The following is a 144,179-nucleotide window of genomic DNA, read 5'->3' on the forward strand; positions in this document are numbered from 1 at the left end:
TGTAGGATTAGCTGTTGGACCACAGCCTGTAAGCCACTCTAATAAATCTCTTTTTACACACACACACACACACACACACACACACACACACACACACACACTATCAGTTCTCTTCTTTGACTAATACACTGTTGTTCTTGGTTTCTCTCTAGAACTTGATAGTAAGACTATTGCTGAAGACACTACATATTTTGGCCATGGGACATGGAGAAATCCAACTGGTATTGATAGGAGAGCTTTCTCCCTGCTGGCTAGGTTTCATAGTACTGGAAAGTGCTTCTAGGGGAGAAAGTCATCAACAATATTACCCAGTTATGAACCCTACAAGTTGCAATAATGACAAGGCCTGGCAAGATATGTCCATAGGTGCACTGATGTTATAGGGGTAGCCAAGTGCCTTTTGATTGGATTTTAGGCTTGCTCCACAGGAGAAAACACATGCCTGGTATGTAAATCTGGCCAACAACACATGTCTTAGGGAGTTAATAAACCCTAGGGGTGAACCTACTACTATCATTTTGATAAATGGACATAGTATCAAAGTGCCCTATACATCATCTTTACCAGTGCGGTTCTCACTCCTTATCAGAGACGCTTCTTTGTGCAGTATTTGGTGGTTAACACAGACATTCACAGCTGCTTAAAGTGCAGAAAATGTGTCTGTGCTCAGCCATAAATGGGCCATCTATATAAGACCCTTTACGCATAAGGCTCAAGTAGCATCACAGAAGAGGAGGTGTAACGACCGGAAGAGCCAGAGGCTGGGGACAGCCGGGGAAAAGCAGCATCTTCTGAACATGACTAAACCACTTTACTCACAAACTCACCACAACTGTGGTTCCCTGCATAAGGCCTGTACAAAATCAAAATAATCAACATTCTAACATAGATAGGGCAGGAGGTCATGTGCCCCCACACCTGGTGAAGAAGATATTGATAGCTGATGTCTGCTAGGGGAGGAACTGTCAGTTTTCTTCAATGATGTAGCCCCTGGTAGACTGACCATGCTCTAGTGCCCACATTCATGTGTATAAAGCAACACAAATTAGACTCAAAGGGTTATTATTATATTTTAAGAGGATATGAAATTGGGAATGAGGGAAGTGATGGGATCAGATGGGATAGAACCAGTAGGAGTGTGTGTGTGTGTGTGTGTGTGTGTGTGTGTGTGTGTGTAGGATATGATCAGAATACATTGTATACATCTATAAATTTCTAAAAAGAATTAATAAAACTAGTATGTTAAAGTAGGGCCTGTGATCTCAGCCCTTGGGAGAATGGGGCAGGAGGATCAAATGTTAAAGGCCAACTTGCTCTTCAGAGTTCAAGACCAGCTTAGCTGAGGGAAGACTTACTTTGGTTCATAGTTTCAGCGACATCAGTACGTGTTCACTTGACTCCATTGCTTCTGGGCTGTGGTAAGGCAACTCATCATGTAAGGGCTTATAGTAGAGCAGAGCTGATCACCTCTTGATGGCCATGAAGGGGAGAGAGACAGAAAGAGCGAGGAAGAAGCTGATGGCAATACACAGCCCCTAAGGGCATGTCCCCTAAAAAGTCACTGCCTTCAACTGGGTCCTAGCTTCTTATTTTCACCCCTTCCCCATCAGGCCATTTAATTCAGTCCATCAGCATAATCCATCAACAGGGTTTGGTAACTTCCTCAGAGCCCCACTTCTGACTGTTGCTGTGTTAGAGAGAACATCGTCAACATCTGAGCTTAAGGAAGGACATTCAGACTCAACCACAAGAGAATCACAGTTCTACCATTTTACCATGTTTGTGCCCATGGCAATAGTTTAACCTCCTGTTGTTTAGGCTCCATCTTCTTGAGAGTTTTACTCTCTCTTGTTAGGGACCAAGATTTCAGGAACCAAACATGAACCATGGAAAGTACTAGCTAAGCCAGAGAATAAGTCATAAACCCACCGCCTTCCCCCCCCTCCCCCAGGGCAGTAACACCTGTTTGCTAACCGGAGGCTCCCAAAGATAAGAACATTTCACAGTCAGGTGCCATGGCAGCCGAATATAAAGAGCATTCCATGGTCAGGTAGCCTAGCAACAGAATAAATGGCCCCTGACCAGTCACCTTAGCAGACTTCTTGCAGTTGCACGACCTGCACGTCTCCCACATACTGCATGCCTTCCACATCCCTTCCCCTTCCTGCCTTCCTGCCCCTTCCCCTCTTATGCTATATAAGCCATGTTGAGGAAAATAAAGTTTGGCGGCTTGATGAGAATACTGTCTTGCTGTCTGTCTTTTCATGTCGCCCTGTCCTTTCAATTGCTCCCACAGGTGGGTCACCCTGTTGAAACCCCGTTGGCCAGGGCACTCTCTCTTTTCAGCTGACTCCTCTATGTCCTGAACACAGACTTCCTATTTCTTGGTTACCTTCCCTCTTTGGAATAGTCACTCGACAGGAGCTCTCTAGGAAACGCAGAGGAGGTAATTCTGTGAACTTCATGTCTGACTACATCTGTTTTTCCTCTTGCATTCATTATTTTCCCTATATGATGAGAGCTTTGATTAGATATGGAATTCTAGGTTGCAAATTAGTTTCTCTAGAGCCTGTGAATGTTTTAGTTAATCATGCTCAGGTTCCCAGTGTTGCTGTGGAAACATCTGATGCCATTTTAAGCCTTGCCCAGTGTACATGATCAGTTCTTCCTCTTGTTGAAAAACTTGCTGTCCCTGATGCTCTCAATTTCATGCCTTACCATGTCTTCCGTGATTTGTTCCATAATTCATGGGTGCTTTCAAAGTAGAGACTCACATCCTTGGATTCCAGAAAACCTTCTATCTTCTCTTTGAAGACACTGCTCCCTCTGCATTCTCAGTGCTCTCACGTTTGAAACCCCACGTTAATGAGATGTCTGACTTTATGCTTTGAAACCTCCATCTCATGTCTTTTCTTACTCATCAGATTGTATGATTTTCCAGAAAAAAAATATATTTCCTAATCTTTCTGCTTTTCAACTGAAAGCTTACTTTAAGATGTAATATTTTTCTCTTTATTTTCCAAGAATTTTGCTTATTCTCTGGGTATTCAGTTAAAAATAGCATCCTGTTTTTAAATAATGTTTCTCCGGTACACTTTATTCATTTTTTTTCAGGACAGCAGCTTCATCGTCAGTTTCCTCTACTCTCTGTCTCTGTGTCCTCGGACTTGAGTCTTATCTCTAGAGCTTTCTTTGCTTCTCTCCTAGTCACAGACACTTCATATTGGAGTCACCTCTAAGGTGTGCAGGACTCTATAAAAGTCTGTATCCCAGACAGAGGGTCTGTGCATAGACACAGTGTGCCATTTTCCAGCTTCTCTGGAGGGGTTCCGGCAGCACGGTGGTTTGAATAAGAAGGATCCTCATAGGCTTATATATTTGAACTCTTGGTCCTCAGTGGATGAAACTGTTTGGGAAGGATTAGGGCACATGGCCTTGTTGGAGGAGGTTTGTCACCAGGGGTTTGAGGTTTCAAAAGTCCATGCCATTCCCGGTTAGCACTCTGTCTGTCTGTCTGTCTCTCTGCCTCTGCTTTTGGATCAGATGTAAGCTCTTTGCTACTGCTCCAGTGCCATGCATGCCTGCTATCATGTTCCTCACCACGATGGTCATGAACTCCAGTTCTCTGGAACTTTGACAGACCACCCCCGCAACTAAATGCCTTCTTTCATGAGTTGCTTTGGTCATCATGTTTCATCTGGCACTAGAAAAGTAACTAAGACAGGTGGCAAGCCTGTGTGTCACCTTCTTGAGGTCTTTCCTTTTGAACTGGTAAATCTTTCCTGAGGGGACTTCTCTCATCCCTCATGAGCGTGTTGGGTAGAAGCTGGAGGCTTAAATCCTACCTTCTGTTTGCAATCTACTCTCTTCTTGGGTGCCTTGTCCCCAATGCCTCCTTATCATCCCAGAGACATCATCTCTGGACTAAGCTATCCTGAGAGTCACCCATCCAGCTCACTTGGGTGGAAAAGAGATCTAGAGAGTGGTGTGGGGCAGATCTCATGCCTTTTTTAAAGAATGTGTGCACCACTCCCTTTATGTTCAGCTCCGTTTCTGCTTCTGGAAGCTGTGTGCCTTATGCCTTTGAGACATCTAAGCAGAATCTGGCTTACTGTGTGTTGTGCTTCATCCTCTCAGCCCAGGCACTTGTTTACTTTCTGTGGTCTCTTTTCTAGCTGTCTTTGACCTTTTCTGGTCTCTTAGTGGAGGTTTTGCAGGGCTGCGGAAAGGAATATATAATCAAATGTGGTTACTCCATCCAAGTCATCTTGATAGGACCATAGAGACCTCCTGGCACCTCCCCATGCTGACACCACAGACCTCTGAACTAATTCTTTCTCTACTTCTATTCTGACCTTGGAGCTTGGTTTATCTCATCTCCAGCTCCTTCCCCATCTTGTTTCCCCGCCTTCTCCCCTTCCTCTCTTCCTCCCTTTCTGATCCCTCTTTAACACTCGCCAGCCGTGTTCTGCCTTCTAGGAAGTCTTCCTTAACTCTACCCCAACCCTGAAGCCTTCCTTAATGCTATCCTGACCCTGACTTGCTAAGAGTGGGGAAGTGATCTTGCTCTGCTGTCTTCAACTTGCTGTCAAGTCCTCACTGATCATCTGTCTTACTTCCCATGGGACTTTAAGCTCTATAAAGGATGTATGTGCACAAGGTATGTGTTCCCATTTACCCTGTTTCCCCTGCTGGGCCCCGTGCTAGGGTGAGGTAGGCTCTGATTTGTTGAATTCATAAATGAATGCTATAATTAAAGGATGATTACATATAAATTATATCCTTCATATATAATTATATAAGTCATAGATTGATGTTATAATTCATTTCAGAGAGCATTAAATTCTTGCTAACTTAATGAGTCTGTAGTCATGAGTGAGTAAAGTCCATATTGGTCTAGGCAGAGGACAGAAAAGGGGGAACCACCCAGGAGTTCTCAAAGTCACCCTGACCTGGCCTGCTTGAGACCCTAAAGAGAAAGGAGGGTGTGGAGTGAGCCCCAGCAGTTCATCTTCTGTGGCTGACTTGCTGCTAGGTATCCTCCTTTGTTGAGTTGGAGCAGCAGATCCAGGGTTGGGGCAGAAGAACCATTACTGTGTGTGCGCCTCCTGCATCAGCACCATCTGGTCTTCTGAGTGAAGCCAGAGAGATAGAGCCTCTCCATGGGGAACCAGAGAGTCTGGAAAGTGCTTCCAGCTCTTTTCAACGACATCCTGCTTTTACCCCCTCTGCTCCTCCATAGCATTGCTAAACTCTGACTGCCTCACAGACACCCCCAACTCACTGCCCCACTGCAGGGCTAGATGTCAGCCTGGCTGGCTAGGTCTGTAGTGACCGTGCTTTTACCCCTACCTGACACATTGCCCACTGGGTGGACATTGGCAGGAGCACAGAAGGGCACAGGGCCAAGACTCTGGAGTGGAAGACTGGGTGTGGTGCAAGAACCCCTTGTGACCCCTGCTCTGGTTTTCTTGTCTACAAAGTATGTGTGAAACGACACTAATTCATTGGATTATTGTGCAGGTTAAGCAAAGATTGCTGAGAACTTTGCCTGGCCCCCCCACACTTTACAACAAGTGTTGCCCACGATCTCTGAGTAACTGCTTAGGAAAGATCTGCTGAGTTGACTGAATCGGGTGCTAACAGTGGGATCATCTCTCTGCTCTTGCAGCCATGGCCTCCCTGTTGGGCTTTCTGCCTCTCACTGACCTCTTGCAGTATGCCCTCTGTGCTGGCTGCTCACAGCGTTGAGGAGGTCAAACCGATTATGCTCGACCCTGCTCTATTTCTCTGCCTCCTCCAACCACACATGCACACAGACTACTGTATGCCTATGAATACATGGAGGCAGGCATCTTTTCCCTAGTTTCTTATGCTCCAGTCTGTTCCCACTCTCCGGGCTCTCTCTCCTCTGGCTCTTGCTGTCTGCAAGCGGCTGCCCAGTTTTGGTCCTAGGAAGCCCTCATGTTGCTTTTGGCTCTGTTATCTACTTCGCTGGAAGCCGATTATGTTCGGCCACCTCCAGTGCTCCGAGAGGTTCCTATCACACTTTCTGACTCTGTGACTCTCCAGAGCTTCTTGAAGAGGCCCGCATCCCAACTCTTAGTGCATAGAAGCTTCCCCATTGGTCAATGAGCAACTAGAGTGTTTACCACCCAGGGCACAATGACTTGCTTCTACTTGGCTGGCTTCCTGCTCACTTGGGGTGCAGGATTCTGGGATCTTTGGGCAAAGGCAGTCCTTCTGTTTGGTTGGCTCTCAGACTTCCACTGGGCTCAGGAACGGGTCTGTCTTTTCTGCTCACCACTTATGCACTCTCCCATTCACCTCTCTTTCCTGTCTCTAGGTTTTCTTCATTGCTGTTCTTAGACTCAAAGGCCTAGGGGCAGAGTTGAAGGTGAGCTGTCATGGCCCATCAGCTCAGTCTTGGGAACAGCACACATACCATGCCTTTCATCTGCTTTCCCCAAGTCCTAGGTTGTTGAGAAGGAGAAGACAGAGGCTACCGGAGGGAGAGAACCTGCTGTTTCAGTTGTGGGTAAGAAGAGGCTTAATTGGCCTCCTGTCCCCCATGCCAGTCCCCACCCCCCTTAGCATCTCTTGTCTCCCATTTTTCATTGACACTCAACCCTTCAGTATCCCATATGCTACTGGACCAACCATGCCATGGGCCAAAAGCAAGATGTGGTGAGGAGCTGTCCTGAGGCTGAAGTGCTGAGGAAGCCGGTACCAGCCCATACGGGGGGCACTGTCCAGGGTGGGTCAGGGAGTGAACTTCTGCTCCATCCGGTCTTCCTTTCAGAGGGGTGCAAGAGGATCACCACTACACTGCCTGGCTCTGTGGGACTTGACGTCTCATCTCAAAGGCCTTTTCCTCAGGCCACTTGACACTTATCAGTCACTTTTACCTTAGTGTGGATGAGATCATGCCTTTTCTATGGGTGCAGCCTTTATTGAGGGCTCTAGAGATGGAGCTGGAAATGCCTTTTCTGCATCCACACAGCATAGGTCTGGTGGACTTGGAAGACTCTTTCTGAGCCTACATTTCAGAGCTAAGGCTCCTCCTCTGGGTCCCCAGCTTCCCTTCTCACCATGCTCTGTCCGTTGTCCCTGAAAGGAGACCCTGGGTGGACACACAGGAAGCTGCAGGGTGCTGTGGATATGAGGGAAAAGAGAGCAGTCCCAGGGAGGAAAGTGAAGTCCCTTGAACATCAGCAAACCTCCACTCTCTGCCTTGGCCTAGCATGGATGCCCACATCCCCAGCGTTGTCTTTTTCTGCGGAGGACTGTGGGAGGTAGGGGTAGTCTTTGTTTTGGGCCCTAGCCTGGTCTTCTGCCCTTTCCCTCTGAACCAAGGGTGATGTCTTTATTGTTGTTTTTGTAGTGTTTTTTGGCATCTAGGGTGAACTCCGGTTGCCATGGCAACTCCAGCAAAGGGAAGAAGGGAGAGGGCTGAGGGGATAGAATTTGTTCCACTCCTGGCTTCTTTTCTATGTGGGGGTCTCCAGAGGGCCAAGACTAAGATTTTCCCCATGAAGGCCCCTCAGCACCCCACATCTCCCCTGCCTGGCCTGACTCCATGCTGGCTGCAGCACCTTACAAGTAAGATTCCTTTAAAGGTGAAGCGCAGGCTTCTTGCAGTTAGACTAGGAAAGGGAGAGAGCTCAAAGAAACATCCCCAGCTGGAAAACTATGCAGACCCATCTGTCCTCCTGGGTCATGAGGGAGCATCAGGCAGGGCAGGAAGCCTTCTAGGTGCCTGGACTGTAGGAATTTAAGCCCTAGAAACCCAAGGCTAGGAGATCAAAAAGGAATGCAGGAACAGGTGTTTCAGGCCAGACATGCCAGTGCCCTTTGTTTTGCAAGGACAGAGTCTGCATTACACACACACACACACACACACACACACACACACACACACACACACATGTATGTATGTATGTATGTATGTATGTATGTATGTATGTATATAATTTTATCTTCCAGTTCAATTTTCAACTTTTGCTTAATAATGCTACTTTGGCAGAGAAGCACATTTGTGCTCTGGTGACAGCAAACCCACTGATAAATGGCAGCTGGCATGAGGGCTAAGGGGTGCCAGGGGATAGTGAGGCTGTCTGTGGAGAGCTGTCATTCTGGGGAAAGGACTGTGGTCATGGGGCCATGGGGCCTAGTACTGTCCCAGTGTCTGGCTGCCAAGAAGTAGACAGCAAGCTGGATGCTGTGAACTTCCTGATTTCTGCTGTTTTCTTCATCATTGCCCTGGTTTCTGTCCCCTGGTTTGATCCACTTAGAGCTTGTAAGATTGCAAATGAGGGGGCCTGGTTGTATCTCTGCACGGGTCCTATGGGACAGCCTTTTGGAAAGACCTCACTCCTCCTATCCCTTCCTGTTATACATGGGTAAAGTGGGCCTGGATGGGCTCATGGCTTCTTGACAGGACTGCAACTGGACTTCCCATACAGAGAAACAAAAGGGTGACCTGAGAGCACACATGCTGCTGAGGGCACATGTGGAGCATCTTGTCTTGTCAGGGGCGGGTAGGACCCAGAGGACCTAGGAATGACAATCATTTTAGTTTACATTTACTGGGGCAGGTACCACAGCTAGCAGGCTAGGGTCTACTGACCACACTTTATTTTGGGTTTCAAAGCCCTTTGCCCTATTCTTTTGGAGGAGCACTTGCCTATTGCACTAGATGAAAACCCACTCTGGCTTATGTCTTTTCTGCTTACCTCCAGGCCACAGGAAGATGTTACTGAGATCCTAACACCCATTCCCCTTGCCTGACTTAAATCTAGATGTTGCAGCAGAAAGAAGGCCCTGGGCTTTTCTGTCCTCCTTGGTACACCCTGACCCTTCATCACCTTCCATCCTCATGACCAGCTCCTGATCCCTCCTCTGCAGGTGGGATAGAATGGAGCAGGCAGTGTGGGGGAGATGAGGAAGGGGAGAGAGTCTTGCTGGACCTGCTTGGCACCATGGGTTGGCTTCTCTAGTGGAACCATCTCTGTTTTGGCTTCTTGAGAAAGGAGACAGCATCCATCAAGGACAGTAATGCCCATCCCGGGACCACCACCAGTCTCAAACATCCATATTACCGGGTCCATCCTGTGGAACTTGGTCAGCATTAGATGCTTTTGGATTTGGCCACTTATGGGCTGTGTGACCTTATATAAGCAAAGTGGAACCTCTCCATGTCCCAGTTTCTACATCCATAGAATAAAAAGTGCAGAGCTCACTGCTTTGCATGAGCGGCCTTCCTGATGCTGAGGAGCAGGGGTGTTCTCTGAGTGTCAGATGACAAATGAGAGGACCTCTTTCTAGGTCCTGAAGTGGACCCCAAACATCAGAGCAATGCCACTTCTGAGCTGCTGGAAGACTCTAATAGGCACATGACCTCATTAGGGTCTTTATAGCTCTTTGGTCTGCCCAGAGGCCTTCCCAACTCCTTTCTTTTACCATTTCCTGCCCTTCCACCTACCAGGTAGAGGTCCTGGCTCCTGCCCTCACCTACAAGTCCATCCCAGAACTTTGTAAGAGGAGCAGCCATGGGCCAGGTGGGGACAGTAGAGGACAGACATTCTTGTCTCTGATCCTCTAAGGCTGTTGCTTTGCCTCTCAGTGTAAGGCCACTTACTCTAGAGCTAAGTGAGTGTCTAGACATTGAATCTAGGGGTGTAAGAAGATGGTCCTATCTAGGTCCTGTTGGTGTAGAGTAGAATTTTCTGTGGGAGAGAAAAGACTGGATAGGGCCTCCTGGTTGGGGAGGGAAGGCCTTGAATTTTCTCTCTGTTCAGTCAGAGATCTGGGGAGGCTGTCTCTGTACCTCTTCACTGGAGATCCAGTGTACCTATGATCACCATGCTGCCTGAGGCAGGATAGATATTTCATGTCAAGAAGCCTTGCTCTCTCTTCAGGCCTCAGCAACAGACGTGGAAGTCACTCTAGGTGAGAGACAGGTCAGGTCAGGTTTCCCAGGATATCAAGGGAACCTCCTCTGACACCTCAGGCCTCACAGGCCTCAACCAAAGCCCTTGCCTACCTACCTTTTCTACACTGAAAGGAAAGAGCCACTGTGATAGGCTCCTCCTTTGTTGACTAACGTTTAGCCATGTCCTTTCATCTCTGGACCTCGAGCACAAGACTGAATCATATCTGGCCCCAAACAGGTCTTGTAGGGATGTCTGCAAGGAATGCTTGCAGGATGTCTGAAATGGTGCTTCCAGGAGGAAGGGAGAAAGTCATGAGGAGACTTGGGAGAGGAAGGGATTGGGGGAGCATATGCCTTTGTGGAAAATAGGGGCACTTTTGAGGATGCTCAGGATAGAGACTGGCCTGCCACCTTGGAGTATACCTCTGCAGGTAGCTGATAGTGAGTGGCCTGTCCACCTTTCACCTGCTGCAAAGATGATCCAGTAGAGGAAGGGCAGAGACTTGGGGAAAGCAAATAAAGAAGGAAGAAGAGAAAGCCCAAAGCTGGGCTGGTGAGAGGTGGGTGGAGGGGAGGAAAAGGAGTGGGGAGGGAAAAGAAAGGACACAAAGAAGAGGGAAGCCAAGAGAGAGCACCCAGGACCGTGACGAAGAGGCTCCTCTTCTCAGTCTGTGTTCCCTTCAGCCTGACAAGGCAGAGTCTGTGTGTGTGTTGTGAACAGTTCCTTGAAACTTCTTCACTTAATAACTGTGAGGCTAGATCTTTCTGTCGTGGGTCATCCTGGGCTCTAACCTAGAATCCGGGGCAAACTGACCAGAAGCTGGCTCCTTCCCTGGTCCCCAAATGTCTCATGCTTGGAATCAGGAGGCTTGTGGTCTCTGAGAGAGCATGGCACAGGGAGTATGTGGGATCAAGCTATCCAGGCTCAGATGCCTGCCTGTGACTCTCTTATGAGGTGCAATGACCAATTGTTTAAATGCTCATGGCTCTGCTTGCAGGGGGGGGGAGGGGGCAGCGGGGATGGGGAGTGGGGGGTGCCTCAGTGATCCTGGCTCAGAAGGTAGCCAAGGATGGTGAAGAGCCCATGCAGAGCAGGGGCAAGCAGCAAGTTCCCAATGACTGCTTCTCCTTGGCTTGTCCTCCTCTATCTTTGAGGAAGTATTAATGTCCACAGTACAGACGAGGAAGCCCAGGCTAGGGGCACACTGGGGTTTGCCCAGGCAAAGTGGAAGATCCAAACAACTAGAGAAGTAGAGACTGCCTAGAAGATTCCTTTCAATGTGGGCCCTGACAAGGAGCTTGGGGACTGTGGGAGGACAGGGGACAGGCTCAGTTCCTGCCAATAGTGCCCATTGCCTCCCGCTTACGGTTCTTTGTTGACTCTGAAGAGCAGGTACCAGGTCTTAATGTCACCGTGGCCGCCCCACACCAGGAGGGGAAAATTGGACTGAAATGTCTTTGGAGCTTTTACCGCACCGTTTGGAAGAGAGTGAAGCAACAGCATAAGGGCAAGAGGGAAAGATAAGAATGGTTCCCAGCCTGAATCCAGACATGCCAGCCTGCAAGGGGCTCAAAAGCAGGTGCCTGGGAAGAGGGAAGAGCTTAGCAGGACCCAGGCCCCTCCCCTGTCAGATCTGGGTGTCTGAACCTCCTCCAGTGAGTGAGTGGTCTTTTAACTCGGGCACGTCCAAGTGGGGCCCAGCAGAAGGACAAGGCTCTCCTATAAATACAAAAAGTTTAAAACCATGGAAGAGAAGACAAAGGTTGGTACTCAGCTGGGTGAGGGCAGAAGAAGGGGATGCACCAGAAAAGTGAAAAGATGTCCCCTTTTCCCCAGGGCTGGGATATGGGGACCTCACTTGACTAGCACGACAGCATGCAAAGAACACTGTAAATTTAGGACACTTGCTTCCCTTATTCATGGATCATCCCAAGACCCGCAGCCTATGTGGCTCAGGACTAACTATAGAGTACATTTCCTACAGAGTTGGGTTTTGTCCCCAGTACAGGTACAGCCTAAGTGCTCCTTGGAGGGTTAGCATGGCCTGTGGACCACTGTCACTGAGATGGACTGAGGAGAGTACTCAGGCAGAGGAGGAGTGGCTGAGGTGTCTAAAAGCTCTCGAAATGTATTCCTTACTTCTCTCATTACTGTGAACAAATTCCTGAGCAAAAACAACCTCAGAGGGTGTCTTAGTTAGGGATTCTATTGCTGTTGTGAAATACCATGACTGTAAGCAAGTTGGAGAAGAAAGGAGGGTTTATTTGGCTTATACTTCTATATTGATGTTCATCGCTGAAGGAAGTCAGGACAGGGACTTCAACAGAGCAGGAACCTGGAGCCAGGAGCTGATGCAGAGGCCACGGAGGGGTGCAGCTTACCGGCTTGCTTCTCATGAATTGCTCAACCTGCCCTCTTATAGAACCCAGGGCCAGCCCATTGATTACTAGTTGAGAAAATGCCTCACAGATGGATCTCAGGGAGGCATTTCTTCAGCTGAGGCTCCTTCCTCTCTGATGACTATAGCTTGTGTCAAGTTGACACACAAAACCAGCCAGTACAAAGGGAAAAGACTTATTTTGCTCATGGTTCAGATAAATACAGTCATGTCAAGGAAGAGAAGAAGATGGAGTGCTTGTATGGTGCCACCAGAAAGCAGAGAAAAGATATGATAGTGTTTAATTTATTCTTCCCTCCTTTTCTGTGTGGGTCTAGTGTATGCATGTATGTGTAAATGTATGCAGGAATGTACATGTGTGTGTGGTGGCCAGAGGTTGATGTCTGTGTCTTCCTCTATTGCTCTCCTCCTTATTTTTTGAAACACGGGTCTCTTATGTAACTGGACATCTCTGATTTGGCTAGACTGGATGGCTAGCAAGCTGCCAGGATCCCCCTATCTGCTCTTCAGTAGTGGGGTGACAGGTGCACAACATCATGCTCAGCTTCTCATGGATGCTGGACGTCCAGATGCAGGTATTAGGGCTTATGTGGCAAGCGCTTTACAAGGCCATCCTCCCGGCCCCCTTCGCTCTGTGTATTCAGTCCAGAATTCCAGCACACCGGGTGGCATAATACTTACTTTTCTGTTGCTGTGGTCTAACACCGCAACCAAGGCAACTTATAGAGTTGGTTTGGGCTTACAGTTTCAGAGGGAGAGCCTATAATGATGGGGGAGGCATGGAGCAGGAGCCTGGAGCAGGAAGCTGATAAGTCACATCTTCAATCACAAGCATGAAATAGAGAGATAACTGGAAGTGCAATGAAGCTATGAACTCTCAAGGTCCATTCCCAGTGACATATTCCTTCAGCAAGGCTGCACTTCCTGAAGGTTCTATAGCCTCCCCCACATAGTGCCATCAAGTAGGCACCAAGTATTCAAATACCTGAGCCTACTGGGAACATTTCTGATTCAAATCACTACAGATGGTACCAATCCACGTTCAGGTGAGCTTTCCTTCATCAATTAAGCCATGTCGGAAACACTTCACAGATATGCCAAAGGGTGGGCATTATTAATGTCCAGGTGTTTATTAATCCTTTCAAGTCCACAACTGAAATTCATGAGTCAATTCCTTTTCAACTTGACACTCAAACATCACAAACCATAATGTTCTACCCATCATCCTTCTTAGGCTCATGGAGATCTCATACATAATGCAAAATGCACTCATTAGGACATCAAAAGTTCTCACAGTCTTAAATTTTAACACTTGTTCAAAGCCCAAAGTCTCTTTTGAGACTCAAGACAATCTCTTCACTGTAAGCCTCTACTCAAAAAACAAGTTCCAACTTCTGAACTACTATGGCACACAGTGTATATCTTCTTACTCAAATGGAGGAATAGATCACACAAGGGAAGATTTGGCTAAAGCAAGACCAAAACACAGCAGGGCAAACACTAAAATTTTCAGTTCCGTGTTCAGCCTCTGGGGTTCTTAACAACATCAACTGAGCTTCCATACCCATTCCTCTGTTGGTGCTACATGCAGCACAGATAGACATTCTCTCTTGGTCCAGATCCGCTTTATACCTGTAGTCTTCATCTACAGATTTCTCAAGGTCTTTGCATCTCCAACATCCACAGATCTCTACTAAAAGCTTAGACTTCACTTTTACATTTTCACAAAACTTTTCAGAGCCACATATCGACTGGCCTTGGTTGCTTTCCAAAAACTTGGTATAGTCTCCATGACCCTCAACTTGTATTTTGCAAACCCACAAAGCAGCACCATGTGAATGGTTCTGCCAAGTTCTGCTACCAGTTTGAGCTCCAGCATGGCACCCTTCTGCCACGGGTGTACTTATCTTCATACCTTGGAGAGAGAACCTATAAAGACACCTTCCTTGGTTTTTGTTTTGTGAAGGGACTACCTTTAGTGAGTGGGGAACCCCTTCAGAAGAATTTTCCAGCTCATCCTCTCTTCTTTCAAATGAATTTGCATACGTTTTGTTATTTTTAATTGTGTGTGTGTGTGTGTGTGTGTGTGTGTGTGTGTGTGTGTGTGTGTGTGTGATTGTAGGTGCCCACGGAATCTAGAGACATCAGATCCCTTAAAGCTGAAGTTGCAGTCAGTTGTGAACCACTTGACTTTGTGCTGAGAACTGAGCTAGAGTTCTCAACAAAAGCAGTATGCATTCTTAACCTTTGAGCCACCTCTCCAGGCTTGAATATGCATTTTTATAAGGAGGAGCCTCCCATGGGTGGGGTCTTGCCATTAAGGAGAGCAAATGTGTGGTTTCTCTGTAACTTTTCTGATTTCCTTAACAGTTACAGTAGCTACATCTCTATCTCCCTTGTTTACAACTTTAAATTAGCTCATGCTCTTCTTTCCTTGTCAGACTGCAGCGTTGTCTGCCTTTCTGCTCCCTGAAACTGATCAGATGCACTAGGTTCCTCCATCCTGATCTTTATAAGCAGCAAGGAGGACTGCTGAGAAAAAGCAATCAATCAATGGGGCAAGCAAGCAAGCCCTATAGAGCAGCAGAGCAAGGGGAAGAGACCAGCTAAACTCATTAAGCTTCAGGTTTTCAGATTTTGTGAGCTATCACCCATGATGGGTTGGGACTGGGGTGATACAACTCTCTTTGAGTCACTTATGCCCCTGTAAGTAACCATCCCCTACACTCCGTCAGTAACCAAATAAAGCTCATTGGTTCATCAATTTGGACTTTAGCAGCATCCTTTGGTCTGTCATGAATTTCCTGTCTCAGGACTTTTGTTCACATTTCTCCGGGAATATAACAAGTTGACAATCAAAATTAGCCCTTACATGGAAGTGTTATGGAGGCCAAGGCCGTAGGGAATCTATTCTGCATGTGTTTAAACTCCATTTATTGAATTTTATATGTTTTTATTTAACATGTTTTCATGTAATATCTTTTGATCATATTCCTTCCCCTACTCCATCTCTTTCCAGATACATCCCACCTCCCTACCCATCCAACTTCCATGTTTCTTTTTCTGTCACTCTTTCCAAACCCAAAACCCAAAAACAAAACAAAACTGAGAAAACAACAACAAAATGAGAAATGAAAACCAAAACAGACAAACCTAAAAAAGGGAAAATCAATAAAACAAAAACACCCAAACACAACAAAACAAAAAGTATACGGAAAACAGCAACAACAACAAACACATGGGGAACATGGAGTTTGTTAATGGTGACCAACTATCCTAGGCATGGGGCAGCCCAGGAGTGTGGTTAATACACATAGTGACACTCTGTTTGAGAAAACTGGCATTTACTTTTCTAGCAGGTACCAATTACAAATAGCTTCTCGGTTAGGAGTGGTACTTTATGTCCACTTCCCCTTCTCAGGGCTGGGATTTTGTCTGGTTTGAACCTGGGCTGGTCTGTGTGTGCTGTCACAGTTCCTGTGATTTCATATGTCTTCCAGTCCTGTTGTTTCCTTGGAGTTGTCCACCACCCCTGGCTCTTATAATCTTCCTGCCCCCTCTACTGTATAGATTCTGGAGCTTTGTTGGGATAGGTTTGATAAAAAAGAATCCCATTTAGGGCTGAGTGCTCCAAAGTCTCTCACCCTTGGCGTATTGTACAGTTGTGGATCTTTTTGCTAACTACTATCTACTACAAGAAGATGCTTCTCTGGTGAGGGTTGAGTAGTGCTCTGATCTACCAGTATAGCAATTAGGGGTCATTTTATCTCAATGTTAAATGAGATAAATGATAAAAAATACCATGTTTTAGAAGAACAACAGTAAGTTTCCCCATAGGTCCATGACCTATCAGCTCTCAGATTCTTTCCCACGTCATCAGTGTTGTGTATGGATTCTATTTCATGGAGTAGGCCTCAAATCCAAATTTTTCAAAACGGTCATTACTCCCATAACATTTGCACCATTACTATATCAATACTGGCAGGTCTCTTGTTGTAGGTTTTAGGATTTGTAGCTTGGTGAAATTGGTGAATATTTTTCTCCTTCTGTAGTGTGCAAAGTACCTAGTTAATAGATATGAAGTTTCTAGTTGGGCACTAGCTTGATTTCTTCATGTTCAGTGACATGAGTAAGTTGCATCTTCAAAGGCCTTATCATGAGGCTTGGAGAGTAATCAATAGCCTTGGTAAAAGCCTGTGATTTGGGGGGGGGGAACTCTATAGTTAATAACTTAGCAATATATAACTCATTTCTGGCACTGGAGGTTTTACTTGGTGGAATAAGATGTTCAGTTTGGGCACTATCTACCTCATTACATGTTGACTCTATTTAAATTCCTTTCATATATATATATATATATATATTTCAGGATGCTTTTGCGGTAGTAGGTTTCCATATGGCCTTTCAAAAGACCCTTAGTGGTAGGTGTCCTTTCCCATAGTTCCTCATTTACCCTGCTCTTCCATCTCCTTCCCCATTTAATACTCCTATTCTGTTTTCCCCTTTATCTCTTTATAACACTTGAATCTATTTCCCTCTCCTTAGAAGATCTCCTCCTCCCCTCTGGTCCCTTACCCAACCTCTGGGGTTATTTGAATAAAAACACACACACACACACACACACACACACACACACACACACACACACACACACACACAAAGCTTAAGAGCTACCATCCACATATTAAAGAATATTTATGCATATGTTTTGGGTAAGGGAGCTTCTTCTTGTACTTGTGAGGTAAGACACTGACTTGCAGCTGTTCTAGCCTCTCCCAGATCATCTACATTGCCTCCTGCCTCTCCCCTTTTCCTCCTCTTTTCTTCCCCTTACACTTTTATAATAGGAAGAATAGACCACACATGTCTCAGTATGTCATCATCAGGGGCCCAGGACTTTCTGCTCTCAGGGCTAGAGGTGTATATAGAGATGGAGTCTGCATTTCATACTTGTACGTTAACAGCCTACAAACTTGGCTTACCTGGCAGGCATGTAAAAGAACATTTAGGCTGGGACCAGATTTTGAAATGGTAAAGCCCACCTGTAAGTTGGTCCTCAGGGGTACTGGCCAGAAGAATACAAATGGTCCTGTGCTGCCTGTTCCAGGACAGTAATCAAAGCTCTTCACCTAACGTCCATGCCCACAAATGACAGAGACTGTTAGCATCCTGCAGTGGGGTTCTGATAGCATAGGCTCTTGGGTCTGTACTTGGGGCTCCTGGTGGTGTTTGTAGCAGCTCTGTTGTTCCCCTAGCTGATATTCCTGAACAGTCAGTTCCCTTTAGTGAGCAGGTGTTTGTCTGGACCATCCATTGACTGCAGACCTGAAGAGGACCAAGGGAGGGCCCCTCCCTCCCTGTACTGTAGCCCTCTCTCTGGGGAATCCTTAGATACTACTCTAGAACTCAAGCATTCCAACTACAATTCTGGAGAATGCCAGGATATGTCCAAACTGTGCCTTGCTTGAAAGTGGCTAACTAGCGATTAAAAAAAAAAAAAAAGTCCCAGAGGACTTTAAAAGCATGGAAGGGCTTTGGTTAAGGTTGTCCAGTGTGCTTTCTAAGCATGTTTAACATCAGGGCTAAGAATCTAACCAGGAAGCTTCAGTGACTAAAGACAACAGAGTGAATCTGACTTCAGTAGGCGCGGGGCCAGGGCCTCCTGACTGATCTCATCCTCCCTGCCCAGCCAGGTCAACCCTTGCAACAACCTCAGTTACTCCCTTGGGCCCTGGGGAATCCTAAACTGGTTGCATTTAGTTCTGTTTGGGATGCTGTCTTAGATAAGAGGGTAGTCATTGCTATTTTGATCAACACCGTGACCAAAAGCAAGGTGGAGAGGAAAATGTTTATTTGGCTTATACTTCCTCACTAGTTCTTCACTGAAGGAAGTCAGGGCAGGAACTCAAACAGGGCGGAAATGGATGCAGAGGCGAGCTGTTGCAGAGGCCACGGAGGAGTGCTGCTTACTGGTTTGCCCCTCCTGGCTCACTCAGGCTGCTTCCTCATAGAACCCAGAGGTGATCCCACGCACAGTGGACTGGGATCACTAATGGAGAAGATGCCCTACAGACTCGCCTACAGCCTGATCTTATGGAGTTTTCCTAATTGAGGTTCCCTCCTCTGAGTTTAGCTTGTGTCAAATTGACATAAAGCTAGCCAGCACAGACGCTGTCAACAGATTCCTATTTCTCATGTTATGTATTTGCCTAAATGTTTTCAGATAGGTGCACTGAGGTTAAGACATAGGAGTAACTTGTTCAAGATTACTTTGGTACACCGGCTAGAAACCCCAGTGTAGGTTTCTACATCATAGCCTGGCGTCTCCCAGCTGCCCCAGAGAACTCCATCTTCCTGCCTGATGATTCGATTCCAACAGCTCTGTTTTACAGAATAATTTTATTGTCCTCATTATGCATTTCAATATTCTAAACCACCTCCCATCTGCTTTGGAGGCAGGCAGAGGAAACATTATAAACACATATATACCATCATTATGTTCCCCTTGGTCATTCAACTCTGGCATCTGCTCCCTTGTGCAAGGGAGTAAAGAAAGATGAATCTGAGCATAGGTTTCTCAAGGTCATAATCAGTGTGAGGATGGAGGCAGAGGCGATAGGCCCTGGGCTCAACCTCAGGGGAAGATAGGTAGTCATGCCCTCCTGTGCCCTGTAGGTAGTGTGGTTGACTGCAGGCCAGTGGTGTTCTGTATCATCCCTGCCTTTCATCAGAGTGCTATAGATTCACTGACATTTAGCAGCTGTGATCTTTGGCAAGTTTGCTAATTGTCTGTGCCTCAGTGTCCTCCTTGACAGTGTGATAATAAAAGCAGCCCTCTTTGCCTGAGGCTTGGACCTTGGAGCCCTGGCTGGGTCTGTTGCAGGCAGAGGTCTGTCACAGAAAAGAAGAGCCTAGGTAGGAACTCAACTCTTCACTCTATCCTAGGACCTTGGGCAGGCCTGTGCATTGTCTGAGACATTGCTTTGTTGCATCTGTAGGAGTGCTAGTTTGGGTAAATGTGTAACAGGCATAGCCCTCTGCCTGCCACGTTAGAGAATTCAGAGAGTGTCAGTTTCCCTCCACAGTAAGACAGGCAGGCTAAGGTGGATCTCTGTGAGTTCGAGGCCAGCCTGGTCTACAAAGCAAGATCCAGGACAGGAACCAAAATTACACAGAGAAATCCTGTCTCGAAAAACAAAAAAACAAACAAACAAACAAACAAACAAACAAAAGGCTACCCTGAGCATCATGATAAGATCATCTTTTCAGTTATGAGAGAATATTAGAAGTGATGGGAGCAGCTGAGGAGGCCAGTCTGGCACAGAGGAAAATTTTACTTTTATCCACTCACCCATTTTCTGGATATGATCTATGTCTGTTCCCTGGTTGGTACCCTGGGGTAGGCAGGTATGTCCTTAATGTTCCTGCCCACAAGAGTTTCTACGCTGAGGGAAACAGGGTACAGACATACAAAGGCTTGTCTATTGTGTGGAGGCACCAGAGGTTGAGGCCTGAAGTACAGATCCAGTGATGTTAGAATGTCACATTGATTGAAAGGCATCTTGAGTGGAAGGAATACCTGGGAACCCAGGGCCAGAAGACCACGAGAGTATGGAGGGTAACGTTGTGGCAAGTTGTGTATTGACTGCATCCGTTGGACACACCATTCAATGAGCTCAACACTCTTCCTGGGGAGTCTCCTTTCCTGGAACAAAAATCCAGAGCTCCATTAAAGTAGCAACCAACTACTCTAGTTCTGAAATGGAGACCAAACCTTACTGGTTTCTACCACACAGGTGAATAGTAGGTGCAAACTCAAACTCTCTGCAGGACCCTGGAGGTTTAGAGAGGCCAGCAGGAAGCCTGAACAAGGCTAGCAGAGGCCAAAAGGCTTCTAGGAGCAGGGGATGCTAGAAGAGGAGAAAGCCTCCCCCAAGAATGCTGAGGTTGCTCATCCACATCTCATGGCAGATGCAAGCAGGGAGCTTCTTCATATTATGTCTCACTAAAGAGACAGGCCTCTTCTCAGGCACAAGGCTGACATGTTTTGTTTTCCCCAGATGGGGATAATCAGCCTGTTTGGGAGCAGGGCTGACAGCTCCAGCAGGCTCGGTCTGGGGGCGGGAGGCCCCGGGCTGCAGGCAGCTCCCAGCTCTCTAGGGAGCAGAGGCTGCTTCTGTGACAACCTCCAGAGGGTGGGGATCTCTGTTGGCACCACAGAGAGGGCTGTGGAGTAATTTAGCTCCGCTATGTGAACCCTGAGAATCAGCCCAGATCCTCTTCCCATTTAATTTATGCCTGAGTGTCAGAGCAGAAGAACATCAAGCCAGCCTTCCCCAGTTCCACTGGAAGAGAGCTGAGCATTTTCAGATCTTGTGCAGGAAGGTTGAGTCTGGCTGTCCTCTCCACTTCTTTGCGAAGATTAGTATACTGTCCTGTCCCTTACTGAGGTCCCCACTCATACCAGCTCCCCAGCCCTCAGCCTCCAGTCTCACATCCCAACTTTTCACTAGGGTCTGTGGAAGGTTCTTTCTTGGTTCAGGTTCTTGGGGGTGAGGGGAGCAAAAGTTCCTACCACTCAAGGGGACTCCTAGACAAGCCTGCTGGGCTAGGGCCCTGGTTTGATGATCAGCATTTCTGAGCACTGGCCTAGGAAGAGATTTGTATCTTGTCCCAAGACAGAACTCAGCCACTGTGACACTAGCCTTTCAGTGATATTCACCCTGAGGATAATGGGTCCTTTCCACGTGGGTCCCTAGAGGCCTCAGGAGACCCAACATCTGCAGATGGCAATGGGCTCTTTTTCTATTTTCTTCTCATGCTGTCCCCCACCTTCAATTACAGGAGACTGTAACAGCAAGGTCAGCCTTTTTGAGGGGCTTCCTCTCTTGTCCCATCAATAAGCCCTCCCGGTTCTAAGACCCAGCCAGCTCAGGTTTGACTTTCCTCCCCACCTTGTCCCAGCACCCCCTTTTCTGGGTCCCCAGCCAGATTGTACCTTACATATCTGTGTTTGCTCATTGGTTCCCTGTACACTATAGGTTGGAGTCTCCCTCAGTCTCCAGCTGTTCCATTTTATCTGTTCCTGGGAGCAAGTTTAATAAGGACCTTTAATAGAGTCGGGGCTCATATCAGGGGAAAACCTGCACGTATATGCCTAGGCCCATGAGTTTCTCTATCTGTGTACCTGGCCATTAGGGGCCAGGATGAGGCAGAGCTCTGACTTTGTCCTCAGCTCCTCAACACCCACCCTCAGTGGGTTGGTGATCTGGGCTCTGCATCTCAGTTCCCCCATCTATCTTGTGGTTGCATGCCTGTGGGGCCCCAGCCGTATGTACACAAGGTTGTGGTCCCCAAGAAATGCACCTCTGGGACCCTGGGCCATCTGTCTTCTGCAGCCTTGTGGAACAGCTTTCTTCCTCTGTGGTCTCCCTGGCAACGCAGAGCCACCTGCCAAGCCTGCTGCCGGGGCCTGGTGCCCGAGCCGATCTTTAGTGCCACACAGAGATGGCTGATGGCAGGAGCCAGGGTGAGGCTCAGCCTTCCCAGCTGTCGCAGTGAGCAAATCAGACAAAGGCTGAGTTGCTGGGGGTGGGGCACTAGGGCCAGGGGTCCTGGGAAAGTAGCTTTGAGGCCCTGGCTGTACCTCTCCCACTTCATTCTGCTGATACTGCCCTGACAGTGACCCTTGCTTTCCAAAACAGTCTCTGTGAGGTTTCACTACCCGGACTCCACATTTCGCTATCTACCAAAAAAGGGAGCAAATCCTCTATCCCTCTAGTTTATTGACTGAAGACAAGAATGGAGCTTAGATATCACAGCCCTACAGAATGGACGCCTTCAGGTAGCTAGTGGCCTTTGGACAGCTGCCCAAACTGGCCTACAGGTCTTTGGAGGGTGCTGATCTCATGTACATTTATTAGCAAATATCTCCAAGACCCTTAGGTCTAAGGTCCAGAAGTCACTGTGACCCTTACTCCATGATTCTGGAAGGCATTCCTTCCCAGAGCTAGGTTTGCCCTTGAAGTCTCTCCACAAGACCACCAGGTTCTGGTGGCTAGCATCTATCTTGGCTTCAGGTCATAGGCACTCCATTAAGGACACCATTGTTTCCCTGTCTTGAGAGAACAGGATATTAGAGCTGCCCCTGGGAAAGGAGTCCAAAAGAAGCATTTGTGTCCGAGAGAGCCCTGGGGATGCTGTTTCTGTCTGTGGACAGCTGGGCAGATCAAGGCCAGGGAAGGAGAGACCATTATACTACAGCAGACTCCCAGGTTCAGAGCAAAGATCCAGGTACTTCTATCTAGGCAGGCCTGGGTAGCAGTAGAAATGGCTAATTGCAGAGGGGGTTCTCTTGGGACTAGGCAACTATCACCAAACAGCAAGATCCACAAGGGCAGGTTGCCCTCAGCCCCTCATCGCCCCTTTATGTGAAAGAAAGATGCCCTTTTTCCCTAGGCTTGACTTTATGGTAAGTGGACTCCATTCACTTACACCTCCACAGGCTATAATTGAACCTGAATTGCTAGCGTTGCAGCCTGCCAAGCAGGAACTGAAGAGCAGCAACTCCTTGACCAAATACTAGAAAATCCAGGGGCAATTCCAGGCTGGTCTCATGGGGAGCTTTTGTTGACATTGAGCCTGAGACCCAGAGGCCAGAGCAAGGACTTCAGTTCCTTCAACAAACACTAATTGAGATCCCCTGCCTTTGCAAAGGCTTGAATCAAGACAGAGAAGGTCCCTGTGGTCTTGGTGCTTGTGCTACATAGAGAAGAGACTAGAATAATACCATGGGAGATGGGCAGGGAGATGGACAGTGAGCACATGGCTACAATAGATGTGGCATGAGGAGACTCATCTGGCAAGACACTCAGAGCTTTAAGCGGTAACCCTCCTAAGAAAATGTTTCTACTTCGGCATGGACAGCTTGGCCATGTTTCCCTGCCCCCCCATGAGGTCTTGGAACTTACACAGCTCATCCCCTTGCTGGGCAGAGACTTCCAATGCACTAATTGCAAGCTGCCATCTGAGCCTGATTTCCAAGTAGCATTTGGGCCTGGGAAGTGAGATGGGAGCAGTTTCTGGAACTCTGGGCACTATTCACAGAGGCTCCTGTAAGTCTTAGCATACAGATGGAAGGCCAAGGCTGTTGAGTGAGTGGTATATGAAGGAACCTTAAACCAAACCCATCAAACACCCTCATTTTGCAGACAGAACCAGAGTCCCGGAGAGCAACTGTAATAATGTGATGAACCAAAATGTAGGGTGGTTGATTCCATCTTGTCCTTGAGGAAAATTGTCCCCTTAGCACATCACACTTAGAGTTGCACATCTTGGTTGCATGTGCACATGTCTTCTCTGACTCAATACCTTCTTCTCCACAGGCCATCAGCAAATCCACCCTGGGTGTTAGCTAATGACCTGAAGGCCCTCTTTACCGAAGATATCTTGGTAGACCATTGGTCTTTGAGCCCCAGAAGCACAGACAAAGCATGGCAGAATCTCAGCAGAAGCCTTCCTATTGGCAGCCCCCACCCCGGCCAGCCAGCCTCCATAGGTATAAGTAATGGGTGGTAGATCCCTAACCCCCAGCAGAAGTCATAGGAATCAGATTTCAGAAACCCGTGCAAAAGAATGGATTTTCTTACTGTGCACACTCTTTCATTTCCTGTGTTTGCCCCCAAAGGGCTTTTCCATCGACAAAGCACTTGCTTCTGTAGGCAGTGCAGTTGATGAGAAGCTGCTGATGGTGAGATTAGCGATGGGGACAGGGAGAACCTGAAGAGCTGGGGTGGCAGTACTAATGAAGGGGTGGGAAAGCCCAATCCAGCCCCAGGCAGACAGGAATGGGCCAGCTAGAAGAGGAAACCAGGTGGGACTGCACCAGGAACCGAGGAGCCCCGAGTACTTTGTCAAACCAGAATCCAGTCTCTATGTATAAGTAGTGCTCCAAGGAAATGGTGTGTGTTCAGCTAAACTACAAGTAATAACTTTGAATAAATATAGTCAGACAAAAGGAAGGACTTTCTGGCTACCAAATGAATGAGTTTTTTAGGTCACTTGTCTATACTGAAGAGGCCTCCTCTTACTTATCTGGGGTCACTCGGCATAGCCCTTCTTAGGAACAAGGGCTACCTAGCTCTTGGGAATCAAGGATGAGCTTCATGCCTGTAGGATTTAACTGGAGGAAGCCCTACATCACAGATGCCCTGCCTTGGGCATCCCTCAGGCTGTCTCACTCCCAAAGGCTTCCAATGAGCCTGAACTATGCCCACCACCATCACCACTCCCCATGCATTCCTACCTCACTTCTCTGTCCTTGCCTCTGAGCTCCTCTCTTAGCTGCTTACCTTTCCTTCGTGCCATGCTCCGAGCTCCACTCTGAAGCCCTTCACTCAACATCTGTACTCTCTAGGTGGTCCCGTTGCCCTCTGAGGCTCTCTGCCAACAATGCTTAGCTACACTCCATGTCTCACTGTGAATCCATCCACCTTCTCCACAGGACCCACACAGATCTCCTAAGCCTCTTTTCCCAGCCTGCAGGCTCCATTTCTGTGAATGGCAGTGCCCTTTCTTGCTATTCACACCTAGATGCTCCTGAACCTTTTGGATCCCTCAACTTTCCTTAGGCTTCCCAGGGCCTGCTGATCCCTCACTGATGCCTGCTGAGCCCCTGCAGGTTCTGACTCACCCTTCCCCCTCCCCACCACTGCCACCATGGCCAGGCCTCCATTCCCAGAGGAAGTGATTCAGCACTCAGACTCTGCAACCAGCTATGTGCCTACTGCCTGTGCAGCTTTGGGTGAGTTAATTAGCCTCTCCGGGACACAGCTTCCTCATTGTATAAATCAAAGATAAGAATGATATATCCCTTCTGTACTTGTGAAAAATCAAGTGGTCCATGTAAAACAGGCTTGTGCGTAGAGGTAGGAACCTGTTAATCAGGGTTATCTCTGGCCATTCACTGCTGCCCCGTAGAAACATGGGGGCTACAATGAAGCCATATATATATAAATCAAAACATCTAGCAGCTGTATTAAGAGGAAATTCACGGAATTAGTTTAATGGTATATTTTATTTAGCCTACTAAATTCAAAATATTATTTCAAAATTCTATCAGCAAAAATATGACTGACCTATTTTGCCTTCTTTCTCATGTGCCAAGTCTGAAATCCAGCATTTATTTATTTTACATTCCCGTCACATCTCCATTTGAACAAGCCATGTGTAGAATGTTCACATATCATATGTGCCTAGTGGTAAAGGCACTGGCCAGCAGGAGTGTGAACAATCACCTTGTATCATGGTTCCTCCACAGCAGACTTGCTCAACCACTGGAAATGGCCAATATGACTTCCCACCACATTGAAGACAACGTCCCAGCCCTTCACTGGGGCTGACAGTGTCACCACATTTGGCCTGGCTTGCAGAGGGCATCACCCCCATTCTCCTCCACCACTCGCTGCAGGCCTTGCAGCCTCCTCATTCATTATGGGACAGGCCAAGTTCATTCTCTCCATCTGTGCACAGAGAACTTGGTGTGCTTCTTCCTCTGACCTTGCACCCTGGCAGGTGACCCAGCGAGGGAGATGACAGAGTACAGGAGGACACAGGAGCCTTAGTTCGAGACCTTCCTTAAAGGAGGAAAGCCAGAGTTGGGTGACTCCTTCAAGTTCCTTGAGTTGTGTCAATATATCCCAGTATGGGCTAATTGACAGCCAGCCTTTGAAGGACCTCTCAACTCAAGGATCTTGGTAGTGACCACAGTTCAGGCACTTGGAGAATATTCTTCAGTGGGGTGAGGTTGACCAGTCTCTACCCTGGGGAACAATAACAGTAGAAGAAGGGGGAGGGGCAGAAGAACTAGTATGCATCAGGATGGGGTTATGTGAAGCTAGTTTCACTAGCAACCTCTTGCCTTGGTAGGGCAAGAGAACCATAGTTCTCTTGATGTATAGATGGGATCAACAAAACCACATGGCTAGTTGTCAGGGTAAAAGGTGATAGAATAGGCTGAATGCCTATGAGCGTGCAGCATAGGTTGGTGCTTGCGACAGGCCAGCAGCTGCAGCGACGGGACTCACAGACTGGCCCTGGGCAAAGGGATCCTTCCCAAAGAGACATGTGGAGTCCACTTCCTGGTAGCCTATGCCCAGGTCAGCTGTAGTGCCTAGAAAAGTTCCTGAGAGTCTAGATGGCCGTGGGGGTGTAGGCCAAAGAAAAAAGGCTATTGTCTGTCACTCTAGAGCCCATTCCTGCTGAGAGGACAATGTATGTCCTATCTGGCGTCCCTGCCATGTTCCCTGTGGCCATTGCCATGGGCTGACTGGGCAGTGGCTAGGTGTCATCACTTTTTCTCATCAGTAGGCAGTAGCAGGAGGTGTGGGAGGCACTGTGGGGGACAGGCTCTGACTTCAAGCCTCTTCTCTCTGTTCTTCCACCCTGAGCCATCTCTCCACTCCAGTGTTTCAGTCATCCACCCAAGTAGCCCCACTCTTAGCTGCCTGTGAGAATCTATTGGGGAATTTTAAGAAAACCCCAATGCCTCAAGTCCCTTCTGTCAGAACCTGTATTGTGCCGGTTACCAGAATTCTGAAATAGTCTTGTGCTGCCAGGGTGGAGAACCCCTGACTTGTTTCTAACCCCAGGCTTGCTCTTCCAACTTGAATCTCTTTTCTGAGTTTCTCACTTCCTCCTGTGATATCTCTTCCTGGGCTTCCCTTAGGGTGTCTCAAACCCATCTGCCTCAAGTCCTGTTCCTAATCCACGTGAAGCTGTTTCTCCCTTCAGGCTCCCTTCAATGAATGTGTCCACCAGGTACACAATAATGCAGCTTGGTGTCAGCCATAGACTGCCATGTTCAACCTCTCTATGCTTCATGGCTTATCCATCCTTTGAAGGTTTGCTTCCTCAGTAGTAACAGTGAACAGCGGTGTCAGAATGCAAGAGAAGCGGACTGCTTCCTTGCATGCTAATCCAAGGTGACTCACGTGTAAGCCAGACCCTTCTCAAGAAGTAGCTTTCTCTTCCTCACAGGGTTACGCTGGTTTGTACTATCACACTTCTCTTCCAGTCGGTAGGGAGGAGAGAGCAAATGGCATATCCATGATTCTCCCTTCAAAAGAATAGACTGGATGTTGTTTACATCCCAGTGCCCCAAATTCAATCACACGCTCACGCAGCCAGGCTGTTCTCCTTAGACAGCCTCCCGTTTCTCCATCTCTCTCTCCTTCTTCAGTCTTTGTCCGATGCAGCCAGTCTTCTGGCTCTGTTCTCTGCACCCTCCGGCCTCCTTTCTTCCTTGCATCGTGGGTAATACCATCAAAATGCAAGTGAGATCTGGCCTTCTTCTTGACCACTTCCCACTGCTCTGAGGATAAGCCCTGACCATGCATTCGAGCCCTAGGGCTCAAACTCAGTCCAACCCCATTGGCTGGCTCTCTCATGGTCTGGGTGCACTGGGTCTCATGCATGCTGTTGCTTTTCTCTGTGGCCTGTGCTTTTGTTTTCTCTATTATAGTCCCCCTGCCCCACATTATTCCTTAACTTGTCCTTTAAATCTAAGATCTGCCAACTCCTGGGGACACGTCCCTGACATCTGGCTGAGATCAGAGTGCTCTGCTTCCCAGTGTCAGCATTCTAGTTGTGTTCCACTAAGAGGTTAATAATTGCTTAAATTCTGTGCATCCCATTTGAGCAAACGGCCCAGGAGGAATGGATCACTGCGATTTCAGTGTGCCTCCGTGACTAGCCCTTGGAAATCCTCACTAACACTACTTGCTGCATGAATTATGAGGAGCAACTGTAAGGAGTGACACCCGGGCTCCCAACTCCCCAAGAATGCAAATGAGGTACATTTGTAGAGGAGGAGCATTGGGAAGCAAGGAGACAGCAGGCTCTTGTATTCAACATGGTAATGTGGCCGGGAAGTATCCCAGAATTTGCTGTGCTCATATGGGCTGCTATAAACATGGGAGTCCGGACCTCTGGAGGGATATCCTGCCTGGATCAATGGACTATCTGGATTAAGGAACTAGAAAAAATAGAAGCTGCCAAAAATGTTGTATAATCATCATTAACTTGATTAGACTGATAGACACCTAGGAAATTAGTTGGACACACCTCCGGGTGTGAGAGTGAGGATGTTTCCAGAGGTACTTGATATGTGGGATACAAAGCGATGTAGGAGAGAATCACCTTGACCATGAGTGGTACCATCTACTAGTGTGGGGACCTGGATAGAACCAAAGAGGAAGAAGGAGGCATCCAGCTAATGCACAGAGTGCACAGTGCAGCCACTCCCTGCCTTTCCCCTCCCTCCTCCCTCCTCCCTCTCTCCCCTTCTTGGTCACCAGGAGGTAAGTGACTTTGCTCCTCCTCATACCATGGTGTTCAGCCTCACCACAGCCTAGAGGAAAACAAAGATAGCAGACATGGATGGATAGCGCTGGAACCACAAACCTGGGGAAATTGTTTCTCCCTTAGGTACCTTTCCAAGTTTTGTTCCCCCCCAGAACAACGCCTATGACTAATATAGGTTCCTGTGCTATGTCAACTTTGAAGGGGAAAAGTCCTACCTACCCACCTTCCTCTGGTGACCTCAATGCTGTTCTGAAATTCCAACTTTGAGTCCTTACTTTTCCCAAGTTGCTTGGAGGCAGGTGGTAGGATCATGTTGCCTAAACAGGGCTGAGGACTCTCTCTTTGCACATCCTTCAGGATGACCTCTGTGTAGTTCTCAATGAGTAGAGGCAGGCTGTGTTAGAAATGTTTGAGGGTGTTTTAAATTTCACGGTGACTAGCTATGGCAACTGGGATTTAGAGCCAGAGACACACTGAACATTGGCTAGGACAGCCTGACAATAGAAGGACTCAACTCACATGCCTTCCTTGCTGTCCTTGCTGACCAGTGAATGTGAGATGATACAGCTGAAGCAATGTGGTTGGCAGCACGAACTCAGCTTAGACAGAAAGTCTCTTTGCCACCATTCATGAGGCCACATCTGCATACATCTCACTTGTCATGCAGAGAAAGTGGTTCTCACTGGAGAGATGTTTAGGAAGGCTGCTGAGGTGATAAAGGTGTTCCTGATGATCCGCATGCTCTATGGCCACATGTACCATGTGAGGCTGGCCATGCTATTCCTTTGTTGTAAAACTAGGGCAGTCATTTCTCATTTCTCCTCCTGAACAGTTGGAGAGCCAAGAGTCTTTGGGTCCTCTTCTCCTTTCTAGACAGGACCCCTTGAGCTTGTGGGCATGAGAATGTTAGTTAGTCAAGGTCCCAAGGAGGAGGTCTTGAAGTTTCCACTGCAGCCATATTGAAGAGAAGAGGACAGCTTCTCCCTACCTTGGTGATGGCAGAAGATTCAGAATCCCTCCTAGAAATTCTCTGGGCTCAATAAGGAAGAGAAAGAAAGCTGAGGAACCTGCATGAGATGTGTGAATTGCATGGTCCATTCAGTACATTCGTCCCTATCTGACTCTATTTACCAAAATTATCAAGGTCAGTGTTCCATTCCCAACACTAGGTGAGTCACTGATTGGCTTCTAGAAATGGACTTGACTGAGGTGCTGAGGGAGTGAAGAAAACATGAACACATAAATATATAGGGAAGCTGGAATTGGGTGGTCTGGGCTCTCAAATGGAGAAACCCCAGTACCCCAGAATCTTGCATGTTTAGTATACAGAACTGACATAGAGAGGCAGAGTCATTGCATTCAGCTGAACAGGAGATGAGGTTATTACAAGGAGGCAGGGTTTATGGCAAATATAGTTTATATTTATCCAACAGCTGGATCAAGGAGGCAGGTGTAGCTAATCTCAGTAGGAGCAGTCTCTGTAGAAGAGCAGTGTTCAGGGTGTAAACATCTGTGGGGAGAAAACTATGGTGGACATTTTCTGCACACACTATCACCATCTACTTGTGGACCAGAAAGGAAGGCTTTACCATTTTTCTTCTTGCCCTGAGTCGTGCCCATGGCAGGGGAAGGAGAATTTGCCATTTCCCAAAGGGTCTGAGAGTAGGGTCTTGTCATGGCTGTGCTCACGCCAACAGCACCCATTCACTCAGGACTTTGATCCCTACAGAGTGGTTACCTCCTGGTCACTCACCAATTCTATCATCATCTGCATCTTCACGTCTAACAAGGATGACTCTGTCCCCATCATCTATATCTTGACTCTGGGTGGGACTAGCATCTGCCTACCGTCCTCCTTTAGACTCTTTCTGGACAGATTCTGGAAGGACCTTTGGCATAGAGCTACTTCTGGAATCACACACACACACACCAGGGCAGGATGAGTCCCTCTGAGGAGCAGGGAGAGGGAGTAAGGGCAAGGGCTTTGCAGCTGCAAGTTTCTAGAAGCCAGTAGGTCTCAGGGAACAAACAGTTCTTTAAGAAGAGTCCTGTCTTCAGAGAGAGCTCTATGGAGGTGGGTGAGATACAGAGATGCCTACTGAAGAATGCTGGGAGACTCTGAGTAGGGTCAGAGCTCTGTCCTGGATGAAGATTTTATGACCTGAGCCAAGGCTCTCTCTAAAGCAGGGATTAGAGGCCAATCTGAGAAAGGGTAAGGGGACAGGCTGGGCTGGACCACAGTATTGGCTGGCTTGAGAAGGTTCTGGGGTCTTATACTCAATGCTTTTTGTGCACTCCCACCATCTTTTCCTGGCTCAGGGTTTCTACCCTCCAGGCTCCTTGGTGTCACTGGCCTTGGCTTTACTTCTCTCGTACTCAAGGCACAGCTACATTCTCCTTAGTGTTTGGGATTTGAGTGAAACAGAAAACCTTCAGAACCTGAGGCTCTCTGCAGACTGAATCTGCAGACTATCCCGATCAGGGAAGGAGAGGGCAGCGCTGGGGTCTGGGGTTCTGCCAGCACTGGCAGCTGGATGAGCAGCTGTAATGGGATTAGGACCAGCCATGCCCACCTCCCTCCCCCAGTAGCCTGATTAGGATGCTGTGTCAGCTCTGCTGACTGGACCAGGCAGCTCTTTGTCCCTCTGCCAGTGCCTAGCAACCCTCACAGGGGAGCCCTTTCCCACCGTTGTTCTGTCCACTAGCCCGGCCCTAGGCTCAGAGCACACACAAGTGCCACTTGCCTTTTTTTTTTTTTTTTTTTTTGACACGGAAAGGGAGCCAGCTGGTCAGATGGTCTCTCCAGATCCTCCCATGATTCAGTTCCGAGTTTCTTCTGAAAGTCTAGGCTTCCTTTCCAAGAGTCCTGCATCCTATCAGCGATGTTCAGGTAGAGAGTTTCATTATGGAATCCCTGAGTCGAGTGGGTCTATTCTCTAGAAAGCCCCAAACTCCAGGATTGTAGTGCAGGGGTCTCAGATTGGTGGGCTGGACTCTAGGACTTGGTGAGTGTGTTGGAGAGGAATGATCTGGAAATGGAGTCTGTGGCTGTGGGTCAGGGGACACAGCTAAGAGATGCTGGAAACAGAAACTTCCTGTCATTCTCTTGGAACTGTACTTTCTGAATGTGCAGAGGGAAAGTAGGAGTCAGTCTCTGGCTTAACAGTGCCCAGCTGCCCAAGCTGGGGCTGGAGAAATGAGTAAAGAAAGACTTGGTCCTCAGGCAGCTTGTGATGGCTTAGGGGAGACATGTCTTATAGGAAGGGACAGATGGTGTGTCGTGTGTTTACTGAGAGGGCTGTGGAGGAAAAGGGCGGGCCTGGTGTGGCTGTGCATTAACTCTAGTATTGCTGAGAAGGAGGGGGATCCCAGGTCTAGCCTGGGCTAAGTAGGGAGAGCCTGTCAAAAGCAAGCAAGCAAGCAACAACAACAACAAAAACAAAAGCAAACAAATTGATGAAAACAGTATGAAAAATGAAAATGAGCAAGCAAGCGAAACATTTACCCTATGCTAAGCATCACTCCAAGACTATATATATATATTTTGCACACACACTTATAGATTTTCACAACAGCCTTAAAGACTCAATACTTTTATTTAGCTCTGCTTTCTGGGTAAGGGAATAGAGGCACAGAAAGTTAAACAACCTTGTAGGAATGGCAGTTTGAACCCTGAAGACTGAAGCTGAAGTCTCTGCCTTGCCAGTACTGCTAACCTCAGTGAGTCAAGAAGAGATGACAGGGTTCATGATGGCAGGGCCATGGGGACTGAGGAAGAGGAGGGGGATGCATGAGGAGATCTGGGGAAAGGGTGATGGGTAGATGTGTCCCTCAGAGAGTGGGCTGGTGGCTCCTTCCAACAACAAGGATGGTAGAGGTAGCCTGAGGGCAGGAGGAGAGCTTCCCACTGGGGACCTGGTGGAAGTAGCAGTCTCCAAGAGCTACTGTGACTAGGGTGTGTCTCTGCTCACCTTCAGACAACATTCTTCTGTGACCTTTCCTTCCAGACAACTGCAGATGAGGTCCCCCATTCTGTAGAAGTATCCTCAAGACACAAAGAAGCAGCCAAAGAGATAGCCTAATTAGGAATAACTAAAAACACCCCTCTCTGTGGCAGTCATCCCAGGGAGAAACAGACCTAGGACTGATTTCCCCGAGGAACCTGAACAGAAGTGCAAGAGTGAGGAAGTAGTTGGATGTTTTTGAGTCCCCTTGCACATCTGTCCCCTGCTAGACAGAATCAGTGTCGGTGACATTAGGGTTGAACTGAGTGGGCAGGCAGCATCTTTGCTCAAAGGACTTGGTTTCTCTGAGACTTGGTTTCTTCACCTGCATATATGATCACCATGTCCCTAACCAATAAAGCTTGACCAGCTCATGATGACAGCACAGAACCTGTCATTTAAGCTCCTTGTCAACAATGTTGCATATGTTGTTTTAGCCTTATCATTTGTGGCTCTGGACAGGTTGATGTAGTTTTTTTCCTGTCTTGAGCTTTGGACTCCCCACCAAGGTACAATGGAGATGGTGGTTGGCGACTCACTTAGAATCAGCACAGAGTGGATGCCAAACACTGGAGGCACAGCCAGATAGGCACAGGCTCTAACTTCAGGAAGCTGCTATAGAGAGCTGCTGAGCCCCAGTCCAGCCCTCACACTCCAGGCTGCAGACAATGGGGACTGCAATAGGTTGAATTTTAAGTACCCACAGTTCCTGCCCCTGGTATGAAATATCATATAATTCCACCCTCCTGAGTGTGGACAGGACTCGTAAGTACGGTGCATTTTTGCTTTCCTGATTGGAGCTCTTAGGAGGCACAGGGGAAGGAATCTTGCTGATGTTACTAAATCTGTTCCCCCAATGAGTTGCCTTTAAGTTTAGGAACAGAGAATTTCCTCCAAAAGAGCCTGAGCCAATTAGATGAATCCTTTAAAAGAGAGATGGAGGACAGAGAGGCAGAAAAACTCTGAGGGTTACAGTATCATGACGGGTCTCAACAGCACATGGTGACTAATCTCTAAAAGCTAAGGCCCAAGTTCTACAACCAAAAGCAATTGAATTCTGCCAACAGATCGGGATGAGATCCCAGGTCTCCACTGAGCTGCTGGGCCTGGTCTCTTTTTGATTGCTGCCTTATAGCATCTTGAATAGAACTCCCTGTCCAGTCTCTGAATGCATGGAACTTGTGACACATGCCAGCTAGCCAGGTATATTATCTCAAGTCACTAAGTTTACAGTAACATTTTGCACAGCTCTAGAAAATCAAAACTATATAGACTCTATCTTGAATATTTCCAAGGCTTGGTCTAGGTCATACCCTTCCTGTCAGCTCAGGTCTAGGGCCCAGGCACCTTATGAATTTCTTGCAGACAGTTCTTCTATATGCTACAGCAAAGAATTATTTTTATCAGCTGCCAAACTGTTCCCAAAGTTGGTCATCAAATAACCTTTTATTTGCTCTACTTTTAATATAATTATCAGCATCATTTGCATGATACCAAGTCAGGTCTCAGCCTGTCATAGGCCCTACATTATCTGAACTACTTTTTCTGGGAACGGCTTTATTCATGCCTCATGCAGACTGCCTCCTCCCACATGCATTATCTGCAATTCCCACACCTCTGTGCCTGCCTGTGGAGGCCCTTTATTAGAGCCAGGGCTGGTGTGGGGTTGGGGCATACTGTATTTATAGAGTAGTCAAGACAGACTCTAGGAAGCTTCGGGAGCAGCAAATGGAAGCTGGTTTTAATGTGGTATCTGCAAGGAGGGAGTAGACAGAGGTGATGCATGAATCTATTGTGACAGAACCTAGAGCAGGCCAGGGGTAGCAGACCTGCGCCTAGCTGAGAGTAGGGTATGTGCAAATGGTCTTTAAATACGTGTGTGGCCATTTTATAGCATAGGTTGGAAGGGTCCCTTTTGCAAGCAAAGAGGCTGTGCACAAACTCCAGATGTGAAGAAAACAGGAGGGGATGGAGGGATGAGAAAAGAATCCTATGGAGAGAGAAGAGATAGTGTGAAAATAGAAATATTTCATTCTCCATCAACTATGGGCTCTCAGAACATTTGACTCCCATGAGTAACCAGCTGAATCCCTGGGGAAGGCACTACAGAAGGTGAATGGGAAATGTCACTCACTTTCTGACAAGAATTGCCTAAGAGTGATGAAGCTATCCCTCTTCAGACAGGCTCTGCTGTCTGCCTGAGATCCCTCAGGAGGGAATATCTCTATCCCAGAGGAGAAGATGTATATTCAGAGCACGAATCTGTGTGTGGTACCACTCACTGGATCATCTGTAACCACACCTCTGGGGATGTATACTGTGCCAGAAAGTGCAATGAGTATGTATAGTTATCTGTGCACTCATCTGGGCAGGACAGAGGATTTGCATATCTATGCACACAGATCAGAGAGCTGTAGATCAGCACACAGGTCTCTTGCTTTTCCTGTCCATTTCAAAGAATTATTTCTCTCATCCAGTCCACCCCAACATCCATACTTTCCAACTTCCTAGATGCATATGTTCTTATCTAAGAGTTGGGGAGGCACAGGGCTGGTAGCTCTGAGGCCTGCTCTGCCAGCAGCTGTGATGACTTGTAAATGAAGTATCATTTCTGATCCCAAATCTTATGAAAGGGGGTTCCAAATTTTTTTTGCCCCTGGTTCCCACCTGCCCCTAGTTCCAAATAGTCTTTGCCTCACTCATCTGTATCCACTGCTGGGCCCTGGAATGGGTGGGGGACAGAGAGAACTTAAGCCTAGCCTCTGAGGGGTGCCTAGGACCTCTGAAGATGGCCTTCCATCCTCCTTGACTCCCTGTAGCTGCTGAGATATGTCAAGGGATTTCAAGTACATCAAGGCCACAGTCTGCACAGCATGGCTCTAGGCAGAGAACTAACATACATTTCCTTGTTTTTTTTTTTCAGGGCATCTCAAGGTCTAGGGACCAGGTCCACCAGGTCCCTGCTCTGGTTGTATGAGCAGGCCGCTTTGGGAGGTTTCCGCACAAGGCATGGGGAGGGCTTCTCACAATGCTCTAGAATACTCGGGCAGTAGTATGTTAAAACACCCTAGGGAGCTTTCAAAAAACACTCCTACCCAAGCCTCTCCACAGACCAATTATCTAATTATCTGCGGTGGTGAGGCCTGGGCAGGGGTGTTTCTTTCAAAGGTTGCAGAGAGATTCTGTGGAGAAGAGCTAAAAAGGGTCCTTTCTCTAGCAGAAAGTGCCAGGAATCTGGAACAGCCTTGGGTCTACAGAAGGAGGGCACACCAGAAATGTCAGCTCTCCACCACGAGACACCTGTGTTCTGGAAGGTGCAGCTCATGTCTGAGTGGCGCCAGGCCTGGGCTAGAGTCACGGAAGGAACGGCTGCCCAGGAGAGATGAATGCTGGGTAGGGTGGCCTGGCATCCATCTCCCTCAACCCCTCATCTCAGGAAATCAAATTAAAACCCATATTTTTCAGTTGCTGCCTGCCCAGCTGGCTGGCTGGCTTGTGGAGAGGGATGAGGCAATGAGCTTCTCAGGGTAGGGAACAATGGGTGTGGAGGCCCCTCATTCTCCTACTCTGGGAGGGAAGGTACCTCAAGAAGGCTCTGGGAGACCATTGCCATAGTGGATCTTTAGCATAGAGATAATGAGAAATCCTGGCTCTGTTCTTGAGGATGCTTAGTTTGGGTGTAGTTATTATGCATCGGACCATGTTAGGAGTACCAGAGACAAATGCCTGTGTCAGGCACAGAGTAACATAGGGCACAGAAGCTCATCCTGTCCTTATGATGGAGGGGGTAGCTCAGAAGACCCTCCTCTGCTGGGGCATGGTGTTTGGTCTGGTGAGAAAGTCATCTTCATGTCCCTGGGAAGTGAATCAACTAAGAAAAAGCACCACTTTGGGATGACTTCAGACATACCTGGCTGGGTGTGTCATGTTTTCCATCCACACTCTGCCCTTATGAGATCTATTTAGGCTGGGTATAAGTAGAACCAGAGGCCTGACTGCCCAATCAGTCTGTGGGGCACTCACCTTCAGACCATTAGGCTGTGAGGCAAAGGGAGAACAGGTGTGTGTGTGTGTGTGTGTGTGTGTGTGTGTGTGTGTGTGTGTGTGTGTATGAGCACCTCACTTCCTTCTACACAGCTGGCTGCTTGGACAGAGGGAGATGCACACCATAACTCCCTTGTCCAACACTGTGATGTACACCTGGTAACAAAGAACAGAGAGCAGGGTTCTGGGTCCCAGATACAGATGTGAAGAACCAAGAATGTAATAACCGAGGAACTGGATGCACAACTTCAGAGTGGCAGGACTCCCACAGGGGACTCTGACTATCACCATTTCCAGAGTGAACTGCTCTACTGTAGGTGATCCCATCTCTGTTCCATGTATCCCCTAGTGCCAATGTCCTGCATTTCATGCTTCACTTCCTGTCTGGAGGCTCCCAACAGCCATGTCTTCCCCTGTATGTCTCACTGTTTACAGAGTACTTCCACAGGTGACATATCATTTGATTGTTCCTGCAGCAGGACTGGAGGCTGGGTAGAGAAGCTGACTCCCGGCTTGAGAAAAAAGACTAGAAAGAGATGCAGTGCATTCCAGAGGGTGCTTTTGCTGACACCTGCTTAGCACCTGGCTGTGCTCTTTCTAGAGGGGACCCAACCACTCTTGGTAGAGAAGACTGGTAATCTTCACTTCCCTTCCTCTGGAACATGGCCTGAAAGGAACACAAGCTAGTGCCAGCCAACAGTGAGGTGAGGGGCCAGTGCTTACTGGGCAACCAGGGGGCTATCATGGATGTGCTGTTTGTATTGAGGGCACTTCACATATCTTTCTGGGACATTAGGTTGCTCCTTATTCTGAGCCTTATTGTTTTCATTTACAAAATGGGGTCTTATGTGTTAGCATTCTGTATGGCTCTCATCCATGGTTCTTCTCTGTGTCCCAGACCTTTTATCTTCAGCTAGACTGACCTTTCCAAAGAAAGGCTCGAGTCTTTTCTCCTTTCTTCCTCCTTGGGGATTCCTCAGAAGGCACTCTGTACCCCGGTGAATGGACTCACAGGGAGGGTGGCCTAGAACTTACCCGAATGGGCAACAGCAGACATGGTTGTAGGCTGAGTGATGGGGATTCAGAGAACTCACAGGATGCTCTGACTAGGGACAGTTACAACTGACTGGGTGTGGCAGGACAGTTGGCTCTGTGCCTTAGCCTGCCCAGTTCTGCTCATTAAACTTCCAAACCGTACCAGGATAAGGTCGAGCAGACCACGCTACAATAGTAATTTGTTCAGCATCATAGATTGAAGCTAGTGCAAGCCTACTACTGGCACACAGACTGTCCTTACTCAGTGTTGTTCTCAAGACACCAGAAATAGGAACTGTGATTCCATAGTGCAGGTGAAGAAGTCGAAGCTCAGAAATGTCGGGCCACATGCCCAAACTCACAGAGCTGGCAGGGTAGTCTCATTTAAGAGACCTCCTATAAGCACCATCACTTCTATAGTGGCTATAGGGTGTTCTCATTTGAGGATATCCAGACAGGCACTTGCAATCCAACCCTTGCAGACCCGGACTGTGGGAGGAGAAAGGCCCAAGGTTGGCAGAGGAGGCTTGGGACAGGGTGAGGAGAGGGAGAGGGCTTTCCCTCCAGGATGTTTTGCGGTTGGACAGAAAGGTGGAGAGTCCTGAGGAAGGATCAACTCAGCCCGGAAGCTCTGCGACAGAACTGGGAAAGGGGGGCTGTTACCTCCGCCTCCGCGCCCCGAGTCTCTGCCGCAGCTCCGGCTTGTGTCAGTGCGGTGGTCCTCATCCAGCTCCCCATCTCTGCCCCGGGCCTGACCCCGCCCCCAGGCGCTCATTGGCCTGCACCCCACCCCCCAGCCCGCGAGGTCCGCTGGGGAGGCGGTGGTCTGTCGCCTCCCTCAACCCCGGGCCTGGCTGCGCAGCAGAGGCGGCGCCTCTCCCGCAGGACAGAGCGGGCCGCGCGGTGCAGAGCGGACGAAAGCAGACGTGGGGCTCCTGGCTCCCATCCCCGGAGGTGACTGGCAGGCCACTCTAGACTAGCGTGGTCCCCGTGTGCACATACGCGCACACGCCGCGGCGCAGGGACACACAGACCCAGCTGCCCGCGGCCACACGCACTCGGAGACCAGGCTCGGCGCGCGCTCCGCGGCTCACACGCTCCAGCCAGTGCAGCGCCGGGCACGGACTCGCGGGCTACGCGCCCTCCTGCATCTTCCGTCCCGGCGTCCTGCAGCCGGCTCTGCTCTGCGGCCAGCAGGTAAGGGTCATCTCCGACCTGTCCCTCCGCTCCGCAGCACACGCCCAGCTCCAGACGCTTCTCTTCTCCGGCGGGGCCCTTGGACCCCTCCTCCAGTCCAGAGGTCTCCTGGAGCCGCCTGATCTGCCGATCCAGAGCAGGCGAGGGCCAGCGCCGGGCACAGCGCCGGAGCCCAACCTCTCTCGCGGCTGTGGGCTGCCTACGCTTCTCTCTGCCCCATCTAAGTGTCTGGGACCGTGGCTTGGGGCTATCATCCCTGTAAACCACTCAGTGGGGGATCGGCCTAGCTTTCTTAGCCTTTTCTGGTGCCAGAAAAGGACATTCAGGGGTAGGAATGACTCTGCGGTCAGAGGGACCCCAAGAGATCTATCTCCTTGTCTCCAGGGCGGACCAATGCGCCTACGCGGATTTGGAAGAGGGATGTTGGAGGGTCCTTTGGGAGACTCGGTTCCACAGTCTGCGGGGTATTTGAGGGGTAGGCAAGCTATGTGCTGGGGATGAAGGTAGGGTAGGAACCAGTTTAGTTTGTCTCCCAGTGGAGATAGATAACCTTTGGAATGTTTAAGAAAAGGATAGTCCAACGATTTTTCCCGCGGCGCAGAAAGGTTGAATGAGAGATGCTTGGGCTTTGGTGGTCTAACAAGGAAACGCCCTACAGGGCCTGTGGGAGAAAATTGTTGCTGGAAGTGGGGTTGCTGAAGTGGGTCCACCCCAGACCCCTGCTGACTGTTTTAAAGGCCCGCAGTAGGTAGTTACTGGGAGCCAGACCATATCACCAGCAAGAGCATGGCAGGTTTAGGGGTCTGAGGGACCAGGCACTAGTGCATGGAACTAGATCTTCAGAAGCAAGCACACAGGAAGGGGACAGTGATGGCATTTCACTTGCTGCTAGGGAGTGGAGCATCAATTCTACATGGAGCTCAGAGCCTCTGGACCATCTTGGCCTGAGAGTAAGTAGGTCTTGGTAATTCTTCAGTCCATCTCAGGGCTGGTGTATGTGGCTACTTTTCTTTACTTCAGGCTATGTGTCCCGTAACCCTTCACTCTCCACACAAAAAGAGAAACGGGCCTCTCTTGGGATTTTTCTATGGCAGCTCAGGTGCATTTCCTTGGGGGTATGTGGGAGTTAAGAGCCCATACAGAGCATGTGGAGGGCAGTTTGCCCTGGGGCTGCAGTTGAACTGAGGCAGGCCATTCTGAAGGTCAAGCTGGTGGCTGGAAGGTGGCTGTGGGCATAGGAAGAGGATGGGGTACCATGATTGGGCCTTTTGGGGGCCTAGGGATATCAAGTAGCTCTAGGTTTGTTCAGGAGGCCCTGGGATGCAATTGGTGTGGTGAGCAGGTGAGGGTGGAGGAGCCCCCATTCCCAAGTGCAGGCCTAGGACTCCTGCTCTTCACTGACCTTGGAGAGAACAGGCAAAGGCCCCAGTCTGGACATAAGCCAAAATCTGAACACACAAATTCAAGACAGGACATGCTGGAGCTGGCCTTGAGCCCGATCTCCTGACCAATCCATCAACAAGTGTGTGTGGTGTGACTAGGAATCAGATGCAGGATACGGTTCCTTCTGCTTTCTGCCATCAGTGGTGGCTCATGGGTGGTGGGGCATCTGTCCTGAGGTCTCTGAGGGCCTGTCTGTCTCTGTGTAGTGAGGAACATATCTGTTGGAGGACCTTTTCCTGCCCTCCCGAGCCTGGGCCAGGCTAAAGCCTGCATTCCCATTTTGTGCATGTCTCAGGCTAGCAGGGGGCTGATTGGGGAAGCACTTGGGAGCCCTTGCTTTTTGTTTTGTTTTGTTTTGTTTTCACACGGTCACCTCTCTGTCATGCTTCTACTTTCGGATACTCATTCCTTCCGTTTGTACTGAATGGTAGAATGTACTCAGTGCATGTTTATAGATCAGAACACAGGTGAAGTTCCAGAAAGGACAGGAGATAGGGCCACAAGGTGGCTTTCTCACTGAGAAGGTGGCCTGGCAGGGATGCATTTCATTGCCCAGGAATGGCACTGAGTAAGTAGAGGACCCTGTGCTGCCTGCCAAATGGCAGGGGTGCTCGATGCAGTGTGAGAACTTCACTCAGGACCAGGAACACAGTGCTCATCTGTGAGCCACCCATTGTGGAGCTGACCCTGAGGGGACTGAAAAGGAGCAGAGGATGTGTGTGAGCAGAGCTGTGATGCTCCAGATAGGGGATATGAGGGCCTTTTACCCTGGAAGGCCTAGAGGCCTCAGAAACTGCCTGCCACTTCTGTATAGCAGGAACTGGGCTTCTACGCCTGAACAGATTGGACCTCATGGTCCAGCTGCCTGGCAACATGGAGGCAGGAAAACCCTTAGCTGTGATGTGTTTGTTCTGAGCTCTGGATGCCGTCAGAAGCACACAATGATAACCACCCCCACACTGACACACAGAGGAGTGACACACAGCTGGGAAGGCATGTAGGCTTCCCATGACACTTGCCTGGGATCTGAGATGCAATAGAAATAAGCAGCAACAGAAAGACATCCTCACACAAGATCTGGGAACACTTGGTCACAAAAGCCAACCTTAATGACGGCCCAGGTGCGTGTGTGTGTGCATGCGTGCGTGTCTGCGTGCGTGTCTGCGTGTGTGTGTGTGTGTGTGTGTGTGTGAGAGAGAGAGAGAGAGAGAGAGAGAGAGAGAGAGAGAGAGAGAGAGAGATGTTTGTACACTGTGCTGCAGGTGCCTAGAACATGGGATGTAGCTTTTTTTTTTTTTCTGTAAATCTAGCAGATATTTTAGACTCTGTGGCCATCATACTTGGTCTCAGTGACTTTGTCCTACTGTGTTAGCTTGGAAGCAGCCACAGGGGGCAAATGAACAGAAACTAAACCTGACTGTGTTTTGGTAAACTTTTGGGACACCTAATATTCTAATTTCATGCAATTTGTATTTTGTGAAATTCAATTCTTTTAATTTCCTGCACCATGTAGAAATCATACTTGACTCACCGACTGTCCAAAACTAGGGAACTAATGTATCTAACTGGTGGAAGGGTCCCTAGCTCCTGGGCTGGATGGTTAGAGGCAAGAGAGGGTCCAAGAGGTTGAAGAAAGAGGATGTCTGATCTTGGAGCTCAAGACGCCTGAGCACTAGGTGCTCCTCTTGGTCTCTCAGAGGCATCTGTCAGTCCCAGGGGAGGCCTCCACTGTGCTCAGGGGACACCCATACTCCATACTACCTGGAGATGGTACCCATTAAACGCTTCTGATGTCTGAGCAAGCCAAGTAGTTCCTAAGCCCCTTCTCCTGTTCCTCTCATGAGGGAGACGCCAACTCAAAACCTCACCTTGGATCTCCCAGTAAACTTGGCAAGACCTCAACAGCCTAAGCAGGAGGGAGGGTCTCTTTGTTCAAGGCTGGGGAGTGAGTGCACTGAGGGGCTTTCAGGAGGTGGTGTTCCAAGGTTGGAATGGCCTCTCTCCTGCCAGCTCTCCCCAGATTCTGAGTAGTACGTGGCTCTTTATTCTCCCTGGCAGATGGGCAAGTGGCATGCTGGCTGAGATCACTGGCAGCCGCTGTGCACCTTGGAATCTCTTCACTGGGAACCTATGGCTGGGCTAGCAAGCTCACCCTCCCTTCTGCTTCTCTCTTGCCCTGCTGTCCTCCAAGGACCTTTCTTTCCTGCCACATCTTCCAGGGATACTTTGCTGTCATATTGCCCCATACCTCAGAATTCGGCCCACTTTCCATCAATTTGGTCCTGATCCTGAAGGGCCATCCCTATGGTTGCTCTGCTCAGTGGCCAGAAAAAATCTCTTCCCTTGTGGGAGTGTAGCAATCTCTTCCCACTCAGTGATACCCCATTTCCTGATACTGTCCTCCAGTGTCCTTAGCTGCTAGACTGGCTCCCCTACCTCCTCCCCATCACCTGATGTCTTGCCCTGGAAGTGTCTCTGGTGCAGTGCATATATGGAGCCCAGGCCTGTATGAGGGAACAGGGATGGGACAGTGCTATCCTCATGTCCATCCCTGTAGGGGCTTCACAGGCCAAAGGGATTCAGAGTAGGCAAAGATGCAGAGAGATTCCAGACTCCGCTGAGGACCTAGACCAGGTATGAGAGGAGTTGTAAGTGGCCTGCAGCAGAAACCACGCCCCCTCTGAGCGTGGCAGATGGCCTCTGCTGGATGTGGTGCAGTGAGGGCGGCTGAAGGGTCTGCAAATCCCCCCTTCCTCTGACGAGGAAAGTCTCGAGGTCTGTGAGTCACCAATTCTCCAATGTGCTGACTGGTGATGCAGCTGCTGCTGCTGTCAGTTCCTGTTCAAGTCACTTCAGAACTGCTGTGGCCTAGGGAGGGCAGGCCTTCTCTGGCTAGAGGGCTGGGCCTGTTCTGGGGTCTCCTGGAACCCCTGAAGTTGAGTTCACATCTCACTCCTGTCAGGCATCTCTCTAGGCTCCACACCATGCAACCTTGGGAAACACCTTCCCACTCTGGCCTCAGCTTCCCCATGATGAGGTGGCTTTTCAAGTGGATCTCAGGCAGAACTGAAATGCGCTGTCCACAGCTGTTCTTCCTGACGATGGGGACAGGTACAGGTAGGCCTGCATCTGCACGAGCAAATGGCGGCCAGTCGTAGAGGATCTGCACACCTCTGAGCCTGTGAGAACTCATCAGTGGGTGCCACAGGCTCCTTTACAAGTGATAGAGCAGTCAAGGGACACATACGTTTTGGTGCCACTTTCTAGCTCTATGGGGTACATCCTGTGTGACCTTGGGGAAGTTGTATAGTCTCTCTGAGCCCCTGTCATCTCCCTTATAGAACGAGGATGGTGCCAGGAGCTACTTCGTAAGTGCCAGTCAGGTTACAGAAGTTGATGGGTATTCAGTTTGAAAGAGCGCCCAGCACACACTGAGTGCTTAGTAAGTACCGGCTATTAGGAGATGAAGTGCAGCCATCCTGCTGTTCTGAGTGTATGTGGTAGAGCGTGGAGGGGACAGACAGCACCGTGGTACAAGAATCATGAACACAGAGAGTGAGACACCTCACAGATGCCAGGCTGTGGCACATCCTTGAAGCACTGCCATTGGGACAGGCACAGCTGTCATGCCCACTTTGCAGACAATGTGTAGAGGCTAAGCAGGAAGCTTAAGTACTTTGCCTGAGGTCAAGACGAAAACCTCCAGGGAAAACTTCCCACTTCTCTTCCACTAAGAGCTCAGAGGCAGAGCTTGCCTGTTCTCAGAGCCACCTGCCCAGCACAGTTTGAACCCCAGAGAGCACCGGGTGGGATGAGTGGGCATGCAGGGTGCCCAAGCCAAACGGCCTGATGCCCCTCCTCAGGGTGGGGTGTCTGACAGATCTGTGGTGGCCTGTCTCACTCCATGACAGGGACACTTGCTTCTCCAAGGAGTTTAGAGGCAGAGGCAGCCTGGGTAGAGAGGAGCAGTAGGCTGGTGTGGCAGATCCAGGGGACGCATCTTGGGAGGCTGCGTGTGGAGGACTGTGTCTGGGCCCCACAGAGCACTGTGGAAAGCATGAGCTAGGTGCTACCAGAAAAGAGTGGGGACAGGACAGAAACACCCGGGAGAGCAGAGGTTACATGAGATCTCCAGAGTCAGGAGAAGCCAGGGCTGCCTACCTGAGATACTCACCTGTGTGCACTCCATGGCTCCTGTGTCCACACTATGTATATCTCCCTGGATTGTGATTTGTCTGGGAGACTGTACACAGAACCAGGGATCCCTGTACATATCTGCAGGAGGATGATGTGTCTGTGAGCTACTAGCATCCTCACAGTAGCGTCTTCTGTACGTGGTTCTGGGTCTCCATAAAGGGACACATGGGGGGGGGGGGGTGTTCCAGATGATCATGTTGATGCTTGCAAGTGAAAGCTCTATGGATATTGATGGTTTAGTGTCTGTGGACATGACATGTTTCTATGCTCATTTGTTTCAGAGACGGGAGGGGAGAGAGCAGGAGAGGGAGAGGATAGACTACCAGCACCCCCACCCCACCCCAGCTCTCTGCCATCATGATCCCTCCACCAGAGAGAACCTTAGAGCTGTAGCCCTCTTTGTTCCTGTGTGCATCCCAAGGTTCTCACAGGGGTTAATGCAGAACCATGATAAGCCCAACAACACAACTGGCTCATCCTGACTGAGAGGGTCTGAGACAGAGAGGAGGCAGGTGTGTCTGGGGACAGTCTGGTCCTAAAGGGTTTCCCTGCGGACCACAGCTCTGTTTTGGAATCTTTGTCTGGAGATTACTCAAGGTGAAAGAGAGTCAGCCCCGACTTCAGAGGACATCCTGCTCTTACTGGTTTCTCTGTCCTGAACTAGCTGGGAAAGATGGCTTCTCACTCCTGCCGAGGCCCCCAGAAACTAGATATTCCTCTCTCCCAACCAAGCCTGAAGTCATTCTGCAGGCAGAGTCTGGGATCTCAGACTGGTAGAGGTGATTGCCCCCTTTTGGGGAACCACCAGTGCTACAACCAAGGCTGCCTGTAGCCTCGAGGAGGTGTAGGAACTCAAGCCTGTGTGCCTACCTCTGTCTGTTCCCAGCCTTCTCCCAGCCCAACCAGCCCTACTTGCTCCCTCCCCCAGCTATCTGAGGCCTCCTTGGCATCTCTGACTGAGCTGTAGACTGGGGAGGGGCATTCTTTTCTCTTCATCTTCCTGTCGCTGGTCTTTATTCCTCATTTTGGGTCTCTGTCTATGGCCTGGTTGAGCCAAAAGGGTTGAAAGAGGGTGTTAAGACCTCTGTGCACCAGGGGCACAGAGGCATGGGTCACAAAAGCTGGGTGCATAGGACATGTGGGTAGAGGGGGCAGGCTTGTTTCAGCTCCTCGCGGCCTCCAGAGTGAAGCACTTTTGTGTTAGCTGTGTTCTGATAGGGCTACTTAATAATCCTTCCCACAGCAATGTAGTAATAACCACCATCACTCTGGAGGGCTGACAGCACTCTGCTTAGCAGGGCCGGTGTGATGCTGCTGCAGTGAGTAGACTCACATATGTAGCTCTCTGTCCAAGGGCAAACCTTCCCCAGTGCAGAGCTCCCGAACGGCAAGGCATTTGTATCCCTAGTCAATGGCTGTGACTGTGACTATGAGCTCAGTTCCCCCAGTTTCCTCAGTTATCTGTAGCTTTTCTGATCCCTTCTGGGGTCCTGGTCCCTCACACACCTGTCCTTGAGGTCCAGCAGCACTAAGATGTAAGCATACCCTTTAGTAGTCACTGAGGACAAAGTGGGGTGGGACAGAGTGAAAGGGGAATGTATCTGTCCCAACTGTGCAGTGGGAGCAAAGAGACCCTTTAGAATGAGCAGATGGCATAGACGTTCACTTCTCCATACCAGAGCAGCTTGGGGTTAGCTAGGCCATCCAGGCTGGAGAGGTGTCTTGCTGCCACAGACCGCACAGTGATCCTGGCTTCTGTTCCACTGTTATTCTCCAACTGCTGGGAATTGTTCTGTCCCCCTGCCCCCCTTGAAAAGGCGGTACCTGCATTTAGAAGGGAAAGTGAAAGAGGTAGGAACGTATGTGCCCTGCACCAGAGACTCACTCTTGTGCCTGAGAACAAGGGAGCCTGGTAAATGTCGCTGCTAGGTGGGCTTGCATATGCCAGCCAAAACGCTGTTCCTGTGTGGAAGCAGAGACTGTTGAGACATGGAGACAGTTGGTCTACTACAGAGGAATAAGCTGCCCTAGAGTGTTCCAGTAGCCTGGTAGCTGAGCTGGCATGTACCTACCACATGCGGTGGGTGCCCTACTGTGGGCCCAGTGCAGATGATGCTCAACCCATGTTGGTAGGACAGAAGGGTAAAAAAGCTGTAGTCCAGGCCCCAAGGGTTAACCAGGGCTGGAAGCCTGGACTGGGAACCCACTGCAGTTGACCTGGTGTGCTCTCTCCTTCCCTTCAGCCTGTGGACAGCGCGCAGATTCTCCACTGCTGGGAGCCGCAGCCAGAGACAGAGGCTGGGAAGCACCATGGCCAGAGTCGTGGTGCGCGGCTCCTCCCTGACTGCTCTCCTCCTGCTGCCTCTGGTAAGGGCCCAGAGTCTCCCTCCACAAGTGTACGGAGTCTCCACCCGGAGAACCAGCTATGTCTGTGTACTCTCAGCCAAGCTGTCCCCTAGGCTGGCATTTTTGTCGATTTCTGCCAACACTCACCCCCCCCCCCCCCCCCACACACACACTGCACCACTCATGTTTCTGTGGTGTGAATTAGATGAATGATTTTTCTCAAGACTGGTGCTGATTGGACTGAAAGTTGTTACAGAGTTTCCAAGTCTATTAAGATGGTGACGTGTGCTGTGGCATTTAGAGTTGCATAGTATCTAGATAGCTCTACAGTGTGCAGGGGCCCTGGTTAGGGCCACAGAATGGTCTTCTGGTCCCCATCCCATGAGGCCCTCTGACATCTAAACTCAGAGACCTGTCTTCTGCTCAGACCTCCCTTGAGCAAGGGTGAAGATCAGGAGCGGAGGAGGGTTCCATTTGGGCCAGGATGAGGCTGTCCTTAGAGCCCCAGGTATCCAGCCTCCTGATCTCTGTCTCCCTGTGTGATGGGATAGGCACATACCTCTCTCTGTGAGAAGCTGGGGCTGGATCTGTCTTGGGACATGGCCCTTGGCAGCTCTGATCTTTGCCAAGGGAATCATTCCTGACCTGGGATGTGGTGGAAATGAACTTGGCCATCTATCATGATCATCTACACTTGGCTGTAAAGTCCCTGGATCCTGCTGTGGGACACGAGACAGACTTTGTACCATACCATCTCTGAGCCTGTCTTTCCTCCCCTGAAAGACTGTGGTGTATAGCTGGAGACCTTCTCTCCAACCCCCACCAAGCCCTGTCAGTCCGACAGCCCACTTATAAAATACAGGCACTTATATTATTTAAACTGCTGGGCCATTAGCTCAGGCCTACCATTGTCTAGCTCTTACTCTTATATTCAGCCCATTTCTATTAATCTATACTTTGCCTCATGGCTCATGGCTTACTGGTACCTTACATCTTCCTTGTCCTGGCGGCCGCTGGCAGTGTCCCCTTCTGCCTTCCTGTTCTCTCAATTCTCTCTGTTAGTCCTGCCTATACTTTTTGCCTGGCTACTGGCCAATCAGTGTTTTATTTAGCAATCAATCATCCACAGCAGTGGTGAGGCCCCTGAATCCCACCATTACCCTTTGTCTGTTGTGGCAGGATGCTTGCTCCTGTAGCTTCCCGTTTCCCAGGCCTCACCCGCCCCTAAAGCACAACAAGAACCAGAAGATCAGCTTCAGATCCTGTGACATGGCCATGGGTCTTGGAACAGGTTAAGTAACATCTCTGCTTGGTTACACATCTGCAGCAGAGAATTATGAAAACAAAAAATAGTCCCTCCTTTGTAGTGTTTATGAGCTTCTAGCATGCATGCACACACAGATGCTCAGCTGCTCGAGGACTCTTAATGTCACCATACTGTGGAGACTGAGGCTCAGGAACCCATAGGACCCACACACTGAGTTGGGGCCTGTGGGGAGCTCTCATGGCATCTGTAACAAAGAAGATGTTGGTACCCCTGTTAGTCTGAGGTCTGTCACCCTTCTCAACACTTTGCTTCTAAGTCAAAGCAGAAGGGCTGTCAGTGGAGCCCCTTGCTCTCTCACGGTCTGTTCCTCATGTCCTACAGGCTATTGCTATGCACTCTGATTGTATCTTCAAGAAGGAGCAAGCCATGTGCCTGGAGAAGATCCAGAGGGCCAATGACCTGATAGGCCTAAATGAGTCTTCCCCAGGTGAGTGAGGCGGCGCACAGTCCTGGTGTCCTCAGCACATGCAGGCTAGCTTTGCAGACGTGGTGGGAGGGTGTGAAACTCTGGAGCCTTCAGAGCGCCCTCTGAGGCCATGGCGTTTGACATCTGCCCTGCTCAGTGTCACTGGGTGGCTCCCTTGTGCCAGTCTGGGCTGGGCTATTCTGGGTAGCTTAAAGTGACTTCTTTTCTCTTGGGTCTGGTCTGGATAGCAGCTGTCAACAAGCTTGTTCATAGGCCATCTGGGACCAGTGGCAGCAGGAATGTAGATGTTATGGTGGTCGGGTTATAGAATATTTGGCCAGATAGAGGCAAGGGTGTGGTGTCATTTCCTATCTGCCGGGTCAAGCAGAAACCAGCGTTGAAAGCAGAAGCCAACCCCAGGGCTTTGGTTAATGTGGAGCTCCTATATCATATGCTGGATGTGGCCGCATACATTTTTAGCTTGTTTCCTCAAAGGATCCCAAGGATTACAAAAAGTGCCTCCTCACAACTTCATGTGCTGAGGGAGAGGCACAGCTGGTAATACCCAGGGGTCTTCTTCCCACTCCCCTGCAGGGGTAGGGGGGGTCGGGTGGGCATCTTGGAGATGTCATGCTTTTCCCCTGCTCTTGTCCCGAGGCAGAGCAGGCTGAATCTGCCTAGGGGTGGGGATCCACTACATCCGAGGACTCACTCAGCTCTTCGGAGAACAGTCTGCTCGAAGACTTTATTCATCTTCAGCCCAGTTAAACAGAATTTCCACTGGGCCAGCTTTGCACCAGCAGCTTCTTCACAAAGACTGACCTGTGGGAGGTGCTCCCAGCATGGCATGGGTGCTTCACTGCCAGACCAGAAGTGGACTCTAGCCCAACTAAGGACACTGAGGAAAGGGGACAGATGAGTGTACAGTGAGAGGAAACCCAAACTCTGATCTAAGTGGCTACTTCGCGTGGGTGAGAAAGTGGGTCCTGAAGGGAATAGCTACCCAGTGCCTGTGTACCATGTGGGTAGACCCCATGCAGCCTGCGTCTTGACCTGGAGTCATTGGTTCCAAATGGCTGCTCTTGCCCATAGGGTGTTCTTGTCTGCAGGCTGAAGCAAAAGAGCACTGATAGAAGGAGGGGCCAGTGGTGGTGGGAGTGGCTTCCCTGGTGGCTTTAGAGAAGAGGAGGTGAAGGCCAGGAGGGGCAGGGAAGAGTGAGTAGCTTGGAATACCCACCCACCAGGGGACCTTTTAGGAGGACATCCACAAGCCACAGTACAGATTAAACCAGAATCTTGGCTTGACATAGTTACAAGACATTCAATAGCTCCCAGGAGGTTCTGATGAGAAGCTAGAGCTATGAAAACTGGTCCAAGGGAGGGGTGGGCATCGGACTGTGGGTGAAACGGGACCAATGGGAGAAACAGGCTGAGGCTGTTTGCAGTCACTCCTGCTTCACAGATGAAGAAACAGATGCCAGGGAACTCCGCACCTTGCTTAAGGACACAGTTCACTGCAAGTGGGGCCTGAATGTGGGCGGTCTATATCCTCAGTCACTGGAACAGACTGCCTCAGGACAGCATACTCTGAGGCCCGGCATGACTTCCATATCACCTTTGAAGACATGTAACACCTTAATTTTCTTGGGTCTAATGGAGGGGGGAGTTAATATGTAGCAACTGTCATCTGTAGGAAGCAAGATGGCTTGAGGACTTCAGAGTCACTGCATCTGAGTCTCCCTCATGGCATATCTCCTTCATGGCATAGAAAGCTACAGGCGTTGCCTTTGGCTAGGTCAGAGTTCTTATGGCAAGGTAGACACCATTTGGAACTGTCTGGAAAGCCTTTCTGAAAGAGAGAGGAGTGTGGTCAGACTTTCTTGGACTGCCAGCCCCTAAATAATAACATGGAGACTTATTATTAATTATAAACACTTGGCCTTTAGCTTAGACTTGTTCCCAAGTAGCTCTTATAGCTTAAACTATAACTTATAACTGTTTCTTTAATCTATGTTCTACCACGTGGTTCTTTACCTCTCCTCCATTCGGTATGTCCGGCTCCCTCAGTGTCTCACTGGCATCGCTCAAGCACGTAGATTCATCCTCAGTTCTTCTCTACCCCTGGAAGTCCTGCCTAGTCTCTCCTGCCTAGCTCTTGACCATTCAGCTCTATTGGCCATTCAGCTCTTTATTGAATCAATCAGAAGGCACCTTTCACATAGTGTGATCAACTATCCCTCAACAGGGGAGGGTTGAGAACTAGCCCTGGCTTCAGAGAGCTGAGGAGAGGAGGGAGGGCAGGAGAGCAAGCCTAGGTAGGGGTGGTTTAAGACAGGTGAGAACTATGAGCTAGCTGTTAGGGACTAGGTGCTACCAGGGCAGGCTTGGGTCCTTAGCGTTCATGCCCACACACAGCTTGTCAACCTAAGTCAGCAGTGGTGCTTCCTTCCACCTGAAGATGAGCTTGCCCCCTTGGAGAATCCCATTCTTACTTCCTTGCCCATCATCTAAAATCCCATACCAGGGTGGTAGATAGAGTCTGTGTGTGTTTTTGGATAGGTCCAGAGATCCCAGCTCCCCCAATCCTCTACACTGCAATCGAAGAGGGAAAGGTCTCCCTGATTCCAGGTTTTGGTGGACACATGAGGAGTTGTGGAGAAGAAGGCCTTGGATCTATGTTCAAGAGGGCCAGCATTGCTCAGAGCAGAGCCTTGCAAAGGCAAAGGGTGTTCACATAAGTGCCGGAAGGTCCACTAAGGAAGGGCAAGGGCAGAGGAAGGGAGGCCCCCTTGGGAAGGCTGTGTTGAGCGAAGCATCCATCAAACCTGTGGTCGAAAGGTCTTATGGTATGATCTGCTGCAAACAAGCATTTGCATAGGCAGCTTCTGGCACCATGCCAAGATTCAGGGTCTAGGACAGCTAACCCCTGCTGTCAGTTCCCAAGGGAAGGCCTCCATGTCTTCTGAGCCTCATGCCTGCTTCTGGGGCTATCTTCACCTGGGTCTTCAGATTAAGCAACCAGGTGACCCTAGAGCAGGGGCCATCTCACTGTACTTTGCAGGGCCATTGAAGTCCCTACAAACACTTTAAGGTACCCATGAACAGTACCTTTCTCACCCGCAGCCGAGGTCAGCAGCATCTGGCTCCAAGGAGGTGTGTTCTCATAGCCAGCTCCCAGCTGACTGTAAAGTGTGTCCAAGCTTGATAACTCTAGAGAACCGCCTCTGCCACTGTGTCCATGTGATGTCAGGCATGAGAGAAAAGGCCACGGAGCAGGTGAATCAAGCTAAGATATCGGTATCTCTGGGAGCGGAACGGGATTAAGAGCTGTGTTGTGTTGTCAGCCTCAGTTGGGAGGATTGGTGAGCTGCAGTCTCCTTCTGCCTCTCCCACTATGTTGTCCCTGAGCACCCGTCTGCACAGACACTGCCAGGAAGCGGTGCTAACCCTGAGACATGCTTGAAAATGAAGAAGAAAGCCTGCCTGTTCGCTTCAACACCTGGGAGTGTGAACTCAGGGCAGCTTTTATACATGTGCACATGCATGCATTCGCTAGCTTCTCCATGTTGGGGCCACCTGAGCATGGTATGGCTGGGCAGCCTCTCAAAGCACCACACAGTGCAGGAATGCAGACCTTGGTGGTCTGGTCAGCCACTGCACATGGCCCCTTTGTGCAGTCAAGAGACGGTAAACAGGGGATGTATGAGAATATGTAACATGGCACAATGCTTTACAGTAAAATCAAAAAGTTAAGTACACTATGAAATAATGACAAAAGTATAGTTTAATAGATTCATGGGGCTAAGAATTTAGTCAGTTATTCTGCACCATACATAATTGTGTGTGCTGTGCTATTTCACATGACTGGCAATGAGGCGAATGTTCCCACCAGCATCACCACACACGAGTGACTTTAACATGGGGACAGCATCACTAGTGGCAGGGACTTCTCAGCTCTAGTATAATGTTAAAAGATAGCCATGGCATATCTAGTAAGTTAGGTCTGTTGGAATGAAAGCCTGGTTTGTTGGAGGCAAGGTCCATGTGTGGCACTATGGTTGGGGATTACTGTCTTGGGGAGGCACCTACATTCCCTCCTCGTCCTGATCTTCAGGGCCGGAAATACCACCCCACTGTTTTGAGCATGTGATGAAGGGGTTTCTTGGGAAGAGGACCAGGGATGGAGGTGTATTTCACTGTTTTATTTCCAAATGCCTGGATCCTGCATGGGACTTGAGCCAACTGAGTCTGGCTCTGCCATGTGACATATGAAGCGGCTAGGGCCAGAGGTACTGTCACTGGCAAGTCACATGGAGAGTCTCAGCCAGCTCTGGGTTGGTGCCCAGAACTCCTGACTGGGGACTTCCTTTTCTGCTGCACTGTAGCAGTGCCTTTGGAGGAGGACTGGACGAGGAGGGGCGCTGCTGTGCACGGGAATCCGGGCTTGTCTGTGCATGACAGGCTCTGTAGCTCCATCCTATGATCCCTCTACCTGGATCAGGGTTTGTTGGCCTAGGTTGTGGCCAGCAGCACCTCCTCTTTTGTGAGGCTTTGAGCTGTAAGCACGGGAACCTGCCTGTGTCCATGAAGAGCTGCCCTAACTAGCCTTCAGTGAATGCCACATGCTGAAAGAGATGGGCAAGGTCTGCAGCGCCGTGGCAAGTCAGGGGAGAGACCTCCATGCTGCCTTTCTGGACTTGTCCTAGGTAGATGAGTTCAGGTGCCTAGACCACCCCCATCCCCAACCCACTTGGCCTTCCAGCTGCTCTAACACTGACTAGGCCCAAGCATGAGGAAGTGGGTGTCTATAGAAACCCTTATTCCAAGGAACTTACCTGATGTAGGGTTCATAGCAACCTGATTGAGAGCTTTCTCAGACTCATCTTCTCCAGGAGTTCCTCCTTTTGGAATTCAAGCATGTATCAGACTCTCTTGAGGGTTTGTTAAGCACAGGTTGTTGGGTGGTCTCAGGATATCTCCTGCCTAGATCTGAGTGGGGCCCAAGCGTCTGCATTCTGGGAGGCTGCCAGGTGTGTTGCTGGCTTGGGGTCACATTTGGAGATTTGCTGCCTTCAGCTCTGCCCCTTTCCTTTAGCATTCACATCACAGGAAGGGGAGGGGTCATCATCTGATAAAACAAGAAACCTTGGCTGTCAGGAAATTGAACTGGTTTTCACTCTCAAACTGTGTGCTCAAATGGAGGACCTTCTTTAAGAATACCTGAATATCCCTGGGTGGATCTTGAAAGGAAGGGAGGACTGTGGCCTTGTCTGTCACTCTGGTGTCTCTGGGCTCACGAGTTTTGAACTCTATGTGGAACTGGACAGAATCATCATCATGACAACCCCTGATTAGCTCCTCATTCTGTTCCCTTCAAAGACTAATGGCTCACGCACTCTCTCTCTCAGCTCCACGCCTAAGTAGGTTCTGTGCCCCCTTCACCCCCCAGCTGTCACAGGAGTCACCGCTGCTTGCTTGGTATGGAGTGTCATGTCATGTCGGAGGGAAGGTGGGCAGACCCCTCGAAGTGCGCAGCACGTCCTGGCTCTTGGTGCCCTCAGTCCTCAGTAGGGCTTGTGTGGGTTGAGCTGGGAGGGCTAAAGGTGGGCCTGGTGCAGAGCTAGGGAGTAGAGGAGAGGTCATGGGGGGCGGGATTTGGTGGGGGCAGCCATCAAGGGAAGCAAGCTCTAAAGGGATCGAGGCCTGCTCCAAAGGTGGGAACTTGAGCATCCTCTCTCTAAAACCCACTGTCTCACTGAGGACTGCTGTCTCACTGTCCTGTCCTGCTTTTTCTCTGCAGCTGTCTTTGCCATTTGTCTGAACCTTGGCATTCTTGAGTGTTCTGTGAACTCACTTTCTCACTGGATATTCATCTAGCTGCCTCGGCCATCTTACCTCTTCTCATCTGGTTTAATTTTGGCTCTTACAATGATCTCAACTCCAGCATATAGGAGACCAAACATGCTTTTCAACTTGTCTAATTCTCTCACCATTTGGCCCCTAACTAGTCCTTATATTGTGACAGTCTATCTATCCATCTGCCCTTCTACCTACCGCCTACCCACCCATTTCCCACCTCCCCATCTACCTATCTGTACATTCAAACATCCACTCATCCATCCATCTATCCACCTTCCCACTCATTTATATCTTCATTCATCCGTAGAGATGCTCAAGTCAGAACCAGGATGACATCAGTGATACTTCCTTACTTCTCTTGTATGTGAGTCATATCACATAGACTATGCGGTAGTTGCAAGCCAGCCTTAAAGTCCAGAGATTAGAACAATGACTTTTTTTTTTAACTTAATACAAGTCATCAGTCAGTATAGTTAGCTATAGTGGGAAGACAGAATTTAGCTTTGCCTAGTCATTAAGAGACTCAGGCTCCTTCCTTGTTGGAACACTGACACCCTTTGTATGTTATAATAGGCTTTCATTTGGGCCACCGACCAGCTCCCAAATCATGATACAGAGACTTATTATTAGTGATAAATGCTCAGCCTTATCTTATGCTTGTCTCACTAACTCTTGTAACTTAAATTAACCTGTTTCTCTTCATCTATCTTTTGTCTCAGGGCTTTTTACCTTTTTTTTTTTTTTCAGTCTTTTTCTCCTAATCTGTGTCTGTCTGTCTAGCACTGGGTGTCTCCCTCTCTTTCTCTCTTGTTCTCTTCTATTCTCTCTCTCCCTCTCAGCCTAGATTCATCCTTCTCTTTATTCCCTGTGCCTGCCAGCCCTGCCTATCCCTCTACTGCCTGGCTATTGGCCATTCAAGCTTTTTATTAGACCAATCAGGTGCCTTAGGCAGGCAAAGCAATACATCTTTGCATCATTAAACAAATGCAGCATAAACAAATGTAACACATCTTTGACTAGTTAAACAAACATTCCACAACAGTATGTGGTCTCAAGGGTATGGCTGAGAAGGAAGAGAGAGAAAAGTAGTAAAGGCGCCAGGGTCGCTTTGGAGACAAGTTCACCTGTTCTACCTCCTTCCTAAAGACTTAGAGTTCAGGGTAGTAGTCACATGACATGGGTGAGCACTAGCCATCTATGCCACATTGCAGCCCTGTTCTTCACCATGCCCTGTTGTTCCTGTCTCTAAAGTGTCCTACACAGTTCTATCCATCTTTGCCGCCATTGCTCTGAATCAATCCCTTTCATGATCCCTGGGCTACCTCCATATCCTGGCGTGACTTCCTGTCTCATTTTTGCCGTTGTGTTCTCTCTGATCCACTAAATTGGATCACCTGGACACTATCTTAAAAGTCTTCCATGGCAGGCAGAGAAAGATGCCCTGCTACTATCTAGAGAGAGATCCTTACCTCTCAGCCCCCTAAACCTGCAAATCTGTGACCCTCCCTGACGGGGGACTTTGCAGACGATCTGGTGACAGTGAGAGTCCTTAGAAGTGAGAGAACATGGGAGAGTTGAGGAGCCTGGGAGGCCAAGCTCCTAGTTTTGAAGCTGGGGGGGAAGGGCTGTATGTCAAAGAGCACTGGTGACCACCTGAATTCGGGGGCATTGGAAGGCTCATTTCCCTGAGCCTCTAGCAGTCTTACTGATGTCCGAGTCTAGCCAGATGAGACTCCTTTCAGGCCTCTTTCCTCCAGGATGGTATGATAGTAACTTATGCTGCCCAGTGATGCTGAATTTCCTTATAAACCTTCAGCCCCAATAGGAAACTAGCCTATCACTCACTCAGTATATCACTTTCCAAACCACTGTAAGCTCCATGGGCCCAGACTGGCTGCTTTTGTTTCATCTGCACTGCTGAACTCTTTGTGTCTTCACTGAATCTTTTTTGAATTAATGAGCAAATGAGAAGGAAAAGTGTAAAGGGGAGAGAAGAAAGGATGAAAGGAGAGGAGGGGGCAGGAGCAAAGGCTTCAGTTACCATGAACATGAACTGCTGAGCTGTAGAAACTGCACATGTTCTGTGTGGTGAGGACATAAGTTTCTGTCCTCGACCAGAAAACCTAGGGACCTCTTGTGAGCCCGCCTCCTGATCTGTCTAAAGGTGGTCAGTCTTCATAGGTGAGGGGTGGTCTTTATAGGTCCTGGGGTCCTGGAAATCTTGTTCTGGGCTTTTCTTGATGTCCTAGCCTCATAAGAGGACAAAATTGGTGCAGAATGAAGGACTGGGAGAGAGTTTCCAGGCTTGTGACAGGGAGATCCTTGGGAATCCTGGGCAAGTAGCCCCAGTGGCTTTTGCCATCCCTGAGGCAGCAGACAGTCCTGTGAACTCTCTGTTCCAGATTCCAGCTTGGCCACTCATAGCTGGGGGTACTGAGAGACACCAGGCCCTTGCTCTGACTAGTCTATGAATCACAGCAGAGGAGACCACAATGTAAGTCTGGGTTCTTCTAGGCAGATTTGGAAGAGAGGCCCTGTCCTTCCTACAGCTTTGTCCTCTTGTGAGGATATCTGGCACGGGGATGTCACTGAGAAAACTCTCACCAAGACCACATATTACTTATCTGGCCTCCACCTCTGATCCCCGGCTTTAGATCCTGGCTGCTGCCACTCCTTGTCCCTCAGCCCTCACATCTGTGCCCTCTGTGTGGCTCCCTGACCTCAGCATTGTTAGCTGGAACAGCAGCTGGTTGGGCCAGGGCCTAATGTTCCAATTATGGGAACATCTGCTGGCCAGGGCGTCTGGGGTATGGGCCAGACATGGTCATGCTCCATGGGCATTTCACAGTCAGCACGGGCCATGGCAGCCAAAGATGTACTGTTGGGTCTCTTTCAAGGACATGATGTCACAGCCAACAGTGTACTGGCGAGACACCCTGGGTGGACGGGAATCCTTGATAGCAGCATACATAGGTGGTTCTTCTCATTTGATCCTCTGAGTCTCTGTACACTTGAACTCCGCATAGAGAACTTTAACAGTTTTTCTGTTATTCCATGAGGGTGTCATTCCATGAGCAGGACACCACAGGCCAAAAAGTCACTCGCGTGAATGCCAAAGCAGCAAGGTCTGAATTCTGAGAGACCTAGAAGCTGAGAATGTCTTGGGTCGCCAGAAGTCATGACTGCGACAGAGGAACCATGCTGTCATGAAGCCTGCCCAGGCCACCCCTCTGCCTGCTCAGGTTTCCTCTGAGCCTGTCAGCAGCTGGCCATCGAGCTTCTATCTCCCCAGAAGGGCTGCCCTTCTAAGGAGTGATTTTCAGGAACATCTAGTTGAAATAATGAAACTAAGCCCAGTGACAACCAACAAGCATGGGGTCATCGAGGCACTGATCATAGAACTTTCTGTGTAGGGGCTTGTTAGTCCCTCCAGCAGTCCTGGGAGGCAGGATGTGAGCAGCCACGCACTTCCTTATGGGACCCCGAAGTTCTCCCATCTGTAGACCCTCGGTAGGTCAGGCTCCTTTCCTGGAGCTGTCTGATGCTGCCTGACCTGCTTCGGCACCTCCCCCACCCCTCTGCCCCTTTGTTGTACACTCTCCACTACGTCACTACACATGCTTCCTTTGTGAACCCCTAAGTGTGGTATCCTGGGGCTCCCTCCTCCTTGCTCTTCTTCACATCCTTGGAAGACATGACTCATGGGCTGGAGAGATGGCTCAGCCATTAGAGGCTAGGCTCACAACCAAAAAGACATATCTCACCACTCATATGCTCAAGAGGAAGTACGCCTGGCAGGCCAGATAGGGACAGGTAGGCAGGGCAGGGACAACATCTGTCACGCTTATGAATCGGGGTGTGAAGAACACGGGTTTTAATTGTTGATGTGAGGAGTTACCAAGCCATACAATTCGAAAAGATTTTGGTCCTAACTGAGAGAGATCTAGGAGGAGGCTGTGATCCCTGTGAAGACGGACAGGTTTCATTGATGTCTGGAGGGAACCAAGCAGGACCTGATGATGCCCATGACGCAGATGGAGTAAATGGTGCTCAGGTATCTAGCTGGGCTGAAATAGATGCAGGGTTAGTAGGAGGATCTTGGTGGAGTCCAGAACTCCTGCATTTGACTTGTCTTTGGCCCCTCAAAGTGGGAACATACAGCAGGTAAGGAACAAACCTTGGGGGCAGCCCAGAGAGCGGCTACATGTAATTCTGTTAAGTCCCTGAGTAGAGTGAGCTCATCCAAGGTGAGTGGGCAGGTGGCTGAAGACAGGATGCCTTCCAGAATCTGCAGCCAGTCAGGTGGACAGAGTCCAGCCTGGCTGGAGTTGAAATTGTTCCTTGGATTTGGCAGCAGCGAAGAGGTTGTTGCTGACCTTGATGAGCGCTGCTGTAGTGCAGAGGAGGGGTGGAGAGAGATAGTGGCCATAAGGGGAGAGAATGCACAGAAAAACACGGGGATCCCATGAGCCACCAAGTCTCCCAAATCAGAGCTAGTTGAGCTGGACATACTTTCCTTCCTCGCTGCTCACCCCCAGGAAGACCTGGTGATTCCCAAGTCTCTCTGTGTACTGATCCCTTCCCCTCTGCCAGCCAATCCCCACAGCAAGGCTCTGACCTTGGCCCCCTCAAGGACTCTGCCTCCATTACCTCTTTCTGTTCCAAGTCTTTCCATAGTTCTGTCTGGATACCTTCCATACTCTCAGCTGGGGAAGTGATGACCTCACTTCAGGTGTCAGCTTTGATCCAGGCCTATGCTGGGAAGGAACTGGGCTCTGGAGTCTAGTCTCAGGCCAGCTGATCTAGCCTCAACCCCACTCCCATGGAGAAGTGAGCCTCACTGGGGAGATGACTATGAGGCTAGATCCCTCAAGAGTGGTGAGGCTAGGGGAATGCAGGTGTCTGGCAGGCTGCAGGTGTACTGTGGCATGGAGGAGAGGGCCTTCCATGGAGCCTCCTGCTCTGGAGTTCCTACAATGGTTTTCTGAACCACTCCCGGAGTGCTTTTCCAGGTACAGGAGCAAGCCAACCCCACATAGGAAGACTTACCTTCTCTCTTCATAAACTGCCTCCTGCAAGGGCCAACTTCTGAGCGGTTCATGCAAAGTGTGTGTGTGTGTGTGTGTGTGTGTGTGTGTGTGTGTGTGTACTTGTATGTGGCATGTGGTTGCTATTTGCCATTATTATCATCTGATTGCAATACCTAATAAAAATAATTTAAGAAAGATTTATTTTAGCTCACAGTTTCAGGAGTTCTGTTTGTGGTTGGGAAGGCACACTAGAGTAGCTCAGCTCATGTTATGGCGCCCAACAAGCAAAGAAATGGGGAATGCTAGCACCCCACTAACTTTCTCCTTCCTCACTTTATTTTGCCCAGGATACCAGCCCACCCACAGGTAATACCACCCACATTCAGGGTGGATCTTTTCTCCTTAGTCAATCCTCCCTGGAGATGCCCTCACCATCACCAGAAGAATGCCTCACCATCTCTTAGGTGATTCTAAGTCAAGTCAAATTGATATTGAAAACTAGCTGTTTCAGAGGGGTGTATGTGTGTACACATCTATAGTATGTGTTGTGCCTAAGTGTACCTGCATATGTGGGATGTGTATGGTGTGTTTGTGTCTGGTTGTGGTATGTGAACACTTTGTGTGCATGTTGTATGAATACGGCTAGGCACACTCTTATGGTGCCTCTCTCCTCCAGGTTGCCCTGGCATGTGGGACAATATCACATGTTGGAAGCCTGCTCAAGTAGGTGAGCTGGTCCTTGTAAGCTGCCCCGAGGTCTTCCGGATCTTCAACCCAGACCAAGGTAAGTAGAGCCCAGAATCTCTCCAGCTGTGTTGATGTAGCCTGCAATCCACACAGCCATACCCCTGCCTGGAGCTCAGCTTCAAGAACTCAGCTGCCTGGTGGGCACATGGCAGATGGCAGACAGGATGGGATGGCATCCTCCACGCTGGTATAGGGCATGGAGACACTTCTCCAACATAGCACTAGGGCCAGGTATGCATTGTCAGGTGAGTGTCCTGGTAGGTGAGAGCAATCTGGGCTATGGCAGCTCTACTGCTTACCCCATTAGGGACCTTCCGTAAGGCAGACCATCCCTCAGGTTTCTGGTCTAGCAGATGGTAATGTGACACAGTGGCTGTTTCCCAAGTGGTCTGTAGGGATAAAGTGAGGTCACTTACAGAGATGCAATGTAGCACAGCACCCAGTGCATTTTGCATATTCAGTAGTAAAGTTAGCTGACATCCTCCCAGTCACCACGATGATGCCGTAACCATGGAGACGTCTCAAGAGGCCTGGAGGAATATATGCGTGGAGTGGTAGGACCAAATACCCACAGGCAGAATGGGAGTATAAAGATGGCTGACAGACACCTGTGCCCACATTCTTCAACATCTTGATGTGGGCAGGTACCCAATCCTCCAGCCTGCCAGTCAGTCTGCCAGCCCACCCACCAGCATACACATTTGCTAAGCAAAACATGTCCCAGGGCCTTACTGCCCTCAGATGACTGTGAGGATTCGGGGAAGAGGAGCTGGAGTCCTGCTCCTCTAACCCCAGCTGACCAGGACACAAAGGAAAGTAGTCTATGACGTGTGGACACTGGCTTCAGAGATATGTGTGTGATGGCCTGTCATAGTTAGGGTTTCTATTGCTGCAGTGAAACACCATGACCAATAAGTAAGTTGGGGAGGAAAGAGTTTATTTGGCTTATACTTCCACATTGCTGTTTCATCGCCAAAGGAAGTCAGAACTGTTACTACTCAAGCAGGCCAGGAATCTGGAGCAGGAGCTGATGCAGAGGCCACAGAGGAGGTGCTGCTTACTGGCTTGCTTCCTATGACTTGTTCAGCCTGCTTTCTCACAGAACCCAGGACCATCAGCCCAAGGATGGCACCACCCACAATGAGCTGGTCCTCCTCCATCAATCACTCATTAAGAAAATGCCTTACAGCTGGATCTTATGGAGGCATCTTCTTAATCGAGGCCTCCTCCTATCAGAAACTTCTGGTTTGCATATCCAGTTGACAGAGGACAAGCCAGCACATAGCCCGTGCCTGGAAACCAAAGCTGGGTGGAGGGGTCTGTGGAGCTCACATACCATGTCTGCTTATGGTCTCTGGTGCCCCCAAAATGATGGGTAGAGTTCCTGGGGCCAAACTGGGATCCCATGGAATGGTCACTATGATATTGGATACAGAAATGTGAACCAGGGAGCAAGGAAATACTCTGCCCAAAGACAGAACCTCAGTGTGCCTGACTTTGTGGAGGGGATGTCAGGCCTTGTCAGCGGGAGGGGGGGCACAGCCAATAAATTGTCTCTACCCTGGCTTGCAGGAGGAGGGGAGAAAGAGTGGTATTCATTGGGGTCCTGAACCTCCATCTTGGGCTTCCCATCTAGAGCACAGAGAAGGTGGGGTTTATCTATATATCCCTCCTCTCTTTATCCCACATCTTTCCACCTCCTGCTAGCCAAGAAGCTGGTTTCTGAATGTTCCCATTCTGAGGGTTTGGAGACTGGCTGTGCCCCAGAGCAGGCCAGAGGGTAAATTTTGGAGGAGGCTCTAGGCAGAGAGGCAGAGTGAATGGAGAGAAGATGGAGGCTGTCAGGGACAGGGCCTGACTCCTAAGATTTATTCCCATGGAAGCCAGCTTAATCACTTCCTCCATGTGCCCATTGCTTTATTTCAGTTAGTTATTTGAAGCTTTTGGAACATCCTCCCTAGGCAAAATTCCAGCCACAAAACCTTTTTTTTTCCCCTACAGTAGCAACCACAAGAGGTGACAGGAACAAGGGTAAAATGATTTCCCTCAGCTGCACCCGCCGGGAGCAGGGAATGTTATTTACACCTGGCTCTTAATGGTTCATTAAAGCAGGGCCTTTAGCACCTCTGTTCACAAGCCTGGTAGTGAGACCTGCCCTCCCCACCGAAGGGAAGGGAGTGATTTGCAGTCTCTCTCTGCCTTCTCATTCCTAGGAAGCTCAGTGACAATGGTGTTGGATAGGCCTTCAAGAAGTGCTGGCTTTGTGGGAGGAGCCCTGGCCAATGCCTCCCCTTCCTCCTCCTGTACTGACCTGGAGGTGGAGTTAGAGGCTTCCCTGAGTTTGCTAGGTCCTAGCATGGGATCCTCAGGCCTTCAGGTCCCTAGCAGGGCTCTCTCAGAGTTGGGGGCGGGGTGGGGAGAGAGTGGCCTGTGGGAATAGACCTTATTTCAGCCCCTATACACCTCTGCATTTGTATTCATATTCATGTTCTCTCTCTCTCTCTCTCTCTCTCTCTCTCTCTCTCTCTCTCTCTCTCCCTCCCTCCCTCCCTCTCGCTCTCCAGTCTGGATGACAGAAACCATAGGTAAGACAACCCTTGGGAAGACAAACAGAGCAAACAGAGTTCCATCTGCCTAGAGGGAGCCCAACCTTAGGAGATTCAATGGCCCTGAGTGCTGGAATGATGGTCAGGTTGGGTAGCATGCAGGACAGGCCCATCAGGGACCAGTTTCTTTCCTCCTCCCCATAATCTGGCCATCCTGGAGGCTAGGAGAGATGGAAGACACAGTGGCTGGCTTCAAGGCCTTTCCAAGCTGGGTCAGGAGTTTGAGTCACCAATGGCGGGGTTGGACACCAAGTCCATCTGTGTGCATGGTGCATGCATCTTCCTACATGTGGCCTGGTCCTGTTTGTGAGTTCATGTAGATACTGTCATCCCAGCAGTGGGGAGGTGGGGACGTACCTACTAAGCAGGAGAACAGAAGATAATTCGAGGCAGATTATGTAGAAGGACAGGGGAGAGGTCAGGGCAGGCTTCCTGAGGGAGGTGGCACTTCGGCTTAGAGATGGATTTTGAAAAGTTGAGAGGAAATGGGGTTAACTTCTAGGTCATCCTTAGACAAATATGAGAATAAAAGTTATGCAGTTGGGAGAAAATTACAGATAAACATTTTGGGTTTCCGGAGGTCCTTTTGGTGAGAAACAGACTTGGAACAGCAGTGGGAGATGAACTTCAAAAGAGAAACCCCAAGCCCCAGCCTTATCCACTCCCCTCCCTCACCCTAGAGGCTCTCTGGTGTGGACCAAGCCGTGGACCACTCTGAGCTTCCTAGCCACGCAGCTGCCACCCTTGTGAGATCAGTGTTGCAAGAGGCTGTGTGCCACAGGGGTGTGCATCTGCTAAGTGAGAGTGAGCCTCTAGATCCCAACGTCACTTGCTGCAGACTGGCCACCCTCAGACTTGGGTAGTGGGGCCAGTTGATAAATGCAGTATTCTGACCCGTGTTTGTGTTTTGGCAAGGGATTCTGGTTTTGCCGATAGTAATTCCTTGGAAATCACAGGTGAGGGAGGAGCTTTGGGCTGGTGAGGGTAGAGGGCAGCTGCTGTGGGATCCCTGACCTGCTTTATAGCTAGACTTTATCCTCTGTGTGGTCTTGAGCGTGTGGCTTCTCCGAGAAAGCTGTGTGTTGTCTCCTTGGAAGATACCACTTAGGTCCCCAGAGAGAAGATGGTACATTCATCATGCATATAATCCTGTGCTGTCGGGGAGCTATGGGTGTCTTGAAGCCCCTTTGTGTATTGTGAATGTGGAGCCTCTGGATTATAAAGTCTTTGGTGGCTTTGAATCTCCCACAGAGGTTCTCAGACTTCAGCTTTGCACTCCAGTCACCTGGGTGGGGTCAAGCCATGTGCCACTGTGAGCATCACCGGCATACAGCCGCAACCCTTGTGAGACTGGAGCTGCAAGAGGCTGTGTGCCAGAGGGATGAATGATGGCCGAGTGAGATGCAGCCTACCTGTCCCCTTCCTGCTCTCTGCAGACTTGATAAGGTGCAGATTCTGGGGTTTCACCCCAGTCTCTTATGTAACCAGGTGAAGCAGGGCCAGATGCATAGCCAACCAGTCTCCAGGTGATAAAGTGGGGCCCTATCGGGGAGCGTGCTATGCTCCTACAGCATTGCCAGAGCAAAACAGCCTGGGGAAAGAGATGCTGTCACTGAGATTTTGACAATCTGGAGAGCACTCCGTCTTCCAGAGATTTCTATCAGAACAATATTCACAGAACAATTTTGAGAAGAAAAAGGTTTATGTTTTTCTGAGCCTACATCATGTTATTAAAATAAAGAGGGAAAATAAAAGACAGGAAATGGCTTTTCCCTCTAGGAAGCTGTTTTTAAAAATTGATTTTCACATCCCCATGCACCCTTTGTCCCTTTCCTCTTCCTACCTCTGTGAGACAGGCAAGGCAGAGTTAACCAACGCCCAGAGAGGGCAGTGGCGTGGCCATCTGGCTCCCAAGGGAGACGCGGGGAGGCAGTCAGATTTTCTCAGCAGTTCAGGAGCCTTTGCAAGGAGGTTGCCAGCAGCAGCCTGAGACACATTTTTCTGAAGAGGAGACAGTCTGGTGACATCACTAAGAGTGAAGTCCCTGGCCTGGTGGACTCCCTTGGCTTGTGTCACAGGCGTCAGAGAAGCTGTGGAGACACTCCCATTCTGGGCAGATTGTTCTGAGCAGAGTCCCTGCTCCACCACGCCTCCCGGCCCCCATTCCTCCAAGTCCTAGAGAGGGGTATGTCTAACCCTCTTGGCTGAAGGCAACTGGCCTTACACCTTCCAAGTCTACCAGCAAGAACAGGATGCTGGATAGAAAAGTGGGGGGGGGGTCTTTCCCACTCCCCTCTGCATTGACTCTGTACTGACCCACCACCTCCTCATGGAGCTCCCTAGAGGCCACCTTGATCACAGCGGACAGGATCCTTTCCAGCAGTGTACACTCCAGACTCCTTCTCCACTGTGCTCTCTTACCATCCCCAAGTCACTCACTGGTCTCTGAAACCCATAGACAGACTGTATCAGCGACTGCAGGATGAGGCCCCAGGATGTATGCTCTACCAAGCCCACTAAGTGAGCAGGGGTATACAACTAAAGTGTGAAAATCTCCCTTCTGTCTCTGGGGATTAAAAACCACCCCAGATTCTGGTTCTGTCAATGTTTCCTAAGAGATGGGTAACTCTTCGGCTGCCAGCTAGGGACAAGTGTCGTCTGGTGATAGCTAGAGGGAAAGGCCTACTTACCTTTGCTTCCCTGGACTTTAGAGTCTCTCACAGGCTCAAAACGACATGACGTCATTCAAGGCTGAAGCCACCCACTCACATGAGAAATAGCCTACACGCTGCTTGCTGCTTCGCAGGTAGCAAACGCCTCTTTCAGCAGCCGTGACTGCTCTGTCCCTCCAGAATCCCACACAATGGCCTTAGGGTCGATCCAAAGAGAATGAATGCACACTGATGACAGGAGACAGACTACAAGACTCTGAAAGGCAAAAACAAAGCAGCAAAACAGCAATGGCAAAGGCCCACCGAGCCCTGTACGGGTGGAAGCAAGAAAGAGTATGCCTGGGCTTGCTAAGTAACGGTAAAGCCAGGTGCCCATTGGTGGGAGATGTTCCAGCTTCTGGGAGGCCCAGAGCTCTGAGTTCAGCTGTGCCCAATCCCCACGCCACAGTCACCCAAGGAGGTCTTGGACACACTGGATGCCTTGTTAGGGTCCCTGGGGTTGGGGATGATATTGAGGGTGGGTTTGGAAGCAGCATTTGTGACCAGTCTCTAGGTGGTTCTGCACATTGACCTTTTGAGAAGTGCTGATCCGGGGCCCCAGGGGCAGGCTCCAGATCCTCTTCTGGTGAGTGTTTGGGAATATTTCAGGAGAGATACAGGCATGCTGGATTCTTGGTTCAGGGATCAGGTTGCTCATTCATGCATCCCTCCCCTCACCCCGGCCTCTGTTGTAAGTGAAGGATGAGTGTCAGTCTTCAGCAAGCACTCGACCTTGTACCTTCTAGCTCGAGCCTCCAGTTGAATATGTGGGTTTTCAGGAATTCCCAGTATGAAATCGTTCCCAGGGTCATTTAAAGCCATTCGCCTACCTTGCTTAGTTTTCTGTTCTCTGCAGACATGGGGGTCGTGGGCCGGAACTGCACTGAGGATGGCTGGTCAGAGCCCTTCCCCCATTACTTTGATGCTTGTGGGTTTGATGACTATGAGCCCGAGTCTGGGGATCAGGTAAGTCAGATGGTGGGTTAGTTCTGAGGAGCTCGGGGCTCTGGGTAGCACTCATGAGCACCTGCTGTATACTGAGCCTGAAGCATGGAGGGTAGGATGTTCATTCACCCTGCTGGGGCTCGGTCCCACCAGAAGTCCCCTCAACCCTGGCTACTTTTTCCAGGACACTGCTTTCCGTGTAGCCCAGCAATTGAGGGGTTAATGCTGGGCCTAGCGAGGAGTCTCTTCCGCCCTTCAGGCAGCTGAGGCTGCTTTCTGTTCTTACCAACCAGGGCCCTTGTCTTCAGTACATTCTGAACAGGTTTAGAGTACAGACCATTTTCAGAGGGGAGCAGGTGTCCAGCCAGGAGTGGAGAGATGGCAGAGAGGCGGGGGAGATGTTGGGCCCACAGGTGGGCAGGCCCTGGTCCGGGACACTGGGTGTGGGTCCGAGGGGGGCAGGCTGGTTCCAAGTGGAGCATGTCCTGTGCCCTGCTCCAGGATTATTACTACCTGTCGGTGAAGGCCCTCTACACAGTCGGCTACAGCACTTCCCTCGTCACCCTCACCACTGCCATGGTCATCCTGTGCCGCTTCCGGTGAGAGCCCAGTTGTGTTTCAACCACCACTGTCCATCCTGCTCTAAGGGCTCACCTCTCATCGTTCCCGGAATGCCCCTTGGACGGCAGGCCTTGTCCCTAGCACAGCAGATGGGAAGGTGGACTGAGAGAGCATTTCCAGAACCTCGCAGTTGGGCAGGGTCCCTTCTGGGAACCCCCTTTGCTTGCTTTAATCTCCCTGGTCTAGGTGGAGAGGCTGTATGTAGGAGGGAGATGTCTGGCCAGCAGATGACCAGATGACCAGGGTGGGGAAGGCAGAGGATTATCGAGGTGGGAGAAGAGGGTGGTCTAGGAGAGGGACCCCATTAAGAAAAGCAGCCCCCCTTCCCCTCCGCCCTGGTCCCCCAGGAAGTGAAATGCAGTTTATGGCCTCTGCATCCTGGTTCACGCAGGAAACTGCACTGCACTCGCAACTTCATCCACATGAACCTGTTCGTGTCCTTCATGCTGAGGGCCATCTCCGTCTTCATCAAAGACTGGATTCTGTATGCCGAGCAGGACAGCAGTCACTGCTTCATCTCCACTGTAAGCGAGCCGAGCAGCCCAGCCACCCCGGGACTCCGCCCTGCTAACACCCTACAGGAGAAGGAAGGCCTTGTCTCAGGTCATGTGGAAGCTCAGGAGCTATGGAGTGGTTACTGTAGCCAGTGCATGACTTTACTCCCCGCCAAAACATAGTCAGGCCTGTGGTGGGATGTTTGTACACTGTGGGCAGGTGTATTACTGTGACTGGTATAATAAAAAGCTGAATGGCCAATAGCTATTCAGGAGGTATTGGCAGGATTTCTGGGGAGAGAAAGGAAGAGGAGGAGGAATCAAGGCACAGAGGAGATACCAAGGAAACATGGAGAAGGCCATACAAAATAAAGAAAGATTAAAAAGCCATGTGGTAAAACACAGATGAACAAAACCAGGTTAATTTAAATTTTAAGAGCTAGTGGGACAGCCTAAGCTAAGGCCGAGCTTTCGTAATTAAAATAAGTCTCTGAGTTGTTATTTGTGAAAAATCCAGCTACACAGGCCCTGAGCCTGGACCTTGGGCCAGGAAGGCCACATGAGAATGAGGCTTAGGCAGGGCTTGTCCAGTCCTTTGCTATGTAACCAGTCAGGTGGAAATCTGTGTGCCAGCCGTCCAGGGTCTTTGCAGATGCCTTCCCAAGCACAGATGTGTGAAGGAGGTGTATGCAGAGAACTGGGCTAAGAACAGACTAGGCTTGGGGGCTTCACTGGGAGGGCATGTTTTGAGGATCTGTTTGAGAAGAGATTTCCCAGGGCCAGGATGTGTGTCCCTACCTGTGATGTGTCCAGATCCTCATTTTGTAAGCAGTCTCTTGTGGGGGCTGCTGGTTGCTTCTCTTCCTACTTGCCTGACCTGCAGTGCTGGGTAAGGGATGAGAGGGTGGGAAAGGGGAGCTTGGTACTTTAGCCTATTATCACTTGTCCTTGTACACAGCATTTTCCTGGCTGGACAGGTTATCCTGAGTTCTAGGATGCTGTGTATTTTGCTTTCTCCATCCAGGAATGCCCATAATCTTAGGTCCTTGGGATACCTGAGGCTTAGTGTGCCAGTGCCGACAGGCCTCAGGATTTCCCCTTGTTCTGCGGAGCTGGGTTTCAGGATTTACCTGGGGGCGGCAGGGCAGAGAGATCAGCTTTCCTCTGGCTGTCTCTGTAGGTGGAATGCAAAGCTGTCATGGTTTTCTTCCACTACTGTGTGGTGTCCAACTACTTCTGGCTGTTCATTGAAGGCCTGTACCTCTTTACACTGCTGGTGGAGACCTTCTTCCCTGAGAGGAGATACTTCTACTGGTACACCATCATTGGCTGGGGTAGGTCACTGGCTGGGTCTGGATGGCTCAGCCTCCTACTCAGTTGTCTTTGGTCCCAAGCTTTAGGAAACATCAGGTAACAGAGCCCTCACTAGGCTGTGGGCTACTTGTTAATTCTTAGAACCATTTTATTTTTTACTTCCTTCCGGTGGGACCCCATTTGCTATGGGAGAGCTATACCCAGGAATCATCTTGGGAGACCAGATGGCCTGAAATTAAGAAAAATGGGAAGTATGAGAAGAAGCTAGAGATGAGGGACAATGGGACCCCCAGGAATTGCCCTCACCCCCCAGGCTAAGAGTATCCTGGGCAAATTGGATTTCCTTTTCTTGATCTCCAGGGACCCCTACTGTGTGTGTGACCGTGTGGGCTGTGCTGAGGCTCTACTTCGATGATGCAGGGTGAGTACAGCTGAGAGTATGGAGTACATTTTCAGGCACCTGGCTTCCCACAAACTCCCCAATGTATTGTTCTGAACAAAACCCAGCCCTGGGCAGCACCTGAGTCCTCACCCCATGTGATCAGTCCCATCTCAGTCCCTGACCAAAGTCTGGTCTCAAGTTCCTCCTCAGCCTTCACCCCTGTGATTAGCCTTGTCTTAAGTGACAGTCCAGCAAGAGAATGGGTACATTTCTGATCCCATCTGGTTTGGGGAGACTCTGAGCATCTGGTGGGATCCTTTGGAGAGAGGGAGGAAGAATGTCAGAGGTGAGGTTACTCTGCACTCCAAGGTTACCCTAAGGATCCCGGAACTGAATGGGAGACATGTCCTTTTCAAGGATCCCACTGTGACCCTGATTCTTGGGCTCCAGTCTCTTCCATGACAGAGGAGCAGAGGGGGGAAAAACAAACCTTGGGTGAGGGGTATTCTTCTAGCTAGCCCACCTCTACTTTCAGATTGCCCTGGTCAAGGGATACCGGGGGAGAAAAGTACAGGCCCCCAGCTAGTCATGTGATGTTCTGCAGGGTCTGTTATGATTTCTCCTCTTTGCCCGTCTTTTAGCTGCTGGGATATGAATGACAGCACAGCTCTGTGGTGGGTGATCAAAGGCCCTGTGGTTGGCTCTATAATGGTGAGTATCCTTGGAACAAAGAGGGAAGGGAGAGACAGACAAAGAGAATACAGGGAAGGGAAAGATAAGCTCTGTCACAGCTGTATTATATGCTGTAACACTGGCACACACATTATTAAGTTATTCTAGTGTTATTCCATTTTTAATTATTGTGAAAGGTGCTACTAGGAATAATTTTATGCATGATTTTGAGCATTTGTAAGTTTTTCTTTAAAATGAATCTCTAGAGGTGGAATAGTTGGTCAAAAAGGTATACATTTCACATTTCAGATCCTTCACCATTTTGCAAAAATGCTTTAACAAATCACATCCCCTCTGGTGCCTTTGTTCCCCAGATACTCCCTATACCTGCAGGACCAGTCATTTGATGGTGCAGAGTCCTGTGGAGGGTGACACTGGCTTCGGGATGGAGCGTCTGTTTCTCTATGTTGTTAGTGGGCACGCACTTCTGAACAGTTTTTTGGTGGCTTGTACTTATTTTGGACATTCCTGTGAACTTCTCTTGTTCAGTTCTCTGGCAGCTTGTCCTTCAGATCACTTGAGGAGCAATGCCATCTCCTTGCTACTTTGTCATGTTTCCAGGCCGGAGTGACTTCCGTGCATTGGGATCCTCAGGCTTCATCTTTATGATCCCAGCCTTATTTCTTGTTTATGGAGGATTTCCATCAGCTTAAGCTATACAACCAATCTCCTCTTAATCGCTTCACGACACAGTTGTGGTTTAGATTTTCAATGTATCTTTAAGAAATGTATTTTTTTTTGTCTTTTTGAAAATGCTATTTATTTTTCTATGTTTATATTTTTGAAAGCTGCACATTTCCAATTTCCATCTCCTTACAGAATCTTACATGTTGGAAAGTTATTTATCACAAACACCTATGCACTGTGAATTGGAGAGCCTCACATTTGTGCTACTCATATGCCAGCCTAGATGGCTGTGCCCGATGCTGTGACCCTGGATGTTTTACCGCCTTACATGTTAACTTCTTATTTGTTCTGTTGAACATTTCTCACACATTCAGTTAGTCAGGTAGACTTTTGAATATCCTCGTTAAGTTGTAAGAAAAGATCTGGTGGAGGTCTGCATTGAATTATGTACCGATTTGAAGGAAAGTTGATTTTCTCCAAGAACACAGCAAAATTCCCTGTCTGCCCAGTCTTTCTTGCTGTCATTTGCTTACTTTGAGGCATCCACAGCCTGGGCCTTGGTTGAGTCTAGAGATCTTTCCTTCATTGTAGTGTCTGGTGGTGGAGATCTGGTAGATCTTTCCGTCCCTGTAGTATTGGGGCCATATAGGGAAGTGATCAGTTTTTGTGATTTCTTGGCTTTGTTACATTTTTGAATTCTCTTATGAGTTTAATCCCTTTTATTTGCTTCACATGGGGTTTCTACATGGAAAATTATGCAACCTGTAAATGAAAACAGCTTTTTCTCATCTTTTCCAATATCTGTTCCTTTTATTCCTTGTTTTTATGGAGGACAATGTTTGCTCTAGTCTTTGGCAGCTGTCTTGCATGCAATTGGGCAAGGGTTTCTTCCTGGCTGGCTTCTGTGTGTGTTGTTATGAAGCTGAGCATGGGTATTGCATTTGATCACATGTGCTGAAGAGATCATGCCCTATGACAGAATAATAGTATAATACACTAGTCCAATTTTTCTCTAGTTCTAGGGATGTATTTGGCTTTAAGCACGTGTGCTTATTTATGGCTTTGGGATAAATTGCCAGGAATAAGATTCTGGGACAAAGAGTGTGTGCATTTACTATTCACATGGCCATGGACAAGGAGCAAGAGTGCTCACTTCCTGTGCTCCCCATGTCTATGCTGATTATTTGTCTATTACTAATTATTTGCCTGTCTCACAGGGATGATGGAGCTTGTTATCATAAAGAATAGTAGCACATTTCTTTGTGTTCCTAGGATGAAATCTTTGTGATCATGATCTGCTTGCTCTTCTCATGTACCATCAAATTCTGCTTGTTAATGTTGTCCTTAAAGATTTAGGCTTATTCTCCATGTATCTTACATGTCAGTGTGAGTTTGTTTTCTGTTCCTGTTTTGTTCTGTTCTGTTTTGTTTTGTCTTTTGAAACAGGGTCTCACTATATAATCATGCTCAGCTTTTTTTGGGGGGTCTGTTCCCTTCCCTCCTGTGGGGGAGGTCAGAAGAGATCAATCTTTAGTGTCATTCTTCAAATTTCCCATTTGGATTGTTTTTGAAGGTTTCTCACTGGCTTGGAGTACAGACCAGGATCTGCCTGTGTCTGTCTCTTCAGCCCTCGGATTACAAGCACATACTGCCACACCTTTCTCTCTCTCTTTCTTTCTTTCTTTCTTTCTTTCTTTCTTTCTTTCTTTCTTTCTTTCTTTCTTTCTTTCTTTCTTTCTTTCTTTTCTTCACCTGAGTTCTAGAGATCACACTTTATCCTCTTGCTTGTAAGAGTTTATTGGCTGGGCTACCCCCCGCCCCCCCCCCTATTTTTTTTTAAGTAGGATCTTTGAGATTTCCTCTGAAACAATTACATATCAGGGAAACTGCATTTTCTTTACAAGTTCATGAAATTATCTGGGCCTAATGCTTTGTAACGCATATACTTTCGACTCCTTTCACATTATTGCTCTCCTCAGACCCTCCAACCTCCTAGGGAGTTGTTCTTGCCCATTCTAGTTTCCTGGTTTAGGTCAACTGTCTCTCACGATTTGAAATCGTCTGTTTATCTCTGGTGTTGTCCTTGTTCTCACCCCTAGAGATTTAATGGTACTTTCTCCTCAGCGGTATTTGCTGAGTTAATTCGGGCATTAATTAGACGGCAGCAGAGGCAGAGACAACAAGCACGGCAGAGCAGGAGTGTGCTTTCTTGTGCTAATTGATCTGTGAAACAAAGAGAAGAACAAGCAGGATCCTTCCTGATCTAGGCTCCTATGGCTTCCAGTCTCTTTCTTGCGAGCGACTCTTGACCTGCGGAGCCTTCCCTCCGTGTACGGCAGCTTTGAGACGATCACCCTCCTGCTTTCGGATGCTTAGTTGTTCTCAGGAGCTGTTGTTGTTTTGAAATAGAATCGTGTTGTTCTTTTCTGAAGGGCGACTTTGGCTCTGGCTCAGAGATGTCGCCGTGCGTGCGGGCTTCTTGTTGTGCCTCCTTTGCATTTATTTGCAGCTCTTCCTCCTCCTGTCTCAGCACGCACGCAGCTTCCCACTGTGTTTGGGAAGCAGCTGTCCCTGATGGCGCACGCTGCTGCTATTGCTATTCTCAGGCAGTCTTCCAATTAGGAATGCCTGGCTGCTTCCCTGTATTCCACGACCCTGGACTTGAACTTTCTCTCCCCATCCCAACCCCACCTCTATCTCTCTATCTGTGAGACAGGGTCTTGCTATCTCTCCCAGGCTGCCCTGGAATGCACGATCTTCCTGCTTTGGCCTTGCAAATGCTGGGATTACAGGCCTGCATCCCCACCATCTGCTGAGCTTGGGGGTCACCTGTGCAGTCACCTCCTCAATTGTGCTTTTCCAACACCCTGGCCTTCTTTCCTCTTTCTCTTGCAGACAGTGATCGCCTCCTGGCTTACCCCCTGTGCTCTCTATTTCCAGGTTTTTGCATGGAATTCTTTTTTTTTTTTTTTTTTTATCTTTTCCTTCATTCGAATGACTCCATGGGAGGCTTTTCAAGAAGTCTGCAAGGGATCTTGCCCTTCTGGGAGAGGGTTCTGTTGGGGACTACCAGGCTGGGCAGAGATTGGAGTGTGCCTTTCCTTTCCTCCTCAGGTTAACTTTGTGCTTTTCATTGGCATCATCATCATCCTTGTGCAGAAGCTGCAGTCTCCAGACATGGGAGGCAATGAGTCCAGCATCTACTTGTAAGTATGTTATGTGGATATGTGGAGGCCACAGCCGTTTCCGACCACATGGCCTGCACTCGGGGTCACAGGCAGGACAAAGGTTGAACTTTTCTGCCAGGTTGACCTAGCATGGGCGTTTGCAAGATTCCTTCCTCATTAAAGTGCCTGTGAACTACAACTGCCCTCCCAGGCTTCAGCCAACCCAGACTTCCTCAGTGACATGGGCACTGCATGGAAAAGGGAAAGAGAGAGAGAGAGAGAGAGAGAGAGAGAGAGAGAGAGAGAGAGAGACTGACAGATTCTCTGTGGTGGCAGGAAAATCAGTGGAGAACTCCAGAGTCCCTGGGGGAGCTAGGGTCTTGGTTGTTTAGAAGTTGGCTTTCCTTTGGGGATGCTGGTTCTGTGGGAAGAGGAGCCCTTTGGAGGCATGGCTGTGACAGGCCACACCCCCTCATCCACTATGCAGAGCTGTGAAGTGCCTGGCAGTCAGCAGGGGGACAGTCTCCTGGGTCATGCCCTGCATGGGGATTCTCCTTCCCACTCCTTCCCTCAGAATAGCTCTGTCCACCTCTGTGTCTGTCTGACCTTCTGCCTCGGCCCTCTTTGTCCTCAGCAGAGGAACATCAGATCTGTGATTGCCACTGAGTACAAGGCTTTGCTATGCTTACAGACATTCGAGTTCCAAGAAGTAGTTTTGCAGTCACTGATGACCCTAAAAACACGTGACCACCTCAATCCCAGCCCCTTCCCATTCTGAAATCGGACAGAGCTCCTGTTGATTCCCGCTTTGGGCTCAGGAATGGAGTGTGGGGTGCGAAGATACTGCTAATGCTAAAGAGAAAGGTCACGGGCTCTGTGAAGTTGATTGGAAGGGCATAGTAGCAGCACAGAGTAGATGAGGACAGCCATGGGACTCACTGCCAGCATCACTGGGGTCGTCATGATAAACCCAGCCTGATGCTCACAACCTTAATGGCTTCTCTGAGAAAAACGGGGAGGGGGCAGTAGAGCGAGTGAAGCAGAGGGCTCTACCAGCCGGTCTCCTAGGGAGACCAGGAATGCTACAAAGAGACTGAGTTCTAGACTCCCTTCAAGGCTCCTTGCGGGACATGGAGACCACTCATTTCCCTGTGCGGGGGTTAGCACAGGGTCATTATTATATACATGTGTTCTCTGGTTAGCACAGGGTCTTTATTATGTACATGTGTTCTCTGCCTCTGTGATAATTACATACTATGGAACAAGGACACCTTTGTGATCATTTTATTGTCCTCTCCTCCGCTGGTTTCACGTTTTGCCAGCTGTTTATTTATGTATTTATTCACTTGCTGCTTTACAACAGCCCTTCCTTGTCTGTATCTGTGGTGCAATAGGAAGTTATGGATTTAAGCCATGACCTATCCGCAGGGCAGCAGCTCGGTTGCTTCTTGCCCTGCACTGGAGAAAGGACCTTGTCTCAGAGAGTCACAAAACAGCCCCCTTGTCCCCTCTGCCACCTTCCTGTCCAAAGTAGGAAGCCAAAGTCATGCCTCTATGCCCAGCCTCAGTTTCTCTTGCTTGCCTTGTGGACTGGCTCCTTTGCTGACTGTCACTTGCAATTGGAGCGGTGAAAAGCTAGTTTAACCTCAGTCTCTCCTGAGCACTGCCAACATTCCTCAGTCTCCTCCCCTTCCTGGTAGGATCTGTGTCTTCCTCTGGGGCCGCTGGGCCATCTTTTTTGGGCTGAATGGGAAGATCCTTCCAGCTTCCCCTAATTTTGCCCATGCAGAGACACACACCGGCGCTCAGGTTCAGTAAACAAGGATGCTCTGGGAACCCTGATCACATTTGCCATATCAAATGCTCTGCCCCAGACAACAACTGCCCCCAGCCTGATGGGAGAGAACAGTGGGCCTTTCTAACCTGTAGATGAGAACCACTTGTAATTAGCACATGGTTTATATTAATATTCGGATGTTAATCCAGAACTTTGAAGAAGCAGCTAGTTGGTTTACTTTCTTAGTGTTAAAACAGCACTTTACAGGCTTGACCAGTGCTATTTGGTAGAAAAAAACCAAAACCAACCAAACAAACAAACAAAAAACCCAAGCTATGATAGTCTCCAGTCACAAAGGTTAAAAACTCAATCTGTAAGGCTGACAAGGGATTAGCTTGATCCTGTTGAATTCAGCTATGTGTCTGAGTGTTCCCAGGGTCAAGGAGATGTCACTGATCCTGTGACAAAGCTTCTGAGAGCTGACTAGCATGTAAAAATGCTTGCAGGAAGTTGATGCTCACAGACACAGCTGAGCAAGCTGAGCAAGCTATCCCTAATGAGAAGCCCCTTTGACAGCAAGGACACTAGTGTTCCATGAAGTTTGGTGAATCCAGCAGGAAGGAGCTAGGCTGTGGCCACAGTGCAGGCAGTGGGCACCAGTGCCTGCTTGTGTGGTCCTTTCTGATCTCAGGGAATCCAGAGATTGTAAATGATAAGGTCAAGTCAGTGTGTAAAACAAAAGGCTTCCTGAATGAAGATCCCTGGTAGGGTCTGGATGTTCCCCTCCACCTCCTCCACCCCCCATATAAAAGTACTCTATTCCCAGTGCTTTCGAGAAGCAATCTCTAAGGGGAGGTGCCTGCACTGGGGAGGAGGGAGAATCTGGGGTGGGCAGGGCATGATGGGAGATTCCAAGGCTGTGCCTGGTACTCCAGATGTGTGTATTTTGCTGTAAAGCCCCTTCTGGTCTGCCCACAACAGCTCTCTGGTTTTTTCCTCTGTTTCCAGAACAAATTTAAGACTGAGAGTCCCCAAGAAAGCCCGAGAGGACCCCCTGCCTGTGCCCTCAGAACAGCATTCACCCCCTTTCCTGTAGGTTGGTTCCAGCTGTGCAGATGCTAAGGGTTTGTCCACTGTCAACCAAGGTGCTCTTGGCTCAACCTTGAAGGACCTGCCGGATGTGGGGCTCCGCGGAGGGCAGGGGAGCCTGGGCCTGCATTAGGGTCAGCAGGGGCTCAGGTTAGGGTTGTGCAAGGATTCAGCCCGGGGCTTGCCAGGGTTGGCTTGTTTGGGCCTGAAACCTGAGTTTCTGCTAGGCACAGCTCCCTGACTCTGGAGGGTGGAAGAGAAGGAGGTTTTCTGGAAGATGCAGACTGAGCAAGGAATGGCTCAGTCCAGCCATGATGTGGCCTGGCTTCATTCTTAGTGCTCATGACTGGCTCTGCTCTTGGAGAGCTACCACTTAGGTCTGAGGTGGGAAGGGAAAATGTATGTGCACACTACCCCCACATCCCCTGCAGGGATTCCTCCACCACCTCCCAGGACAGGCTTTGTGTGGGCAGGCACCCCTTCAATCAGGATGTTCAGCCAAGGGCTTGATATACAGGTATGGCCTTCCAGTCCCTGCAGCCCATAACCCTCACCCTGTCAATGAGTATCTGCTCCTAGAGTTCTGTCAGAGGTGGTTTAGGGAAACTGTTACCCTGAGAAAGCCAGGAAAAGAAAGCCACCCAATAAGTCAGTGGCCACAAAGCCTTGAGCCTGGTATGGATGCCCTCTGTGATCCCAGGCTTATTCTGCCTCCTTGTTGGAGGAGGAAGTGGTGATGAGCCACACTTCTAGCAGGGCTGCTATTTCTGGGAAATGTTTCCTGGGGACTGGGCAGTGCTCTGAAGGTGCAGGTGAGCTTAGCGTCAGGAGACCATCATGGTCTATAGACAGTCAAGGAAGCAGTACTTGGATTCCTAGGCTCAGAGGAACGGGATAACGGGAGAGCTCTCTGCACAGGGCATGGATAGCTGCCTGTCGAGTATCCTATTGGATGTTTCCTGGGGCTTCAGTCCAGCCAGCCTCTCACACAAAAGGCACTGTTAAAATCTTGTGCCAGATTTTAACTGAGACCGTGGAATAGCCCCGACCTTCTTACAGAGGAAGAGAAGCCATGTCAGGGCTGGACCTGGAAGCCACGCCTACCCTGACTTGCAGACGGGGCTCTGCACCAGCCACTGACCAGATCCCCACAAATCAACTGCCACTGACCACCAGAGGTCTTCTAATTCAGGGAAGCCCCTCAAGCACACGCCTCTGAGTCTCCTGTGCTTCTGTGGACTCGGGGCGGCCCTCCAAGTTGGCCTGGGTATATCTCGAGATGAAACTGTTCTCTCCTCTTGCCTACTTATCCTGGGAGTCCTCCACCCTGCCTTTCCCACTGTCTGGGTCAGCTCTCCTGTTGCTTTTCAGTGAGTCTGTTTGCAGGCCACTGCAGGCCATGGCCAGGGATTGGGGAGAGGGCTTCTTCCCCGCTTTCTCTGGGTAGTCTGCCCCGAGAGCCCTCTGGATGTCACCTTGCCCTTGTTGCTCCCGGATTTGACATTCTGCCCTCATCAGGGCCACCCATCCCAGTAAACATGTCACTAAATTGTCCTTTGGCTATTTTCCAGATTTTTTAAAAGGGAAAATCAGGGGAGTCTATGTTTACTGTAAAGCGTTATGGATCCCCAAAAGGCGACAGAAATCGAACACAGCTGTGTGGATGTGCAGTGTCTTAGACTGGCCCTGTCTGCTTCGGCCGGGGTTGGGGGTTGTTAGCCGCTTGATCTGGGCGAAGCAGAGGACCAGGAAAACAGCTGTTGTTCCTGTGGACCCAGAGCTCCTGTTCTCCTCATTTGTATCTCCCTCTCTTTCTCCATACACACACAGATGTGCACACACAATCCAGTCTCTTGTCATTTACCAAGTACACACAATAATTTTCTCAGGAATACCTTGCGACAGGGCTTCTCCAGCCCCCCCCCCCCCCCCCCCGGAGGCCCAGGTTGAAGTGCAGCTGCTGGGCTGACAGGTCAGTAGGCCAGAGTGGCGCCGTAGTCTGTTACTGGTATGTAACAGTTCCAGCGGCAGTCAGGTACTGTTCCTGCCACTGGTCTGGGGACCCTTTGAGTAGCAAGGCATCAAATAACACTTACAAAACAGGCCTACAGCACCTACCTCATAGGTGATGTAAAATAAAAGATGCCATTTATTGAATGAGTACCACAGGCCTGGAGAGGAACAGCCTGCTGGGCAGGCTGGCGTTCGCCTTATCTGGAAGTATGCAATACCTGTCCTTGCTCAGCAGAGTAACGTGTCCCTAGGCTCTAGCTGCCTTTAGATCCACTCCCAGCTGGAGTCTGAAAGCAAATCTTTGAATGTGAAGGACCTAATTGTTCTTACATACTGGTCTTCATTGGCGTCTAATTCACACCAGATGAATGCATTCACTTTCCATGATGAGGTGGCCCAGAGCCCCCCACAGGGAGGTAACTTGTTATCTAAGGTGGCATGCATGGACTCTTGATCTCTGGTAGGGAAACTAGTGTCCCTGGCTTGCAGCAGCTAAAGCATGAGCAGGACCAGAGAGCATCAGCAGAGGCAGGAGTGGAGTGAGATGCCTCTGGGACTGAGGACAGCGGGGTGCACAGGCAGCCTGACCTCTGTGCTGCCTCCTCAAGGCATTGTTTCCTCAGGCTTTTGCCCTTCAGCCCCTGTCCATAGACCAGGATGGAACAGTCTAGCTTAGTGCTGTCCTGTGGAGTTCCTCGAATGTCCTGTTCTTATTATATCCAGCGTGGTCACCACTAGCCATATGTTACTATTAAGTTCAGATACTGCGACTAGAATGCTGAAATAGAGTTTTCATTTGATTGGATTTTAATTAATTTTAATTTGAATACCATCTAGGGTAGTGGCCACCTTAGTAGGTAAATACAGGACTAGACTAATGAACAGTCCATTATGCCTGGCCTGCCTCTACTCTCCTGTGTGTCCTTACACTGAGAGGAGGTAGGGGTGGGGGAAGAAGAGCTGGTCAGAACACCCATGGTAATCTTTGCTAACAAGTCCAGAACTCTGTCTCCTCATGCCAGCAGTGCATGAGGTCCACAAGATGAGTCTCCAGCTGTTCATCTTACTGGGTGCCTTGGCAAAGCCATGCTCTAAGTCTGGAGCTGATACAGAGATGGCCTCTGGCTCCCTGTCTGATTCCCAGCTCAGGCTTCATCTCCTGAACACACACCTGCCTTTTAACCTTTTAATACTGCTTGCCTACTAGTGGTCCCAGCGTGTGTGTGTGTGTGTGTGTGTGTGTGTGTGTGTGTGTGTGTTTGTGTGTATGAGCACATGCATGCTCTGTAACTATACAGATACACATATACTTATGGACATACATTCCTTTATGGACATACATTCCTTTGTCCAGAGCTGAGCGTGTTTTAGTCCTTAGCGTCCTCATTCTCCTCTGGGTGACTTCCTTAGCCTGTCTCTATTCCCTCACGTCTCTGCCCTCCCTGTGCCCTGTGACCCGAGTCTTCCCGAGTCCCACTGCCGTTTCTTCATTGCCCAAAGCCCCCAGCTGACAGAAGTGCTAATCTTATCACACCCAGCAGCTGCGTGCAGAAATGCTACTGCAAGCCAGAGCGGGCTCAGCAGCACTCTTGCAAGATGTCAGAACTATCCACCATTACTCTGTAAGTGTGTGTGGCCGTGGCTGTGGCCGGGTGTCCTGGAGGGGTGGGGGATGCATGCTGCTGTTGCTGCCACCGCCTCGTGCTTGTGCTCTGTCAGGCTGGAGGGGTGTGGAGAGCCACCCCAAGCCTCCCAGCCTACCCCATTCCCGGCTGTTGCATGTTGACGTGTGTCTTGTGAGTTCTTTGCAATCTTGTGGGTGGGGCCGGAGGGTATTGTGGGTGTTAGAGCTGTGGCATTGCAGGGACATCTTGAGTCGGTGGCTACGACTGTTGCCTGCCTCACTCCACAGTCAGCAGTTAGTGGCTGCTGCCAGAAGTGTGTCCTTCCTCGGGACCTCACTTCTCTGGGCTTTAGTCTTGGCAGTGGCAGAACTGGAAGCACTCAGCGCTGGGATGAGTTCACTGTGTGCTGAGCACGTTGTGTGTGGCTTGCCTGAGTCCAGTCTCCACAAGGACCCTGTCTGTCCATTTGATAGACAGGGACACTCGACCATGACAAGGTGGAGTAAGTCACATGACTGGCATCCTAAGAATCACACCCTAGGTCACAGAGTGGGAGGTGTGGCCTTCCTGGCAACCCACTGAGAGTTTGGGTGGCTCGATTCACTAGCCCTTCTTGGGATTGTAGGACTCTTCTTCCTATTGGTAGTTCTTTGGGTTAGGAGGACAGAGGTAGCGGCTGTGTCACTGGGTCTCTGGGGTAATCACAGTTCAAGGCTTATAGCTTGTCTGGGAATTCCCATTCCCAGACAGTCAGCTCAGACATCTACCAGTCCCCCACACTGGGTCCCTCTCATCTGTCACCACTGCCATGTCTGCCAACGGCTTCTGAGGTGTTCTGAGTCCCTGCTTCAGAGCTGTGGGAGGATGGATACTGTTCTTGGGCCCCACCCTGGGAAACCCTCTATTCAGATCCATATCTGCCCTGTGGCTGGGAAAGGTCTGGGACCATTCCTCAAAGCCAGTTTCTCAGTTTCATAAACTTGTCCTGTGAACAGTGGTGAGGCTTAGCATGGTGGTTCTCAGGGTCCTTTTTACTCTGCTGGAGTAAGAACCTGGAATGGGTCCACTGTAGAGGGGAAGCTGGAGGAGGAAAGCAGGGCCCTAGCCTGCTCGGGACCCAACAGGACCCCCGGATCTGCCATGCATGTGCTTTTGTAAGCACATCTCCCAGCTCTTTCAACTCCCATCCTGTCTCCAGACACACCCTGCTGCTTTCTGGTGCCAGATCCTGGGCATTGAGAGGCAAGTGGCACCTGGTGCCCAGGAGATACTGCGTTTTAAGGATTCTAGCTTGTATGCCTGGGCAGCCCTGCTGCTCTTCCACAGAACAGGCATTTCCAGTGTTGACTGTGTGCCTGAAGGTACTTGCTGTGAGACCTAACAGATAAAAGGGGGCCCTCTTCGGGGTCACTAGAATGAGGACAGACTGGTGAGAACCCATGTGGGCTCATTGCAGGGACTCACTCAGATCCCATTGGCCCTGTCCTGGTTTAGGGGCCTTCAGTGACTATAGAATAAGCTGCCTTCGAGCAAGGGGGCACTGTCAGCCCCACAATTGTGGGCTTCCTTCTTTTTGGGCTGAACCATCTCCTAAAGATCTCCTGAAGCTCCTATTTCTCTCTCCTTATTCCTCCCTCTACGTCTTCCCCCTCCTCTTTCTTGTCTCCCCTCTCATAGAAGCTAGGACACGAAGGACCCTATTCAGAATCGAGGGATTTATTTGGCTTTTCTAGAAAGCTGGAGTCCAACATTCAATGGAATGCTTTATTTCCAGAAAGACTGGGAGGGGGAGATGAGGGGCACATGATAGAATTGCTCCCAGTCAAATGGTCATCCTTATATTTACTGTCCACTTCTGAGGGCTAAGCTGTGACTGGATAGGGTGAGCCAATGGTCCCAGTGGGGCTGGGTACAGCTGAGGGGAAAATATCTGCAAAGGAGAGCTAGGCTCTTTGGGGAGGCTCACAGGGGACCAGTGTCCTGGGATAGGTAGAGATGGGGCCCACTCCTGGAAGCCAATGTGATAATTTACTCCAGAGCAGCCCACGTGTGCCTGATGTCCTCACTGTGGACCTCTTCTATCCCTGTACTAACAGGGCCCCACCCTACTCTTGGCTCTATTGCAAGAGCTAAGAGTAGGAGAGGATCTCAGGAGGTGTGGTGGGCTCTCTTGCTGATCCATCTTCAGGGCAGACCTCATCCTTTGACTCAGTTTTTTGGGGCAGGTAGAATTTCTGCTCAGCCAGCAGGTCTTTCCTTGAAACCCTCCCAAGTTCCTCTATGGTCCATCTAAGAACCTCCCTCCTGGTTGTCAGCATTGGCTCCGATGTCCCTAGCTATCCCTAGACTCAGAAAAGCCCTATCCCCATAGGTCTTGGACAGCTGTTTTTTGAAGTCACGCAGCTCCTTCTGAGATGGACAGGCATGGTTTGGCTCAAGACTTTGGAATCCTATTCTGATTTTACCTGTTACTCAAGGGGGTCCCTGTAAATGATGCATTTTTAGTGGCCCTGCAGGATACTAAGTGCCCAGCAGACTGGGGAAGCCTCCTTACAACATCCTAGGAACCCTGGGCTCTAGTTGGCTCCCTCATTCCCAAGCCCCTTGCACCAGGAAAGGGTGCCAAGTGGGTCTGTGACCAGGGGCACTGAGGGCTAGCCAGGGCTGGTGACATACCCTCTGCCCTCCCTGCTCCCAAGCCCTGCAGTCTCCCTAGCAGATTTTTGCTTTCTTCTGACAGACGGCTGGCTCGCTCCACATTGCTGCTCATCCCACTGTTTGGAATCCACTACACAGTATTCGCCTTCTCTCCAGAGAACGTCAGCAAAAGGGAACGACTTGTGTTTGAGCTCGGGCTAGGGCTCCTTCCAGGTAGGCATGGTGCATGCACAGTGCATGGCTCATTGGAGGCTAAGCCCTGAACTCTGACCTGCTGCCAGCTCTGTAACCCTATGAACCTTGACTTCTAACCTTAGTGTTTGTCTCTGACATGAGTACTAGAGCATACGCCCTCTATGATCCTTTCTACTGCTCTAAGATGCAACAAAGCCTGGGGACACTGACCTGGGTCACTTGAGATGAAAGCACTCCAGAAAGCCAGGAGATAGTATTGGTGAAATTATTAAGGCCACTCCACATAGTTAAAAGGGAGGTTTATTTTGTGGGGTAACTTACAAGTGAAGGGATAGGTAACAGGGTCTGGCAAAGGTGTAGTGCAGTCCGGCGGTGTTCTCTGGAGAACTCTGCTCAGTCTACCCCCAGCATCCAGGGTCCAGGAACCAAGAGAATGCCCCCATCCGGATCTCGGGTCTTCAGGGGTCCTCTCTCAGCTCTGCCTCAGAGGGGGTGGTATTTCCAGGTCAAAGCTGGAATGGCTATCCACTACAAGATAGGATGACTTTAAGACTCTTAGCTGTGTCCACATCCTAACTTCAGCCATGCATCCAGCCACATGAGGACTGGAGTTCTTTCTGTCTTTTCTACCTTGAGTCCCTGGCATAGAGGACCCCAGTCTAGGGCCTGACACACAGAACTGAATGGGCTGGAGGTACCTGGACAGACCCTTTAAATGAGTGGCTTTCAGGACAAGAAGAGGAACAGAGCAAGTGTATAAGCAGGGGTGAGTAGGTGGCTATAAGGAAGTGCACGCATCACAGACAGGAAGTGAATGAAGGCACAAATGGTGGTGGGTTGTAAGGGGGAGGGCATCTCTCCCTAAGCCACCTGTTTAAAGTGGCATTTGAGTTTGATGGTCAGAAAATGAATGCTCTGTGCAACTGACTTGAGTTTTTATTCAAAGCCCTTTTCCCCGATTCACATTCTTACTTTGGTAAGGCTGGGAGCATTGTTGATAAAAGTTCTGACCCTTGAATTACAACCCAAGGCTCCCATCTTTACGTTTATTGGCATATTCCAACCATCATTCCTCTGACATTTTCAAATGACAGCCCAGGCTACTGAGGTCCCACAGACCTGGTTTTCAGCATTCAGGAAAAGCTTGCTTTGTTTGGTGTAGAAGAGCTAAATTCATTGCCAGCTCTGTAGCCCTATGAACCTTGACTTCCAACCTTAGTGTTTGTCTCTGACATGAGTACTAGAGCATAGCCCTCTATAAATAATAATAAATAAAATATAAAATATAAAAAAATAAATAAAACTGCCAAGCACTTACCACACACGGTTTGCTTTGCTGTGTACAGAAGCAGCTTGCCAAGGGAGGGCAGAGTAGGGGGTAGTGATGGATAAAGATCCTATGTTCTGTTCTAAAGGAATCCTGCTCTCAGGAGCCTGAGGACTAGTAGTAGAGCCCAGAGAACATTCTGGCTTCCCCTAGAAAGGGCGAGTGGCTTCCCTAGGAAATGGGATGAAGATAGTCTTCAGTGATGGGAAGGATTTGGTCGAGTGAATGTGAGATCCAAGATGAGATGTCTGTCAGTGGGGACTGGTCTATCGGCCATCTGGCTTTGTGGAAGTGCCTGTCTCAGGGAGCAGGACACGTTCCACATTACCGTAGAGTTCTGTGCAGGTGTGCCCTGTCTAGACTGATGTTTTTCTTGTTTCTGGTGACTTTTCCACTGCCACTCCTGTGTCCCAGGAGACCCCTTGCTGGTGGGCTCATGGTGGTTTGTGTTCTCTTCCCAGGGCTTTGTGGTGGCTGTGCTCTACTGCTTCCTGAATGGGGAGGTAAGACACAGCCTTTGCTCCTTTTTCAGCAGTGCAGGTGGGGGTTGGTGGGGAGAGACTGGGAGCAGATTCTTCAGATGGGATCTTCCAGGTTCCCAGTACTGAGAATAGGTGACTTAGGTGCCAGTGTTACATGGTACCAACATGTCCTGGAATCCCCACCTGTTCCGGAATCACTCCAACTCTGCAACTAAGGCCAAAACTGAAGACAGTGGAGTACAGTTGGTGACGGCATCAAGTCTGCTGAGAGCACAATTCCCGGGCACATTCCTTACAAAAGACATGCCTTAGTGAGCAGGAGTTAGTACCTATAGGCCATCAGGCTATGACGGACAGAGCTGCTGAGCTCCAGTAAGCCAGCCTGACCATCCCTGCTAGCATAGAGCCTCTGAGAGTTTGAAAGAAACCTTGAAGAAACCTGGAGGCTCCCTGAGGTGTTTCATTCCCAGAGCTACCATTTAGGGCTCTTTCTCCAGCCTGCTGGGGTAATGTTCTGGAGCAGAACCCAGGATAGAGATGCCAGGGAGGTGGTGGGTACTGGCTATGTGGGATGAGTTTGCAAGTGGAAAGAAGTCTTTTCCCTGAGGTCTTAGTGAAAAGATCTTGCCCTCAGCAGGCTCTCCCTCTTGTTTGCATCTGAGACTCAAGACAATTAAGCCCCCATGATCAGAAGGTCAACCTAGATCAGATTATAACAGATCAAGAGATCCCAGAGAGGGCCTTGCTTAAAGATCCTAGGAGAGCCAGAGGTGGGAGCATGGGCAGCTTGTTAGGAGTCTGCCAAGGGAGTGGAGGCACGAAGTGGAGAAAGTGGGAATGGGTGCTTCTTCTAGTCATGCAGCTTGTATACTGCATAAAGGGGCCTGGCTGAAGTGCCATATGGAGGCTTACGTTTTCTTGGCATGGCCACCATTTACTATATACAGAGCTACATGGGGGTTTGCCAAGAGGCCTGGACTATTTTATAACTCTCTGTCTCAGAAATCTTCTCACCTTGGAAGCGTTCAAAGCTGTGGATGTCTAGGACATATCCAGAGATGCTGATATCACCATTCATGGGCTTTGGGCATCTGGGATATTTCAAGTTATTTGAGTAACTCTCATATGCATCCCACAGTGGCAGCAAGGGTGATGATCTTTATCTGCTCTATTTGCTTCAAGGGGTTTCTAGGAGAGTGCTCTTGATGGTACCAAAGGATGGTTCTTTGAGAGGCCCGGACATCAGGAAGCTGCCTGAGGGCTTTGCCAAGACAGACTAGGACAAGGCTGCAGGATACAGCTGGGGAGTGGGAGATGAAGGGTAGATAGTTACCATGGCAGCTGGGAAAGTGCCAGGCCAGGGCATAGAAGATGCTCACTGGGAAGTCATGTACATGTTGCCCACTGCAGGTACAGGCAGAGATTAAGAGAAAATGGCGGAGCTGGAAGGTGAACCGTTACTTCACTATGGACTTCAAGCACCGGCACCCATCCCTGGCCAGCAGTGGAGTGAATGGAGGGACCCAGCTGTCCATCCTGAGCAAGAGCAGCTCCCAGCTCCGTATGTCCAGCCTCCCGGCCGACAACTTGGCCACCTGAGCCCTATCTCCCTTCTCCTGCACAGGCCAGGGCTGCAGGCCAGCGCCTGCGCATGTTTGTGCCTCTCCCCTCTCCTTGGGCAGGCCCTGGGTAGGAAGCTGGGCTCCTCCCCAAGGGTGAAGAGAGAGATGGGGTGTAGGCTGATATGGCACCTCTTATTTGGGTCCCACCTACTGTGGTCCATCTGAGCCCAATTTGACATGTAAATACACCTCAAATTTGGAAAGTTGCCCCATATCTCCCCCCAATCCATGCCCTTGCTCACCTCTGCCAGGTTCCAGCTTGACCTACTGTGTCAAGGCCAGCCTCAGTGATGGCCTGATCCCAGGTGTAAGGCCTTGTGAGCTGAGGCTGAAACATATCTGCTTTGGGGAGGCTGGGGTAGTGCCCACCCCAGAAGTCTTTCACTAAATTGACTTTGGATGTGGGCCTTTCTTAGCCTGTACCAAGTCCTGTAGTTGGCCAGGGATGCAGCTCAGTGGCTAGAGCATCCTTTGGAGTGGTCAACCTGAGGCTCCTTTTGCTTACCTGACATCTAGGTTGTCCAGGTGCTCAGTTCCTGTGTACCTGGATGATGGGAGGGTTGCAGGGCTCTTTCAATCAAAGACTTAAGTTGGGGTGGGGTGAGGGTCAGCGAAAGTTCTGGTGCTTTTCATTTGATGTAAGAGCTGAGAGCCAGAAATGCAGATGCATTTGGGAAGAAGATGGAATAGCTGAAGATCTTATCATGTCTTTGACTGTTCCCTGACTCAAGACTTGATCATGTGATAACTTCATTTCTACCCTCCTTGCTCACAATGGATGGTCTGAAGAAGCTGTTCTCCAGCCATGACAACCACAGAGAGCCCCTAGCTCTCCTCTCTCAATTTCCCCTAAAGTCAAAGCCATGTCTAGAATGAACCAGCCACCTTGCAGTGATATCAATGAGTTCTGAAGCAACTTTCAATTTCTATGAGCCAAGTCCTGGGTCCAGGGCTCCCCACAGCCCCACCTCTACAGATGATGAAAAACTGTAGATGCTGCCCCCAGCCTGGACTCAATGACTAAACTCAGTGGTCTGCAAGACTTCCTTCATGTGCCCTTGACATTTGAATCACTTGCAGGCCTCTTAGAATGTTTGGAGGGGATGCTGTGTCTGTCATGTGCATGAGCGGAAGTGGCTGATGGGAAGAATGGTGGCTCTCTAGTGCCCATCTCGGCTCTCCGGCTGTGCATCACACAGCCATAACCCACGACTTTAACATAAGGCCACATCCAGATTTGGGAAGAGAGAAGGGAAAAAAGTAGTGCCATGGGGCCATGTGGCCCAGCTCTTTCCACGTTGATGCTTGTTTTTGTCCCTGTCCCTGTGGACTTGTTCATGACTGTGCTCCGGAATGCATGGGGAGTGTGGGAAGCTGCCTTGCTTGCTGTTGTATTAAGTAGAAGGAACTATGGGAGATTTGAAACGGTGATGCTGGAAGAGCCGTTAGACTGGAGAAGGTTCTAGTTGATATGGTGTAGAGACCAGCTCTGCATTTTTGACCAGTGAATTCAGTTTTGGGGTCTTTGGCAAAGCCAGAAGGGGAAAGCACCTCCTTCCTCCTTCCCAGAAACATTTAGGGGCTTGGACCAGCCACTGGGTGTACATTGGCTCTTTACTCCACACTTTATTCCCCCGTCCTGTCCGCTCCCCTGTCCTGAGAACCAGGTTATCAGCCAAACAAGAATCTGTTGATCACCTTGCACTTTGGACACTACTAGGGAGCCCAAGTTATTTAGAAGAAGCCATGGTTCAGGATTCCCGTTGGCTCACACTGAAGGAGTGTGCATGCACGTGTGTGCACGCATGTGCATGTGTGTGGTGAGGGGAATGACGTTTGGTGTATTTTCCTATTTGGATACCACAGTGCAAATTTCTAGAGCAGAGGGAAGCTCAGGCCATGGTCATTTGATTGGGACCTCAGATATGACGTGCTAGCCTTCTAGGCCTGGCAGAGAGACAGGTAGCCTGTGGCACCCTCCATCCAAGGTGTGGCCCCTGGGTGAACCCCACTCCATTCCCTTGTCATCACCCGCACCCACGTGTCTGCTTCACTGTGGAAGAAGAAACTGTGACTGTCTAGTTGCATCACTGCAAAACAGCAAAAACCAGATCAACCCTGAGCCCTCGCTGCTTCCTGAGCCCTGGGCCTGCGTCCTCCTACAAGTTCCAGGTTCCTCTTGCCTGTTTTTCTGTCTGAAGGATTTCTATTATTGTTGTTATTATTACTACTATTTTTGCTAGTCTTGTGAGCAGATGTACCTGAAGGATTCCGCATGTTCCAGGAGGGTCTGGCTCTCAGGCCACAGCAGTGAAGGGACAGCAGAAGGCTGGGTAAAGCCCCTCCCTTTGACCCTCTCACATCTATAGCATAAGCAATAAGACTTACTGATTTGTGTGTACCCCAGTTTACCTCTGGGGGTCTATCTAACCACCAACCATCTTCCCTTGGAATGGGCCCCAGGCAAGGCTTGCAGTAATACAGCCTGGACCCAGAGAAGGGAAAAATTATTAAGAAATCCCATCTGGTGGGTAAAAAGGGCTTCATGGACTTAGAAATCTTGAGGAGCAGAGCAGATCCAAGGGGTGCCTGGTCTGTAGAGGATCATTCCTGGGAAGTGGGGTCTTGTTCTATGAAACCCTGAAGGCCAGATACCATGGACTACATAGTTTATGGAGTAGGACTTCCTTGACTTGTCCTGTTTCCTGTCATGATTGTCCAGCTACATGGGGAGCAGGAAGTATCCGAAAAGGGTCTAGTCCTCATAAAATGGGATCCTACAACAGGAATGCTTAGGCTGCCAGCAAGTCAGAGGGCTCTGGAGGTGTTGCAGCTTTGAGACTGGCATCCACCAATGCTCAAGATCTGACTTCCACCTTCATGTGCAGTGATGAGGTCCTCCTTGATGTGCTCAGGAGCCCTAGTGAGTCCTTTCCTAACCTCACCTTGACCCTGAACTGACTTCTCTGGGGACAGGGATGGGGAGCTTCATCAGGGCCCATTGGTGGAAATAACCTGGCACCTGACGCCTAGCACCAGGGCCTCCTCTGTTTGGTTTGTATCCTCTCTTCCTTAGAAGGAAAGCTGTGAGAGACTTTTAATGCCTTGTGTGCCCTCTGCCCCCTACAAAGAGAAGGCAGCAAGTACTGTGACCCTGAAAATTCCACTTGAGCCTACGGAGCCTGGAAGCCAGCTGGAAGATCCTTGAGCAGGAAGCCTGGGACTTGGGGCTCCTCAGCTTTGCTGCTTACCTGCTCTTTGACCTTGAGTCATCCTTATAAGGAGAAACTCAAAGACTATTAGAGCTGGGATTGACCTGGAGATCTGAAGGATAAACCTTCCCCATGAGCTCATGAGGAAACAGGTGGGCCGAGCATGTTTTTGAGTGAGAATGTGGCCCTATCTGTATTGCACAGCCCTGCATGTGAGCCATATGTAACACTCCAGGCAGCGGTAGAGTACACTGTACCTTCTGTAGGAGAGGCTGCACCAGCAGAAAGTCCAGGAGTCCATGATACAATACAGGAGAAGCAATGGAGTTGGTGCAGTATAAGGATGCTTGCTAGCAAACTTAGCCCTCTCCATCTGTTCTGGGACTTCATACTTACTTGTTCTCAACCCCCTAATCTGCAATGGTGTGGCCATGGTTACATCATCATCTGCCCCCTAGCTAGGGATGAAGTGGAAATGAAATGCTCCCCATCAGTTTACAAGCTCTGAAAACAACACAGCTATGTGCCCATTCTTAGGGTGAAGACCCCCATAAGGCATCCCTTGCAATCAGTCTACTGCTTTGAGCCCTCCTGCGTTAACCATCACCCCGTTTGTAAAACCACCAGCACTGAGGGTGAGGGTGAGGCCACGGGGCTCTGATGGACATTGAATTCCAGCTTTATCTTCTTCATGTTGTTCAGTTTGCTTTGAAGGTAAGGATCGGGAGAGCTCTAGGAGTGCAGCACGCACCTCTATGCCATCTGCCTAGGAATCCTTCAAGGGTATGGACAGTCCTCAAGTGGGCCAGATGCCCATTTTTTCTCCTCTCCTTGAACTCCAGGTCCTGTGGTGTGTCTGTTCTCAGCCATGTGTGTTTTGTCTGCTGTCTGTCTTCTGAGGCTTTGCGTCTGTCAGGGCTGGAGTGGTTCAGCCCTTGGTACTCCAGACGTGGCTCCAGGCCCACTCATGGGAGCTGGACCCGTCTGGGTTTAATTTCCCACAATAAAGATAAATCCCACGGACCTCACTGCTATCGCTGCCTCCATTAACGCTGTGCTCACACCTTGTCTGGGATTTTAAGGATGTCAAACTGCTGTAGATGACTCAATAAATGTCTTATCATTTTTCTTGGTGTCTGTAAATTGCTGAAAGTGGAGGGCAGGGAAGAGAGTCAGGAAGGGAGAGGACTCCCCCCAGATCTGATGATCCCAGAGTAGTGTAGTCTGCAAGGCCTCATGGCCTTTTGGATTCTAGAAGAGAGGGATGAGAATGGGATTGAGTAAACTGAAGATGGAGGAGGAAAAGAAAGAAACCCTGGCCTTCAAAGGATACCCCTGTGTTTTGAGTGGAGCTGGGTTCACTTGGATGTCTGAAAACGGAAATGGCTTAGCCTGAAGTCTTTGATGCCTCATGACCTTTATGTAGTTTGGTGGGAGCAGCCCCCAGATTCTGAAAGCTTGCCTGCAGGGAGTGTTTCAGCTCAGCCCAGGTGTGCCCTTGGCTGTGAGTGTTCCTTTCACCCACAACATTCCTGGAGAGTCAGAGCCACCAACCCCTGCCATACCAGGTAACAGATTCTAAGTAGCTCTCATTTTCCTAAGGGCCCATTGATTGTTATAACTCTCCTGCTCATTGTGTTAGTCATATTTTAATTGCCAGCAACAGAAAGTCAGAAAAAGAGTCATAGAATTCCATCAGGGTGAAGAAACAGTAAGAGTTACCTGAAGCTACGTGTCATGCCACAAAAGTGATGCCCAGGCTCTGTCACAGTAGCAGCCACCATCCAAGTGATGAGTCTTTTATGCTGAGGTCTTGACATTGTGGTTTTCACTGCCTCTGAAGGCCACAGCTTGAGACATTTCACTGGCAAAGCATCCCACATGTAGGATCCTCTCTTTGGTTGCACATTTCTGTCAAAGCCTCTTCTGACCTTTCTGCTACCTGCTGGTGTTCCATTTTCCTGAATCCATCTGAGAGGAGGTCAGGGGTTCAAATCCAGAGATTTGTAAATTATTCCCAAATATTAAGGAGGCCTGAGAATAGGAAGTACTGACCACGGTGGGCTGGAAGTCTATATTCATTACAGAGCCAGCTCCCTCCAGCTACCAGACCACACTGAAGTGAAGCCAACGAGATAAATTGAAAGCCAACAGATGTCAGCCTTCCACCTGACAGGCCCTGGAGGCCTCTTACCCCAGTGTCGAGAAGGCTGGCACATCTGCTTTTCGAGGCTGCACTTGCCCTTTTCATTCTTGAAGGTCATACTCAAGAAGCACAGGCGAAGAGCCAAATGTAAGTTGGAAATTTTGAATTCCGTATTACGGAGGAATTTCTTGGCAAATGTAAATATCAGACTACTTAGTTCATGGGAGTTAAGTACCTTTGTCCTCAACCCTGAGGACTATTCCAGCCTCTTTCTTCCCATGTCCTTAGGAAGTCCCTGAGCTCCAGTTTTTCTTAGTTAACTCCTGGTTGTTCTTTAGTAACAACAAGTGAAATTCCATTCAGAAATCCAGGTTCTCAAGCTTTTGGCTGAACTAGGATCACCATATATTGTGCCCATCTGCACAGTTTCTGATGCAGCATGGCTGAGTTTGGGCTCAACAGTCTATTGTTACTGCCACTTGGAGCTAACACTGTAAGAACCACTATTCTATCCATCCTATCCAAGGGGATGTGACTGGACACCGCAGCCTGTTTGTGTACCTTGGACTTGGGCAGTGGTTCAATTCATAGAGGCTAGACAGTAAACAGATCTTGGTAGCATGAGGTCATTGTCTGTTTTAAGAGGCTCAAAGGGTCTACAAGAAAATTGGCCTTTAGAAGTCTTTTGAGACTTAGTCATCATCTCTGGATCCTGTAGATCATCAAAGATCTGAGAATCCAGATACAAGAATACAAACTATCTTGAGTCTTAGAGCCATCTTGGAGATAATTAGGGTCATGTTCGAAAGACGTAACTGAAAATTCCCAATAAAAAGTGACCTAAAGGAGGCAGAACTTTATCTTCCTCACATTAGTCTGCAATAGAAAGCCCAGAACTGGTATTGTGGTTCATGGTTCCTCAGGTGCTATCTCTTTGCATGTGCATCTTTGGTACATGAGTCCCATCCCAAAGTCAAAATGGCACCTGGAATATTGGAACTAGACTTGGAGTGAACAGAGAGAAAGCAAGTATTTTCCTGCTTGCCTCCCATTGGCCATTGTTTAGTAACATGATCACAGCTCACTCCAAGGCAGGTGTCCTAGTCAGTGTTCTAGTGCTGTGAAGAGACACCATGATCATAGCAACTCTTGGAAAAGAAAGCATTTAACTAGGGCTGGCTTGCAGTTTCAGAGATTTGGTCCATTATCATCTTGGTGGGGAGCATGGCAGTGTATAGGGAGACATGGTACTGAAGAAGGCTGGTAGGCAGGAGGAGGGAAGAGAGGAGGATCTGTGGTTGGTATGTAAAATGAATAGAAAATTTCTTAATAATAAAAAAAAGAAAAAAGTAAAACAAAATAATAATAACAACAACAACAAAAAAAAAAAAAAAAAAACAAAACAAAGAAATATCTGAGAGTTCTATATCCAGATCTGCAGACAGCAGGAAGAGAGAGCCACTGGGCCTGGCTTGGGACTTTTGAAACCTCAAAGCCAACCGCAAGTGACAGACTTCCTCCAACAAGGCCACACCTCTTATTCCTTCTCACCAGGTGCCACTCCCTGGTGTCTAAGCTTTCAAATATATGAGCCTTTGGGGGTCATTCTTATTCAAACCATCACAGCAGGCAGACTAACAGATCTTCCATTATCCTGGAAGGCAAATATGTACACTGACTATAAAACAATAGTTTGTGTCATAATTTCAAGCCCCTGATTCTCTGGCAAGTTTGATGGTAGTCACCTGGTTCTTCCCACACCCATGAGAGAGCAGAGATTGTCACTTTATTTGAAAAACAAAAAACAACAAAAAACAAACAAAAAACCCAAAAAAACAAAACAAACAAACAAAAACACAGGGAGATGCAGTGTCCTAGCTGGACCACAGAATGACTCTGAAGTCTCTCAGTTAGAACTGGTTGTTCTCACCCCCTATAGTCTTGCTTAGATCAAGGGATGAACACATGCTGGGTTATCGCCATTCTTTGAACGCCTTCAAATGTCTGAATTTTGTGAGTGTATTTTGTGCTGCGGGAACTTCTGTACTCATTACTCACTTTTTAATTAGGGTGATCTTCAGATACAGTTCTTTTGGAGAGGAGAATGAGCATCATAATTGCCATGAATTCATGATCATCACCACAAATAGACTCAGGCTAAGTGCCTCGGTCTCTGCCTTTGTTAGTTTGCCCCCTAGTGGAAAGCACTGTGCAGTTGCGTTGATGAAAATTTAGCACCCACCCAGTCTGGGCTGCAAGACAAGGAATTCCCTGTGGGAAGATGGGTACTCCACACACCCCTTCTATATTAGGGAGGCAGTCCTTAGCGAAGAACTGTGTGTCCAGAAACAAACTTTATCATTTAGACATTGATGTGAAGATAGGTTTTCTTCACTGGTGTACTTGTTCCATTCTGAAGAACTCTAGGAATGGCAATCTTTTTGGAGAGTAGCAGTGACGGTGCATGTGGCTTTCATCTGCTTGTTCAGTAGCTACTTGTAGATCATTCATTTCTCATCGGATCGCTCTTGAGTGTGGGCCTTCCAGTTGGAACTGCTCTCAGGCACTGGTGAATGTCTCAGAATAGTCCTCACCGTCATGGCTCGTGTTCTACTGAGTCAGCAAGAAGGAATGATACAGAATATAGTTTGCAGTGGAGGTCAGTGTCTGTCATGAAGAAAAATGAAGCAGTTGTGGAGAGGGCAACCCTGCTGCTGGGGAATGATTTTCGAGTGGGTAGCCAGAAAGCTGGCCATGCAGGAGTTTGAACATTGTAATTTTCTGAGCCTTGCAACTTTACTAGGATCTCCAAAAATATCAATTGCAAGGGCATCCCAGATAAAGAGCTACCCCTGAAATGAGCCTCACTCATAATGTGCAGTGACTTCCTGCAGTCATCATAATAATAATCAAGTCATGATGCTGCTGGAGCCATACCCTGCCTGAAGGCTCAGGGGGAGTATTCTATCTTTTTTTTTTTTTTTTTTTCAGCTGAGGATCGAACCCAGGGCCTTGGCAAGCACTCTACCATTGAGCTAAATCCCCAACCTCTTTTTTTTTTTTTTCAAATGAGTTTCGGATCTTGCTGGTGAGTTTCTTTTAGCATTCCTTGGCTTTTTTGATGCATCACCTGGATCTTCTGTCATCACAGGGCTTTCTCTACTTCTGCATCTCTGTGCCCACTATACTTTACGGTAAGGTCATAAGTCCTACCTGACTTAGGGCTCACCACAATCCAGTGTGGCCCATCTCATTTCATCTCCAGAGACTTATGTCAAAATCTGGCTCCTTCCATAGACACTCAGCGTGAGGGCTTCAATATATCATCTGGGGAGGCCCAGCTTACTTGTAGGAATAAGCAAAAGTTTGCAGCTTCACTGGCTGAGCTGGCACACTGGGGCCACTGGGCTATTTTTAAGGATGAGTTGTGGCTGAAGAGAAGTCAGGGCAGGGACTCGAGCCAGGAATCTGGAGGCAGGAACTGAAGCAGACACCACGGAGGAACATTGCCTACTGGCTTGCTTCTTGCTTGGTTAGCTTACTTTCTAGTACAACTCAGGACCACCTGACTAGGGGTGGCACTTCTCCAGTGGTCTGGGCCCCCCCTATCAATAATTACTCAAGAAAACGCCCCCACGGACGTGCTACAGGCCAATACGATGGAGACCAACACGACCTTGGTTGGTAAACTGGGCCTCATCTCTAGGCACAGTCTATAACATGGGCACTAGCATGTGCAGGACTCCCACAAGCTTCTTGTCCAGCCCCACAGCACCGAGCCTTCTGGAGAGTTCCTGTGTAGTTATTTGTCTGCTATGAAAATGGCAAACGCAGGTTCTATGGGGTCTGAAACTCCTATTATTCAGGGTTTCCTCTTTGACACAAAAACAGGCAAAATGATAATTTTTAGTATGATAAAAACTGATATAAACATAATGATAACTTTCAAGTATTCTTTACTGAACAGTTTTTATGTCTATATAGTTAAAATATAATTTAGTCCTAAAGTTAATTAAAATGGAATTTAAAAAAATTGATAGGCCTCTATACTGATGAGAACAGAATCCTTCAATTAAAAGTTCACATACACAGGGGGTGATGGAACTTGTCTTGCAGAATAGAGCCTGGCTCCACACATGTCCCTGTCTATCTCCAGTAGTAGGGAGCATCTTCGTATCAGGATACCCCACAGTTACTGGATCTCTAGCCCTGTGTATGGTAGGGAATGGAGCATAATAACCTAACTGTAAAGTGAAACAGCCTTCACTCATCTACATCCCACGAACCCAGCCCGAATGCATCTCTGACAACTTCTCCTTGGATCGATCACCAAAATGTTCCTGGATAGTTTAGTGCTACTTAATGTGTGAGGAGATGAGATGAGAGGAAGCCACGGGGTAATCAGTCTGTGTGCTTATCAGACACAAATTCTCCCAAGACCTTTGAATGCACTTCCATTATTCTGGTAAAGGGAAACTGAACAATGACCGAGACTCAAGCTTGTTGGTCACCTGAGGCAGAACCTTTCTCTGTTAAAATATATAATGTGGAGTCAGCAGAGCCCGGCACACTGAGCCTAGGCAGGTCCAAGCCCCTCCCTACTGCACCAAGGGCTGTGCAAGGTATCACACCACAGGCACTGGGCTCCTAAAAGCCTGCCCATGCACCAGGGACGGATCCTGATCCCCCTGCCTGGGTGCCCCCAGACAGTTCGAGCCAAACAACTGTCTTCCGTATCCAGAGAGCCTAGTCCAGTCCCATGGGGGCTCCACAGCCACTAGTCCACAGTTCATGGGCTTCCACCAGTGTGGCCAGTCATCTCTGCACGTCTTCCCATCATGATCTCGACATCCCCTGCTTGCAGAACCCCTCCTCTCTCTCATTAATTGGATTCCTGGAGCTCAGTCTGGCACCTGGGCATGGATCTCTGCATCTGCCTCCATCAGTCATTGGACAAAGGCTTTATGACGGTGGTTAGGGTATTCACTAGACTGGTCACCAGAGTAGACCTGATTTGAGGGATGTGGGGATGTGAGGTGGCTTGGGAGGGAGGGCTGGGGGGTGGGAGGAGGGAGAAGGTGGGATCTATGGGTGGTATGTAGAGTGAGTAGAAAATTTCTTAATAAAGAAAAATGAAAAAAAGAGAAAGTTTTGAAATAAATGTTTAAATCACCAAATATATACATATATACATTCTATCTATCTGTCTGTCTATCTATCTATATCTATCTTTCTGTCTATCTGTCTATCTGTCTATCTATCTATCTATCTATCTATCTATATCTATATCTATATCTATATCTATATCTATATCTATATCTATACATATATAGTGCATGGAATGCACAGACCAGAAACTTCTAAGTTTCACCACTTGGATGACATCACATATTCTCTGAAGCACTCAGTCACCTCTCAGATTCAAAACTTCTTTCTAGGCACTAGGAGGTAGCGGCTCTGAGGAGATGCCAACACCAGTCACAATCCGATTGATTCACTTTGCATCCATGGTCAGGTGGCATCCCTGTTTGCTTCTCTGTGGCCGTGATAAAACACTGACCAAAAGCGGCTGAGGGGAGGAGAGTGTTTATTTAGCTTACAGCCTGTAGTCCATCACTGAGGAAAACCAATGCAGGGTGCACGGAAGGAAATTGGAGCTAGAGCCTGGAACAGAGGTCGTGGAAGGACGCTGCTTCCTGGCTCGCTCCTCGAGGCTTGCTTAGTCTGCTTTCTTATAGAACCCAGGACCGCCTGACGGAGGGTGGCATTACTCACAGTGGGTTGGACCCTCTCTTATCAATAATTTTAATCAAGGAAATGCCCCACAGATCCACCCACAGGCTAGTCGGATGGAGACAATTCCCCAACTGAGGCCCCCTCTTCCCAGGTGCCTCTTGTTTGTGTTAAGGTGACAGAAACCAACCATCTCTGATGGAGAAGATGAAAGACAACCCAGCAGGGTTGTGTGTGATGTCACTGCACTTACACTATCCAGGGTCCAGGGTGTGTGGCTATGATGCCTGTACTTGTCACTTCCATTACCTATCACTCCCACTACCAACTCTGGCAGTAATTGCTCTCTCATAACGAGCCCACCCCCTTGTTAAATGACAAGCCTGTGAGCTGCATGAGAAAGCTCCCTCTAAGGCTTCTAGGACCCAGGAAGGAGCTCACTAGCATGCAACATGCAGGTGACACAGCCATTTGCCTCCCTGGGTCCAGCCTTGACTGAAGGCTGACCTCGCCTCTCTGACTTTCTTAGGAGCCAATGGTGAAAGAGTTATTTGAACAGGCTACACAGAAGAAAGACGTTTTCTTACACTTAGCTTTTCCAATACACGCACCAAAGTACAGAGATACCTGCAGCAGATTCACGTGCCTACTTCAGGGCTAGCACACATGAATATATCATGATGCTTAATTAAGCTATTTTTTCTTTTTAAAAATAGTATTTTATTCAGTCTTTGAGAACTCCACACAGTGTTATTTCACTCTTCATTATATCTGCCCCTTCCAACCTCCTCCCATATCTACCCTCTCCATCCTCACCCCGACCCACACAATTTTGAGTTTTCTTTTATTTTTTCCACCGTTGATTAACAACCACCTCTTTTTTTTAGAGATAATCCATTCCTGGTACTGGGGTTTTTATTTGCTAGCATGTTCTATTCTAGTTGGAGTATTGTCTGTCCATTGTTTGGCATATATATTAAAACCATATATGTATAAAATTTAGGAAGCATCTATAGCAGTAGGTGTCCAGACAAATTTTTCAAAGAGCTACTAATGTTATTTATCTCTCCCAATATTCCCTCCGCTAGCCTGCCAACGCCCCCAATCTTCCTACCCTGATTTGAAACATTACAGATAGAATTTGAAGTCTCCAATGTCTCCTTGTCTACTTTCAGAGTCAGTCACTAAAACGAACTTTGTATGCACCATCACTTCTGTTTCTGAGGTGTGTCCCAGGGGCAATGCCAAGGCTCTCAGGAAAGTTCTAAGCCTGGGAGTGATGCTTCCTTTATATGGTAAGGTCATTGAGTCCTTGTGGAGAAGCGGGTAGGCTGGGAGGTTTCTGGGGCTAGCAGGATAGTCTCAGAGTGGAGGTGGACCATCAGGGATGAGAACTGAGTGGATACGGGGGATTTGGAGAAAGCTAGCAGGAGATGCTCTTGGCTCGGGTGTGGTGAGGGAAAGCACCTGGCATCAGGCTGCTGGCTGGAGCCATGTGGAGGGCGGGGTGGTGGTTTCTTATGGAGATGGCAAGAGTTTGTCACAGGGAAGTCAAGGTTCAATGAAAGGTAAGTCAAAAAAGGGAGAAGACATTTCTGATACTCCAAATAGGAAGGCATCATAAGGAATTGTAAACTTAGAGAATGCTGGAAAAGCTAAGGGCAGTGTTTCTGGTGCTCCCAACGGTCAGCTGCAGAGCGAGTGCTCACCCAGAACTGAATCCCAATGTTACCAGCAAAGCAGTGGCCCTGGCACTTTGATGGTCTCCCCAACTGAAGCGGCATTCAATTCCAGCCACTCTCCCACCTGCACAGCTCACGACCATTGGGTTAGAAGATAGCAGTTGGCTAGGAGTAGAGTGACTTTGTTACAATCCACTCCTTACCCAGGCTGGATGGGCAGGTCTCCGTGCTTGTAAGAACCAGAGCAGCCTCCCCAGCAAAAGCCTAGGCTCATGTGCCTTCCCCAGGGCCACCACCTGGAAATCTCTTGTAAGTGGCTGTGCAAGATGCTGACTGGGAAGTGGTGGTTTTACATTCCTCATTGGGTTGGGTTGGTAGAGCCAGACCCACTCATGCTCAGGACCACAAGACCTCTTTCACTAAAGGCTTCCAAAATGGCCATCGGGGAAAACGAAGCTGGCTTGAGAGACAGAGGCTCTTGCCCCTAGGTTGAACGTGGTCAGCCTAAGGAAGGTAGGATGGTGGGAGGAGGTCTTTGGAAAGAGGCTGGCTTCTGCCATCCTCCGGGAAGGAGTGGACAGCTCCAGGCTGTCGAACAAGAGTCTGAAAGTGTTGGTATATGGGAGGAAGGCCCTGCTTGGAAAGGGATGACTGTTCCCAGCTCCTATTTGCCCCCAATAACGATGCTGGAGAGGAACCCTCTACTCAGGCCAAGGGCTTGCAGAGTAAGGGACAGGGCAAGGACAGACGGGTCTCTGATTTTTGACACATTGTTCTTGGCCTTCTAATGTTCCCCTGCTCAACTTTGAGTGGGTGCTCCAGGACTGGATGGGGCCCCTCTCTGCTGGGAACCACATGCTCAAATGTGGGGAGAAGTCTGCACGGTTTCTCAGGAGACTTGGGTCACACAGAGTAACCTGGAGATCATGCGTTCTGAGACTGTTTCCTCCATGGCCACCGCCTAGGGTCAGAGGTCAGCCTTGTGTGCAGTGCAGGTGGCATGATGGAGGACCCTGTCCTGTCATTTGATTTTACCTTTGCACCAGGATGAGAGAGAGGGAGGTCTAAAACAGACCTTGGCACAAGCACATCTTTTGTTTGTTTGTTTGTTTTAACAGAGGGACTAGCAAGGGAGGCAAAAGCCTTGAGGATACAAGCAGGACTTGGGACCTGGGAATCTGGGAATCATTTTCTCTCCTAGCAGGTTCCTTTATCTAGAGTTCTCAGGATTGGGGGCAGGAGCGGGAATCAACTCATAGGTCTATACTGCCCTCTGCTGCCCATTTTGTTAATGACCGTGACTGACTGGTAAGGAGATAATGAGAGAGAGGCATGAGCAAGCTTAAATGTTTGCTATAATTAACGGTGGGAGGAGACACATCCAAGATATCTTGTAAGAAGAATGTGACCCGTAGAGCACTATTCAGGGCTTTGGTCTCCTGACTTCTGCTGACACACACGTGTATTTCTGTATGATCACAAGGAAAGTTATTTCTGGAGAGGGCACATCCGGGGAATACAGAAGTGTCTTTGGTGCCATTTTGGACGTGGGTCTGTGTCTGAGAACTTTCACACTTGATTGTAAGCATAAACATCCGCATCCATCTGGTCATGCTTCAGATTTTCACCGAGGGTTTGCTTCGGTCTTCATTTTGAGGCTTGGGAGAACACCGAAGTGAGCGTCCCTCCCCAGGAGCTTACAGTTTACTGGGAGGTTGATGCATTCAGCTGGCCCCCTGTACCAGCAGGCTCCTTACCTGTAAATGCAGAAAACCTGGAATGGAAAATATTCTGGGAGAAGCTTTACCCAGCAGCTACCGAGTCCAGCAGCTATTTGTACAGCGCTCATATTGTGCTGAGTTTCATAAACCGTCTAGACACGACATAAGGCAGGTGGGAGGAAATATGTAGACTACTTACAGCATTTTGTACAACCGACTTGAGCCATCATGGCACTTGGTAGGGCAGGAACTAGTCTCCCATGGACATGAAATGCTGGGGGAGGGCTGTAGCCTGAGCAAATTAGGTAGCCAGACAAACACCCCCAGGCGACGCTGCAGGGTTGCTGGCTCCATTGCTTGCTTGGCTCCAGCAGGTGTGGGCTGACGTAGCTTTTGCCTGTTCTCTCTTTAGGGATGGCTGACTGCTGCCCGGTGGGGACACCATCACGCCCTCTGCCCTTCCATTTCTCATGTTTCACAGCCAGTGACAGGCTGTAGGAGTAGGGCAGTTCAGTGTCCATGTCGGCCTACTGGTGCAGGGTCAGGATGAGGCCAATCTGATGTGGGTGACAGTGTTGAGCCCCTTCCTCTGCCTTCTTGGTCTTCTTCAGTCCTCGGTAAGGCACTGCCCTCCTCCGTGACTTGCTCTGGGGTCAGCATGCCAGACTCCGTCACTAGGGAACTTGGATGCATTTCTTCCTTTGTGTTTGTTAGACGTATTCATTTCTTCCCCAGATACACCGATGGAGTGCCTTCCCTGAACTGGGTGCTCTTTTAAGTCTTGAGGTCACAGAAGCAAACGTGATGGAGTCTGGATATCACTGCACCCCAACTATGTTGTCGTGAAGAGAGAAAGACAAGAGAAAGCAGACAGTGGGCAAAGAATTCATCTGAGCCCTGCAGGGAGGGGGAAGGTGGGACCCCATCAGTGTTAACTACTCCTTTCTTGTAGTTCTATCTCCAAAGCCTTGCTCTTGAGGACTCACGTGACAGTTCACCCCTGTCCCTGTGGCTGTAACTCCTCACTGCTGAGTTTCAGTCAGTTTTAGATTTCTGTAGTAGACACTCATCTTTTAAAATTATTGATTCTTTATTTTATTTTATTGAAAATTTGTTCTTTTCTCAACGCATCCTGACCAAAGTTTCCCCTCCCTCCACTCCTTCCAGCTCCCCCCACCGTCCCCTCTTAACCAGACCCACTCCCGCTCCGTTTCCCTTCAGAACAGAGCAGGCCTCCAAGAGACGACCACCAAACAAGACAAATCAAGATACAGTAAGACAAGGCGAAAGCCCTCGTATTGAGGCTGGACAAAGAACCCAAGAGGAGGCAAAGAGTTCCAGGAGCGGGCGAAAGAGTTTAATCTAAATATTCTGTTTATCCCACCACAAATCCTAAAATTTTATATGGCAAATGAGTGAAATTAATGAATAAATGAGTGTACAGATATCATGGTTTTCTATTATAATGCACATAGTTCGGTCAAATACATATAGGAATTAAGAGATGTATGTATTAGGATACTTTTGTGTATGTATTAGGATACATTTTGTGCCAGTGGTATGAGTTCCGGCATAATAAGATAATGAGCAGAGTATTCTTATTTTTCTTTTCATTAATTAAATTTTTTCATTTATTTTACATCCTGACTACAGTTTCCCCTCTCTCCTTTCCTCCCATTCCCTCCTCCCCTGCCTCCCCTCTGCTCCCCTCCCCCACCCACTCCTCTGTTTCTGTTCTAAAAGGGGCAAGCCTCCCACGGGTTGCATGCTTATTTTGAATGGTGGCATTTTTTCCCCCCCGGACCCTCACAAAGCCTGTTTAGGGCTCTCAGAACATTCTCCAGGCTTTCCAAATACATTAAAAACATTTTGTTTGGTTCTGGCTTCAGAGCAGAGGGGTCTACAGCACCACTTCTTAACTGTGGATCACCACAATTTGGCAACAGCCAGAGCCTTCTGAACATTCACCAAGGAAAAACTAATTCAAAATCAGTCGTGTGAAGGATGGATGGATCCAAGGTGCTTCTGGCGCACTTGTCTGTGTTGCATCAGGCGATTTCATCGCAGCCTTGGTTCTGCACAGGAGTGTGAACCTTGCACTGTGTACTCTCATGGGAGGCTAGACTACACCAGTGAATGCTAGCTGAGACGCCTCTGTGACATTTTCTGCCCTTAAAGAAACTTAATGTCTCACTTATGGAAACAAAGACCGAACATTTCCTACCATCATTCCTCAGTGTGTATTGAATCAGTGTTTTATGTTAAAATATTTGATCTTAAAATTCTTATTTGAGTTGCTGACTTGAGTTTTATTTAAAAAATTGTCAAATGACATTTTGCTTAGAGTTAGGAAAGTGTTTCCAGTAATTTCAAAAATGCCCCTAAAGATAATTCGGCCATTTTATACCTTGTATTTGTGAGCGTGGTCCTCAGTCTTAATGACTCTAAAACCAAAATGTGAGTCAAACTATGAAGACACTGGACATGCTCTATGTCCTGCAACATCAAATAGTCAGTCAGGATTTAATTCCTTATCTAAAAATGGACAAGGACTGTAGTGGGTAGCCATTCCAGCTTTCGCCTGGAAGTTCCAACCCTCATTGAGGCTTCCATAATGGTCATGCCTACAAGGCAGGGCTGAGAGAGGACGAAGAAGATCCAGGATCAAGAGGAGAGGCTTCTCTTGGTTACAGGACCCTGGACGCTGGAGGTAGACAGAGCAGAGTTCTCCAGAGAATACCGCTGGACTGCGCCATACCTTTCCCAGACCCTGCAACCTATCCCTTCATTTGTAAGTTACCCCACAAAATAAACCTCCCTTTTAACTAGATGGAGTATCCCTAATAATTTCATCAATAAAGGAATCCTTTCATTAGCTTGCAAATTTGCTTTTCTTTAATAAATTATTTGCACACCAAGGAATTTGCTTTAGAATAAATCTCCATATGATTTATTAGCAATCAAAGTTTGATTTGTACATCTAATTTTTCTTTTATTAAAAACAGATTTTTGAGTACAATAGATTTCCATGTAATATATTCTGATTATGGTTGCTCCTCCTCCTGCTCTTCCCAGGTCTTCCTCAGCCTCCCTGCCATCTGGATTCATGATCCTTTTGTCTCACATTAGAAAACAAAGAAGCATCCATGGAATAACAATAAATAAATAAAAAATAAACAAATCAGAGTATGACTAAACAATCAAACAATAGCCAAGCCAAAATCCCAAGAAATACACATAGACACTGACACACACACACACACACACACACACACACACACACACACACACATGTTCGTACACCCAGGAATCCCATAAAAATCTCAAAACCAGAAGCCATATGTGCACAGGACCCATAAGGTAGAAAACAGAAACAAAAACTCCCTGACTTAACATTATGAGACAAAGAACCTCCAATCCATAACATATATGCAAAGGACCTGTAGGGTAAAAAGAGAGAAAAAATGGAAGTTAAAATGCAAATAAAACTAAAAATATAAGATAAAATAAAAAGAAAGCCTTGACACAACATTATGAGACAAGGAAACTCGAAAGATGCTGTTGAGTTCATTTTCTGTTGGCCGTCTACTGCAGGACATGCAGTCTACCCTTCAGAGTAGTTTGTTTCTTCCTAAAGTCTTCACCCCCACAAGCTAGTAGTCATAGTACTGGTAGGTACTCTGCATGCTACCAAAGGAGAAAAGTAATCACCAGCCCAGCTACAAAACCTTCAGTCTACAAGAGTGACCTGCCTGCAAGATATACTGATGCAATAGTGGCACAAAGCTATGGGAGAAACCAACCAATATCTTTTTTGAGTTAAGGTCCACTCCTTGAGACAGAACCCATACCCCAAACTACTTGAGTGACCAAGAACCTGAGACTAGATCGCCCAGTGACCTGGGGGAAAACCAAATACTGTTCTACTGGAAGAGTTTAACAATAAAATGATTCCTAAGGACATTCTGCTATACTCATAGATCAACGCCTTGCTCATCCATCATCAGAGAAGCTTCTTCCTGAAACAGATGGAAAAAGTACATAGATCCACAACCAACAATATTCAGAGAGTGAGAAACCTTGGGACAATCAGCCCTAAAAAGGATGTCTCCATCAAATCCCTCCCCTCGGGGATGAGGGAACTGTAGAAGAGGAGGCAGAAAGAGTGTAAGAGCACGTATGAACTCACAGAGACTAAGGCAGCATGCACAGGATCTGTACAGGTCTGCCCTAGATGGGGTCTTAGAGCTGAAAGAAGAGGTGGACACATGTCCCATCTCTAACCCAGAAGCTATCTCCAACTGATAACCACTTGCAAATGAAATTTAGCACCAGCTTCACTTCTTTGTGTTCAATGAGTTGTGTAGGTATTGTCTTCAGCAAAGGGCTTTCCCATCAGTTTGTGGAGAACCACCAATAAATAACCTTGACAATAGTCTTGGTTTGGAGGTTCCCTGGGACCCCTTTGGCCAACAGCATGATTAGATATAATCTATTCCCAGTATTGGAAACTTCATTTGGTGGTGAAAAATGTCCAGTTGGGGCTCTGTCTTTGCTGTTATTTGCTGATTTTATTGAGATCACCTTCATGCATGTATATACTATAGGAAGCATCTACTGTATTAGGTTTCCATAAGACTCCTCAAATGCCTTAGTTTTTAGCTGCCCATCCCCACTTTCCTCCCCTTGCCTCCTTCCCCTCCTCTTTATGTTTGATTCTCCTATTTCAGTCCCTCCCATCCATCCATGACTGTCTGTTCTATTTCCCCTTCTTAGTGAGATTCATGCTCTCACCCCAGTCTCTTACTCTCCACCTAGCTACAGATTGTAGCTTGCTTATTAATTATTATTGACTTAACAGCTAGCACCCATATATAAATGAATACATACCATATTTATCTTTCTGGGTCCAAGTTTCCTCACTCAAAATGATTTTTCTAGTTATAGCCATTTACCTTTGAGTTTCATGGTTTCATTTTTTAACAGCTGAGTGATATTCCATTGTATAAATGTACCAGATTTTCTTTGTTCAGTTATCCATTGATGGACATCTAGGTTGTTTCCAATTTCTGGCTATTATGAATAGGGCAGCAATGAACATGTTTGAGCAAGTGTCTCTGTGGTAGGATGAAACATCCTTTGGATATATACCCCAGAGTGGTGTAGCTAGAGCTTGAGGTCAATCAATTCCCATTGTTCTGATGAACTACCACATTGTTCTCCATAGTGGCTGTATGCTTTTATACCTGGGGTCAGTTTTAAAAATTCTCAGGTAAAAGGGTGTCACAAGTCTGTTCTACAAGATCAGAGTAGCATCAAGTCCCTTCACTAGTCAGCACAATATTTGTCACTGTGGGCATGTGACTTGGGTCTGTGTGAGAACTTCAGTGTAAACTTGTCCTCCATGTCAGCTTCATTTTTCTGGGGTGATGTTCTAGAGAAATAATACACTATGATCCTGTGTTCCTTTCTAAATCTACAGCCTTGAACAAAAGTTTCTCTTTCTGGTTCCCATGCTTTCCAAGTCAGGATGTGTTTCATTCTCCACACATTTATGGGCACAAGAAAATCCTCCACACGGGATTTCTTGGCATTAAGAGGTCCTTTTACTTGTACTTGCTGCTCTCTGTGACCTGCAATGGCCAGGCACAGGTCCTTTCACATGCAAAGCTTCCTGCCCTTTCCAGCTGTGTTCCCCTGCCCAGCCTATTCCTCAGATCAGAGGTAGCCCAGGGTAGGCTTGGGTCAGAGGACTGTGAGGTTAGAAAGAGAATGACCCCCATAGGATCATGTATTTGAACACTTGGTCCTTAGTTGGTGGGACTGTTTTGGGAAGGATTAGGAGGTGTGGCCTTATTGGCAGAGAGGTATGTCACTGGGGTGTGTGGGCTTTGAGGTCTCAAAAGACTCGCTCCATTCCCTGTCTCTGTCTAATGGTTTTGTCTCAAGATGTGAGCTCTCAGTTACTGTTTCAACACCAGGCCTGTATGTCTGCTGCCATGCCCCCTGCCATAATGGTCATGAACTCTAACCTTCCAGAAATGGAAGCCCCAGTAAGCTCTCCAGCTTTCTAATTGTGACAGCTAATGTTTGGATCTTCCTCAAATTAATGTAACCCTCAAAGTGTTGGCACTAGGGGGGGGGCTTTGGAAGGTGATTAGGACATGACAGAGGGGCCCTCATGATGAAATTAATGGGGGCCTAATAAAAGAGACCAGAGCCAGAGTGTTGCCTCACCTCTGCCACCATGACAGATCCCAGAAAGAATATGAATGCCTGGGAACCAAGAAGTGGGCTTTGACTAGACATTGAAGAAACAAAGCCTCTGTTTGGGCTGCCTAGCTTTTGGAACCATGGGGTAAGGACATCTGTTTAAGCTGTCCTGACTAGAAACTCTTCCCTCCCTCCCCTTCCCTTCCTTCCTTCCTTCGTTCGTTCGTTCCTTCCTTCTTTATTTCCTTTTCTTCTTCTTTCCCACCTTCCCACCTGCCCTCCTTCCTGCCTGTCTCCCCCCCCACTCCTTTCTCTCCTCCCTCCCCCTCTCTATTCCTTCCCTCCCTCCCCTCCCTCTCTGCCTGTCTGCCTTCAACAGTACTCTGGATTATCACTAAGGATTTCTAAAATACCCTGACCCTTCTCTCCCTTATGGAGTTAGGTGTCAGTCACCCAAGTTCCTGAAGTAGATGTGTCCATGTGATACAATTGGTCATCTCTGAACTGTGAACAGTAGCTTTGGGGATCACTTTTCTGCTTGTACTGCCTGATTCTGTGTGTCAACTTGACACAAGCTGGAGTCATCAGAGGAAGGAGCCTCAGCTGAGGAAATGCCTCCTTGAGATCCAGCTATAATACATTTTCTCAACTAGTGATCAGTGGGGGAGAGCCCAACCCACAGTGGGTGGAGCCATCCCTTAGCTGGTGGTCCTGGGTTCTATTAGAAAGCAGGCTGATCAAGCTAGGGGAAGCAAGCTAGTGAGCAGCACCCCTTCATGGCCTCTGCATCAGCTCCTGCCCCTAGGATCCTGCTCTGTTTGAGTTCCTGTCCTGCTTCCTTCAATAATGAACAGTAATATGGAAGCATAAGTCAAGTGAACCCTTTCCTCGCCAACTTGATTTTGGTCTTTGTTTTTCATTGCAGCAATAGGAACCCTGACTAAGACACTGTTGAAACATTAAGGAACCCATGTAAGAGCCATTGTACTCTAGTTTTCTTCACTGGAGCTGAAGTCAATGTGCACATGTGGGCTGAACCAGACCAACTCTGTATTTTTTTTTTGAGATTATAATATAATTACATAATTCCCCCTTCTCTTTCCTCTCTTCAAACTCTCCCATATACTCCTCCTTGTTCTCTTTCAAATTCATGGCCTCTTTTGAAATTAATTAATTATTGTTGTGTGTGTGCGTTCCTAAATATAACCTGCCCAGTCTATATAAGATACTTGTATATGTTTTCAGGGTTGACCATTTGGTGTTGATAACTTACTGGTATGCTCTTCCAGAAGGAAGGCTATTTTTCCACTCTCAGCATTCTTTAGTTGCTTGTAGTTCTTGTGTAGTGTTGAGGCCCCATGAGCTTTTCCCTGGTCCACTCTGGCATGCATATTTTTGTCCTTGTTCAACTCATGTTTAGGCAGTCATGTTGGTGAGACTTTGTGGGTGTGGTGACATTAATAGGAGACAGAGTCTTACAGCAAACTCCCGGATCCCCTGGTTCTTAAAATCTTTTCCTTAGGTGCAGAGGTTATTTTGTATATATATATATATATATCCACTGGGACTGAGCACAACTTCATTTTGGTTGATTATTATTATTTTAACCTTCTCCTTCCATGGCAAAGAGAAATTTCCTTGATGAGGCGTGAAGACCACACTTGTCTGTGAGTATAAGGACAAATATTTAGAATGTAGTTAGGAATTTTGCTCATTTAATCAAGTGGTTATTGTAGATTCTCCTCCAAGATCCATGACTTCACTATCCCTGGGTAGTTGCTAAGTTTTCAGTGTAAGGAGTGGTTTCCCTCTTGTTGAGAGGGTCTTAAGTCCAATTAGAGAGCTAGTGGTTTGAGTTCCAAAGTATGGATGGCACTACTGTACCACTGAAGTTATTGTCATGCTGGTTGTTGTTATGGTTCATAGGAGTCATAGCTAAGTAAAACTTTTAGTTGCTTCCTTTCTTTGGAAGCTTGCTGTAGCCTTCTGGTGTGATGTAAGACAGTCCTTAGGGAAGAGGCTTGCAGGCCAGTTCTAGTTCAGGTGCCTCTAGGCCCTGTGTCTGAAGTGTATGGTGCCTTTAGCAACATGGTCTTACCGTCCACTTCTTGGGGTCAACCCAGGGCAATAATAGCCACTAATATTTTGGCAGTCTCTTGGACAACCTTGACCAACATGTCAAAAGAATGCTTCTCATGCCTGATTTTGGGTTTTTGTTAGGTTGTCTTTGTCCATTGGAGGGAGCATTGTCAGCCTAGATGAGACGAGTTCATTTCAACTATATATGTATATATGTTTATTCACAGACTGGCATGAATTGTAGGGTTTTTGCAGCATTATTAGTCAGGGTTCTCTAGAGGAACAGAACCGATACAATGAATATATGTGCATATACGTAATAAAATAAAGGGGATTTATTAGAGTGGCTTATAGGCCGTGGTCCAGCTAGTCTGACAATGGCTGTCTACCAATGGAAAAATCCTAGAATTTAGTAATTGTTTAGTCCATGAGGCTTGATGACTTGCCTCATCTTCAGTATACATTCAGTATACACCCGAATCCCAAAGAAGTAGGCTCTAATACCATGAAGGCATGGACTTGTCAGCCAGAGTAAGGGGAAGCAGAAAAAGAGCAAAGATGGTCTGTAGTTAGAGTTTTCCTGCCTGGCCCACAGTCAGGACAAATCTCTCTTACCCGCCAGTCCCACAGTCGCTCAGACCCAACCAAGAAAGCACACAGAAACTTATATTGCTTATAAACTGTATGGCCGTGGCAGGCTGCTTGTTATCTACCTTTTCTATCTTAAATTAACCCATTTCTGTTAATCTATACTTTGCCACATGGCGTGTGGCTTACCAGTGTCTTTACATGTTGCTTCTCATGGCGGCGGCTGGCGGTGTCTCTCCCCAGCCTTCTCCATCCCAGAATTCTCTTTCTTCTCTCTTGTCCCACCTATACTTCCTGCCTGGCCACTGGCCAATCAGAACTTTATTTACACAGAGCAATATCCACAGCACTTCCCCTTTTCTTTTTTTTTTAAGGAAGGTTTTAACTTTTACATAGTACAATTACATAAAACAATTATCAAGCAAGAATTACAGTTACAATATTAAAGAAGATATCCTATCTACCTTATATTTGTGAGTCTAAGGTTTTATATCTAACTTATCTTGTATCATAACTGAGGAAATTATAACTATCTAGTCTTCAACCACATCAAAGACCTCAGAAGGATATAATATTACCTGAGAACCGGGAGAAGGATGCAAGCAACTTTCGGGAGTCTTGCAGGGTAGACAGAGACAGCTGGCAGCCTGAACAGTCACCTAATGTTCCTTTGTAAAGTTGGGGCATTTGTCTTCAGTCCATAGGGCTAGAGTCTCTTGGTCACTTCTCTCAGTGTCCCGTAGAATGTCTGTCAGTTTCCTCTGTGAAGCAGGAGCCTGAGGACCATTTTGTCAAGCAAAGTTCAGTGGTCACCTTCCTATGGGTCTTGCATGTCCAGTTGATCGAGCAGTCCAGGCAAGAACAGTTTCTTGCCCAAATGGCTATTTTTGCCAAGGTGAAGATAAACTCCATATGAAGTGTCTTCAATGCCCATCCTCCTCTCTGAAGTAAATCGGTGCTGGAGCAGACATGTCTCACTGTCCAGAAAGTCTAAATTTTAAAAATATTTTAAATGCCATATTCCAAAGGTCTTTGAAGTATTTGAAGATTACCTATCTATCTGAAATATCTCTATGTATACCCAGAAGACTTAACTAACATGGCTATGAGTATGATTAACACAGATGATTAATTATTAATCTATTTTTAATTATCCATTACAATTTTAAATGAGCTATACAAACATAATACCTTAAACACAAGTAGAAATATATACATAGTATAACAAAATTAACTTTAAGTTTGTATCAATAGACTAAAATCTATACCAATGTAAAACATTGTTGCTCTTTAGAAGTAAGTTCCTTAATGTACCCTTTCATCCTTTATATCTGTATCATTTCCCCCTTTCTTCTTTAGAAAGAGATCTCATTTATAATCAAACTGCTTTAAAGAAAAATATTGGTTTTTCTCTGTCCCACACCAGAGGGCTCTTCTGATTTGGGACACAAGAATCTCTTAACCTTTTCTTTTAGCAATATGTCTGGGTTTAGAGAAGGAGTGAGCCAATTCCATCTCCAAAGCCAGCTTGATAATTTTGGGAATGTGGGCGTAGTTTCTCTTACTACTTCCTGCTGGAGGGGGTCACTGTATCTTATGGGGACAAAAAGAAAATTTTAGGATTATGGAGTAGTCCATTAGGGTGAACCTCTGAGCCAGTTGCCTTGAAACCATTCTGGATGTTGGATCATCTGGGCCATGGTGTCATCAGAGACCTTTCAGGTGGTCTTGGCTGATCAAAACTGATATATCTTAATCTGGAACAAATCCACAGCCTCTGGCTTTCTGTGGAAACAAAAGCAGAGACTCTTTTCCAAAGCAACATATCCTTATATCCAAATTTTGAAGTCAAGTTACCTTTAAAATTTACATATTTATTTAACTCAACAGCTTTTACAATCAAATCTTTTTCTTCAGTTAAAAATCCCAAAGACAACATAAACCAGATTCTCTGTGTAATATCCATCTTTGTAAGCCTGAAATGCCACTGTGGCTGCTGGCTCCGCCCACCTCAGCTTCCCAACATGGCGGTGGTACAGTTTACTGCCAGCTCTGGGTCTGGAGCCATGTGTACCATCAACTATCAGAAGCAGTTCTATCAAAGCAGTGCATAGCCCAGAAATCTTTTTTTCTTTTTTTTTTTTTTTTTAACTAGCAAAGGCTAAATCCACCACGCAGCAGAGTAAAGTGTCGCTTATAGATTCCTCATTCCCGCCACACTGCAGGTCAGACGCACATGCCAGGACCCTGCCATAGTAGCTCAAACCGGCAGGCTGCCGCTAACTTGAGAGAGACAATTAGGAAGCTGTTTTTAGCTTCGTCTTAGAATCTTTTTTCTCAGGTTTTAGGTGGAAACTCTTGCCAACACGTTGGACACCATTTGTAGTTAGAGTTTTCCTGCCTGGCCCACAGTCAGGACAAATCTCTCTTACCCGCCAGTCCCACAGTCGCTCAGACCCAACCAAGAAAGCACACAGAAACTTATATTGCTTATAAACTGTATGGCCGTGGCAGGCTGCTTGTTATCTACCTTTTCTATCTTAAATTAACCCATTTCTGTTAATCTATACTTTGCCACATGGCGTGTGGCTTACCAGTGTCTTTACATGTTGCTTCTCATGGCAGCAGCTGGCGGTGTCTCTCCCCAGCCTTCTCCATCCCAGAATTCTCTTTCTTCTCTCTTGTCCCGCCTATACTTCCTGCCTGGCCACTGGCCAATCAGAACTTTATTTACACAGAGCGATATCCACAGCAATGGTCTTCTTCTATGTCTTTTATATAGGCTGCCAGCAGAAGGTGTGGATTAAATCAGAAGATCTGGATTAAAGGTGGGTTTTCCCACTTCCAATGATTTCATTAAGAAAAATCCCCCACAGGTGTTTGAATTAATTCCATTTGTAGTCAAGTTGACAGCCAAGAATAGCCACCACAGGAAGACAGTTGATAGTGTGATTAATAACGTAAGATAGTTAATAATCAATGACAGATAGTTGATAGTGTGATCCCTTGTGACTTTTTCAGATACTCTGCTATCCTCCTGCCTTGTGCTGCATTTATCTTCACTCCTCCTCTCTAATTAGAGTCCCTCAACCACTTGTACTCTGCTCTTCCCCTCTATTGCTCGCCCACTTCCATACCCTATTCTTTACCTTGCTGGCTTCTGCAGTTATCCCAGGATATATACTCAAATCTGAAGATTTGGAGGTAGGAGTCTCACATGAGAGAGAACATGTAATATTTGTTTTTCTGGATCTAGTTTATTTTACTGAGTATGATCATTTCTAGTCCAATCCATTTGCCTGCAAAGTTCATGATTTCATTTTCGTTACAGCTGAATAGAACTACATAGTGTACCTGTATAACATTTCCCTTGACCATTCATCATTGAAGGACATTTAATTTCCTAGCTATTGTGAACAGAGCAACAATGAACATAGATGAGCAAATATCTGCGGAGTAGTGGAGAAGGGTGTTGAATCCTTTGGGCATATGCCAAGGGATGGTATAGATGGGTCATATGGTGGATTTATTTATTTTTTTAATTTTTTTGTTTTTCTCTCACATATTTTTAAAAATTATATTTGCGTTTTAATTTTACATATCAGCCATGGGTTTTCCCTGTCCACCCCCTCTCGCCCCCACCCCCACCTTCCCCCCAGCCCCTCCCCTCCATTCCCATCTCCTCCAGGGCCAAGACTCCACTGGGGATTCATTTCAACCTGGTGGGGAACAAGGAATAACAGACCATGATAAATGAACATCACATAAGAACAGGAAGAAGCAAAGTTCTAGAGAGGTCCCCAGAAATCCATAATGATACATCCTCTGTCGACTGCTGGCAATGGTCAAGAGAAAGCCTGATCTGACCTAGTCTGGTGGTCAGATGGCCAAACACCCTAACGGTCATGCTGGAACTCTCATCCAATATCTGATGGAAGTGGATGCAGAGATCCTCAGCCAGGCCCCAGGTGGAGCTCCAGGACTCCAATTGTTGAGAAAGAGGAGGGACTGTAGGAGTGGATTTGTTTTTAACTTTTTGAGAGTTCTCCACGCTGATTTTCATGGTGGCTGCACCAGTTTGCATTCCCACCAACAGTGAATGAGGGCTCCTTTCCCCAGCATCATCACCAGCATTTGCTGTCAGTCATTTTGTTCATCTCTGCCAAAGTTGTTTTGGTTTTCATTCCCCTAACTGCCAGGGGTGATGAACATTTTTTTTTTTTTTGAGATATTTCCTAGCCATTTATTTTTCCTTCTTTTGAGAATTCTCTGTTCAGGTCCTAGGCCCATTTTTTCCAAATGGATCATTTTAAAAAAAACTTTTAAAAATTGTTTATATATTCTGGATATAAATCCTCTATCAGCTGTATAGCTGGCAAAGAGTCTCTTCTATTATATGGCTCCCGCTTTTAGGGAGCTATCCTAATCCATTTGAAGGTCTTCATTATGCCTTGGTAATTGTGACACACATAAAGAAGCCAGAGGTCTCTTTATGAGGCTATGAGATATTCTTGAAACATCTGTCCCTGTAATAACTCAGAAACAAGATAACCAAAACAAAATAAACTGAAAATGTCAACAAGATTTGGCAAATCAGCGGCAGATCACATTATAAGCCTCTTCCTACTAGACACTCAGGCAATTATGTGGCATATACAGCAGCAAAGTGAGATTAGCTGGAGTTACCTCTGCCCTACACAGGGACTTATATTGATAGGCAAAGAATGGAGTAGAAAGATGACAGAAGAATGAGGTGCCAGGACCTCCCTTCCTAAGAAAAGTTAGCTCATGCAAAGCTTGGTCACATGACCAAGAAGCAAAGGAATGCTAGGATTAGACATATACATTTATAAAGATATAAAATGTAAATATTGTGCTATGCCAGATATTGAATAACTGCAGTGGCTTTAGCCTGAAGATTTTCTTAGGCACTCTTACCAAGAGTTAATAATATACTGCTTGGGACATGGAAATCTATCTTGGAGATTTTTCTTTCCATCTAGTGTCCGTGAAGACACAAGAGCTACCATCCTGAGAACAGGCTGTAACATGCCTCTAGATTCTTAAAAAATAGGTTATGGCCAGGGAGCCTGCATTGGATTGACCTAGGCACTCTGCATATATATTACAGTTTTGTAGCTTGGTCCTCTTATGGGACTCCTAACAGTGGGAACAGGGCCTGTCTCCTTTTCTTTTACTGGGTTTTGGGACCCTACTCCTCATACTGGCTCACCTTGCCTAGTCTTAATACATGGGGAGGTGCTTAATCTTACTGCAACTTGATATGCAACATTTTGTTGATATTCATGGGAGATCTTCCCTTTCCTGAACAGAAATGGAGGGGGAGTGGATCAGGGGGTAGGAACAGAAGGGGTAAATGGTGGGGGGACTGGGAGGGGAAGAGGGAGGAGAAACAAACAAACAAACAAACAAATAAATAAAAATTGGGGTTGACGAGTAAAAATGATTATAAAAGATAACTGATCATCAATGATTACTAAAAGAAGAGAAATGATTGCGAAAGACAACTCTGTTCTGTCATGGTTTACCAATAATGACGAAACTTACAACCTCAGATGCGCATGAAAAGAAGTTCAACACATGTCTGGAAACAAAAAAATGATATGGACTATGTTTTGGAATGAAATTAATCTACCTCTGCTTACTGAATTCTGCACAAATAGAGAAGCATTCTGAATGATGGTCAGGCTGTAAGATTCTTGCCACCACCATGGCCTGGCTCACTTCTTCCCTTGCCCACCTCGTACCCCTTCTTTGGAATCTGTCAACTGCCAGGGTGTGCCCCCAGCAGACATTGTCTTAGTTAGGGTTTCTATTGCTGTAAAGAGACACCGTGACCACGGCAACTCTTATAAAGAAAAATATCTAATTGGGGTGGCTAATATTTTCAGAGGTTTAGTCCATTATCCTTATGGTGCAACACGTTGGTATGCAGCCAGACATAATGCTGGAGAAGTAGCTGAGTGCCTACATCTTGACTTTGCAGGCAACAGGAAGTAGTCTGAGTATCACACTAAGCTTGAGCATAGAAGACCTTAAAGTCCACCTGTTAGTAAATTGAACCAAAAATGTTAGTAAACTGATGGCTGAACTGCAAGGAGACAGTTCAGCCCTAGAGGGCGAGGTATCCTGGACACATCAAGTTGCTCAGAACAAAAACTCTGCCCTGAAGGTGTCCTGGACACCTAGAGCTGTTTAGCACAGCCCTGATGGCTGGAACTGCAAGGAGATAGTCCAACCCTGGAAAGGAAAATTTTCTGACTTCTTGGGAGGGTCAGGCCTGGAAATGCTTCAGCAGGGAAGGGTATCCTGACTCTTTGGGAAAGTTAGGATATACCTGGTGTGATGGGGGATGGTATCCCTGCAGGACACAGCAATACTGCTCCTCTCCTGAAGAGCCACAATCTCCAGATCAGTGTTACCAGCTCTCTCTTGCTCAATCCACTGTGGGATGTCATAGTAAGGTTCTTCTGTTCAGCTCCCACCTTGCTCAATCCACTATGGGATGTTGTAATAAGGTTCTTCTGTTCAGCTCCCCCTCCACCTTGCTCAATCCACTATGGGATGTCCCAGCAAGGTTCTTCTGTGCACCAGTGAATGAAGGTCTTCACCCAAAACTCTTTTGATAAAGAGATTTATTTGGGAAGGAAGAGTCCAGGAGAGTAGCTGCCTCTACCAGGGAGGAGAAAACAGCTCACAACTGACCGGGCAGGGTGGTTTTTATAGGATGTCCAGGGGGTGGGGTCAACTGTGATTGGTTAGTTTTTTCTGCCCAGGGGTTGGCCAGTTTTGTGAGCAAGGAGCAGAGATGGCCCTGATTTCAGGGCCAAATGGTATTTCTTTCACTGGCCTTTCCTGGCTTTTTGACACATTTCTAAGGCCAGGACACATTTCTTTCACTGACTCTGATTCTAGGGGCCAAGAGTATTATTTTGGTACTAGTTTCAGAGTCAGGGCACAATTTCTCTGGTTCAGGTCTCAAACACAGACTGTGTTTTTTTCTCTGGTCCTGGGCCCTAGGGCCAGGATTCTGCTGTCCTGCTCTGTGATTAGTTGGTTTCACAAGTCAGCTGGACAGGGACAGAGATGGCTCTGATCTGAGCTACACCACCCACACAGTGGCACACTTCCTGCTGGGGTATATGCCCTGGAGTTGTATAGCTGGATCATTTGGTAGATCTATTTCTAGCTTTTTGAGGATCCTCCCACTGATTTCCATTGTGGCCGCACCCAGTTTGCGGTCTCACCAGCAGTGAATAAATATTTCTGGAATCACTCAACATCAATTTTAGCATTTGATATTTTTGTTTTTAAATCTTAGCCATTTTGACTGGAATAAGATGATAAAAATCTCAAAGCAGTTTTAATTTGAATTTCCTGCTGTGTGCATTAAAACAATGCTTCTCTGCCACTTGCATGTCATCTTTGAGAACTCTCTGTTTAGTACCATGTCCCATTTTAAAAACCGGGTCAATCTCTTGATGTTTAGTTTTTGAGTTCTTCATATATTCTAGATACTAATCCTCTGTCAGATGCACATTAGTAAAGACTCTCCTCCTCATTTTGTATGCTGCTTCTACTCCCAAATGATGGTGTCCTTTGCAGTACAGCAGTACAGAGGCTTTTCAGTATCATGGGATCCCATTAATATTAATTATTAGTCTTCATACCCATGCAACTGAAGTTCTGTTCAGAATGTTATTTCCTGTGTTCTTATATTCTGTTGTGATATATGGGAGCCACAGTTGTGATATGTCCTTACTGGCATTTCATGCTGTTAGGTTTTTAAAGAGCTATTTGTCCTTCCTTATCCTCAGGAGATAGGACTGAAGATCACAAACTGAACAATTTATTGAAAAAGTCCAAGAGCATGATACTTTGGTTTACTAACTCACTATTAGGGGAGGTGCATTAATTCCTCCATGATCATGAATCATGACCTAATGCTTCTAAAGTTCCTGACCACACCTATTAATACTGTGATGTTGGTTTCTGAATTGAGGATAAACCATCTTCCAGACACAAAGCTTTCTTTTTTAAAATTAATATAATACTTTTTATTCTTTGAGAATTTCCCACAATGTATGTTAATAATATTCATACACTGCTCCTCACCTTGACTTCTCCCAGATCCACACCTGACTCTAAATCTTCCCCCAAACTTACTTGGTATACTCCTTCAAAAAAGTGTTTTAATTTCTCATGAACTCCAATCTGTGATGCCAATAAACACATGGGCATGGGTCCACCCACTGGAGCCTGGTTGATCTACCAGAGGCTTTGCTCTTAAAGAAAACCGACTCCCCTTCCCCTAGCGGCCATCAACTCTCAACAGTACTTCAGAAACAGTTGTGCATGTGGAGACTCATGAGTCCTTCTCCTTGCCTTGCTGGAATGTTGATTGACTTGATCTTATGCAGTTTCTGTGCAGTCAACTACAACTGCTGTGAATTCATGAGGGGTGATGTCATGTCCCAAAGTCACTGCTTTCTTCTGGTCATCCTCAACCTCTGGTGCTTACAGTCTTTCTGCCCCTTCTTCCATGATGATGCCCCCCACCCCCCTTAATCTAGCTCCCATTTGAGGCTGAGCACTTGCTCTCTTTTTGTTTATACTTTGATCAGTTGTGGATTTTTACACTAACCACTGCCCACTGCACAGAGACACTTCTCCACTCAGGTCTGAGAGCTGCACTAGTCTGTGAGTAGAGAGATAGGAATTTAGAGGACAGTTTAATGCCATGCCCATTTAGGAGAAAAATAGTTGTAGGTTAACCCCTGGGGTCAATGAGTTCTCCAACCATAGGTTATTGGCCAGATTTACACTACCATGTATGCATTTCCTCTTTGGAAGCAGACCTTAAATCCAGCCAGAAAGTGTTTGGTTACACCTATAGATATGTACCATTATTGCACCTAGAGCATCCCTCACCACACTGATAGATAATTATTGTAGTTCACAGGGCTCACAGCTAGGTAAGACTTCCCTCCAGACAGCTTACATAGCATCTTCAGTGTTGTGAAAGCTAGCCAGCAGCAATAAGGCTTCCTGGTCAGTACCACTTGATTTCTCAATGTCCAGTGATCATTTTTTTTTATCATCTTCAGCAATAGGATCTTACAGTCAACGTCTGGTGGGAAACCAAGAGTAGTGGTAACAACCTGTCCACTAACTGGTGATAATGTCAGTGTGGTACCTGTACACAATGGAGTTTTATTCAGCTGCAAAGAACAATGAAGTTAAGAAATAACTAAATAAATAAATAGATGGAATGAGAAAACATACAGACATAACCCAGACTTGGAAATACAATTGATGCAAATTCTCACTCACATGTGGATCCTGTCCTCGAATCTTTGGATTTGTGTGCTTAACTTGGAGTACCTGTAGAAGCCACGAAACTAGAAAGAGGACATGGGTGAGCAGCAGCGAGGAGCTCTTAAGGGATGGAGGACAGTAGAAGACAGGTGGTGTGAAGGGGAATGCTGGGCAGGGATGTTTTGGTGGGAAGAGGGGTAGAAGGGTATGACATTTATTTACTCATTCATAAAAATTCGTTCTTCATTGGATGTGAGTTACAAATATTCCTCCCCAGTCTGTCTTCATGTTCCTAACAGCATGTTTAGAATCAACATTTTTCATTTTTACAAAGCCCAGGATATTATTTTTCCAGGTTTTCCACCCTAATTTTGTTTTCAGAGACTATTTTTGTGCAGAAATAGAAAAATTTTGAAGAATTTTGAACAAAGGAGCAACATATTGAAAGAGGAATTAAAAAATTGCTCAATTGTATATAATAAAAGGATTGAAGTAGAAATAAATGTTGAGTAAGAAAAATCAGCTGTTAAAATGAATTAGATGCCAAAAATGAGGGTTTAGGGAGGTATGAAAATCATAACTTTATGCATTAAAACTTCGCCTCTGTGCTCAGCTGTGGGGTTGCCAGAGCAGAGTTCTTTATGTCTAAGGCAAGAAGACTCCAAAGAGAGCTGTGGAGACCTCTGACCCAAGGGCAGCCCATTTGCTCAATCCCATGTAGTTGCATTTCAAATGTACTTCTTTTTGTGAATTATGGTTTCTGAGTCAGGAGATACATTTTTTTTTTATAATGTATCTCCCCCACATAATGATTATACAGGCGTAATAGTTGCAGAAATTTCAATTCAGTAATGCTCCCTACCCCAAATCTGAAAAAAATTTCAATGCCAATCTGATACCAAATTAGCAAAAATAACTCATAAAATTACCTTCTCCCAAATAAGTTTAAGGGTGTTAGTGTGACAGAATAGTTGGGGAAGGTGCCTGGACCAAGTCAGAGGATCTGAGTTCAATTCCCAGGAGCCCCCTGGTGGAAGGAAATGACCGATTCCAGAAAGTTGTTCTCTCATGCCAGCATTCCCCCTACCAAATAAATAAATAAATCTAAAGAACTAAGAAAAAGAGTAAAAATTTGTCTTCAGGTTTTATGTACAAGGTGCACATGAAGCACAGATGGCTTCTGTGTTTAGAATTGGGTCTTATGACCTGAATGTCTTCTTATGGAAGCATTCTCAATCCTGAAATACTAGTTAGGATAAGGGTTACTCAACAGGTATCCGCTGGCAGTTGCTCTAACACAAACCACTTCAAAACCCTGGGTCATAAAATCACCATCCTTTTACTCAGCTCAAGAGTCTCAAGATGGACTTCTGGTTCTGGGGTCAGCATGAACACTCTTCTGTGTCTTGCTAGATCTTCTTGAGTAGAGCCTGTGGGTGGCTTTGCTGATCTTGACTGAACATGTCATGTCGTGGTGACTTGGCTAGGATGGCTAATCTCTGCTCTACCAGGGTAGTCCAGGGCACGTCTTCAACAGCTGGTAGAGATCCTGGAGGACAGAAACCTTCAAGACAAGCCTGCTTGAGGCCCAGGCTCAATCAGAAAATGCCCTCTACAGTATTTTGTTAACAGAAATATGTCAAAAGGCAGCCACATTCCGAGAGGAGCCGGAGGGAGGCCGTCACCACAGTGAGTTTAGCAAAGAATGTTTCTGATTCATAGGCATTTCTGTGACATTCCTTGGAAAGAGAAGTATCCCAGGGATCCTTTTCAAGTTTGTGGTGATGTAATTACTTGTGAGTTTAACTTTCATTAAATTGTTGTTACTTGAAAGGGGCTTTAAAAAATGAAGTTGACTTAGGATATGACGTGTAATTCCCAGTTCCTGTTATTTGCTTCACACAAAATTGAGCAGCAGGGGTATGATCACAGGCTGCGCTTTGCTACCAGTGTTAAGTAACGATTGACCCTCCCTGGAGGTCTCCATTTGGGCACTTGCTGGAAGCGGCTCTCGTAATTTTCAACAGCGCTTTATCTATGAGATGATCTTCCTTTTAGCTGTGCTGGGCTTTCAGATGCATTAATATAGCTTAATATCTCTTCCCGTTGCGTATCTAATTAAAAGCTTGTTGGATTTTCAAAGAAGAAATCATATACCCAAGTACTGGTAATAAAGTCTGCTAATAACCAGGAGGAAAACATCATCTTGGGACAACATCAACCAGACACAAGAGATCAGGCAGAGAGACCCAGCCTCCGGAGGAGGTGAGCAGTGTGCGCATGGGGCCTGTTCCGCGCTGGACCTGGCCTCCCGGGTCTGGGGAGAGCAGCTCATAAGGTTGCCCATCTGCCTTCTAGCTTCCGAAATCACCTCCTTCGTTTCTTGGCGGTCCTTGGCCCCTCTGGTCCTCAGTGGCAATGCTGCATTTGTAACAGTCTGCCACTAGATGGCACCAACTCTGCACTAAAGAACTCTGACCTGCACAGACCCTTTGGAAAGGGAGGTACCTAAGACTGCCTCGGCTAGAATTCCCACCCGCTCCCTTCTCCCTCCCTCTTCTCGCCCCATTAAAGATTAGATTTCTGCTAGCAGCACTTCTGCATGATTTTGGAGTTAGAGGAAGTGTGTGTGTGTGTGTGTGTGTGTGTGTGAGAGAGAGAGAGAGAGAGAGAGAGAGAGAGAAGGAGGAGGAGGAGGAGGAGGAGGAGGAGGAGGAGGAGGAGGAGGAGGAGGAGGAGAGGGAGGGAGGGAGGAAGGGAGGGAGGGGGGTTTTTGCTGGGAAGCAGTGATGGTAACAGTAGAAGAACTAGTTGGAGGGTCACAGGATTTGAGGGAACCTCTCTAAGGGCCTTGCCTCTACTGGGCAATCCCTCACTCTCACAAGCCTCTCCCCTCTCCCTCCCCCTCCCTCGCACCCGGAAGGGTCAAAGTCGCAGACTCTTCACTTGTCTCTCTTCACTTCACTGAATGTCATTCTGCTCTCCAACCCCAAATCACATGTTTTCTTTTCTCCATCGGAGGGCAGTGGCATCCTCATCTATAACAACCGTTATCCCCATCACTTTCACACCCCAGACTCATCCTGTAAGTCTTTCCTGATGCCACCTCCTTCAGCTCTGCCCCTCAGCACCCCGCCCCCCACTGTTGCTGAATGACGCTGCCTTTGTCTGACCAATGTTTGATTACACATGCCTTGATATTGACACTAGGGATCCGGTGCTGACAACCCCAGCTGGACCCTCACAGATGGTTCAAAGTTGGTGAGACAAATGGAGACTGTGGTTTTCACATGGTGATTTTTGTCCCCCAGGGTCCCTTAGTGATGTCTAGAGATGTTTTGGGTTGTTAGGAAGGGAGGTTGCTCCTGGCACCTACTGAGGAGAGGGCAAGGATCTGGCTACATATCTTAGCATGCACAGGGCAGCCTGCAACAACAGATTCTTTAGCCCTAAAATCCCAAGGATGCCAAGGCTTACCCGGGACTGGGAGTCATATTACCATAGGGAGAATGACAAGCAACTCCAGCATGTGGAACCCACTCAGGACTCCCTCTGGGCCAACATGGAATACAGAAAGCTTTGGGGCCACTGGAGACATTGTTTCAAGGGTCACTGTGTGCCATTGGTGGAGAGCTATAGTCAGGGCATGAGACTGCTCCATTTCAGTCTCTGGCTTGAATCAGTTCTTGTCTGGACCACTATGTAGAATATACTGGTATATGATAATACTTCTGAAACAAACGGGAATGAATCATCTTCATTCATTTCATTAAACAAATAGGTAGGATATATGCATTAAGATTCTGTTCCAAAAATGTTGTCACCCCTTTCTTCACAGCCGCTGCTGTGGTTTGGGTAGTGTCTCCCAAAGGCTCCCAAAGGACAGTTAAGGGTTGTCCCTCAACCTGCCATGCGGGGTGTCGGTAGAATCACTAGGAAGTGGGGGTCAATGGCAGAACTTTGACTCCCAGGGTGGAGCTGCCCTGGATCTCTGATTTCCAGGCTGCCATGGGGTGAGCAGGTCTCCTGTCATGATGTACCCTGATGTCACAGGTCCAAAGCAATGGGACTCATTGGACATGGGCTGAAGCTGAGCCTGAACAAGACTTTGCTGTGTCTGTGCTCACTTATGGGGTATTGTTTCAGTAATGGAAACTGAGGAGCATGGCGGTTGGGGGTTCTGTTCAGCAGCTGCAGTCACAGCTGCCAGCTTAACCCTCCATGTTTTCTTAAAATGTTATTTGTCTCATGTTTGAGTTTACAATATCACCCAAATCAGCTTTTGCGTGTAGAGGAAGACGATGGGCAATGATCTTTTTCTCCTAGCTCTCTAGTGGTTCGATGGCTTTCTTGACCACCATTATTATTATTATTTTTTAATTTAAAAACTTTTTATTGAAATGTGAAGCTGGGTGGTGGTGGCACACGCCCTTAATCCCAGCACTCGGGAGGCAGAGGCAGGTGGATCTCTGTGAGTTCGAGGCCAGCCTGGTCTCCAAAGCGAGTTCCAGGACAGGCACCAAAACTACACAGAGAAAACCTGTCTCAAAAGGGAGAAAAAAAAAAAGAAATGTAACAGGCTCAACAACAACAAAACCTTACACAAATTGTAAGCATCAGTATCAATATGATAATGGCCATGTGATTGTCACTTAGGTCATGTGAAAGAAAGCCAGTGTCCAGAAGCTGTGTCCATCCCTGGAGGGATTGACGAGCATGAGTTTGAAATAAGTAGATTGGTTTTTCCTGCTGTAGATTCTTTTGGTGGTCTCATTGGATATTTAGTAGTGGGGACTGAACCCAGGTCCTCATGGACATTGCTGCCAGTCTAGAAATCAAATGCATAGATTCACATGACATATACTCTTTAATGTCTAGATTGTTTCACATCATATCTTATACTCATGCTGCTACATGCAGAGATAGCTCATTTTCATTGTTGTATCATACTTAAAAACATCTAAGTGTCAGTTTACTTATCCATTTTTGTGTTGGTAAATTTGGGCTTTTTTAGCTTCTGACTACTTTGAGTAATACCAATGCATATATCTTTTAGTACATACGTGTGCACACATATCCAGTTGCATTTCTAGTCATAAGAATGTGTATTAAGCTTTAGAGGACAGTTTTCTAAAGTGGCTGTAAAACTTTACACTCTCATAGGACGTCCATCTGGTATCAGTTCACGAGGCATCACCACTGTTTTGCATTTGACTATTCCTATGGGCAAGCACCTGCATTGCATGTAAAAGCCAGTTTTAGTGGTCATGGTCATTCCTGTGTTGAATGATGGAACTGAATATATTTCCTGTAGTGCCCCAGGCCTCATGCATGGTAGACAAGCACTCTCCCATTGACTGAGAGCCCCAGCTGAAGTGGCTTTTTATATGATTATTTGATGGTTGAATAGCCCCTTTTGTGAATGCCTATTCAGATCTGCTGTCTGCCTGCTCAGAGCTCACAGTGGTGCGTCGATTTGGAGCATCAGTATTTTCTGGACATCAAGTCAGTGACCCATACTGCTCTCCTCGACTTGCTACTTACATTCTTTTTGCCCCTTCTCCCTCCAGGTTCCCTGAGTCTTGGAAGGGGTGATGAAGATGTTCCATTTATGGTGGATGCATTGTGTGTGTGTGTGTGTGTGTGTGTGTGTGTGTGTGTGTGTGTGTGTGTGTTACAAATGCTTAAGATATACTCTTCCCTAAGTTTTCAAGGGTGTTATACTGATATAACATTATACTTGTACACACCACATTGTGAAAAGAACCCATAGGCTTATTCTCCTCCAGCTGCGATCCCGCCTGCTTTGGCCTGTGTCTCTCAGACTTTCTTATCTCGGTTTCACCAGCACAGTCCCAGCACTGGTCAGCTCCCTCCTCTCAGCTTTGCTAATCCCACCTGCACCTTCCCCGACTAAGGTGCAAGTGTTCACAGGCTCTCGCCACCAGACTTTCAGATTTCTGGGGCCTCACTTTTGGTCTGTTCATGGTCACCAGTTTCATAGGGAGCTTTTGGATTTTGATTTTGATCCCATTAGTTATTTGTCTCTCCTGTGCTACACAATTGCTGTAATTTTATTGCAAGTGTTTATATCTGATATTGTAAGTTTTCAATAATGCTAACTTTAGAGTGGCCCTGGATTTCCCCCCCATGTGCATTTCCTTATACATCTTAGAATCACCTTGTAAATTGTCCCCAAAAGCAATCTCCAGTATTTTTATTGAAAGTCCATTGTATCTTTAAAGTCACTTCCAGAGTAACTGAAATCATTTTTTTTCACACATCAACATTTAATTTTTTGAGAGTTTCACACCTGAGTACAGTATTTACACCATTTCTACCTCTCCTCCTTTCTTCTCTCTCCAACAGCTCCCTGCCCCAATTGCTCTCAGATTCTTGATATTATATGAGATATAGTCCCAATAAAAGGAAAAGAAAAATTGAAGAAGAAATCAAGGAAATTAAATGTAACCTATTCTTGGTAATGGAAGCATTTGGTGACAAAGAGATGTCCAGTCAAGGATCTGTGTTCCCCATTATTTGGCAATTTCATTTAGATGACCTTCATATATATATGTGTGTGTATATATATATATGTGTGTGTATACACACACACACACACACACACACACACACACACACACACACACAAAATGAAGCTTCTACTGCATTAACTTTCCATACTACCCCTCATATGGCCCTTAATTTTATCTATCTCTCCCTTCCTCTCCCCATTTGATACTCTTGTTCCAGTTCCCCCATTCACTCATTATCTCTTCGATTTCCTCTTCTTAGAGAAGTCTGTCTGTACCCACTAGTCCTACTCTGCCCTTAACCTCTGTGGTTCTGTGGACTGTAGCCTGGTCATCACGGACTTAACAGCCGCTGCTATCTTTTAACAGGAGAGTTTTCAATTCATTATCATGGTAGTATCCATCCACTGATTTCAGGTTTAATATTTCTTCACCATGCCTTATAGCTTTCTAAGAAGAGACACCGTCTATTAGATTTAGTATTGATATTCATATCTTTAATATTTTGGAAATGTCATTGTATTTAGTAATTTTCTATCCCAATTGTTACTTCTCTAAAGAAATAAAATTAAGTTATCCAGAAAATTACCATCCTAAATTTACAAATTACCTGTAATTTAAAATTGTTTTTCTCTACACAATCATGCTATCTGCAAATAATCATTTATTAAAATGGAAAATTTATAGTCAAAACAATACTATTAGACATCAGTACTTTCAACACTTTTCTGTTAGTACAAAGGCTCTAGAATTGTTCTTATGCAGTTTAATTTATCAGGCCTGTTAATTCCCATACTCGATGACTGTTTCTATGTTTTTAAAATTTATTTAGATAAAACCTTGTATTTTCCTTTGGCTTCCATATATTGCTGCACTTCTTTGACCGATCTGGAATTACTTCCCTATGTCTTTGTAAATTTACTCACAGTGGGTCTGCTCTTGGTGAATTCCCTCAGTTTGCATTGTCTGGAGAGTCTCTCTCTAATTTTTGAGAACAGTTTCTGGGACAGAACTCTAGAGCATTCTTGCTCAGATAGCACTGCAGTTGTCCTGATAGCACTGTTTTCAACAGAGATGAATTGTGTTTCTCACAACTTCTTTGAAGAAAATGTTTACTTCCCCTATTGATACTTAAAATACATTTTTTTGTTGTTGTTGTTGATGTCTTATTCAACAATTTTGTCATGAAAGTTCTATTTTTTCCTTAAGATTTCTCTCTTGGGGTACATGTTTCTTATACATGTAGCCTAAGGTTGTTGAAATAACTTAAGATGGGACCAGAATTGTAGACTCTCTGAAAAGTTGAAACCCCTTGGACCTCATAAGTACCTTCAGTCTTGCTTGGTTTTCAAACATGAGAAAAATTGACTTATTTTTTAAAAAAATAAATGTCTGTGTTAAAGTAAAACAAAACCGAAGCTTAACCAACTGGGTAGACAACAAACTGGATAGACAACCAACTCAGAGGCACAGGCTTGCTGCTGACAAGGTAGAGCAAATGAGGCAACTCTGTTACTATAAGCATTTCTTCCCAAAGTCTAGAAGCAGTTTGCAAGCACCACTGCCTATCCTTATGTTTAAAAATTATGGCTGTTCTGTCTCTGACCCCAGATAAGTTTATTAGGGTGCACAATATTTTGGGGAACACAATACCACCACATCACTGTCCACTCATTAGCTGATGGATATATAGGCTGTTTCCATTTCTTGGCTATTGTGAATAGAGCAGCAATGAACGTGAGTGGGCAGGGTACTCTATAGTAAGACATAGAGTCTTTTGGATATGTGCCCAAGAGTGGTGTGGCTGAATAATATGGTAGATCTATTTATAACTTTCTGAGGAAACTTCATACTGATTTCCATAATGGAAGTACCAGTTTGCACTTCCATCGAAGTTCAGCAGTAAATCCTTTCTTATATCCAGGACAATACTTTGTGTGTGTGTGTGTGTGTGTGTGTGTGTGTGTGTGTGTGTGTGTGTGTGTATGTGCGCCTTAGCCCTTTTGCAGTCTGACTTGTATAAGAGGAAATCTCAAAGTTGTTTTAATTTGCATTTCCTTGATTGTTAATGGTATTGAAAATTTAAAAAAAGTATTTCTTAGCCATTTATGTTTTATAGTTTAAGAAGTCTTTGCTCAGTGTTTTCTCTCTCTCTCTCTCTCTCTCTCTCTCTCTCTCTCTCTCTCTCTCTCACAGGGTTTCTCTATGTAGTTTTGGTGTCTGACCTGGATCTTGCTCTGTAGACCAGGCTGGCCTTGAACTCACAGAGTTCCATCTGGCTCTGCCTCCCGAGTGCTGGGATTTAAGGCGTGCGTCACCACCTCCTGGCAAGTTGTTTGATTCTTGATGTTTGGTCTCAGTTGTCTAGTGTAGATACTAGGCCTCTCTCTGTCAGACGTATAGCTGGTAACTGTCCTTCCTATTCTGTAGGCTGCCTCTTCGCTCAAACGATGGCATTCTTTACTGTACAGAGACTTTTAGTCTCATTTGGAATCATTTGTCACTTGTTATTTGTCACCTGTTGGCTTTAATGCCTGTGCTAAAGATCCCATTCAGAAAATCCTTTCTTATGCCTATAAGTTCAAGCATAGTCCCTCCTCTCTCCTCTTACAGATTCAGGGTCTCAGGCCTTACACTGATGCCATTGATTCATTGATTCAGTCTTGTGCAGGGTGTGAGATGAGGATCTAGCTTAATTATCTATGTGGACATCCAGTTTCACCAGCATTGTTGGTTGAGGATGCTGTCTTTACTTCAATGCGTATTTTTGGCTTCTTTGTCAAAAATCAGGTATTTATAGGGCATGAACTTATATGTGGGTCCTCAACTCTGTTGCATTGATCAATGTGTCTGTGTTTATATCAGTACCATGTTGTTTTTATTACTATTGCTTTGTATGTGTCGGATAACTTACAGTCACAGATGGTGATACCTCCAGCAGTTCTTTTATTGTTCAGGATTGTTTTGACTATCTTGTGTTTGTGTTTCCATATAAAATTTAAAATTATTTTTTCAACTTTGGGGAAGAACTATGTTGAAATATTTATTGGAATTGTGTTGAATCTGTAATTGCTTTTGATAGGAAGGTCACTTTCACATTATTAGTCCGACCAATTTGTGAGCATGGAGAGCTTCCCATTTTCTGCCATTTCCTTCTTAAAGCTATAAAGTTTTTATCATACAAATCTCTCATTTCCTTAGTTAAACTTATTACATGATTTTTTTAGGACATTGTAAATAGGATTGCTTCTCTGCTTTTTTTCCTGGTCGTGTTTGTTATTGGTATTAATTATGACAGGCCAGCCTTCATATTTGAGTTGGTCTTCTTCTTCTGCAGCTTCCAATAGCTTAGCTTTGTTTTCTACATTCAGTGCTTTGAGTTTTACATGTGGTGTTCTGTAGGCTTTTGTCCCTTGGTGAGCCTCATTTTACTTAGATTTGGAAAATTTTCTCTTACAATTTCTATCTTTGCCATGTTTCTAATTACTTTGGTAAATACCATGACCAAAAGCAATGTGGAGAGGAAATTTTTATTTTTAGCTTATGTGTTACAGGCTACGGTCCATTAAGGGAAGCCAAGGCAGGAGCCTAGAGACAACAATGGAAGCAGAGGCCACCAAAGAATGCTGCTGGTAAGACTGGTTTCCACGGCTTGCTCTGCCTGCTTTAATTTTTTAAGACTGATTTATTTATTTTATTCTTATGAATGTTTTGCCTGAATGTATGTAAGTATGTAAGTATGTGTGCATGTTTACCTCATGCATTCCTGATGCCTGCAGAGGTCAGAAGAAGACATCAGATCTCCTGGGACAGGAGGTAGGGATGGTTGTGAGACACTATGTGGGTGTTGGTAACCTAATTCAGGTTCTCTGCAAGAGCTCATGCTTTTAACTTCTGAGCTATCTCTCCGAATTCCCTCAGCTTGCTTTCTTATACACCCAGGACCACCTGACTGGGGTGGCGCTGCCTCCATGGTCTGGACCCTTCAGTATGAATCATTAATCAAGGAAATGCCTTAGAGACTTGTCTAATGGATTTTACTTCAATTTACCTTCTTCAGAGATTCTATCTCTTTATTAACGTCTTCACTTGTTTTCACTTAAATGTACTTTGTGTCTTGGACATGTATTCATATCCTTTTTGAGTTTCTTGATCATATTTGTAATTGATATTTTGAAAACTTTTGGACATCAGCTAGGTTGTTTTTTACAGGGAACATTACAGTGGGGGTACTAACTTCTTCAGGAGACATAACATTTTGTATTTCATGCTGTTTGTGTTTTTGTGTTGGGACTTAGGCATCTGGAGTTATGTTGAATGGCTGTTTGGATCTTTGCTATTACCTTAATTCATCAAGCTGTGCAGCAGATGAATGATGCTGGGGGTTTAATCCTGGGCAGCTCTGTGCTGATGTGCAAAGGGAGTGTTGGAAGTGGTTCCGGCTCAGCTTGGGGAAAGTGCTGCTTCTGAGCACAGGAACAAACCTGTAGGCTTTAAAGATTCTCACAGCGATCTTCAGCTGTCTGAAGAGTTCTCCAAGTCGTCCTTGAGTGGCAACACGTGTGGTCACAGTACGATCTGGTAGTGCTCTGTCTGAAGGAGGTGCAGTTGTTACACAGTCTTTGGTGGAAGAGGCCAGGCTGGGGGTCCATATCTGTGGTCAGGGGTGTAGGATGCCACAAGATCCCAGGATGCTGGGTAGTCAGCTAAGTGGAATAATTGTCAAGTGAGTGGGATGACTAGCTCTGGGGTTCCTACTTGGTTGTAGAATGTCAGTCACACTGTCCATGGGCAGTATGGTACATGGGGTGGCTGGTGGGCAGGTGGGTGGGTGGAATAGCTCTGGGATTTCTACCTGGGATTCCTGTCCAAGGGCACCACTCTACACTTCATTTTTGATATTTTCTTCTGACTTATTACAAGGTTACTAATAAATGAGGTACATGTAGCTTTACATGTACATTTACATCTGTACCCACATTTTGCAGTTAAACACATCTGTTGACTTTTCTATTTAAGTCTTGTGTGTGGTGTGTGTGTATGTGTATGTGTGTGTGTGTGTGTGTGTGTGTGTGTGTGTGTGTTTATGGGTATGAAGGTATATTTACATATGTTTGTAAATGCACATGGAAGCCAGAGGTCAACCTCAGGTGTTATTCTTCAGGGGCTGCCCACTTTTTTTTTTTTTTTTTTTAAGAAAAGATCTTTCTACTTGGCCTGGAAATCACTGATAAATATATTCTGGCTGGCAGCAAGCCCCAGGGCTCTGTCTCTCTAGCACAAAGATTAGAAGAGCCTGCCACAACATCTGGCTATATGTATATATAACATGTAATATGAATATAAAATGAAAAATAAAACTATGAATATAAAAACATTATATATATATGGATTCTGGGGAATGAACTCAAGTCTTCATGCTTACACAGAAATCACTTAGACTGAAGTATCTCCCTAGCCTCTTGTCTTATCTTTCAAAAAACATTTTTTCTATGCAGTATTGATTAGAGTTATATACAAAAATCTGCCACAGTGTCACCTAATTTCTGTAAGTATGTCATCACTTATTTTAAAGACCATGTCTGCTGAGGTCCATATGAAATCAAGTGGGATTCAGTGTCTTGTATTTGGTTCCCTTTATGTCCTGGGTTTAAACTATCTAGATTTATTTAGATACATTACACACATATATACATGTATAAATATCAAGATATTTTAAAGATACTCTGATTATATTAGTGTTATTTATACCTAAAAAGGGATTATTTTACTTCTGGTGAGAAGTTAAATGAGAACACGATGGTTTCAATACAATAAACTAGTTATATATTGAGTTAATTTGAAGTGGTTTTTCCAGTTTTTGTAAAGGATTGTCTGTTTCTGACATTCTCAGTACCTAAATACAGGTCTTTTAGGGATCTCAACTGAGATTCTGGTGATATTTAGCAAGATGAGTCCTCCAGTTGTTTTTTTGATGCATATAAGAATTTAGGAAATTCTTACTCACCCCTATCTCTTAGCTGCCACCAAGGATCCATCAACTATGTCCTCAGCACAGCGGTGTCAAGTTAGAATCAAGCTCATTCCTCAAAGTCCTTTGTTCAAGATCTTGGACCAAGTATTTGCCCTTTTAGCTCTTTATAATTTCCAAATACACATTTAAAATATGCATTTGTAAGCACTTGCAGTTGGTTTTTGTAGGGGAGATGGTTTTTGAGACCAGATGTGCTACTGTTACCAGAAGCACATATTTCTGCCCATAAATTTTTGAAGTATATACATATTTCTTAGAAAAGTTTATAGGAGACTTTTTTTTTTTTAAAAAAAAAAAGAGTTTTGTATAGATTGCTAATAAGAAATCTGCATGTGTCTTAGGGTTTCTACTGTTGAAAAGAGACATCACAACCACAGCAACTCTTACAAAGGAAAATATTAATTGAGGTGGCTCACAGTTCAGATGTTCAGTCCATTATCATCATGGTGGGACATGGCAGCATGTAGGCAGACCTGGTGCTGGAGACATAGCTGAGAGTCCTACATCTTGTTAGGCAACTGGAAGTGGGCTGTGGCACTGGGCGTGGCTTGAACATATGTGAGACCACAAGGTCCATCCCCACAGTAACACACTTCCTCCCTTACCTAATTCAAGAAAGCTACATCTCCTAATAGTGCCACTCCCTATGAGTTTATGGGGGCAAATTGCATTAAAACTACAACAGTATGCAATTAGAGAATTAAAAAAAAATAAAACAAAAATTTTTATATATGTGTATAAATAGTAGGCATGAGTGCCACAGTATGTATATAAGGGTCAAAGGGCAACTTGGTGGAGTTGGTTCTCCTCTTCCATCTTTATGTGGGTTCCAAGGTTGAACTCTAGTACCCAGGCCTGCTGAGCCATCTTGCTGGCCTAGATAGATGACCCAGGGTTTGGGATGTACATCCATCTAAACTTTGTTTTATATGAACTAGATGGACACTTGTGTGATTTCCCTTCTTTCCTGTTGCTACAGAGTGTTCATGTTTCCTGCGTTTATATCGACCATCCTCATTTGTGTCTTTCAGCAAGGTACATGAATATAGGAATCGTGACTTTGCAAGGCTGTCTTCATACCAGAGGTATGATCTCATTTGCATTTAAAATGGATCATTCTGACTATCATGTGAGACGTTATCTCAAATAGGAAAAGATTGGAATGAATCTAAGTGTACATGAATACAGAATGGTTAAATGTGTTATGATAAATTTATTTAGTAAAACATCATAGCAACTAATAATAATTAGGTAGCTTTCTGTGTGATGACATGGAACTAGTCCAAGAGTTAGTGAGTGAGAAAAGCAAGGTGTCAAACTGAGTATAACATTGCTGATACCATTTGTATAAAAAAGAGTAATTGAGCATATTTTTATAAGTACATAAAGTATTTTTAGAATAATATGTAAAAATTTATGTGCCTAAAAAACCACTTATAAATAAAAGTTATAAGGGTATAGAAAAGGCCCTTCTGAGGAAGGCAGTAAGGTCCCTGGGATGGGTATTTTTGGTTGCCAACTTGACTCCATCTTGAATGAACTAGAATCCAGAAATGGAGGGCACACCTGTGAGAGATAATTTTTGCTTGGTTTGGAGTTGGTGAATCCACTTCTGGTTCACACCTTGAGGCAGAAGACACACTTTCAATCTGGGACAAACCTTCTGTTGGAAGCCTACATAAGGACATGGAAGAATGATGCCTCTGCTCTTTGTCTGCTTGCCCTCACCTTGCCAGCACATCCATTCCTTCTTCACTGGCATTGAGCCTACTTCTTTGGGACTCCAGCATATACTGAAGACTAGCTGAGATTTCTAGCCTATGGATTTAGCAACTACTGGATTCTTGGATTTTCCATTCATAGCCAGCCATTGTTGGATTAGCAGGACTGCAGCTGGATTAGCAGGACTGCAACCTGTAAGTCATTCCAATCAATCCCTTTTGTCTGTCTGTCTATCCATCTATCTGTCTACTTCCCTACCTACCTATAGAGAGATTCATTCTATTAGTTTGTTACTCTAGACAAACCTAACTAGTATAATTCCTGAGGACCAAGATCAACTAACTCTCAGTATATACTTTCATGTATTCTTTGAATATCCTGTTTTGGGTATGTGCTACCCATTCAAAAGTGTAAAGGAAATATCTTTTCAAAAGAAATTATGAAGACACAGATCGGTGGCAATTAGAGTATTTATGTAGCATGCACAAAGCCTTGTGTTCATTTGCAAAATCAACCAGTTAATCAATAAACAAATCAAACATTCATTTTTACCATCCTCTAGTGAAATAACTTTCACTTGGGGGCCTTGCTAAACTATCTGTTTATTTTCAGTTTTATTTGTTATATTATGTATTTTATATAATTATAATCACAACCTTTTATTTTTCATGATATGTGTTAATTTTTTTGGCACTATACTAAAATGCCTGAGATAATTGGCTTGTAAATAGAAAAGGTTCATTCTGGTACAATATTTGGTAAGTTCTAGTTGTTGGTTTGATGGTTTGTGGACTTGTGTTGGGGTGGCACTCATGATAGTAGCACGTGGTGGAGCAGAAGCACTCACTCAGGGCCAATGAGCACATGAAAGGGGAGGAGGAAGAGCACAGGGTTCCACACCGCACTGCACAAGCACCAGCATACCGACCCTGAAGAGTCCACTGAAGCCTTGCCTCTTATTCTCCCACAATTCCCAGTAGCACTACCACATCAGGGATAAAAATCACTCTGGAGACCAGGTAGATGAACCTTTGTGGAACACTAAAGATCCAAAGAGCAAAAACATTGATCATATTTTTGTATTGCTTTTGAAATTATTGCTTAAAATCTTTGAATAACACTTTGCTTAGTCTAGGTGCTATAATTTAATTAACTCCATCTCCAGAGTTGGTTGTTTATATTTTTAAAGGTTTCCTCTTAATGTCTGATGTAGTTGTAAACACTGTGGTGAATGTCCCTGCACTGGGTGCCTATAATTAGCTGCAATACTTAGTGATTATTTGGTTGAAGGAAAATAAAACACTGTATGTACAGAGTTGAAGAATGGTCAAAAATGATTGCAGACCATCCTCTGAGACTCCCAAACAAGCACAGAAATTTCCATTTGCTCTAATTTTCATCTGTAGGGTAAAGCAAACAGAAGTGATGCTCTTTAAGTACACGTACAGTGAAAATTGAACTCACAGGAAATATTGTACTTTAAGAATCATTAATTATTACCTAATTACTTGCACCACTGTGGCATGGACAGAAAAATACTCTGTGATGATGAAGTTGTCAATTATAGTTGATAATTAAGGGGCCAGGTGCATGTTTAACGTAACAAGATAAATATCTGCCCAGATGTTGTTTGTCTGCTGCCTCATTACCAGGTAGCTTAGAAGATTTTTGCAAACTAGAAAGGCTGGTAAGTCTATAACCTCCTGCACCAAGAACCTTCAACAAATTTGTAACTATAGGCAAAGCTTACTGGAGAGGGCTGACCATTAGATTAACTAGAAGGCTGAAGGAGTGAACACATCTGCCCAATGCTGTCTTTGCATCAGCTGAGCATGAAAAGGTCACAGGACAGGACCAGTGAAGGACAGGGAGGGACCTCATGCAAGTTTTAAATACTAGGTTAAGAGGACAGCAAAGAACCAATTCTTGTATGAGCATCCCAAGGGCTCTAAGATCATAGCAAAAAGATTAGATTGGTAGAATCCTAAGATAACCCAAGTTAAAGGAGACTTTGGGAGGAAATGACAGCCGAGAAGACAATGGAAGTCTGATCACATCATTCCTTTGATTAATTTTCTAGGGCTAAAATAAAACATCCCAGACTGGATGGCTGAATCAGTGGACATTTGGAGGCTGGAAGACCGAGGAGAGGTGCTGACCCTGCCGGTTTATCCTGAGAGACACCCAGTTATGAATTATTATGTGGGGACATGGTGGGGGGGGATATCCTGTGCATGCAGGGAACCATGCTGGCATGCTGGGAAGATGCAGCTGAGAGCTGGCGGGTGACCCACTCCATGCAGGTATGGCGTTGGGGCAGCAGGTGGACATTCACAACCCAGATGCTACATCCGTGAGGAAACAGAGAGATGAAGAGAAGATAGGAAAGAAGAGAGAAAGAGAGAGAAGAGGAGAAAGAGGGGGGTTGAGGGGTGCACACCTTGTGGGACTGGAGGGAGAGAGAGACAGAGAAACAGAGAGAAAAAGGGGTGGAGTTTTTCCTTAAAAAGAAGCTTCTACATCAGGACTCAGGGCGACTCCAAGGGGCAGGTCACAATATTAACACCCCCCCCCCCCCACATCGCTGGCACATAATGTGCACTGTCTGTCTTTGCATGTTCCTCTGTGCATGAAAATCTCGCGTCTTCTCTTCAGAGGACATCAGTCACATGAGATTAGGGTCCCATTCTTATGATCTCACTCATAAACACATCATTCAAGTAGTGTCTCCTCCAAATTCAGTAATATTTAGTACTTCATTATATGAATTTGGTAGGAACAGAATTTAATTCATAGCCCCCTTCCTTGAAATTCTCCTATAGAACCTTCACAGTAGTTCCATGCAGCTTCTCCTATATATACTAACAGTTCATCTTTGCATGTTTCCTTGCAGCCATGTTGATGCATGGTATGTGTCTAACAACACACCTACTCCCACCTCAGGGTCTTTGTGATGGCTTTCCCATCTTTTAGACTACTACAGATCTAGTTTCTTCCCTGCTGCCCCTTTCCCTAGTTCAGAGAATTCCTTGACAATGGTATCTTTTCTCATAATCATTATAAAATACAATCCATCATTGTTTCCCTTGCCTTCTCACCAGGCTTTATTATCTTCCCACATAACACTTAAATCTTAAATTAGTTAGATGCATTTGCTTATTTCCATCAGTTCCTAGTAGTAATTTATATGAAGTCAGGAGCCTTGTGTTGGAAGACATTTTCAAATAAATCAAAGTGGAAATGATTTCTATCAAGACATGTTCATTAAAAAAAAGTTGCCGGGCGGTGGTGGCACACGCCTTTAATCCCAGCACTTGGGAGGCAGAGCCAGGTGGATCTCTGTGAATTAGAGGCCAGCCTGGTCTACCAAGTGAGTTCCAGGAAACACGCAAAGCTACACAGAGAAACCCTGTCTCAAAAAACCAAAAAAAAAAAGAAAAAAGTTACAGGCTCAGAGACAGAGAGCTCAATGGTTAAGAGTACTGTACATTCTTGTACAAGACTGGAGTTCAGTTCCTAGCTACATGATACCTCAAAACTGTCTCTAACCCCAATGCTAGATACCCTTTCTGGTTTTTTTTTTTGGGTACTAGGCATACATGTGGTGCACAGAAATACACGGAGACAAATATTCATATTAAATAAATAAATAATGAATAAAAACTTACAAGAAAGGAAAAAGGAAAAGGAAAAAAGTTAGAGCATGGTGTGGTGACACATATCTTAATGTCAGGACTTGTCGAGGCAGGAAGGCTGTGAATTTGAACCTGTAATACACGGTGAAACTCCTTTCTCAAAAATTGTTGGTTCAGATAGAAGGAAAATTATTCTGAGATGTTATTAGTCTAATATGCAAGAAGGAAATACTTTATCATCTAATTTGTGGAGTTCAAAGAAAGACAGTCAAAATATAAATAGGAGTGCAAAATAATTCCTAAACTAATGAAATAACAGCACTGGCTAAAGGAGAGAAATAACAAAAGTTTATTGGTTATGAAATGAATGTGTGTGTGTGTGTGTGTGTGTGTGTGTGTGTGTGTGTGTGTGTGTGTGTGTGTGTGTGTGAGAGAGAGAGAGAGAGAGAGAGAGAGAGAGAACTAAAGTGAGACACATGAAGAACAACCATTAACTTTAAACTGCTCAAAGTGTGCCACCAACCTATAAAAAACAGACAGAACAGACCCATCAATCAGAAACTGTGGGTTTTTTTAGCTGTGTCTGTAATCCAAGTGACAGATGCAGGGCCAGGTGGCTTCCTGTGGGCCTCCTAGTCAGCCAACCTGGACTACTTGACAAGTTCCAGGCCAATAAGACATCTAGTCTGAAGGATAGCACCTGAGAAACAACACCCAGTGTTGTATTGTGGCACACATGCAGACACAGACACAGACAGACACACACAAACACTCAAAGATAGTTGTAGTAGGACAAGCCCATAGGGTGGAGGAAATTGCCTCAAACCAGTTTCCAAGGAATGCACTAATATACTTCCTTGTGAGTCTACCTGGAGTCTGCCTCAGGGCCTAGCAACTGGCACTGTCCAGAGTTCCTGATCATGCCCAGCCAATGAGGGATGACCATGCAAAGTCATCAGATTGGGATACAGCCTGGGTGCTGGGAGGAGGGTATATAAGGCTCTCCCTGTTACTGAATAAAGGAGTCTGCTGTTTGCCTTTCACCTGACTCCTGGTGCCTGTGTCATTGACCCTGTGGCTTCTCACCCTCTCCCCTGAGGGAGCCATTAGGACCCAGAAACAGATAGCCAAAGCAGCTCTGAGCAAAAAGACACTGTTGGAGATAGCAACATACCTGGCATCAAGTTATACCATATCAATGTAGTAATAGAAGCAGCATGATAATGTCACACACACACACACACACACACACACACACACACACACACACACACAAAGACACATAGTCTAGTGGAACAGAATGGAAGGCTCAGATGAACTCCATGTAGCTACAGCTACCTGAACTTTGACAAAGATATCAAAAATAACATTGGAATACAGATAGCATCTTCAAATGGTTCTGGGAAACACGAATTTTAACACTCAGAAAGATGAAGCTAGATCTGTACTTCTCATACCTTACACTGTACAAAATCTCAGCTACTAAGGGAGCCAGGACCTCAGCATAACCAGAGACCCCAAAACTGCTAGAGAAAAAAGTAGAGAGTATGTTTCAACTTCTAGGTTCAGAAAAGGACTTTCTGAATAGGAAATGAAACCAAAAATTGACATTTGGGGTCTATCTCATGACACTAGAAAGCTTATGTAGAGCAAAGAAAACTGTCAGTCAAGTGAAGAGGCACCCTGCAGGATGGGAAAAGTATCCTTACTAGCTATTTGGCCAGCAGAGGATTAATTTAGAAGTATACAAAGAATTTTAAAATGTAAGTACCAAGAAAACAAACAGCTTAATTTTAAAAAAGGTGGGATGGGGAATCTATGTAACTGAATGGAAATTTCTTACATTTTTAAAGTAAGAAATTCAAATGACTATTAAACACTTAAAAAAAAAATCAACCTACCACACAAATGAAAGCTATAAACAAGGTGCTGTAGTGGTCCTCGTATCTGATAAGCAGGCTTCAAGCCAAAGCTAGCCAGAAGGATAAAGAAGGCCACTAGACATTAACAGAGGGGACAACCGTAAACACCAGTGTGCTGTCACAGTGGCTGCAAGATTCTACTGTGCCCAGGAGTGCTAGAGTCATTTGTGGTCACTAGGTTATGGGTGGCCCATGTTTCCACATTGTTAAAAACACTTCCCGCTCTTGTAATGAATCACAGGTGAGAGAGGAGGTATGCACTCTTGCTTCCCAGTACTGGTTGCCTCGGAGGATTTGATACCCACTGATGGCCTTCTGTGAATCAATTATCAAGCGGCTGCAAAACTGTGCTTTTAAAATTCCGTCCTACTTTTTATATTTATGTTTTAAATTCTTTTGTAAAAAAGCATTCACCTTAGTCTCTCTTCTTCCATGTTTAAAAAACAATTGTATTTAAATTTTTCCTCCTGCCGTTTTGAGTGCCTCTATACTTTTATTAGAATTATTTTGAATTGGGTACATGACGAGTCATCAGTGTGATCATTTCTTATATCGGAAATGTCTGAGTCTTTATTGTGGAGGCTCCTCAAGGCCGCATCTGTTTCCTACTGTCTTCCTCTGTGAGCTCTCCTGCATCTTTCCTCCAGAGAGCATGAGTGAGTCTTGCGCCTCCTGCTTTCCCTGCCTTGTGGCTAAAGGCCGCTTTGATTTGTGGTTGTTGTTATTGCTTTGTTTTAACTTAAAAGTTGTTTAATTCTTTGAGGATTTAATGCTGCGTACAATGGAATGTGGGCATTAGATGGACTTAGTAGGCTTTTGTTTTTAGAAAAAAAGATTAGTTTCAAGCATCTGAGACCAGAAGTCAAGGTCTGAGTGAGTAGGAAGATTAGCATGCTGCCGCTTGGTGTCATGTCTAAGGCAGATACTGGAAACACATTAGAAAATGTGAAGAGTGCCATGGGGACATGCTTTTAACACCTGGCTTTTGTTTTGAATTATTAGTGGTCCACAGGTATGTCTCCATTCCCAAGTCATGCAAAAAGGATAAACTCTGTCCATTTTATGCTTGTAATTCGTATGATCCTGGGTGGTACAATTTGGATGGGTTTCCATCCCCTCTTTAATTTATGTGAACGGGAATCTGCTTTTGTCTCTACAGTGGCCTCTGTTTCGGAGGGGGTTTGCTGGTGATGGCAAATGGCAGCAGTGAAGACATTTCAATTTCGTCACTTTCACTAGATTGGTCCCTGTACAGAAAACACTTGAGAGCTAAATCATTTATTGAATCACTTTCATTTGTGAGAAGAGAACTATGCATAGGATCCATATAGAGATGACTACCTGAGAAATAGTTGCTATTGTTCTAAGGCAATAAATAAAACATCCACATGCAATATTATGTCCGTGTTACCCACTTTCGACTTGATTCACAGAGTCAAGCTTAAGGAAAGACCAGGCAGGTACTCAGTGTATTAGCTTCTCAAGTAGACAGCTATAAAAGACAACATTTAGTATTCATTTACTGTGTAAATACAATTATATTAAGAGATTAAAAATATTTATTAATTTTTATTTCATATGTACAAAATGTTTGCCTGCATGTGTATCATGTATATGCCTGATCCCCATGAAGGTCAGAAGGGAATTCTAGGTCCTCTGGAACTATAGTCAAACATGGTTGTGAGCTGTTGTGTGGGTGCTGGGGACAGAATCTGGATCAAGCAAGGGTCCTTAATGGCTGGGCCATATCTGTGGCACTTCAGGTAGGAAATTTTGTTATTTATTCATCATCATTTTTATAATATGTATGTAAGGTAAGTGTCACTGATTTGTTTGTTTGCTTATCTATCTATCTATCTATCTATCTATCTATCTATCTATCTATCTATCTATTTATGATTCAAGGTAGCTCTATGTGGCCCAGGCTATCTTTGAACACACTATGTAGACCAGGCTAACCTTACAGTTGCAGCGGTCCTCCTCCCTCAGCCTCCCCAGTGTTAGGATTGCTGTCCTTTGCCACCCTGGTCAGCTCAGGATCACTGCTGTTAGAGTTGATCATACAAAGGCAATGGAGTCAAGTAGGCTTCAGATGACCTCACACTACCCAGCCATAGAAAGAGGATTTGGAGTCCATCTGTGGGAACTCAAGCTCTCCTTTCTTCACTGACAAACCTGCTGTTTGGGAGAACCTGGATGTGCAGCAGGAGTGGACTGTTGCAGGAGACATTCTGCTCCAGTCAGTGGAGCTTCTTGCAGCCCTTTTACCCGTTATGTGTCACAGATACCCCTAAAGGGCCAGTTGTGTACCTACCACAAGGAAGGACAGCCCTGGCTCAAGTGGATAGCTATGAGAGGTTTCCTTCAACTTGGCTTTCCAGAGGGCAGGCCTGGGAGTCACTTCTCAAGATCTAACCTTGACAAGCTCTGTGTGCAGAGGTGCTGGGTTCCAACAGACACAGACTCCATTTCCATTAGTGGTGCTGACTCGGTGGGCACCTAGGTCCTGACTGTCCTGTAGAGTTGTCTGGGCAAAAAGGAAGTTGGATTTGGGTCATTCTATTTTGCTGCTTAAATGTATGTTCTTCTCAAAAGTCCACCTTATTGAGTTACACACTTACTTGTAGTTTTGTAATCATCTTTTCCCTAATTATTATTATATTTTATATATGAAAATACATTATAGAAATACATAAGGTAGAAAGAAAGTAAAAGTTTATTTCATTATTGTTAAAAATTTGCTTGCTGTTTTTTTTATGTGTATGCCTAATGTGCTTCATGCACATATCATAAATTATTTCTTGAAGCAAGTGTATGAAAGGGAATTATGATTTCTATTTTTTCAGGTGATAAAAATGACGCACAGAGATCCAGTCACCTATCTGAAATGTCAAACTCATTGTCTTCATCATTGTAAAGGCTGGACTCAATCCTTGACTGCCTAGAGGGTCCCTTGCTTGGCTGAAAACAGTAGGGTTGATAATGTGACTCTACCTGTAGCCCAGAATCTGAATTGGAGTAAGTATGCAAAGTGGGATTTTTTTTTTTTTTATGTGTGCTCTAAGGCACCTTAGTGCTTGTTATAAATCCACAACCGTGTATGTGTGTTGCTGTGTCTTCTGTTATACTCTGTGGCTAACATTTTACATGTGGAAAATTTTCATTTGTACAATTTTAAACCCCCTTTCTCTCTCCAGTTTTGTCTTGACAAAAATGTCTTTCAGTTCTCACCAGATAAACTTTGCATTTCCTCATGCGTAGTTATCACCAGCATCAACTTGCAGCTTCATATCTGATCTAACCCATGGATTGTTCGCACATCTGAACTCCCTTGTTCTCTCAGTGTCTCCATTCTCCCTGGGAAGAAGCATTGGAAACAGTACTTGAATCTTCTTTGTCTTCCCATAAAGGCTCCTGGGTCTCCCCACAACATTCCCTTCACTTTCTATGAAAACAGGTAAGCAGGAGAAGTCCAAAGGGTGAGGGACATGCTGTGGCGCAATGAAGATGCTGAGGAAGCCATGTTGGCTCTCAGGGTTTCCACAGCTACCCTGCTGCTTATTTCTTGACTCCTCACCTGTGAATGACCAGAATGTCTAGACCTTATGCTCCTCACTGACTCAGCACGTAGCCCAGAGATAGCTTGTCTTCCAATTTCCTATTGGTTGGTGGTTTGAGCTTGGAGATGTTTGTAGATTTTTGTTGGACTTCTCAAGAAACAGAACTCACTTCAGATAGAATTAGTGACCAGAAAGTTGTAGAAGGACAAATCTTAAAAAAACAAAACAAAACAAAACAAAACAAAAAACAGTGAGAAAAATGTAGTTTTTCTCCACCCATTTTTGTCTTGTGAAAGCCTACTTAGGAATACACTCCTCTCTTGTCCTGTTGTATCATGGGTTTAGAGGCTACTAGGGGCATTGGACTCCTAAGCTCTTCCAAGGACTGTTAAAATGAGGTATGTGAGCTGTTTTCCTGGGAGTAAAACATTCCAGACCCCACTGGAGCTGGCTTGCCGGCAGAGGCACAGGGCACTAGAGAAGCCTCACTTAAGGAAACATTCTTTCTCTCTTTCTTCAGCTACTGTGCTTCCTGGTGATGGCCATCTGAAGGTGGGGTTTCTTTGGCCATTTTTTTTCTGCTGTAATTGTGTAGATGGAAAGGGGGCAGAGAAAGACATTACCCACCTAGTGAAGGGAGGAGAGAAATTAGCAACCACTAAATGTTGTACAGGTAGCAATATTAATACAGAAAAAAAATCCCTGTTTTAAAATTTAATTTTGAAGAACAATTGGGTTGATTGGAAATGAGAACAGAAGGTTAGTATCCAACATGGGGAACAAAACAAAGATTCCATGGTTGGTGTGGGCTGAAATTAGTAGCAGGACAGATTTAGACAGAACTAGCATGTTTTCTCCCTAAAGGGAAATGTAATCATTAGTCAACAGCCGAGTGTGTTGGGATGTGTACTAACTAAATATAATCCATACTTTGGAATCTCCAAGAGTTTTCTAGGAACAAGTGTAGCTGATTCATTTTTTTCTGAATGAGTGTTGGGAGGGAGTGAAGAGGGCAAATAGAAGGAGGTGGGGGATGACTGTTTTCCCCCTTTGGTCTGTGAAAATGACCCTGGAATATTGTGCTAAACTGAAGGACCACTTAAATTATTTATATTTAAATTTAATTTTATTTTGTGTGCATGATGTTTTTACAGGCATGTGTGCCTGTGCACTATGTGTGTGCCTGGTGCCCATAGAGGCTAAAAGAAGGCATAAGATCCCGTGGAATTGGAGTCACGGACAGTTGTGAACCACCATATGGGTGCTGGGAGTCAAACCCAGGTCATCTGGAAGAGCAGCAAGTACTCTTAACCACCAAGTCATCTTGGTAGGTCCTGAAGGAG

At 46.9% G+C, this 144,179-nt stretch overlaps 1 protein-coding gene across 4 annotated transcripts; it reads left to right on the top strand.

Annotated features, from left to right (window-relative positions):
• The first annotated feature begins 38,344 nt into the window (after positions 1-38,344).
• On the top strand, positions 38,345-91,057 carry Adcyap1r1 (ADCYAP receptor type I). Of its 4 annotated transcripts, none has more exons than XM_036182586.1 (16): positions 38,345-38,975; positions 46,859-46,982; positions 48,610-48,715; positions 60,260-60,367; positions 62,895-62,915; positions 66,504-66,613; positions 67,094-67,191; positions 67,605-67,737; positions 68,888-69,041; positions 69,382-69,442; positions 70,045-70,114; positions 73,877-73,968; positions 80,347-80,430; positions 83,174-83,293; positions 85,065-85,116; positions 86,506-91,057. In XM_036182586.1, exons 2-16 carry the CDS (start codon positions 46,926-46,928, stop codon positions 86,692-86,694), a joined length of 1,455 nt encoding a protein of 484 aa, XP_036038479.1. In that variant the 5' UTR covers positions 38,345-38,975; positions 46,859-46,925; the 3' UTR covers positions 86,695-91,057. The 4 variants fall into 4 exon arrangements, with proteins under 4 accessions (XP_036038479.1, XP_036038476.1, XP_036038477.1 ...); XM_036182583.1 differs by having other exon boundaries at positions 38,346-38,975; positions 83,174-83,304; positions 85,075-85,116; positions 86,506-86,585; XM_036182584.1 differs by having other exon boundaries at positions 38,346-38,975; positions 80,350-80,430; positions 83,174-83,304; positions 85,075-85,116; positions 86,506-86,585.
• The last annotated feature ends 53,122 nt before the right edge of the window (positions 91,058-144,179 follow it).

This window comes from Onychomys torridus, chromosome 3, assembly GCF_903995425.1.
Source record: "Onychomys torridus chromosome 3, mOncTor1.1, whole genome shotgun sequence".
Lineage (NCBI taxonomy): Eukaryota > Metazoa > Chordata > Mammalia > Rodentia > Cricetidae > Onychomys > Onychomys torridus.

What these genes read in the sequence shown, in the direction of transcription:
- Adcyap1r1 (XM_036182586.1), top strand. Translation starts at nt 46,926, where the DNA reads ATGGCCAGAGTCGTGGTGCGCGGCTCCTCCCTGACTGCTCTCCTCCTG. An exon ending in GTCACTGCTTCATCTCCACT is followed by an intron (nt 67,738 to 68,887) that starts GTAAGCGAGCCG and finishes CTGTCTCTGTAG; the next exon opens with GTGGAATGCAAAGCTGTCAT. An exon ending in GTGTTTGAGCTCGGGCTAGG is followed by an intron (nt 83,294 to 85,064) that starts GCTCCTTCCAGG and finishes GTGGTTTGTGTT; the next exon opens with CTCTTCCCAGGGCTTTGTGG.